At 49.6% G+C, this 119,336-nt stretch overlaps 35 protein-coding genes across 35 annotated transcripts; 19 read left to right on the forward strand and 16 right to left on the reverse strand.

Annotated features, from left to right (window-relative positions):
• Positions 1-5,679: 5,679 nt before the first annotated feature.
• On the forward strand, positions 5,680-8,316 carry BKA67DRAFT_521943 (uncharacterized protein; the record flags this gene model as incomplete). The annotated part of the gene is made up of 2 exons (XM_046098330.1): positions 5,680-5,963; positions 6,012-8,316. The coding sequence occupies 2 exons, from the start codon at positions 5,680-5,682 to the stop codon at positions 8,314-8,316; spliced, it is 2,589 nt and encodes an 862-aa protein (XP_045954806.1).
• Positions 8,317-8,923: 607 nt separating this feature from the next.
• On the reverse strand, positions 8,924-12,477 carry BKA67DRAFT_661286 (uncharacterized protein; the record flags this gene model as incomplete). Its single annotated transcript, XM_046107781.1, has 3 exons — positions 8,924-10,206; positions 10,263-11,851; positions 11,912-12,477. The coding sequence occupies 3 exons, from the start codon at positions 12,475-12,477 to the stop codon at positions 8,924-8,926; spliced, it is 3,438 nt and encodes a 1,145-aa protein (XP_045954807.1).
• Positions 12,478-18,016: 5,539 nt separating this feature from the next.
• BKA67DRAFT_359903 (uncharacterized protein) lies at positions 18,017-20,471 on the reverse strand. The gene has a single exon (XM_046096412.1). It carries the CDS (start codon positions 20,128-20,130, stop codon positions 18,307-18,309), a length of 1,824 nt encoding a protein of 607 aa, XP_045954808.1. The 5' UTR covers positions 20,131-20,471; the 3' UTR covers positions 18,017-18,306.
• BKA67DRAFT_359906 (DNA mismatch repair protein MutL) lies at positions 19,784-21,094 on the reverse strand. The gene has a single exon (XM_046096413.1). It carries the CDS (start codon positions 20,998-21,000, stop codon positions 20,227-20,229), a length of 774 nt encoding a protein of 257 aa, XP_045954809.1. The 5' UTR covers positions 21,001-21,094; the 3' UTR covers positions 19,784-20,226.
• Positions 21,095-21,617: 523 nt separating this feature from the next.
• On the forward strand, positions 21,618-23,040 carry BKA67DRAFT_574353 (6,7-dimethyl-8-ribityllumazine synthase). Its single transcript, XM_046103417.1, has 2 exons — positions 21,618-22,080; positions 22,195-23,040. Exons 1-2 carry the CDS (start codon positions 21,872-21,874, stop codon positions 22,583-22,585), a joined length of 600 nt encoding a protein of 199 aa, XP_045954810.1. The 5' UTR covers positions 21,618-21,871; the 3' UTR covers positions 22,586-23,040.
• Positions 23,041-23,613: 573 nt separating this feature from the next.
• On the reverse strand, positions 23,614-26,442 carry BKA67DRAFT_661291 (uncharacterized protein; the record flags this gene model as incomplete). The annotated part of the gene is made up of 2 exons (XM_046107782.1): positions 23,614-26,050; positions 26,219-26,442. The coding sequence occupies 2 exons, from the start codon at positions 26,440-26,442 to the stop codon at positions 23,614-23,616; spliced, it is 2,661 nt and encodes an 886-aa protein (XP_045954811.1).
• Positions 26,443-31,600: 5,158 nt separating this feature from the next.
• On the reverse strand, positions 31,601-32,151 carry BKA67DRAFT_661292 (uncharacterized protein; the record flags this gene model as incomplete). The annotated part of the gene is made up of 2 exons (XM_046107783.1): positions 31,601-31,859; positions 31,934-32,151. The coding sequence occupies 2 exons, from the start codon at positions 32,149-32,151 to the stop codon at positions 31,601-31,603; spliced, it is 477 nt and encodes a 158-aa protein (XP_045954812.1).
• A 1,067-nt stretch (positions 32,152-33,218) lies between these two features.
• On the forward strand, positions 33,219-35,032 carry BKA67DRAFT_661293 (cation efflux family protein; the record flags this gene model as incomplete). The annotated part of the gene is made up of 2 exons (XM_046107784.1): positions 33,219-34,584; positions 34,635-35,032. The coding sequence occupies 2 exons, from the start codon at positions 33,219-33,221 to the stop codon at positions 35,030-35,032; spliced, it is 1,764 nt and encodes a 587-aa protein (XP_045954813.1).
• Positions 35,033-36,374: 1,342 nt separating this feature from the next.
• BKA67DRAFT_681314 (uncharacterized protein) lies at positions 36,375-37,322 on the forward strand (the record flags this gene model as incomplete). Its single annotated transcript, XM_046108916.1, has 1 exon — positions 36,375-37,322. The coding sequence occupies one exon, from the start codon at positions 36,375-36,377 to the stop codon at positions 37,158-37,160; it is 786 nt and encodes a 261-aa protein (XP_045954814.1). The 3' UTR covers positions 37,161-37,322.
• On the reverse strand, positions 37,323-43,944 carry BKA67DRAFT_360022 (phosphatidylinositol 4-kinase). Its single transcript, XM_046096414.1, has 7 exons — positions 43,444-43,944; positions 41,754-43,367; positions 40,008-41,704; positions 39,324-39,951; positions 39,072-39,278; positions 38,734-39,021; positions 37,323-38,682 (listed from the first exon to the last, which is right to left on the reverse strand). Exons 1-7 carry the CDS (start codon positions 43,615-43,617, stop codon positions 37,486-37,488), a joined length of 5,805 nt encoding a protein of 1,934 aa, XP_045954815.1. The 5' UTR covers positions 43,618-43,944; the 3' UTR covers positions 37,323-37,485.
• A 73-nt stretch (positions 43,945-44,017) lies between these two features.
• BKA67DRAFT_360045 (nucleophile aminohydrolase) lies at positions 44,018-45,628 on the forward strand. The gene is made up of 3 exons (XM_046096415.1): positions 44,018-44,198; positions 44,351-44,507; positions 44,579-45,628. Exons 2-3 carry the CDS (start codon positions 44,401-44,403, stop codon positions 45,264-45,266), a joined length of 795 nt encoding a protein of 264 aa, XP_045954816.1. The 5' UTR covers positions 44,018-44,198; positions 44,351-44,400; the 3' UTR covers positions 45,267-45,628.
• A 6,927-nt stretch (positions 45,629-52,555) lies between these two features.
• On the forward strand, positions 52,556-54,624 carry BKA67DRAFT_593975 (YT521-B-like domain-containing protein; the record flags this gene model as incomplete). Its single annotated transcript, XM_046105003.1, has 4 exons — positions 52,556-53,204; positions 53,259-53,324; positions 53,384-53,955; positions 54,016-54,624. 4 exons carry the CDS (start codon positions 52,556-52,558, stop codon positions 54,622-54,624), a joined length of 1,896 nt encoding a protein of 631 aa, XP_045954817.1.
• Positions 54,625-56,666: 2,042 nt separating this feature from the next.
• Positions 56,667-57,952, forward strand: BKA67DRAFT_574378 (HSP20-like chaperone). The gene has a single exon (XM_046103418.1). It carries the CDS (start codon positions 57,013-57,015, stop codon positions 57,712-57,714), a length of 702 nt encoding a protein of 233 aa, XP_045954818.1. The 5' UTR covers positions 56,667-57,012; the 3' UTR covers positions 57,715-57,952.
• Positions 57,953-61,323: 3,371 nt separating this feature from the next.
• On the forward strand, positions 61,324-61,953 carry BKA67DRAFT_521880 (putative U2 auxiliary factor small subunit; the record flags this gene model as incomplete). The annotated part of the gene is made up of 1 exon (XM_046098322.1): positions 61,324-61,953. The coding sequence occupies one exon, from the start codon at positions 61,324-61,326 to the stop codon at positions 61,951-61,953; it is 630 nt and encodes a 209-aa protein (XP_045954819.1).
• Positions 61,954-62,539: 586 nt separating this feature from the next.
• Positions 62,540-65,033, reverse strand: BKA67DRAFT_360122 (Oxysterol-binding protein). The gene is made up of 7 exons (XM_046096416.1): positions 64,834-65,033; positions 64,698-64,760; positions 64,525-64,630; positions 64,359-64,469; positions 63,774-64,302; positions 63,404-63,717; positions 62,540-63,353 (listed from the first exon to the last, which is right to left on the reverse strand). The coding sequence occupies exons 1-7, from the start codon at positions 64,880-64,882 to the stop codon at positions 62,888-62,890; spliced, it is 1,638 nt and encodes a 545-aa protein (XP_045954820.1). The 5' UTR covers positions 64,883-65,033; the 3' UTR covers positions 62,540-62,887.
• An 893-nt stretch (positions 65,034-65,926) lies between these two features.
• Positions 65,927-67,366, reverse strand: BKA67DRAFT_360157 (uncharacterized protein). Its single transcript, XM_046096417.1, has one exon. It carries the CDS (start codon positions 67,091-67,093, stop codon positions 66,089-66,091), a length of 1,005 nt encoding a protein of 334 aa, XP_045954821.1. The 5' UTR covers positions 67,094-67,366; the 3' UTR covers positions 65,927-66,088.
• BKA67DRAFT_574393 (uncharacterized protein) lies at positions 67,026-68,056 on the reverse strand. Its single transcript, XM_046103419.1, has 2 exons — positions 67,108-68,056; positions 67,026-67,048 (listed from the first exon to the last, which is right to left on the reverse strand). The coding sequence occupies exon 1, from the start codon at positions 67,773-67,775 to the stop codon at positions 67,122-67,124; it is 654 nt and encodes a 217-aa protein (XP_045954822.1). The 5' UTR covers positions 67,776-68,056; the 3' UTR covers positions 67,026-67,048; positions 67,108-67,121.
• A 954-nt stretch (positions 68,057-69,010) lies between these two features.
• BKA67DRAFT_593978 (uncharacterized protein) lies at positions 69,011-70,772 on the forward strand (the record flags this gene model as incomplete). The annotated part of the gene is made up of 4 exons (XM_046105004.1): positions 69,011-69,088; positions 69,360-69,534; positions 69,595-70,103; positions 70,731-70,772. The coding sequence occupies 4 exons, from the start codon at positions 69,011-69,013 to the stop codon at positions 70,770-70,772; spliced, it is 804 nt and encodes a 267-aa protein (XP_045954823.1).
• Positions 70,773-71,388: 616 nt separating this feature from the next.
• Positions 71,389-74,430, reverse strand: BKA67DRAFT_360231 (uncharacterized protein). Its single transcript, XM_046096418.1, has 2 exons — positions 73,078-74,430; positions 71,389-72,937 (listed from the first exon to the last, which is right to left on the reverse strand). The coding sequence occupies exons 1-2, from the start codon at positions 73,961-73,963 to the stop codon at positions 71,703-71,705; spliced, it is 2,121 nt and encodes a 706-aa protein (XP_045954824.1). The 5' UTR covers positions 73,964-74,430; the 3' UTR covers positions 71,389-71,702.
• Positions 74,431-74,971: 541 nt separating this feature from the next.
• BKA67DRAFT_661304 (uncharacterized protein) lies at positions 74,972-76,544 on the reverse strand (the record flags this gene model as incomplete). Its single annotated transcript, XM_046107785.1, has 3 exons — positions 74,972-76,106; positions 76,168-76,315; positions 76,373-76,544. 3 exons carry the CDS (start codon positions 76,542-76,544, stop codon positions 74,972-74,974), a joined length of 1,455 nt encoding a protein of 484 aa, XP_045954825.1.
• Positions 76,545-77,007: 463 nt separating this feature from the next.
• BKA67DRAFT_523040 (family 53 glycosyl hydrolase) lies at positions 77,008-78,157 on the reverse strand (the record flags this gene model as incomplete). The annotated part of the gene is made up of 2 exons (XM_046098432.1): positions 77,008-77,356; positions 77,457-78,157. The coding sequence occupies 2 exons, from the start codon at positions 78,155-78,157 to the stop codon at positions 77,008-77,010; spliced, it is 1,050 nt and encodes a 349-aa protein (XP_045954826.1).
• Positions 78,158-79,189: 1,032 nt separating this feature from the next.
• BKA67DRAFT_681326 (uncharacterized protein) lies at positions 79,190-80,591 on the forward strand. The gene has a single exon (XM_046108917.1). It carries the CDS (start codon positions 79,658-79,660, stop codon positions 80,504-80,506), a length of 849 nt encoding a protein of 282 aa, XP_045954827.1. The 5' UTR covers positions 79,190-79,657; the 3' UTR covers positions 80,507-80,591.
• A 2,225-nt stretch (positions 80,592-82,816) lies between these two features.
• On the forward strand, positions 82,817-85,581 carry BKA67DRAFT_574439 (fungal-specific transcription factor domain-containing protein). Its single transcript, XM_046103420.1, has 4 exons — positions 82,817-83,163; positions 83,211-83,788; positions 83,848-84,550; positions 84,689-85,581. Exons 1-4 carry the CDS (start codon positions 83,061-83,063, stop codon positions 85,522-85,524), a joined length of 2,220 nt encoding a protein of 739 aa, XP_045954828.1. The 5' UTR covers positions 82,817-83,060; the 3' UTR covers positions 85,525-85,581.
• Positions 85,582-85,598: 17 nt separating this feature from the next.
• BKA67DRAFT_594002 (Six-hairpin glycosidase-like protein) lies at positions 85,599-87,694 on the reverse strand (the record flags this gene model as incomplete). The annotated part of the gene is made up of 2 exons (XM_046105006.1): positions 85,599-87,118; positions 87,643-87,694. 2 exons carry the CDS (start codon positions 87,692-87,694, stop codon positions 85,599-85,601), a joined length of 1,572 nt encoding a protein of 523 aa, XP_045954829.1.
• Positions 87,413-89,443, forward strand: BKA67DRAFT_360446 (putative vitamin H transporter). The gene is made up of 4 exons (XM_046096419.1): positions 87,413-87,587; positions 87,653-88,065; positions 88,119-88,818; positions 88,874-89,443. The coding sequence occupies exons 2-4, from the start codon at positions 87,840-87,842 to the stop codon at positions 89,292-89,294; spliced, it is 1,347 nt and encodes a 448-aa protein (XP_045954830.1). The 5' UTR covers positions 87,413-87,587; positions 87,653-87,839; the 3' UTR covers positions 89,295-89,443.
• Positions 89,224-89,712, forward strand: BKA67DRAFT_574443 (uncharacterized protein). Its single transcript, XM_046103421.1, has one exon. The coding sequence runs from the start codon at positions 89,306-89,308 to the stop codon at positions 89,555-89,557; it is 252 nt and encodes an 83-aa protein (XP_045954831.1). The 5' UTR covers positions 89,224-89,305; the 3' UTR covers positions 89,558-89,712.
• An 84-nt stretch (positions 89,713-89,796) lies between these two features.
• BKA67DRAFT_574444 (uncharacterized protein) lies at positions 89,797-92,378 on the forward strand. Its single transcript, XM_046103422.1, has one exon. The coding sequence runs from the start codon at positions 89,866-89,868 to the stop codon at positions 91,960-91,962; it is 2,097 nt and encodes a 698-aa protein (XP_045954832.1). The 5' UTR covers positions 89,797-89,865; the 3' UTR covers positions 91,963-92,378.
• A 518-nt stretch (positions 92,379-92,896) lies between these two features.
• Positions 92,897-95,680, forward strand: BKA67DRAFT_522123 (uncharacterized protein; the record flags this gene model as incomplete). Its single annotated transcript, XM_046098348.1, has 1 exon — positions 92,897-95,680. One exon carries the CDS (start codon positions 92,897-92,899, stop codon positions 95,678-95,680), a length of 2,784 nt encoding a protein of 927 aa, XP_045954833.1.
• A 177-nt stretch (positions 95,681-95,857) lies between these two features.
• Positions 95,858-97,627, reverse strand: BKA67DRAFT_538374 (major facilitator superfamily domain-containing protein; the record flags this gene model as incomplete). Its single annotated transcript, XM_046100455.1, has 4 exons — positions 95,858-95,881; positions 95,934-96,362; positions 96,419-96,851; positions 96,975-97,627. The coding sequence occupies 4 exons, from the start codon at positions 97,625-97,627 to the stop codon at positions 95,858-95,860; spliced, it is 1,539 nt and encodes a 512-aa protein (XP_045954834.1).
• Positions 97,628-98,139: 512 nt separating this feature from the next.
• On the forward strand, positions 98,140-99,543 carry BKA67DRAFT_523011 (uncharacterized protein; the record flags this gene model as incomplete). The annotated part of the gene is made up of 3 exons (XM_046098429.1): positions 98,140-98,464; positions 98,517-98,660; positions 98,714-99,543. 3 exons carry the CDS (start codon positions 98,140-98,142, stop codon positions 99,541-99,543), a joined length of 1,299 nt encoding a protein of 432 aa, XP_045954835.1.
• A 2,134-nt stretch (positions 99,544-101,677) lies between these two features.
• Positions 101,678-102,828, forward strand: BKA67DRAFT_593987 (putative endo-1,3(4)-beta-glucanase; the record flags this gene model as incomplete). Its single annotated transcript, XM_046105005.1, has 4 exons — positions 101,678-102,076; positions 102,236-102,607; positions 102,674-102,731; positions 102,803-102,828. 4 exons carry the CDS (start codon positions 101,678-101,680, stop codon positions 102,826-102,828), a joined length of 855 nt encoding a protein of 284 aa, XP_045954836.1.
• An 823-nt stretch (positions 102,829-103,651) lies between these two features.
• BKA67DRAFT_360649 (uncharacterized protein) lies at positions 103,652-106,225 on the forward strand. Its single transcript, XM_046096420.1, has 2 exons — positions 103,652-103,837; positions 103,895-106,225. The coding sequence occupies exon 2, from the start codon at positions 103,983-103,985 to the stop codon at positions 105,942-105,944; it is 1,962 nt and encodes a 653-aa protein (XP_045954837.1). The 5' UTR covers positions 103,652-103,837; positions 103,895-103,982; the 3' UTR covers positions 105,945-106,225.
• A 1,854-nt stretch (positions 106,226-108,079) lies between these two features.
• BKA67DRAFT_522402 (beta-cellobiosidase) lies at positions 108,080-109,565 on the forward strand (the record flags this gene model as incomplete). The annotated part of the gene is made up of 3 exons (XM_046098369.1): positions 108,080-108,549; positions 108,609-108,756; positions 108,813-109,565. The coding sequence occupies 3 exons, from the start codon at positions 108,080-108,082 to the stop codon at positions 109,563-109,565; spliced, it is 1,371 nt and encodes a 456-aa protein (XP_045954838.1).
• Positions 109,566-110,344: 779 nt separating this feature from the next.
• Positions 110,345-112,535, reverse strand: BKA67DRAFT_574528 (uncharacterized protein). The gene is made up of 3 exons (XM_046103423.1): positions 112,033-112,535; positions 111,643-111,974; positions 110,345-111,586 (listed from the first exon to the last, which is right to left on the reverse strand). Exons 1-3 carry the CDS (start codon positions 112,334-112,336, stop codon positions 110,528-110,530), a joined length of 1,695 nt encoding a protein of 564 aa, XP_045954839.1. The 5' UTR covers positions 112,337-112,535; the 3' UTR covers positions 110,345-110,527.
• A 3,210-nt stretch (positions 112,536-115,745) lies between these two features.
• BKA67DRAFT_681366 (MFS multidrug transporter-like protein) lies at positions 115,746-117,571 on the reverse strand (the record flags this gene model as incomplete). The annotated part of the gene is made up of 2 exons (XM_046108918.1): positions 115,746-117,247; positions 117,305-117,571. The coding sequence occupies 2 exons, from the start codon at positions 117,569-117,571 to the stop codon at positions 115,973-115,975; spliced, it is 1,542 nt and encodes a 513-aa protein (XP_045954840.1). The 3' UTR covers positions 115,746-115,972.
• Between the last annotated feature and the right edge of the window lie 1,765 nt (positions 117,572-119,336).

Below are 119,336 nucleotides of genomic sequence, written 5' to 3' on the forward strand. Positions count from 1 at the left end.
CTGACCCAGATTTGTTATCAAAAGTAAGACTCAAGGCTCACCAAGAAAAAAACCAAAATCCTACCCAGAGGGCAATTGATTGCGACGAGTGAAGCCTCGTGCAGGGTCATTAGCGCGACCTCCGTTCTTGATTACCACTCCCACGATGAATCATATCAACCCCACCCGGGGTAGACATGACCGTATACACAGCCACGATGTTCGGAATGACAATGTAGGGTAATACTTCCGAGCTGCAAGCCTCCAGACCGGTAGTCATTCGAGTTGGCTAGTTCGGGTTGCACCCGCATTGGCGGGTTGTGCTAACAAGCTTTATCCAGGACTACTACCCCTGTCCTCGCCCAGTCATAAACATACTAGGTTAAGTTACAACTGCAAAGTGTCTGGCAATGTTTGGAGGGCTGGTTACGTGCGCAGTCACGACGCACCCGTAAGACAGTGTCAAAGGTGCCCTGCATTTCGTCAGAACGATATCCGGTACGTTCTCTATCCAATGTACCCAAGTTTCCTCCAAAAACGCGAAGGTGAGAGGAAACTTTTACTCCGAACAACGTGTTAGTCCTTGTGCTTCACAGTTTCGAGGTGGACCGTCGGAGTTCGGGGCTCGATTTTCTGTACTAAAGCCACCCGTGGACCACTTCGAGCTCATCGTGATCATAATTGAGGTAATGGAAACCTCAAAGTGACCGTCTTCAGCAAATTTTCTTCCACTTTGTTCACGTAGTGCAGTACAAGACCACTTGCAGCCGAGAGCAAAAAAAAACTTTTCATCGTGCGAAGAAACGAACTGAGGCGACGGTAAGCGGCATTATACGATGAAAACTCTTCAGCATGGAACCAAGCAGTCGTCTTTGTCAAAACCGCCACAAGCCATGATGTTGGTCGTTCGACCTTTTTTTAAATCACGAGAACACGTGATTCGACTATTTCGCTACACCTCGGGGAATATTTGCTAATCCGTCTTGATTTTGTACGTACCTCCCGGACCTGTGAGGAGAAAAGGGGGGGGGAAAAAGGAAGAAAAACACATGTTGTCTTGCTACCGAAAAATGTCTTTTTTTATCCACATACCGACAGAAGCCTTGATGAGTTCGCGCAAAGGGGCTCCATTCCGCAATCCTTACTCTCGAACCATGACTATCCGGTTGAACCTAGCGTTTAACAAAGACATGGGATTGACGACCTTTCAAAACGGCCTTCTGGGCTGTCCTGAGTGTTGTGCGATTTCAAGCTGGGAACTTTGGTAGGATGCACTGCTAGTATATGCCAAGACGAAATTCACTATTCTCTTGCCGGTATAGTTCTTGCGGTTCGACCCAGAGATGAACTTGGTGATGCTGTTATCTTGATACTGCTTGCTGGAATTATCGTGTCTTCCTTTTTCTGCAAGCTCGAGAACGGAATGGACAATAGTAATTTAAAAGCAGGAACGTTTTAGGTGAGTCCAACTGCTAACAATGTACCGCTTATAGTCTGCCTGTACAAATCACTCAAAGCCAATTTTGGCCATTCTTTTAAATGGCATGTGTGATAGCGTTATGTCAGCCAAAAGTCCTGTTCTTCTCTTGAAGGACTGCTGACGGCTTCAAGCATTGCTCTCAGCCTGGCCTCGCATGCAGCTAATGCGTCAGTGGAAACGATGGTATGGAGATGATGAGGGCTGATCTTGCTACGCCGAAGTCGCACACATTCTTGCATTAAACAAATACAGTTATACAAAAAATTGGTTTCCTCTTTTTGCAAGCTAACCACTGACAATCTCGTCCTCTTGGCATCTAAGCCTTTCCAACAAACTGTACCATATGTCCGACGGACACAAATATGTGTGAGCCACTACTGTACTGCGTCTGCTTGCAGGAATGTGTTTGCCTCCAAGCCGATCCAGAGAATTTCTGTGAAGCAAACAAGCTCATCGTCGTGGTGTCTGACTGTACCTTCATGTACAAGGATACACGATACTCGGACATGGTGGGGGAGGAAGGCCACTCCATACACGAGATGGGAGACGCACATGTTTATAAGGGGCTCGGGGTGTCCAACGTGGGACGAGGACAAGGTGCAAAATAAAAATAGTGTTCTTTCTCCTTGTAGTAGAGCGCAAACTTGGAGTCATTTCTGGCTTCTGGTTTTCGGTCCTAGTCTAGAGTAATCCAGAGCAACAAAGCAGTTCATATGCGATCCGTCGAATCCCATCCAACCTACGATGTTTTGGTGCTTCGAGGGCATCACCTAACGGCGCGGGACGACCTAGGAGCATAACGCCTCCAATGCTTCGCACATTATGTGGCCGACTAACCGAGAAAACAAATCTATACCAAGATGAAATAGTTGTCTTCCTCTGGGACGAATTCGTGGTGATGGTGACAACACATAGTATTGTCCGCGCTTTTGCACCGATCGGATGGTCGAAGATGGCCCGTTGTATTGCGCGAGAATGGAATGCAGATTTGCGCGCTTTTTATTTACACACGCTCTCCACCTTTTGTTCGCACCGTTTGGTGTATGTATCTGAATCTGGACTGGATAAGCGTGCTGGCTTCCGACGGACAGGATGGTCGCCATCTGGCGTGATATCCGTCCAAGTTGCCAAGTTCCACCGTGGCTGTGGATATCAAACCATGCCGGCGTACTGGCAGAAAGGCATCCTCCATTATACCATGTTCTAAGGATCGACGGATGTTGCTATGTTTGAGGATTTTATTGCGCAGTTATTACCCTATTGCGGCCGATGGGCCTGAGCCGAAGTCAGTCCTTATTATGGATAATGCTTCCTTTCATCGATCCGAAACCATCGATCGATTATGTTGCGAGGCTGGAGTTAAGCTGCTCTATTTACCGCCGTATTTGCCGTATTTGAATCCGATTGAATAGTTCTTCGCCGAGTTGAAGGTATTTGCAAAACGTCACTGGCAATCCCACCAAGACCTCGTGTAAGAGGACTTTGCGGCCTTCCTGGAATGGTGCGTAGACGCGGTAGGAGCAAGAGTACGAAGCGCGCACGGTCACTTCCGTCATAGTGGAATAGAAATTGAGGAGCCTTGAAGATGGGTAATAGCCCTTGGAAAACGTAGACTTCTCATAGGCTTACTTAAAGAATTTCATACATGATATTACGAGCTTTTGGCCATTTCTCAATATCGCGGACGAACCGTAATGCAATGCCCAGCTTCACACCCTCGTTCACATAGAACGTATGATCCTGTTGCACGTGGGCTAATTCCAAGTCCAATCCCTTCTCTGGGGTGATCACGCCAGTTTAATTGAATTCGTCCTGCAAGAACTTACTACAGACCTACGATTTTTGCCAAGTGACGTATTGCGAGACGACCTCATCAAGTAGCCCTGAAATATCCAGGCAACAAGGTGGTTTCCTCGGCCTCCAGGAGATCGAGATATCAGCGCCGAGCCCATAGCAGCGCTTGGAGGCGAGGAACCTGGCACGACATTGGTAGTATGGATAGGAGGCAGCTTGCTTACTGAGCTTCTGCCTTGGTGTGCCAAGCGTTGCTGTTCCTCAGCGCACAGCTGCTTTCGTATCGCAAAAGGCACGTCGGCATTTGGTTCACGGCGATTGACGTCCATCGCATAGCGGACCATTTCTTTGAGAGGATCCGTTCTCAATCTATAACGCTCCCCTGTAGCTTCATTGAGCCATCAATGAGGTCCGAGCTCGCAAGGCGGCCCAGGGCATCGCATCAGGTTATACACGTAGCGCCAGATGGACGGTTCACCTGTCGAGGCCTCCTCGGCGCCAAGCGAAAGCGCTTGTTCCGACAGCGTGCGATCCGTCGCTGAATCAGTTCTTCCATCGGTGCGTCGTCGTCTACATGGTTGGTCGGACGATTCTGACAGCCGAGCCATCTCCACGTAATTGAAGACAAAATTCACGCGTAGTTTCCTGCCATATCGAAGCAAGTAACTCCAACTTTGGCGCTGCTTCTGAATCACTGTCCAGTTAATCTCTGATGCTTCAAACTGCGTTGTGAAGTCGCGTTGGCTGCGGCCCGTGACAGATATGACTACACCAATGTCTTGTATTCGGTAAGACTTCTTGGAGGGAATTTTCGGTTGGCCAGCTTTGCAAGCTTATATAGCAGGGTAATCTCCCAAAAAATCACGCGGTGTCAGAACGACATTCTCTTCTGTATCCTTGGCTCGAACGCGATCGTTTACCTTCAAGCTCCATTCAACAGGGTAACAAGTATAACAGGGAGGTAGCTTATCGTATGTCTCGTTTCCATCCTAGTCTTCCCACAACACGAACGGTAACTGGCTTTGTGTCGTCTGGGGAAGATGGGATTCGTTTGTTGCGCAAGTCGCAGGCGTCTCGGGGATGGACTCTGGGTCTCGTTCGATACTAAGGATGATTAGCTGGTGGGCCTATGCGTTGTGTGGGCTTAAAGACGAGTTTTGATACAGTAATAACTGTGATCCATTGTCAATTGCACTGCTTCAGATGGCCTCGCTACATGGATTTTCTGGATGAAGAGATTAAGCGAAACCTCTGAAACAAGCAAGCGAACCAAGGTTCAGGCAAATCGCGTGGCTGCGTACCCTCTATACTACGAGGCTGGCGGCTATTCAGTCTTGTGGACCAGGGCCCCTAGCTGGATCACACAACTATAGAAACGCTTAGAACCATGGCCTGTGCAGCTGCAGTAGAGCCGTACTATGTGCCGATAAGTTTGAGCTTCCTCTTCTCCACGTCAACCGAACGACCCCGCATCCAGCAAGATCCATAGCACCAGCTACATACTGTATACCTCGACCAACAATAGCGTGTCCGGAACGTATGGCAACGCTATCCATCGTACTGTACAGCAATCTAGATGGTGTCCTGATTGGATGCGATTGAGAGGGTGTTGTTGTAGATGTCGCACACCTGCATAGCCTCAGGCTCGCAGGCAGAAGCGAGGCTGTGCTGCGAAGGTAGCAGGGTGGCCGCTCACAACTATTCAACTGAACTCCGTGATGCTCCATTTAACTGCTTCTCAATCATAGAGCTTCGCAAACCCTCCAAGAATCAGAATGTACCTCTTGACGTTCCAAAGTGACGGTGGGTTGACCTTGACCAAAGACCTCCTGGACGATATCCCGCCATATGCTATCCTCTCGCATACTTGGGGTAAGGACGAAGAAGAGGTTACTTTCCAGGACATCTCCCACGGCCAAGGTACCGACAAATTGGGTTATCGCAAGATCGAGTTCTGCGGAAAGCAAGCGGTGGCCGACGGCTATACGCATTTCTGGGTCGACAGCTGTTGTATTGACAAGTCCAACAATGCGGAACTGTCCGAAGCGCTCAACTCCATGTTTCGTTGGTATCAGAATGCCGAGAGATGTTATGTACATTTAGCCGACGTGTTGAAAGAAAAGGATGATGATGGCAATACGGCACGGTCGGCGTGGAAAAGAGCATTTGAGAAGAGCCGATGGTTTACTCGGGGTTGGACTTTGCAGGAGCTTATTGCTCCCTCTGTTGTAGAGTTCTACTCCGCCGAATGGCAACGGCTTGGTGACAAAGAATCCTTGGTACAACAGCTGTACGAAATCACGGGAGTCCCGATCAGAGCTTTACAAGGCAGTCCATTGTTGGAATTTCCAGTCGACGAACTGATGTCGTGGTCTGTAGGACGTCAGACGAAACGTGGGGAAGATATGGCGTACTGCTTATTGGGGATGTTAAATGTTTATCTATCACCAATCTATGGGGAAGGGAAGCAACATGCGCTTGTGCGCCTAGGGGAAGAAGTGGCCAAGCGGCGGAGTCGTGATCGTGGTGGTAAGGTGGGGGGTGCCAGCACTGGTTCTAGTCAGACTGAAAGAGCACCGCATCCATCTGCCTTACTTCCTTACGGACGCGATTCAGATTTTGTTGAAAGGGGAGAGGTTCTCAATGGGATACACAGAAAATGTGTTAAGCCGGGCTCTCGAACAGCACTAGTCGGCTTAGGTGGTATCGGGTACGTAACAACGAGTGCGACACATGCAGATTGCTAACTTTTAAGAAGAAAATCGCAGCTAGCCATCGAATATGCATACCAAACGCGCGATCAGTCTGCCGATACGTGGGTATTCTGGGTGCATGCGAGCAACGCAGCCCGGTTCGAACAGAGTTTTCGCGATATTGCCAACTATATCCAAGTTCCCGGGCGGCAGGGCAGTACCAACATATTCCAGCTCGTGCACGATTGGTTGCGCGATGAACGCAGAAAATGGGTACTGATCCTGGATAACGTGGATGACGCTGACTTCCTTTTTGATCGTCGCGGCAGTCAGGTATGGCAAACTATCGGCGCCAATAGCAGTAAAGAACAACCATTAGCGTCCTATCTTCCACAATGTCCAAATGGATCGATGCTTTTCACCGCTAGGAACAAGGACGAGGCGCGGAAACTGGTCGAAGACCGTGATATAATTGTTATTAAACCGATGACGATGGACGAAGCAATAGCCCTGCTTCAGAAGAAGTTAGCGGCCCATCACAACGATGAGAACTTCGGCGATCTGGCGGCTGCGTTAGAATGTATACCGCTTGCCATTGTGCAAGCAGCGGCCTATATTACTCAGCGAGCCCCGTTTTGTTCCGTACAACAATATTTGGATCGGTTTCGAGAGAATGACCGAAAGAAAGAGAGTCTTCTGAACCGGGAAGGCGGCCAACTACGTCGCGATCGAGAGGCGAAGAACTCCATAATTGTTACGTGGCAGATCTCATTTGAGCACGTCCGACAGGTCAGGAACTCTGCCGCTGACTTATTATCATTCATGAGCTTTTTTGACGGACAAGGTATTCCTACCGTTCTCGTTCGGAACCGAAACGAGAGCACAATCACCCAGTCCAAATACGCCAAAAGGAATGACGAAAATCGGGATGGAGCGGATCATATAAGTGATCATGATGATAGGGAGGAAGAAAGCGTCTCGGAATCTGAACCAGACGATTCATTCGAGGGCGATGTCATCGCTCTACGAAACTACTCGTTCATTTCGGTTAGTAACGACGGAAAGACGCTTACTATTCACGCACTAGTTCAACTGGCAACACGAAAATGGCTTGCAGAAAACAATCAACTGGACCAATGGGAAGGTCAGTTTCTTCAGAATCTGAACGCTGAACTTCCCAATGGCGAATATGAGAACTGGGAAAGATGTCAGTTATTCTTCCCGCACGTAATACTAACGGCAACGCGGAAGCCGAAGAACCGGGGACTGTGGCATGATTGGGCATTGGTGCTATATAAGGGTGCGTGGTACGCGTGGAAAATGCGAAATGGCATTCAAACAGAAACATTAGCACTTCTGTCGATGAAGGCCAGGAACAAGGTGTTAGGTGAAGATCATGACGATACGTTATGCAGTATGGTTTTTGTAGGGAGAGGCCACGCGCTTCAAGGTCAGTGGTCAGCAGCAGAAGAGCTAGAGATGCAAGTGATGGAGACTCGCAGGAAGAAGCTGGGCGAGGACCATCCACACACGTTAACCAGCATGGCCAACCTAGCGTCGACGTACCGGAATCAAGGCCGGTGGTCAGCAGCAGAAGAGCTGTTTATACAAGTGATAGAGACTAGCAGGAAGAAGCTGGGCGAGGACCATCCACAAACGTTGACCAGCATGGCCAACCTAGCGTCGACGTACTGGTATCAAGGCCGGTGGTCAGCAGCAGAAGAGCTGTTTATGCAAGTGATAGAGACTAGCAGGAAGAAGCTGGGCGAGGACCATCCAGACACGTTGACCAGCATAGCTAACCTAGCGTCGACGTACCGGAATCAAGGCCGGTGGTCAGCAGCAGAAGAGCTGTTTATGCAAGTGATAGAGACGAGCAGGAAGAAGCTGGGCGAGGACCATCCAGACACGTTGACCAGCATGGCCAACCTAGCGTCTACGTACCGGAATCAAGGCCGGTGGTCAGCAGCAGAAGAGCTGGAGGTGCAAGTGATGGAGACTAGCAGGAAGAAGCTGGGCGAGGACCATCCAGACACGTTAACCAGCATGGCCAACCTAGCGTCGACGTACCGGAATCACGGCCGGTGGTCAGCAGCAGAAGAGCTGGATATGCAAGTGATGGAGACGAGCAGGAAGAAGCTGGGCGAGGACCATCCAGACACGTTGAACAGCATGGCTAACCTTGCCTTCACCTGGAAATCATTAGGAAAAGACATAGAGGCTATCAATTTAATGCAAGAATGTGTACGGCTTCAGCGGAGCAAGATTGGCACTCATCATCCCGATACCATCAGTTCCGCTGATGCATTAGCTTCATGGGCGGCCGAGGGTGTAGGCAGTGGCTTGGAGCCGTCAGCTGTCGGTGAATAAGAAAACAGGACGTTTGGCTGATATAATACTGCCTTTTATGCATTTAAAAGAGTGGCAAAATTGACTTTCGGTGAACAGTAACATGAAGAGTATCAGCGGTACATGGTCAGCACTTGAACTCACCCAAAACGTCCATGCTTTCAAAATCGAAAGAGTGTAAAAAGAGGACGCTGGATTCGCTAGCGACTGTATATTCGATGTTTATGTTTTCTTTTGATTATTATAGTGTTTGTCTGCCTCGAGTTGAGATACGCTTGGACGATAGATCCTTTCAGCGGTACCAGGCCTGTATTCCTGGAGATCCCAATGCTATTATCCCAAACATACAAGATCCTTCCACGTCCTAAAACTAGCTTGCTTTGTGCGCTTGTGAGATATGCGCTCAATCCAATTTTTGTTTTTTTGAACGCCGCCGCTAAAATTCCAGATGATTATTATAAGACAACAAAGACAAAACAAACCCCCCTCGAGTAGTGTGTAGTCAGACTCCCAGACGCTGGCACGTATTTCCACCGTGCCATTAGTCACACGCTTGAGTCTGGGCAATTCTATAGATCGTGTACAATAGACAGACAAAGAAATTCGTCAGAATCGTGTAAAAATGCGCTCATACTGCTCGTGTCGATAGTCCAGATACTGAAGACATGGGGCTGACCTGCCGCGAATTCCCAACCACCTCTGCTGTACTACCAAGAAGATCGAGGTCCTGCGTTGAGGACGGGTCTACTTGACTGGGGTTACGTCGATGGACGTAACCAATGCTCGTGGGCCGCTCGTCACCACTATCAGCACTCATACCAGCGGATGACGGTTCGCCCATAGAGGAGCCAGATAGGCGTTTCTGCGAGTTGGTACGGTCAAATGGTAGTCTTGTGGATGTGGTAGCGGCGTCCGGGTGTAGACTCCTGGTTACTTCCAATGGCGGCTGTAATGCATTGAGGGACGTCTCAACTATCCGCTCCTGGCTTTGGTTACGTTTGGAGCTCTTCCTCGGCACATCCGGGATATCTCCAAGCTCAAGCTCAACTTCCTTCACCTTCCTTCGTGATGATTGCCTAGTCGTCCTCGTGGAGTGGATCCTGCTGGGGAATCTGAAACTTTCACCAGCGTCGAGGTCTGGCAGCAACGGCGGATTGGCTGAAACTTTAGCCACTTCTGGGGACGACGGCGCGGACGAAGAAGACGACGTCCCAGCTTCTGCTGCGTCTTGCTTCACACTGTCACGAGTCGGCCGCTTCTCCAACTTAATTTTCGGCATGTCTTCGTCGTCGCTCTCGATAGGCCCGCTTCGTATTACGCCCATGGCCACCGGTATACCTTCCGGTGGTGCTTCTTCCTCGAGATCGCCACCGCGAGCCTTCATCGCTGGTGGCATCCTCGCGCTCCTAACGACTTCAAAACCCTTGCCCTTTTCCTTCGTCTTTCCACCAAACAGTCCCCTTAACCAGCCAGTTGCGGTGGCCACAGGGCTCGTTGGATCTGCAGGACCTGTACCCAATCGTCGATTTGGCGCATCAGAGTTGAGAGCAGGTCCGCGAACACCGTAGTAAAAGTCCACTTCTCTTGTAGAATAGTCTGCCCGGGGAGCAAAAACAGGCATATACGATGCCGGTGCGGGTGCCAGTACCCCTGGAGCTGCTGAGACGGGCCTCTTGCCGGACCTGTCGAAGTCTGCGGCGTCCATAAATGTACCATTGCTCTGACTGAGTCGCCTGTCAGCCAAGTCGATACTGCCTATAGACCCACGTCCGAGACCGGGAGGTGAAGACCCTAAATCATCATCGGTAAGTCTTCGCGCACGTGGTGGACGGTAGTAGGGGTCAGCAGCAGGTTGGGGACGGGTAGCATGGCCCGGCGAAGCTACCAAGGAGAAGGTACTGGCTTCAGCCCCTGGCGTCGTTGGTGTAAACACGCTGCCCCCATCGGGCCCGATAAGCCATCGACACTTCGATTGTCCAATGCGCTTGAGCCTCGGTGTCCAGGCTGGTTCAGCAGAATGCCCATGCTGCCAGCAGATTCACTGCGAACACGGCCGTACCCTCTCTTTTGACTATTGTATGCGTCAAGCATACCCGCCGTACTGAGTTGGCTTTGACGTGATGTGGCGCCGCGTCTGGATACGCGCCGTTGTAGTTGCCGCGCTCCAAAAATCTTCGACAAGCCGCCTCTCTTTTGGCCGCGAACATCGTCGCCGCCAGCTCCAAGCATTCGCGCTATGACTTCGATGATGGTCATGAGGGAGTTGAGGAAGAACCCGAAAACAAGTACACCACCGTGGAGAAGGAGGATGACGTACCCAACCCAGTCCTTGGTGTCCCCAGTGAGACCCATCGACGAAACAAAGGCAACCATTGGCAGGACGGTCAAGAACCTAAAGAGCGAGAAGCCGGTGTGATATGCGTTCATGTTTGTCGATGAATTGAAAGGACGGAACGCGTGAATGGTCAGCATTTGAATAATCTCACAGACCGCCAATATCACGATCTGTGCGACACCAGAATCCTGAACGGCGCCAATCGCAATGCCCCGCATGAAAGTGAGTATAATGGGGATGAGAGCGAACGGGGCTGCTTCGTCCGAATAGGTGTTGTAAAGCGGGCCGTAGAGCAACACTGTTGACAGGTCGTCGAACAGATGAGCTCGTGGTTTTGTTGAAACAATAAGATACATCAAGTAGGATGCGAAGCCGATGATCAGAGCGATCGTGATAACAGCCAAGGCCACCAAGAATACCTGTGACTGTTCGGCCACGACCAGTTGGTAGGTCGACAAGGCGACGATAGGTAGCAAAAAATAGTTGAAGACAAGGCGTACCACGATGCCCACGGAGAATGGCATGTTCTTAGCTCGCAGATCTTCTTCCGAAGTATGGCGGACATATCTCCAAACCCAGCGTCCAAAAAATCCGAGCTGTACAGCAATTAGCGATGCAGCTATGATGACTAGAAGCCATATCATCATTCCGGCCCAGATATCCTCAACCTGAGACATGCCCACGAGCTGCGACAGGCTTTGAAGCCCAGTCGTCGCATTGACATTATAAACGCCATCGATGAGGTTCTCCCACGGATCAGCGTGCGCAACAAAACTCTCATTGAACATGAGTGCCGACCACGCACCATTGCTTACGGCGGGCTGGTAAAAGCCAGGATAATTCAGAGAGAGGCCGCCAGTCAGAGCGATAAACTGGATGTACTGAAGGCAGTCGCCAAACCCCGGCGTGACCAATCGGAGAAGGTCGAGGTCACGGCCATAATTTGTAGTCCAGTGGAAAACATCTGCTGTTCCCCAAGGACTAAATATGGCAGAGAAGATAGTCGCAAATCCAACCAAGAGCAGCACAATGAGCGGCAAAAACCTCAGAAACCATGCAATACCGCCCAGGCTGGGCGTGACAACTGCTGACATGCAACCGATCGTGTTGCCCTTGTCGTAATAAATGAAAAAAGTCGGCGCAAACGACGCAAAAGCATAGGTAGATTCGAAATTGTGAGATACGTTGAAGTAGGGGAGGCCGTAAGGCAGGAGAGGATCACTGGCCGCAGACCACGTTAACAAGGACGCTTCAGTACTCAGTAGGCTCGGCTAGACTTACGCAAGTTCCTCAAAGACGGGAGACAGTGGACATGACCCATTGTTGATACTGTCGCAAAAGTTGAGATCTGACGAATAAGGGGTATAGCTGGCGACCTGGATTTTGCTATGCAGGGTGGTGAAATTCGATCCTTGCGGTTGGTTCAAGATTTGTCCGCCATGTGCCAAAGTCGAATTCGGGTTGTCCCATTCCGTACTGTTCCATGCTGGGATGTCCACTTGTCCTAACCTTCCAGTGACGTTGCCCCATATGGTCACAATGAGTTGGTGCTGCGGATCGCTGAGATTGAATTTCGCGTCGACCCATTTTGGGATCCATTGTATCTGCGTCGAGTTGGGATCGTCTTTGTGGGCTTGTGAGTCCCAGCGATAGTCATCTGGCAAGCAGTTTTCGAATGGGATCAGGACCGCCGATACTGCCCGAAGCCACAGCAACGAAGATAGGAGGTATATCGACGCTGAGGGCTGCCGAGTTCGCCATGCCGTTCTTGACATATGTTGTGACTTGGACCCATGGCCATGTGCCCGTCTCCTTATCCCTCCAACTGTTCGTGGCCGCCGAGTCATCTTCGATTCACGTCCATTTCTACCGCGGGACGGTTCGGCTGATTTATAATGTGGTGATTTGTCACACTGGCCTGGGCAAGCGGACGGTCGCATCGTTGTCGTCAAATGACCGTTTTCCATCCAATTCTCTTCCAGGACGGTCGACGCGATTAGGCGAGGATGGCTTAGACCCGCATCATGACTATAAGTGGTGAACCTAGACAATCCCAAAGTCCCAGCTCGGTGTATGGACTTGACGGTTTCTGTTCGTGTGGTACAAGGTCGCGATTCGTATTCTACGTCCCAGGAGGTCCAGATTCCGTTACAGGAGGAATTATCGTACAGAAATTTGTTTGGAAAGGGGATCTGGATAGAGAATTGGGAATGGTCCGAAAGGAGTGGGCTGTGCTATGCTAGGCTCTAGCGGTACGAGGCGGGACGCTTTAGCGGCGTGCGCTGCTTTTCTTCTGGAGACCTGGGGACGGGGCCGGAACCTCGACACTCAGGAGAATTGAGCTTAGTGTCGAATTGATGCTGATGACGCGCGCGAGAGGCACAGCAGGTTGACAGGCGCTCCAAGCATACCACTCACAGAAGCAACGGCGAGAGGAGCGTAAATCGCTGACAGGTGATGAGCTACTAGCGAATGGGCAGAATTACAGAGACGTCTTCGGTCTCAACACGTAGCCAAGGTTGGAGGAAGAAAGGAAGAAGGAATGAAAGAAAGAAAGAAAAGATGAGCTGGAAAGGTTGGAGACCACTCGCGGTAAAACGAGTGTACAAGATTAGTGAGTGACGAGACCACCAAAAGAGCGCGTGGCACAGAGCGAGACCGATTGTGATGGAGGGTGAAAGCGGAGAAAGTAGCCATAGACACTACAACGTTGTCATGCTTAGCGCGAATAGCATGACAGCCAGCTGGGACGCTGATGTCAAGCGGACCAACGGGATGGATTGCTACCATGATGGAGGGGATGTCATTGCATGAAATCGCCCATGTAATCGCCCGCAGTCTTGGCCTCTGAATTGAGCCCGTACTGTAGACATTCCCAGCTTTGAAGGACAATCCGTGTCGTGCGTCGGGGTCGACTCTTCTGTTTTTGTTCCTGGGTGCCTGTCGCAATGAGGCAAAGCCTAAAGTTTGATCCAAAGCCTGCCGCTTGAAATGGTACATACATACATGGTAATCACAGTCCAAAAGCAGAGGGACGCACGAAGGTAACGGCTGTGGGCCGAAGTGTAAATGGACGTCTTGCAATAACAGGCCGCCCTATTGAGCTCGCTTGCCGGGGTTCGAATCTTTGACAGCATGCAAAGCAAAGCCCGCCTGGATCCCATTACGGCATCTTCACACCGCAGGAAATGCCTATCCTCATCAGCCCATGCTTCCAGCGTTCCGCTGAGGTCCACGACTGTGGGTTAATGGAGAGCGCTTTCATCTCCGTGCGAAGACTTCTCTCAACCGCCAAGTCCGGACCGTGCTCTTCGGAAGGTCGGGTTGCTAGTGGGCTGTATGTCTCAGTGTATCCGTGTCGTGTGCTACCCAACGCAGGTCCAAAGCTTCGACTGCTGCTCAGGGCTTCAAAAAGTATGCCTCGTCCGACCATTGTTTTCCAAGTACATTTTGTCTGTCGCACGACATCTAGAACGTCGTCAGACAAACATAATCTGTTTCAAGTCCGGTTTTCTAAAAGGCGCCCGTCCACCTAGCTTTGCCAAATGCGACAATGAGTTGCACGCCGTTCTGAACTCAAATAACTAAGATCGACGGCCGGACTTTGCGTACCTGATGATGGAGTTTCTATTTTGGAAGCAAGATGGAGCTGACATTGCTTGGCGCGTCTAAGTAGTGACCGTAGTACTATGTACTATGTATGCCTGAAAACGCGCTAGAGAATCTTCCGAAGCACTAATAATATGCAAGTTAGTTACTTTAAGCAATTGGCGATGATAGTTGGCGCTGCTGAATGGTTTGAGATCCCATCCATGGATCGTGTCAGCCACATCAACGTGGTTGAGGATACAATGGACGATTGACGATCCCACACTCACACGCGGCCTTTGCCGAAAGCTTGCTGTTCCTTTCCATTCGTTGCGCCTGAAACCACCTTAAATCTGCGCCTGCGATCGCAGCGTGTGTGCATGGCACCGAACGTGGTTAGGTCGGCCATTACTTGAACATCATCGTGTTCCTCTATACAACTGCCGATTTATCGTAAATGTAGCGCATAAACCATGTCCAATTGCGGCGGGATCAATAGAGTGCACACGTGATGTCTGGCTACCGAATTGTGTTCACGTACGTTTCCTTCCAATACAAGCAGGCCATCCAGGATCAGTGCTCGCCATCGTAATTCAACCAACGGAAAAGAATCTAACGCGTTTGTGGTTTCCTAATTCACCAAGTTTGGTTTCTTTGGTGGATGGATAGCACCCTGTGATATATGAATGCAGCCAGCGAGATTTGAACCAAATCATTCGTCACAACCAGGCGGAAGCTTTTTCGTAATGAAGTATACAAAAATCATCAGCCACAAATGTTGATAATATACGACAAGCCCATCATAGACGAGTTATATCCAATTCGTAAAGTCTGATGACGCCCCGGAAACACTACTGGATCCAACAAACATATTGTCTCCTTCTAATGCTGGTGCATCGATTGTAAGCTATAGTCCCGATTGGAGTATACTTCAATACAGTATAGGTTACAAAGGGGCACATAACGCGGCGGTGTTGTGACCGGTTTGGCTCATGAGATACTCGTTATCATGCATACATTGTTGAAAGACCACCTACTCATAAACGCATATCACTCTATGCTCTAGTCCGCTGCCGTTACCATCTAAGCACTGTCACCCGCTAGATTCCGCACTGCTCGCCACAGATCGGGGTACTATTGTTTAGTTTTTTGTTGGGGGGGGGGGGGGGGGGGGGGGGGTTGGTTTACGTGCAAGCTCTATAGGCTATGGTGAATATGTGAATCAACTTGCGCATTCATAGACCAACCTAAACTGCCCCAATTTGGTGTACCTTAATAAACAAATAGCGCAGCTTGGCCCAGCTATTCTAGCTTCATTTCGTATTTTCTTGGTTTAGGGATGCCCAAGAACTTTGGAGTGTGAAGTAGAATCGGTGCCACGGGGTAAGTCTTGTATGCTGATCCAGAACAGAAATCAGTGCCGCATTCCCCCTTATATACAGTGTCAACAACAAGGAAAACCGGGCTTCACGCAAGGGATCTGCTTAGTTTCTAAAGACGCTCAAAAATCTAGCATATCCCTTATCTTTACTTGTCCTACTTCATATCTTTGATATTGTTATCACTGACAAGTATAGGAAAGGTCTATACCTGTATATCAGAGCTGATCGAGGCTCACGATAGGGATTACTCTGCTTAACTTCTGGAGAAATTGAGACAGAATTTTGAATGGATGATTAGGAGCGCTGACGGATGTATTATTTTCCATAACAACAAGCCTCGCTATTAGCTACTTCCCACGGCGCTTTCGTACCGCTAGAGTAGTAGTTATCCCTAAACCAAACAAGACAACAGCCCAAAGACGCACGGCAAGCGGGTGGCGACCAATAGCGTTACTTAGTACGATAGGGAAGGTTATCGAAGGGGTAATGGCCCGGAGAATCACAGAAGCAGCCGAGAAAGGGGGCGTCCTTCCTAACGGCCAGATGGGCAACCGTAAGGGCCGTTCTACGGAACTCGCTATACGTATCGTCGAAGACGTAGCGCATACAACTTGGCGGCGCGGAGGCATCGCCTCGCTACTACAACTAGACATAAAAGGAGCGTTCGATACAGTCAATCATACCAGGTTAATCGCGATCCTAGCCCAGAAGGGATTTCCGGAATGGGTCCGGGCATGGGTTACGAGCTACGTAGAGGATAGGACGGCTAGGCTACGCTTCGACGGCGAAGAGTCCACGCCCTTCTCACTAAACGCGGGCGTCCCCCAAGGCTCCCCACTATCACCTATATTATTCCTACTCTATATCTCTACCTTGTACGAAGAGCTAGCAGCAAATCACCCATCGCTAATTATAGTAGGGTTCGCCGACGACACGAACCTACTTAGCGTCGGCCACGATGCAAAGACAACCTGTACACACTTAGAAGCAGCGTGGACGACGTGTAAGGCATGGGCAACCAGGCACGGCATGGACTTCGCGCCAGAAAAGTGCGAGCTTATACACTTTACAAGAGCTAGAGACCCGTTAACGTTAGGAGTTCGCCTCGGAAACGCAGCTATAACGCCGGTTGTGTCAGCGCGGTTCCTTGGCGTCTGGTTCGATAGGAAACTGAATTGGCACGCCCATATAGAGAGAGTAAAATCGAAGTTCGCTACACAAAAGCTAGCCCTTACGAAACTCGTACGAATGGCGTGGGGAATAGACTTCCTACGAGCAAGGCTACTATATACGGTAGTGATACGAACAGCCCTTGCATACGGAGCGGCTACGTGGCACACTATCAGCGAGAGACCCGTAGGCCCGGTCAAAGCATTAGCGAGCTCCCAAAACGAGTGCCTACGCGCTATTTGCGGCGCATATAAGGCTACACCAACGCGGATACTTGAAGCTGAATCAGCGATCCCGCCGCTAGACATTTATTTAAGCGCTCAGGCAACGAAGTTCGAACTACGGATTCGTAAGAAAAAGACCGACAAGCTATTACGTACCGCTTGCGCAAAGGCGACGCATATATTACGAGAAGCAAGGCCGGTCAGGCGAAGAAAGCCGTTACCGCTTCCCTTACGCCGAGCAGCATACCCGATCGAGAAGTACGAACGAGCACTAAGATGGGCCGAAGGACCAGATATACGACAAGCTCTCTCTAGACACTGGCAAAAGCGTAGACAAAGCGATAACGCTTCGCAAGATGATCGCCAACGCAGAGCATTAGCCGACGAAGCCCCTGGAACCGGTCTAAAACAGTACGAGAAGTTTAAGAGGAAAGAAGCCACGATAATCTTCCAAATCCAATCTGAACGGATTGGACTCGCAGCCTTCTTGTTTAGAATAGACGCGTTCGGAGCGTATACACCCCTCTGCCGCTGCGGCGAAGCCCCTGAAACAGTCGTACACGTATTCCTTTATTGCGGGCTATTAGAAGAGGCTCAAGCACGCCTAAGGAGCTTTATAGCTCCGGTAAGATTGGATACACGCCGCGACCTCGCCGCGGCTACGTTGATTCCGAAAGTGTCGAAGGTTCTAGTTCAGTGGCTATTACAAACGGGGAGACTATCCTATATCGGGGATAGCCAGTCTTTTCAGGGGTAGTTACGTTGGTTAGGTGAAAACCAACGTCGCATTATAGACACTATAACGTAGACGCTATCAGAGCGTAGAGCACACGAAGCGTACGGGTTTTGTCCAGCCCTTAAGGCAAGGTTTACCGTACGGTTTAACTCGGAGAGGTACCGAGGGACTTAGAGTCCTACGGCGTATTTAATAATAATAAAATAATAATATTTTCCATATGACTTTCCACCAAGCATTTGATAGCATGGACCAGATGCTTAGTTTATTTGGTTTTATGTCAGGCTTGACGTTCATGAATGATTTAATTGATAGTGGTAGAAAGCAGGAGCCAGATGATAGGTGTTATAGAAGCTAATTCTTTTGCAGCCATGCCTTTACCCTTGAGCCATTGTTTTCCTCTATGTCGGCCATGAGCAGCACTGTAGTTCCATGATGCCGAATAACCGTGAGATCTAACAAAACTGCACGCCATGACGCAACCACATGTTAGCGATCTGCCATTCTATTATGAACCAATGCAGCTTCGTGGCTGACCTGATCGAGTAGAGACTTGCGAGCGACCAAAATTCAAATTCAGACGTCTACCCCCTTTCCCTTGATTACCGACGTTAGATTTGACTCCACTACAATTCTTTCACCTAGACGTTCGCTCCAATTGGAGAGAAGAGCATTCAGTCGTTCTTCGATTCGACAACTTTCGCAAAGATTCATGTCGAGAGCTTCTTCAACATCACCCTCTAGAATATACTTGTCATATTTCTTAAAGCTAACCAAGGTGTCTGGAAGGCCTTGTAAGTCAATTTGTATCGGTAGTGTTATCTCACGAGTCTGGTTGTCGTTGATGACGTTTTCGAAAGGCAATAACACACTCTTCACTCTTCGAAATTTCTTTGGCCGGCCCATGCGCTCGTCAGCTGCCATGGATTTCTGTCGCCTCAGCAGATATGCCCTGGGGTCTCCTGTTGGAAGCGCCGTCATGATCGGTGTCTTATCCATGAGGAAGATTTCGGTTGATCGACTGTCCGTAGAACGCAGTTTCGAAAATGCCTTCCCGTCTCGCGAAATTTGCTGATATCGAGCTTCAGACTGAATGATTTTAGATTCCGCATTGCTGTTCATTTGAATTGAAGACCCTTCTGGAGCCAAGCTTTTTTCTATTGCGGTGTTCTCACTTCCACGGTCGCACGGTATTTGCAGATTTGCAGCATCTACGAGAGAATCCTGCCCCTCGGTGGTATCTGCTTGCTTGTGGTCGATTTGGTGTTTTGGTCGTTGCCAGGGCCCGCCAAACGAGATTGTAGTCTGTTTTAGACCTGTTGCTGATGGTTGGCTCCTGGAGGTGTTACGGTTGTGCCATGGCTCTCGGTCTTTCTGAATTGATGACGGCGGCGTCATTTGGTATACTCCACCAGGAACAGTATTCGGCATGTGACGCTCACTACCCTGATGATACGAGTAACGCATACTCGGTGGGACGTCAAGATCTCGCGGTGGTGCGCCACGGTGTCGCAGAATTTCCGGTTCAGGTGTCATAGATATGGTACGTAGCTCCCTTTGTGAAGTGAGCTGTAGATGATGAGTACCGGCGCGATTGTTGACAGCAGTATCTTGAAGGCGCGGGTTTACCGTAGATCGCAGATTCGTTGACTGGCCTGGAGAGCTCTCATGTTCCGGTGTCGACCAGACAGCCTGAGCCTTGCACTGGTTCTTCGTATCGCGCTTTTGTCTCCATTCGGGATCGAAAGCCTGCTCAGTCAAATCGGCTGACCTATCACTAATGAACGCAGGCACAACCAATGATTGTTCTTTCTCAAGATTGTGATCTTCCCGTTGAAGACCAGGTGGATTCGATTGCTTTTTAGCTAGCACCGGGGTATTTATAGCAGTCCAAGCGGATGGGAAAGGTGTAGAAGCCCTTCCATGCAGTGAGCTGGACTGCGCCGGCCGCACCTCATCCAGTAAATCCTGCTGCCCCTGATCCTCTCTCACGATATCATGTCGCTTGCACGAATTTGAGTCCATGTCAATGTCAATCTGCCTTTCAATCGTTGCCTGATCACTCTCCGAAGCAATGAGGGTTTCGTTGTGTATGTTATTGTGTGTGGTGTGACCGGTTTCATGGAGAGCAGGCAAAGGCTTCATTGAGGCCCGACTTTCCGGAGCAGCTTGCTTGCTGTTTGGACGAAGCGGCCCGTACGCATCTTCACACAATGCTGCGAAACCGCTTAAAATTGCCTGTTCACTCTCAAACAGTACGTCGTCCTTCAATGGTTCAATGTTGATATCATAGGTTCCTTCAGGGCACTTGACGTTGAGTCGAATGAAGGCATCACGCATGGCCTTTGCATCAGGCTGTGGGAGCAGCGCGTTGCTTAGAAACTTGGTGTAGACCGCCATCAACTTCTGTGTCGTTCCTCTTGTGCTAGTAACAGGTCTACCGTCGACGGAAAAATAGCGCTGTGTGGGAAGACGTATGAATTCGGCGTCCACTTTCTAAATGAACGCTTCAAACATGAACGATAATCCAGACACGTCAGGTCGGTCTTCAGCGAATGCAGGAAAGCTGGCCTTCTTTTCGAAACAACGAGCTGCCACATCTTTTCCAAGGACTTGAAGAATGGCTTCGCCAATGGAAGCGTCTCGTCGAGGTGAGTAGTTCCAGTTCATTGCGGGCTTGCTAAGAACTTTGAGTGTGAGTCTAATCGTTGGCCTCGCCAGGGCGTATGAGCGAAGCAGGCTTTTGACCCTGTCCAAGGTCTTCCCGGCTTCCTTGGCGACAAGCTGTTTTCGAATCGGGAGTCCGTAATAGATTTCAGAGACACTCACCGTAGTCCCAACCGGTGCTGAGCCTGCTTGCTGTCTCAGGACACCTCCGGAATGGGGATTTACTTGTATAGTTGCGGCTACTGGATCCGAAGAAGTCTTTGTGATGATGGTGAGCTTGCCCAATGTATTTGCACTTGCCAAGGCCTGACCTCGGAAGCCAAGACTGGTGCCAGCCACGGAACGCAGGTCGTCAAGGTCCTTGAGCTTGCTTGTGTGACCGTGTCTTCCCAAGGAGTCGTAATCATGGGTATGGATGCCTAGTCCATTATCCCTGACTTCAATCTTGTCGATAGTGTTCTGTGAAATGATGACTTCTATGGCAGTGGCACTTGCGTCGATGGCGTTATCTATTAGTTCCTTGACGAGCGAGACTGGAGTGGTGATGATAGAGGTGGAACTCAAGAGCTTTTGGGCATGGCTGGGGAGTGCAGTGATAGACATGTCGATACCCGATGACAACCTGGAAGATGGTAATTACATATCAAAACAATGGGCTTGGATGCAGGACGTGATGATGATGATTTCATAAAGAAGCGGAGAATCGAATGCCTAGGCAAATTATAATTAGATTGACAATAATTCAGTGCTTGACGAAAAGTCTTGATGTTAGCAGAGCAGAGGATATACCATGATAGGTTCTATGTGTGACACCATGAAACATGGAAAAGGTGGGAGGAGCTTGACAAGACACACACTGGTGAGGATGTTGGCCAACCACTGTAGATGTTCACATCTGCTTTTGGCAACCACGCAGCCCGCGTCGAGCTTAGAGCTTAACCTCGAGGCTTGGTGGTTGTGCCTAACCTAACAGAATTTAAATTGTTCGCACCTTCGCCTGGTCGCACCTTCGTTCGGACCAATCAATCATATAAAGTTACCGTAACGTTAGTTGTAAGTGCACACCGAGCATAGATAGTAAAACTATTATGATGGGCCCCTGCAAGCCCCCTTCAAGCGCGCTTGTCAGACCAATTGGCGAATTATATGTAGCTCTCTGATCATGTTTCGTCATTGGTTCAACGGCGATGTAATTAATTAACTAATCACTCGACGCTGCAGTATGGAGTAATCGGGAACTGCCCCGCTCCGAGCTAGGAAGCTTGACAAGCATCCCGCACCGCGCCCACCAAAGACAAGAAGCGAAGACCTAACCTTTATACTAATAAACAGCTTGAAGCGGTTGACGGGTGCCATTGAACCATTAGAACTCCTCCTGCAGCTCTCACCCCTACCCACGGACATCTACGCTGCCACAAGAAACCGTTTGCAACTAACCCAGACATAAAACAACACAATAGTCTCGCCGGACAACATGGCTTCCTCCCTCAAAGGCCCAACCCCGCAGCAGCACGACGGCAGTGCCCTGCGCATCGGCATTGTGCACGCCCGCTGGAACAGCACCATCATCGAGCCCCTACTCAAGGGCACCAAGGACAAGCTGCTGGCTTCTGGTGTCAAGGAGGCCAACATCGTCGTTCAGTCTATCCCGGGCGCATGGGAGCTGCCCATCGCCGTCAAATCGTGAGTTGCTGCCCGCCTTGCCCTCGTGAACTGCCCTCAGGTCAACACATGCGGGAACCTACTCCGAACCTTCGAGTCAACTCCTCTGCTAACGAATGCCACGCTCTTCCACAGCCTCTACACAGCCTCCCAGGTCCAAGCTACGTCGGCCGGCAGCGGCTCCAGCGCCGGTGACCTGCTGGGCTCCTCCACCACCGACCTCACTGCCCTCACCTCTGCTCCCTCGAGGCCTTTCGACGCCATCATCGCCATCGGCGTCTTGATCAAGGGCGAGACCATGCACTTCGAGTACATCGCAGACGCCGTGTCCCATGGTCTGATGCGCGCGCAGCTAGACCTCTCCGTCCCCGTCATCTTCGGTGTCTTGACCGTTCTGAACGACGAGCAGGCCAAGTCTCGTGCCGGTCTGTTGAGCGGCAGCCACAACCACGGCGAGGACTGGGGTTTGGCCGCTGTAGAGTTGGGTGTCAAGAGAGGGGCTTGGGCCCAGGGCAAGATTGAGTAGAGACGCTGACTTGTCTCACCTGGACGAGCTCCTCATCGCGGAATTAATCAGGCCAAAGTCATGAACCGATTCATAGACCAACGAGGCGAGTTTGGGTAAAATTCGTTAAAATATCAGAAATAATAAACAATTTTCTGGCTGTGCTCCACGTACATACAGCCTACAACTTGAACGCCCAATGCCAGCAGCTAAACAAGTCGTCCGCAGCATAATCCTCCACATGGAGATGCAAGGTGCAAGTTGTTCGTGCGTTGATGTTGGAGCAGAGTCAAACACTGAAACACAAAACGTGACCTCGCTACTAAACATACACTCCTGTAGCCACTTCGGTGGACGCAAGGTGGCTTCACCCATCAATTATATGGAACGTGCCGGAGCTGGAGCCAAGTCATTATTGTGAGAACCAAGCCTCTCTTTGGCTTCGCAGCAAGAAGCGTGTGTAAAATGGGATACGGTGTTCAGGAATCGACCAAGATATTAGATTAACGTAGGTATGTAAAAGTTGCTGTTCTGCAGATTTAGGTTTTGTGTGTGCGTGTGTGTACTCTCGGTCTATCATGAAATATCCTCACTCCATACACTCGGTCCGCTCATCCTGTATCTTTCGTCTTTAGTCGCATGTCCCCTTTTCTCTCCAAGACGCTCCCCCTCCTCCATTTGATACCCAGACACGAAACAATAAAACACAACCTCTTTATCCAAAAGCGCCCACAATGCCGCTCCTGTACCTCTCCCAAGGAATATGTTTCGAATGAGTTCTCCAAAACAAAACAAAAAAATGTACAAACCGAGTCGACCTCCCGTTCGTCGACTCTCCCCAGTCCGAGACTGTGGACAGTGACGAAAACCATTATTTGAATCGTTTGACTCGAACTGATATATCCAGTAATATGCTCCATAAGCCGCCCCGGATGATGGCCAACCAATGAGTACTGATGCTGAGAGCTTCACCACATTGTAAAAAAATAAAAATAAATGCTGTCATGGACGCCGTAACTGACGATAGGAAACCTGATCGCGAAATATGTTTAGCTGATTAGAGCACCAAGCTCGGAACCAAACTCTTTCTTCGTGCGCCAGCTGGTCTTCTTCTTCTCACGCTTCGCCTTCATGGCCGCCCATCCCTCTTCGTCGTCGTCGTCGTCGTCATTAGCAAGCGGAGACGTCTTAATTTCAGCTTGCAGTTTGGACAACGTTGGCAGTGCACCCGACATTGTGTTCGACCTGGAGCCTGCACCATCTAGCGGGGTTAGGTTGGAGACTGGGCGGTATCGCCCAGGAAGCCCGATGTTGCTGCGCTCGGAAGGAGCAATCGAGGGTGCATATCCGCCGCCTTGGAGGCGGATTGACGGTGCTCCATATCCACCCTGCATGGGCTGAATCCAGGAGGCGGAGCTTGGCTGGACCATACTCATAGTGCGCATGTGATCAGCTCCTCTCGGGGGCTCGAGGTTCATCCCGTTGCCCATTCCCATCGTCATCGGGTCGCCCAAGAACGATTGTCGCACATCCACCATGGAACCAATTGGCTGATTTGGCATGTGGCTCATAGGACGACCGCCCTGATCAGGCATTTGCATTTGCATGGGCATCTGCATCTGGGACGGGCCTTGGCCTTGCCCCGACATCATTTGCATGAATTGCATCTGCATCTGCATGAATTGCTGCATCTGCTGAGTCATTTGAATCTGTGCTTGATCACCAGGTGTCAGCATAGGCTGTTGTGGGTACATCATCTGTGGCGGGATTTGCGCCATCGGATCGAAACCATTCATAGGCATCTGCATTTGTGCCGGCAGTCCATTGTTAGCCGCTTCCATATTCGGGCTGCCGCGTCGCAAAGCCTTTGCTCTTTCTTCGATGGCGATGACACCAACGAGTCCGCCCACGGGCATTGCCCTGTTCTGAGGAGCAGGTGTACCCCCACCAAGAGCGAAAGCGTCGCGAGGAGGCTGATTGATCAAGCCAGCACCCAAGAAGGGATCTTGAGGCAGTCGTCTGGCAAATGCAGGCATAAGACCAGGGTTCTTTGCAGCATCCCCGTTGGTAGATCCAGAGCCTTGCACATATGAGTTCTGGTTGAGCCCCCGCAGGTTCGGGTTGGAGGCCATATGGCCCAAACGGGTTGGTGCTCGGTTTTTGTTGGGGAAGCCATGCGCGGCAAGAACTGCAAGCGGCACGTCCTCGTCGGAGGACCCATCGGACGGGGGAGATGGAGAGATACCAGAGGCTTGGCTATGATCCGTCAACAGGTTGGGCGTGCTCATTGACATGCCGAGATTGGACCGCGACTGTTCTCCAGTCACCTTCATCATTTGCTGTCGGTAGACCGTCATGTGAGCTTCCTGCTTGCGTCTCTGCTTTGCCAGCTCGAGCGTCTTTTCCCGCTCATCCTCGTCGTCCTCATAATTCTCTTCTTCATCGTTATCCGAATCGTCCTTGTCCGGGCTGCTTTGGCTGTGCCTCAATTTATCTTGGCGATACTTCTCAAACTCGTCCGGAGTCATGACCTTGGTTTGTGACGGGCCATTCGCACGATTGGTTGGCCTTGTGGCTTGCCGTGGACGCGAGAACGACGTGTCAAACATGTTCTCATCGTCTGGTTTCGAGTCGAAGCGAGACGGCCTCCCATAGGTTTCCTTGAGATCGGAAACCGTGTCCTGGTCTCTACGATAACCTCTTGACGAGTTGATGGCAGTAGTATTCTCGTTAGACAAGAAGCGGGTAGCGGCGAGAGAATCCTTCAGGAGCTTAGACTGTTCGTCTTCCTCGGGTGTTTTCCTACGTGTCACAGGACTCATAGTATGACGGGGAACAGGCGGTGGCACATCAGCAGCCACCGGCGGCGGAGATGCTACTCCTCGGCGGGAGCTGAGCAGTCCGTCGTCGGAGCGTTGGCTGGTCCATGATTTCATGGGCGGTTCTACCGCACTTGAGTGGTCCAGATGGAGAGCGGATGGCTGATTGGACCGGTTGCCGGTGAGATTACGTGAGGCCGGTGCGGGCTGGCCCGAATCGTTCCTCACCGTTGCCACACTCGTCCTCTTGTTGAATCCCGAGAGGATGTTGCTGAGATCACCGCCCAAATCTAACATGAAATCCTTTTCTACCTGCGGCGGAGTCGCTGTGGCCACAGTCGAGGCTGTCTGAGCACGGGAACGGCCACCAGGGGTCTCAGGGTCGAATCGCGCGGGTACCGCTGGAACGGGAGGTTGGTCTACCGGTGTTGAAGGTAAGCTGTTCTTTTTGTTTCCAAAGGAAAATGTCCTCCCAGCATTTTTGAGAAAACCACTGCCAGAAGATCTCGGCGGCGGCGGGAGAGACGCATCGGTATGTGTCTTCCTCGCCGGATTGCGCAGCTCCTCTTGAGTAGCGTACTCCGTTGATGACGGTGCCGTTGAGGCGTTGCTATGGCGTGAGGAATTGTCCGAGGGCGCCTTGGTTGTGTTGGAGCTACCACTGCCACTAGTTTCGATTAGCATACATGACAACACCAGAGCGAGCCCGTCTTACACCAGTGAGACATGTCGTGCTGAAAAGGGGTTTTATGTTGCAGATTTTGGAGTTTCGGGGGCCTCCCGGGAGGAACCCTAGATCAAAACTTGGGAAAAGGGTCCAGTTGCGGTAACATACCGATTGTGCTTTGTATCAACAAAGAGATTGTCTTCCGTCGGGATTTCTTGCAGTGTTGTCCTCGGTGCGCCACCTGCTGCTTTCATCATTCTTACGCCTCCATCAAAAGACTTTCCGGGCGATGTATCGGTTCGCTCAAGGACCCGGAAAGATGGTTCTACCGGACCATTGTGTTCGTCTGTGACTTGCGATTTCCGCCGAAAGTTGACCGGAAATCTAGGCATATAGAGCGATTTTCAATTGGTTCTAGGGGAGTGGCTGCAAGTCCATAAACTTAGGTCCAAGTCACTGCCAGAGTCGTGACTCGCCCGAAATAGAGTGAGAGTGTAGAGAGACGGCCGAAACGAAGGATACCGCCGAGAGACCTTGTCAGAGCTAGGGACAATGACGCGAGCTGACGGATAACTGCATGATGCGAAAAGCCCAAAGTTAGCCGTGTCCAACTTTGCAAAACAAAAGTGACTGTCCGTGATTCGGGGACGTGCGGTGATATGTGTAACCAGTAAACAAAAGGATGAGTCCTAAGCCCGTATAAACCCGCAAGCCCGATATTGGGGCCTTTGCATGCATGCATGGTGTGCTATCCCATCATGTCTCCACTCCGAGCGAGCGTTGTTGCCAGCCAGCCATATCGCTCCAGACCGACTCATACCATGATGTGTTGGCCAGGCAGGATCTCCATTTCAAGCAGGGCGATTTGCAAGATTGAAGAAACAACAAGTGAAACTTACCCGCGGTAGTTGGCTACAAACAACTCGCAAGGGGCAAGCCGTGAACACAAACGAGCCGACAATGATCCAAGCCTGAATTACAATTGGGATAAATCGAAGAGACGGAGAAAACTGCTCGTCGTCGAGAAGCTGCAAGCTGAAATGCGGAAATGCGAAACGGTGCAGTCGACGGGCCTCACGGAGATATATGAAACAAGCAAAGCCGGTTGACGTTGACAGACACACGCAGGCCAAGATGGATCGATAGAGAGCGAGAGGAGGTTGTCAACGAAGGACTGAAAAACGACGTGGGGGGATCAAGCGATGGAACACCTAGAATGCATTAATCGATAACCAATGACAATAGCAAGTACTTGTTGTTCGGCCTTGGGAAGAAGGGTTCGAAATATTCCGAGCAGAAAGAGAGGAGAGAATAGAGGAGGCTCGATGACGGCAACGCAAGAAACGGGATCGGATGTTATTTTTCTTCGTTTCCACGTCCCCGACTGGGCCAGGTCAGCCTCCGTACCACCCATGAACATGAAGCACAGAGGCTACCTAGTCTATTTTTATTAGGTGGAGTGATCTAGGGTGCCCAGAGGCACTAGTACCTGTTCCGGGTGGCCTGTGAAGAGCCTGTTGCTGGCTGGAAACGGCCCTGCTGGCGGGCCATGTGGGCATCTGCCCTCCAAGCTCCCTGGAAGGCGCTCGAGGTGCAACGATTCGAGCCCCGAGCTACATGTAGACGCGCTCGTCAGGAGTGCCACGACGCCCGGAAGCTGTGAGCTATACTGCGCTTGCAGGTAGCAGACACACCACGGCGAAGAATCTCATGTCCTGGGTGACAATATGAATAGGTAAGTAGGCTGGCGGTGGCTGGTGGTGCGGTGGATGGCATTCGCAATTCGCAATTCGCAATGCACCTCTCGAGATCTACCATGTGCCATGTAACCCCCCAACCCGCCCGTGCTGTTGTACTGTGCTGCATAATTAGTGTTGCCAGGTACCGCAGCATGTGCTGGGGTGGATGCCCCGTTGCTGCGAGTGTGAGTGCACTTGCACTGCCTTCGTACATTCATACAGTAGACTGCGAGTGCATGTCCAAGTTCCCCCTCCCGGGTTTGCTTTATGACGAGTTAAGTGCCTGGCCTACGTCGGTAGCGTCCAGGGGCACGAAATTGGGTGCCATTGGGCCCAGGAGTGGCGCCGACACGGTTCATGTTGGCCAAGCTACTTCTCGTACTGAGGTGGTATGCACAACCTTGATTCCAACCACTTGCAAAGCCAGTAACTGTGCGCTAACCTGCAATGCATTTGCACTTCGCATTAGTCTAGCACATTTGCTAAGCTCGAAAGTCTCAGAGGCAGCTTGGCAAAAAGGCTGGACTCTGCATATCGTAGTGAGTCCCTTTGCATAGCAGTGGCTCTTGGTTGCAAAGTTCGACGTAGACTAGTCAGAAAGCCCAAGTGATAAGCAGCCGTCAGCAGGAATGCGGATGTACGCGTTGGCCGCGTGTTGTCGGTCCCACGGGCTGGGAAGGTCTCACTTAGCATACTTGGCTCTGAAGTCATAGCCCTACCCAGTGAAAAGTTGGCCAAGATCAGCATGTTCCTCTGGCAAGGAAGGCCGACCGCATTGTGACCATGGCAATCGACCTTTCTCGAGGTCGTGATTTTTGATGAAAGGAATTGTGGTCCACAATTCTGCACAGCGATGGTTGCTACTGTAGCCAGTTGAGGTGCGAGTCCGCTACTAGCCCGGTAGCGCGCGGCCAATGCTACCGTTAGCCTTGGAACCTTGCACAATGGCTTTGTACCTAGTTCTTTGTGGTCTCCACCGACCAAACATCGCGACCTGACGTCTTCAAGTTCTCCCAAAGTTAATGGACATAGGCAAAACTACCTGATCACAAGACTGGTGCTGAAGCCTAAAGAACGTTGCTGGAGCGCAGATCACCTTAATTGTCGCGTTGGAGGGTTAAAATACAGCTACAGAAGCCCGGCCCGCTGTTTAGGTTCTGTCATGAGCAAGCCAAAGGCCTTCTCGGATTCGTATACCCCAACAAGCTGTGCATATAGAAAGTTCACGAAACCCTGTACTTAGTTACTCGAACATCTGCTGGTACATTTCATGGTAGCCATCTTTATCCTCCCAAGCTATATCGCTGGCTTTTCACTCATAATACAACTAGAGTCTAGTGACTCTCGAGATTGATCTATATTCCTTTTAAAGTTCACTCGTAATCAGTTGTAGCCACTGAGGCTTTTGCGTCCACCCCTTGCCCGGAACATACATCTTAGGTACGCAATGTATTCGCGGGTTCCATGCTCTCTTTGTATAAACTTCCCTGCAAAAACATGTTACACGGATGTCATACTGGTCACAGGTTGCTCTCTAACATCGGATCAATGCCGCATTTTGCTTTATACTCGGTCCGATCCCAGGTCACTGCCGTTCAAATTCCCACCCACAAGCATGGAATAATTTGCATGGTATGAAAGGCTGAATGGCAGCCCACAACAGTGTTCCGTGTCCGCTTTCATCGGCTATGCTTGGTGTGCTATGTACACAACTCCCGAAGAAACAAGGCGAGGTGACACAGCAGCTATCGTCCCGGGCCACCCGGTTGCAACCATTCCCTAGTTCAATAAGTGAAGGTAGTGTCTACCAGGTAGTTAGCAAGTTTTCCGCCGTAGGCCACTCTCTTATTGGCACTATAGTGCACTTCATTTCGGTGGTCGAATATCCGTCAAGAATTCGACAATGAACACTAACCTTACCAAAATATGATAAGTCTTGTGCCCACTAACTCGGCCACTGCTGTCGCATAACTTGTGATACCTACGAACATGTTGTGCATCGCTTTGGGACGAAACAGAGACTACTTGCTGGTTTTATGTCTACAGTGCATCGCTCAATGTGCGTACCGATAAGAGGCCATATGAGTTTAGTGATGTGTTACCTCAGGACGACGAGACAAAGCCGACAGTCAGTCCCAGGATCTGGGTTTGTACACACCATGTGAAGTGAGAATTGCGCTCAGCTATTCAGCGGACTAATATGTCCGCCTGTGCTACAACTCACTCATATACTGAAGATCCGAAGTGCTGGGGGAGAAGTTTTCTTCTTTCCACGTTGATTGGCCACGTTATAACAGGCCGGACGCTTTGTAACAAATCTACCGCTGCTATCAACCTTTTCCAAGAAATCCAGGATCCCTTTCGAAGCGCCTATTAGACCACGTGGGGATTCAATATGGAGTTTGTGGGCCAACGATCAATATCAAACTCGTTATTAGTGGCGTAACTTGTCAGCTCCCCTGTCTATTACAAGAGGCGGTATCCGCCCAACATCACATACTCTCGTATTCCGTCTGAGGTTCCATTTACATGGAGAAAATTCGAACATTTTTGCTGACCGTCATGTTTGAGCTCGTAACACTCCACGCGCTTCATATGCTCTGACAGTTTGGCACTTAGTTACTGCCAACATATATATATGCCACGACTTGCATGAAGCAAATTTCTCCAAAGACCCAGCTTTCGAACTATTAAACCCGGCGATTCAGGGGTTCTCTCCAAAGGGAAATCAACCTGGGCTGTGCCCCATATTCACTGCATTCAATAAATCGAATCAAGCACCAGCCCGAGCGGCCATTTCCTTCCTCATTGGTCTTTAACCCAGTCTTAGAATTGTAGCCGAGCCGCCGAGATCTGGCGTGGGATGGTCACCGATCAGGGTTTTCTTTTCACTGCATTGGGGGGAAAAACGGGCAAGCTAAACTTTATTCCATTTTGGACAACTTATTAGTAATTAGGCAGCTGTAAAATATTTCATTTCTCGCCCAAACTGCCGTTCGCGCGTGGCAAGGCGCCAACATCGTCCATTCATGGTGTAATACAGTATTACCAGGACGAGGCTGGAGCAAACGTCGCGGCAATGCAACTGCCAATGATTTGGATGGCAACAAAGACGACATAACACTTTTGGGTGATTATGGGCTAACGGGTCGAGCGATCTGGTAACGGTGTTTTCGCGTCTGCACGCCGAACTTCGACGCGGCTTTCGCCTACATAACACATTCGGCTGTCGTCCACACGCGAAATGATCTACGCCTAGCTGACATTGAATACGGGCAGTCAGGCCCCAGAAAAGTTTGCAAAGCGGACCTGTATTCTCCAGTGATGCACAAAGTCGCGTCGATCTAATGACATCAACTCGGGGATTTCCTTGCAAATGCAGCGGATGATAACAGATTGCTTTTATAGCTAAGAGCTGTCTGGTGTCGGAATTGCGGAGCCACGATCGAAACCGAGACAAAATAAAAAATTTAAAAATAAATAAAAATAAAAATCATTAGCTTCTGGATGCATAACTCAGCAGCTGTCACTGTCAGTATAAGCTTTATACTGTTCTACTTCGACACGTTTGTTCGTGAGACATTTGTATTGCAGTGGTTTTCGTGGCTGAATGGCGCAGAATATGCTTTCGTACACCATTCACCTCTGGGGATAATCCTGTAAAACTTCCTTCTGGAATAGCCATCCACAGATTACGGAAGCTCAGCACTGTCTAACTGGTGCTGCTGCAGATATGCATCACGGCGGCCTTAAACCTCATTTAGGTATTTCTCATCCCAGCCAATCAACAAAGATAGGCCATGTACATATCTCATGACGATGCTTGCCTCTTGGCTAAGATCTCTTCGACCTTGATCGTTATTGTATCCACAATTAGCTCATGCTCAATACTGTGCATGTATTCTCCGAACTGGTTGAGACCCCAACCAGGTTGGATCTTAACATCTCTTGCTGATATCAGAGCGCTTCTGTCTACTTGCTCGATGACACGGTGTATCACAATACCAGTGGTGTTGTCAGGTAGGACACCTGCTTCGTAGTCTGCATATGCTCTTTGAGTTGCACTGGCACTATCATACATACCTTTTAAGCAGTCACAAGTCAGTCATATCTCCAGACCATGCGCCAACGCACACAAACTCACCTGGCTTCGCGGTGCAAGTTGATCACGTCCACCCTAGCAGCGGTGACCGGCTGTAAGAAACTTGCGCTGAATACGTGCATGAAGCCGGCGAGCACAATCAACTCGGGCTTGCCCTTCAAGATCCTCTCTGCGAGGGCAGCATCATACTTGAAGCGCCACTCCTTCACTTTCTGCAGATCCAGCTCACCTGCGGCGACGAACTTCTGGTTGACCTTCATGACCAAAATTTGTTTCCTTTTGATGACATTAGCCCCTTTCTCGCAAAGGATATATCGTTGTAGGTAACAACGCCCTCAGGGGTGCAAAATGTTTCTGTGTGATTGGGCGGGCACGAGCTGCCCTATGCACAACACAATACAGTGGGTAATGCAATATGCCTTACCGGACCGGAAACTTTTGTTGTTTGCAGGTTGTGAAGCTTCCTCCCGCAGGCAGGCCGACCGACGCCCGCGTTTATGGGGACGCAAAGAGCTGCTCCTCCTTGTTTCTCATGCAACTGCAACTTGGATTAGCTGCTTGGCTGCACAGTTTCAGGCTCAGAGGCCAGAGGTCAGAGGCCAATGATGATCATGCGTACCTTTGCAGCCCACGACGTGAAAAATACAATTGACTAAGACTCATAAATGGGACGAACGCGTCAACTAGTAAGCTTGAAACCACGAATATATTGAACGTCTCGTTTCAATTTCTCAGGGTCCATTCGACCATAAACACGTCCCTGAAGCACTCTGCGTTTAAAGTGCATGAACCCCCACCTCACTTGCTAGTTGAGCTTCCTCCCCTGAGCAAATTCTATCAGCAACCGACAAGACCGAATGGCAGATCTGCATATGTGGTGAAACTTCATCCTCACCCAAAGAGAATTTGTTAAGTCACGTCGCCTGCACTTTTGAATAGAGCTTCTCATGTGAAACTATGGTAAGATACTACAGATAACGAACGGACTTATCGATCGATAAGATCTGCAAGCCATGCCAACCTTGCACGGCTCTGAGCTAGCTTAGCTCCTTTCCAGCCCGGTAGTTGTCGTGCTGCTCCTCTGTAAAATGTCAAACAGTCCTTCAAGAAAATCATTGTAACCCGCGATTATATGAGCCAATTGCCACCGCACTACATAATAAGAAACCATAATTGTATCTACAGCCCGGAGCTATAGCGGCTTCCAGGCGGCATCTGTTGTTCCAGCCATTTTTTGCAGCGCGTTGCCATTACGTCACAATCTCAATTTACATTACAAGGCCTTGGTTTTCCAAAATTTTGATAGACAGCTTCTTGCAACAACAGCATGTCTTCAAACGAAGACCAATCCAATCTCTCCAGGTCTCTCAGTCGAGGCAGCCATCCCCCACTCAAAGGCGCACTCCTCGTACTTCAGGACGATGGACCGCCTCAGTTTTTAGCCCGTGGGCATGGCACCCTCACGCACCTGATCCGTAACCGATCACACAGCTCGCTGCAGAATTATGGCTCCACACGGCGCTTTTCAGGCGCTTTGGATGGCTCTGATATCGAGAGTAGTACCGAAGCAATGGGACTTCACGGTCCCGGCAGCGATGATGGACGCTCCTTGTATGAGGAGCGCCGTCTCTCTGCGGTGTTGATGAGCCGCCCCGTGCGCAGCATGCGGCTGATCGGTAATTCAAATCCACGGTATCGGTGGGAACGTTACTGGAAGGGCCCTGAAGAGTTGTCGGCTATGAAAAAGCCGATTCGGAAGTACTATGAGCGAACCAATTATCTGATTCAGCAATATGTGTATATTGATCGGCTGTTGGATAGCAGTTTGCCGCACGATCTGCTGAATGAGTACAACGATATGCCGGCAAGCCACTTTAGGGGTGTTGAGATCCCAGATACGATCCGCGAAGAGCCTCAAAGCGCTAGCCGAAGTGCCGTGGGAAGTTTGATCGAAGGGAATGGGAAGAGCGATGACGAATCCCCGCCTGTGGATGAGAACGGAGGTGGCCTTCATCATAACGGTAGTTCCTCCGCTCTGAGTGCGAAGAAGGTTAAGCGAACACCAAGAGATATTTATCGAGCCACAGAGACAACGCCATTGTTCAGTACTGATGGTGAAGATGATGACATTGAGGAGCTTTGGGACGGAGAAGGTCCAAAACCCAAAATCCCATGGCTGGAGGATGATGACGATGTGGACAGCGGTGACCGGATAGTCACCATAGCGATCTACATAAATTTTGTCGCCAACTTCATCCTACTAGCTGGAAAGCTGGCCGTGATTATTTCGGTATCTTCAATGTCAGTGTTGGCAAGTTTAGTCGACGCCATCTTAGATTTTTTATCTACGGCCATTGTATGGATCACGACTTGGCTCATTAGCCGCCAGGACCAATACAAATATCCCGTTGGTCGAAGAAGACTCGAGCCGCTTGGAGTTTTGGTATTTTCGGTCATCATGGTCACATCCTTTGTCCAAGTCGGACTGCAGTCCATTCAGCGCCTCATGTCTCCTGACCGTGAAATCGTCGAGCTCGGTATTCCAGCAATCGGCATCATGGCAAGCACAATCGCAATCAAAGGTCTCTGCTGGTTCTGGTGTCGCTTGGTGAAGAATTCGAGCGTTCAAGCTCTGGCCTCTGATGCGATGACGGATGTCATTTTCAATACTGGCTCGATTCTATTTCCTATCGGTAGGAGAACCCGCGAACTTCTTCTAATTAACTTGCTAATACTACAATAGTCGGATACTATGCCAAGATCTGGTGGCTCGATGCGCTGGGTGGTCTTCTCCTCTCCTTGGTTGTCATTTTTAACTGGTCGGAAACCTCATTGGAACATATCAAGAACCTCTCTGGGTTCAGTGCTACAGCAGATCAGCGCAACGTCCTGCTGTATCTCACCATGCGTTTTGCTAAGACCATCCGCCAGATTCAGGGCCTGCAGGCGTATCATGCGGGCGACAAGCTGAACGTCGAGGTTGACATCGTGTTGGACGCCAGCACGCCGCTTCGCGATACACACGATCTCGCGGAAAGTCTTCAGTATGTCCTTGAGAGTGTGCCAGTTGTGGACCGCGCTTTTGTACATACGGATTATGCTACATACAACCTACCGACTCATATGTCGCAGCAAGGGTAAGCATGATTGGCGGTTTGTAATATCAACTTTGTACTATATATAATTTCTTACGCTAGCGAATATGTTGTGAGACAATATCGAGACATTTACTTATAGAACTTCGTGGCCTCACCGCTCCTAGTTGAGTGTTTTGGAATGGCTGTAAGATGTAACCTGCGCAATATACTGACTCAATTTAATTCAATGCCATCACCACTGCATGATACCTCGCGGTGATCTCTTCTAGTATTGATTTTACAGCAATTCGTCCATAGCTGAATGCTGTAAAACTAAACAAATATCCGGCTGCCCATGCATGAACGCTCATATCTCAAGTAGGCCTACATCCTGTTATACACGAACATAATTCTTATGATAGTCTGTTTTATTTGTTTCCATGCGTGAGAAACGTCAGTGATACTGCGTTGGTAACACCTGTCCAGGAACAGATGCCAACGAAAATTAATGCTAATTTCTCTGTACAAGCTCGGTTTTGCGACACGAGTAATCCTTGGACGGCTGTTGATGATTTGGACTCGTGTATCCGTCATGACTCTCAGAACTTGCATGCCAGCTGTTTGGAGCAAAAAACCAACGCCAGGAATCTCTCGGAGATAAGTAGAAGGCTAGATCGCTCATTAGCTTCTATGAATAAAATTCTTTGACTAGGTAGGTAGCCGTTACAACCAGCAGAAATTGCGCAATCTGTTGCGCTGCAACCGCCATCTTACTCGAGGCGAGAACACCACGTATTGCTATGGAACATGGCATCAAACTATGTTGAGTCCGTGGTGCTGATGTACGAAATGGGGAGGCAAAGGTCTTAATACACCTCATAGTTTTGAGCTGTTGCGCTTGGTGGGTAGAAGAGTATGTTTAGGCATGGAGTATAAGTAGATACGCTTTTAACAATAAGAATTCCCAGACAGCAAGCGATAAAAATTTCCCCCAATTCATTACTTTTACGAGTCCTTTTTCTTTTTCTCTTTTCTCCTTTTTTAATTTTTTTTTACCAGAATCTTGAAATGACGGTCGTGTGCTGGAAACGGAAACTGGAACAGACAAAGAAGAAAGCATCGGAATTGACATGATGGTTCTCCATGTGACCGACAGTTCCGGGCATGAGATTTTTTCTGTTGCCTCGAGGACAAAGGAGATAATGTCAAAACACCTATAAAAGAACTCCTTCAGTGCAGTAATCAGTAGTTGTTCCTAACATGAAGTTATCAGTTAACAAGCTCTGATTATTATTAGGAAAGGAAATAAATAGACACCGCATTCTTGGAAATACTAGAACAGTGACTAATTATAGTGCAATATCATTCTCGTGTAAGAAATCAGACGTTTACAACCACTGTCAATCATGTGCTGGAAAGTCAATATCGAATTTTACTGCAGCAACGAGCTACTGCATGGTTACCGGCGGGTTGTTGCTTCCGGTGAGTTCCTGAACCCAAAAGAACAATTGGTAAGGCACGCGTTGTACGAGTTATGTCCCGAGCGCCACGGGAAATATCCGAACGAGACTGGCGAGCAATATCTCAATGCGGCCAAAGCTTGCACATTAGGCCAGGGAGACGCGAGCAGAAAGTTCAACAAAGCTTACGAGTTCTATGAGTTTTGCAACAGTTGCCACAGAAGCTGGGCTGCGGATCCAGGGAACCCAAACAACGGCCTGGGCGACAAGAAGCATGACCCCAGTGCCACGCGGTCACGAATCAAAAAGAATTACGAAAGAAGAATCGAACACCGCCGTTCCATGCTTCATCAAAGGATGTGTACACCCGGCAACTCTGAGAAAATATGGTCTTTGCAAGAGTATCTCCGACAATCGATATCCTCCGTTTCACTGAGGAATATATATCTATGGGATGACCACGGGGCATTGCTACTAAAATTAAGACAAGCAGCGTTAGATGATAGCCAACGCAAAGAGAGACTAGTAACTATTGCACGCTTGAGTATAGAGATTTTAAAACAACAGGAGGCTGAGGAGAGGAAAGAGGAAGCAGCAAAGGAGAAAGCTCAGAACCCATCTCTCGGGGCTCTGAGCGAGCTGCAACTGGGCGATATATCCATCCCAGCGCAGCGTGTTAATGTCAAGAAGGATCCAACCCCATATCCGTATGCCCTAGCCAATCCACCTTAGGGACTATGATTCCGCTTGATAGCACTACAGCAGGATTGAACAGGTAATGCCACTGAGTCTTAGATATTCACTTTCATTTTATTTCTAATTATTGCTGAGTCCGATGGTGTATTATGTTGGGAATGGTCAACAATTCTGCCGAGGCAGATGAAAATGGTGGTTTCAAGGAAGGCAGTAGTTATGACCTCACTTGTACCTGTACACCGCGTTCGATTCATAAGGACGTTGGGTTGTACATTTGTAGCCTATTAAGTTATGTTCCGAGTTATTTGTATCGCCTTTTGTTGCTAGCATACCCCTTCTCTCGTTCCCTGACCCTAAGCCCTTAGTAAGGAATACCGTTGGTCATCAACTGGAACTGATCGTACACCGCCGTCGAATAGTTATTAGCACTCCTCTTGACCAAGTCTCTGACGAACATGGCAGCCTCCCTCTCGTTTTTGTCAAGCACGAACCGTTCCTTGAAGTGTGATACAGTCTCTGGTTTGAAGCACGGCAATCCACTATCCATCATGAGAAGCACGATTTGACTCAGCTTCTCTGCATAGGGACGAGCCGCCAAGAATGCCTTAACGCAGAGTTCCTCGAACCATTTGAAGGCTTGATGGTCAGGGCTGCCACCCATGACAGCCAACATCTCGCCAGTGAGTTTGAAGGGTGCACGTTCAAACTTCACGCCTCCAGGAGCGATGTCGAAGCAGAAACCAAAATCGATATGAAGGATATGTCCGGCATCGTCGATCATGATGTTGCCGTTGTGTCGATCTTTGAACTGCAACAAGAAAGAGATGATACTGTATGCGGCCATACTCTTGACAAAGTTGTTGCGCGCTTGTTGGAAGCGCAGGGAGTCTTCGTTGCCGTACTTGCTTACAAAATACTCATAGAGCCCATTGACTGCCTCACGGCCAAGCATATCTCGTGAGATAGAATTGGGCAGGACATCGATCACACCACATCCGGGCGCCGTGGCAGTGACACGGTAGGGAAAGACGTAGACATCAAGACCAACGTTGTGGAAGATGCCGCGGAAAGCTGCGATCATCTGGAGAGCCAGAACATCCTGACGACAATCGTCTCCTACTTTGAAGATAGCAGATTGCCAAGTCTCAATGGAATTCTCCTGGGGCATTTGTCCAGTGTCGCTAGCCTTTTGAATAGCCTCCTCCTGGGTTTCCTGGTCGTCTGCCTTCGGCTTCTTGATACGGAATGTGGCCATGTACGGTGCTTTGGCGTGAGATTGTAAAGGCTTGCCTGATTTGCGATCAATGCCGATGACAACGCCGTCTGGATTACTAGGCAGGTAGACGCCAACTTCAACTTTGATTTTGCGGAGCTCCTCCTCAATCTTCTGTTTCTTTTCGGGCTTAGGCCGCTTGATGAAAGGCTTAAGCTTGCCAGAGATACTCGTAACTTCGTCGAAGAAAGTAAATTCTTTCTCATAGAAGGCTCTATCTTCATCCGAAAAGCTTTCGACCATTCTCTCCATAACTTTGTCAAGTGCGGGTTTAATATCGTCGGGCTATAAATAGTTAGCAATGTCATTTCTACATACGAAAGAATGTAGACCTACAATCTGAGCATCGTCATCCTTGTACGAGTTCGCCTTCATGTTCCAAATGATTTGATGAGCGAAGAGCTGTGAGAACTGTGCAGTTTCGATGATGTATCGCTCCACATAGCCCAAGGCATCGTATCTCAGACTTTGCACGATCTGAGGCACATAGAAGAAAGTAACGTCAACAGGGTGATCTTCTAATGCGCGCATGGCGTACTGTATCATGAATGGATGGTTGCGGTACGCTGGCAGGAAATATGTAACAGCTGTTACAGGATTGACAGGCGCCCAATAGAGCAGGTACTAGCGACGTTAGAAAAAAATTGGATTCGTCCTGTTACTTAGGGGCATACCTTGAGCTGATCTCGCACATCTAAGGGCAATTCACCACCGAGGAGAATCGGGAGCGCATCAGGCTCAGCGATCGCCTTGTGTGTGAAGTTCAAGAGCAGCCAGCGGACTTCGTTGAGGACGCTGTTGAACGAGAACCTGCTCACGAGCTCGACTGCCAATGCCGGGCTCTCAGCCCAGGCCAGTCGTATTAGTGGATGAAGTGAAATCTACTGCCGTCAGTTATAATAAGATAAGCGATTAAGAACACGTACCTCAAGTGTCTTTTGGCCGTGGTGAGTCATGATGTCAGCTCTGGCGCCATTATCACCGAGAGGGTGAACCCAGACGTTGAGTCGTGCTTGCTCGCTCTCAAGAAGGATCTGAAGCAGCTGCTCCTTCTGGTGTAAAGCTCTATATGATCCAGCTGCATTAGCTGCAATGTAGTCGACTCCTTTCAGAGCTGCCATGACGTCAGAGATCAAGCGGATTTCGGTCTTGATCTGGAGGCCGTTGCTGCCAAAAGACCACTTGGGGACAAATTTGAACCAACTCAGACCGGCAGACAAGATTTTATCTTTCAGACGCCACTGCGTGAGAGTTCCGACAGGGTTGCTGACTCTTAGTACTCTCAAACTGAAGAGGATGATTCGCAAGCGGAGCTCTCTGGCCATGGGATGAGAGATGGACTTCTTCATTGCATCGAGTGTCAGATCAAGTACGCGCAGGAAAATGCGCTGAGTATCCGGACTTCCTAGTCGAGTAGAGTTGAAATGGCTGCTGAAGAACTGCACCAGCCGTGTATGAGGAGCCAGCAGGTTGTGTACGACATGGCGGCGCTTGACTAAGGCCTCTTGGTTACTGGGGGCGAATTCCTCTTTGACGAAAAAGGGATCGGGATGCCTTCACTACAATTAGCTTTCAGATATCTAATGGGGCAGCTTTTATAGGAGACTCACATCAATGTAGGGTTGAACAAACCAAGGCGCTTCTGGATGGTTGATTCCCATTGCTGGGCGATTTCGACAAGTAATCGTGGTTCCATCCTAGGGTTTTCGTTCATCACACCAAGCCACAGAGAAACGCCAAGCTTGAGGGATTCCTTGGTAAACATGGCGAAAGGGATGCTGACCAGATAATGCGTGACAGCACTTTCGTCTCTATTTGTGCGGCATAAAAGAGCCGCAGCTCGTCGCAGTATCTCACGCACCTCACTGATCGGAGTCGATTTCTTCATAGCCAGGCGTGATTCAATATGTGACAAGGCGGTGACTGCGTTGGCAGTCTCGTTCAGAGGAGACTTGGTGAAGGACGCTCTACGACCTAAAGGCATGATATTCACAAGGTCCATTCCATGATCAGGCAAAGCTTCTCCGTACCGGTATTCCTGGCGTGTAGTGTATTGAGCAATAAAATCGGAGGCCGTGTTGATGGTTGTCGCGCCCACAGCGTTGAGGGATGTTAGTCTCTGGTCCGTCAAAGGGATGGATGAACCCATCTCCATAGCAAAAGATCTCCCAAGTGACATGTGCCCATAAGTTGCTACATCGTCAAACTCTGACAGGTAGGTCTGTAGTACACCCTTGACGTTTGCCGGAGCTAGATTAAGGACAGAAGCCACCCAAACTTTTGCTTTCTGGTAAAGGCGGTCCAAGGTGTATCTACGGAAACCGTAATCATCGGAGAGTTCGATGGTAACATTACCACGTGTTGATGTGAAAACAGAACGCGGCTCGTACATTTCGGTTTCTGCTTCGAGGCAGCTTGTCCACATGAGGGAGAGCAATTCCAGCAGAGCGAACAGAGACGACCTCTGGCAAAGTGCTGATGGTACACCCAGAATGACCTTATCTGCGTAGGCGAATGCGGCTTCTTGTACCCTCTGAATGCGATGGCAGCAGGCGCAGAGGATAGTGGCAAGTTGTGCGGCAGCATACTGCGCAGAGAAAGTTGGCAGCTTGCCTCCTATGGTCTTGGTCAGGTATTTGTCAAAGACAACCTCGGCAATACCTGTCATAATACTGCTGACTTCCGACCTGTGCATGCTGGGCTCCAAGAAATAGGACAACACCTTCGTGCAGTCGCCCGAGTCGGCGCGCAAGCTCTCCACCAAGTAAGCGGCCTGGAGAAAGATGACTTTTCTATAGCTCAACCCTCTGATCTCGGAAGCCTTGCCGGGAATCGATTCTGTCAGCTGCTTCTTTTGTCGCGACTCTCTGTCGGATGTGTTGGCTCTTCGAAGCACGGTGTTCAGCTCAATGTCGCTTTCGTTCTGCTCGCCGCGCTGCTCTGCTACGAGTGGCGGTGAATGGATTGCCATTATGCGGAGCTCATTCACGTATTTCTGACCCCGTTCGGTTGAGGGATTGAAACCATGAACGACGATGTTGAACCAAGCATCGCGAATTAGGGTATGACTGTCGTCATCAGACTCGATGTTGGCAGCAAATTGCTTTGTAGACATGAGAATCGAGAGTGGCTGGAGTAGCTGTGCGATCTCGCGTGCCGCAAATTCAAGATCGGAATCTCTGGCATCTTTTGACTCATGAACATCACCTTTTGAAATCAGTTCCTCCAGAGTGTATTCGAGATATATATCAAATAAGGGAGATCCACGTTTAACATTGGCTGAAATGTGATTGCGAGCTTTCATGACCTTGATCATGTCAGTCAACAGACTTCAAAAAGGGGCAAAATGAACTTACTGCCATGAGTAGAGCCGTGTTATCCTCTACCAACGCAGCCTGGCAGATTCGCGAATACAACCTCAAAAGAGAACGAAACTCTAGCTGACTGCTAGTGAGAGAAAGGTGTGCCGCGCCCGTAATGATTTGCGCATCCACCGAGTGATTGACTTTGTTGAGCTTCTGAAGCAGCATGGCCTGAGCAAGAGCAGTGATCTTCTCGTCATGGGACATGTTAGCAATACTGCTGATTGCTTGAACTATGTTAGCATAGACGATAGAAGCATCCTCTTCTCCTTGCAACGCCAGCGATATGGAGCTCCCTGTGGACTGTCGGCCTTGATATATGCCATTAGTTCCTGTACCATCGGCGGCGGCATCACCGTTAATGCCGTTGGGAACCCCTTGCTCTGTCGTTGGACTTAGAACGTTTCCTAAGGTGTACAAGGTGGTGATGATGGCATCTTTCGACAGCGTTTGAAGCACGAAGGCCAAACATTTAGCCGCCACAGCAATGGTATCCCCTCGTGGTATGCTCTGCACAATGAAACGTGGTAACAGACGGCTGACTTTCGGAGCGTAAGACGGATTCAACCGACACAGGATCGCCATTGAGCGCAGGACAGTCGTGGCCAAGGTCTCATCGAGCATCTGAACAGGGTCCAACAGCGAGTCCTCAAGCCAGCCCATGATGACTTCTGGATCGGAAGCATCCTCGTTAAGTAGGGTGCAATTCAACAAGCTGATCAAGGCTGAAGACTTGACGCCAAAAGCGAGTCTCTGCTGAGAAGCAGAGCCCATTTGGATAAAGTCGGCGCTTTCTTCCAACCTTTCTATCTCATCACGTGCAATGTTGGCGTACATCTCAATAGAGCGAAAGTCTGCATCTGGGCTGTGTATGGAGCCGGGTTTCAGCAAATCCTTGTTGGCCATGAGTAGATCCAGGATATGGGTACCCCTGAGAAACCTGGCGTCTACGACCAGGAGTGACGTGGACGAAAGCAGGAGCCACAAGAAGCTGCGCTGGAGCAGGTTTGCACTGAGAGGACGCCCCTGCGCAGCATAATGCCGGAGATACCTCTTCCACTCCTTGGCGTTCCGGTCGGAAGCGTGAGCATTGCGAATACTGGAGAAGGCTCCCTCCACCGCAGTCAAGAAGGGCTCGGTCAAGAGGTTGCGCAATCGCTGGATCAACGCCAGCCTACCACCAGTCCTCCAGAAGTCTGCCTGAGCGGAGGCGGCATCCAGAAAGCCTAGGAGGGCGATGGCAATGGTCGCGGTGTGTGTGGCATCCTCTAGACTCTGATCGACGCCATCCTCGTCCTCGGAAGCCACGATGTCTTGAACGGCGTTTTTGGTGGAGGCGAGGAATGCCCATACGTTGTCGGATACAGATTCGTGCAAGCCTTCATACTTGACACCCAGCGACAGCAAAGCAGCCGTCAGGTGGTGGGCCAGTCCTTCAATGGGGGAGGGATCGACTTGTCGGAAGTAGGGCGAGTGCTGGAAAGTCTGGGAATGGGCTTCGAGCAGGTATGGTATCAATTGATTCGTCAACTTCTGAGCACTCTGGCTACTCTGTATGGCGGGCGCGGCCTTGCAAAGAGCCAAAAGCACCTCGAATTCGCGAATCGTCTATGGCACGACGAGGTCAGAAATAGGAGTCTCGGTTGGATTGGGCATTCTACAACATGTCAAGAGCAAAGCATACCATGGGTACCCGGGCCAACGACTGGCCCCTGGCTGAGCCGTTCTCCCTGCCCTTGCCATGACCTGTTGCCTTACAGAGACGGTCGAGGTCGGATCGATCGAAAGAGGTGATAGAGCTCGTGGCGGACAGGGCAGCAATCTTCTGCAGGGCCTGCTGGCGAATGTTGCGAGCCATGCTGTGCAAGACCAAGGCTAGACGAGACAAGACAAAACAAAACAAAGCAAAGCAAAGCAAGAACAAGACGGGTGGGCCTGTTGCTCAGCTCACGAACGGGCTCACGCTTGTCGCAGCAAGGGAAAACAATGCAAGGCGTCTTCTATGGGGGCGATGAACTACGTCGGGTATGTAGTGTAGTTACGTATGGCCGCAGTTGCGATACCGAAGCTGTGCTGGCCAAGGTGTCTGGAACTCCAGGCAAAGCGACTTTGCGCAGACATTAAAACCGATTAGTACAAGTCGATTAAAAGTCGCGAGGCCACTCTTGCCCAAGGTTAGGTTAAGTTACTTACATATGTATGATGCCAAGTTGAATTCACCTCCCCCTGTCGAATGGGCTGGAGGTTGCCAACACGCCAATCAAAATGCTTCTACGGCGTTGGCCATCCGCCTTTCTAAGCTCGGGCCAAACTGGAGCTGCAACGGATCCTGGCAGCCCCTCGCCCAGGCCCCCAGCTCTTGACGTTAGTGCTCTCTCAGCCTACAGCACAGCTATTGACGGTAAGGCTGCAAGCTATTACGCGTAGCACAGCAGAGAGGTATGTACAGTCAGTAACTTACTCACTCGGTAGCGTATTTGCGACGGGAAGCTGGAAGCTATCGCCGACCTCCAGTCATCAACCAGCCGCATTCACCCTCCCCAAACCATCACCAACTCCATCGCCAGCAAACCCATCTCACCACCTCTGAGCCAGCCCACAGTCTTCGCCAGGCTTCCGTCACCCCCAGCAACTCTCCAAGATGGCAATGTTCAGCCAGAACCCCGTCCTCAACGGGCCCAACTACTCCTTCTCCGACGCACCAGCCCAAGACCACGCTGATGGCTTCAGAGAACACCGGTTCAACCCGTAAGCTCCATGAGAACCTCTGCCTCCAGCTGCTGCCACGCCGCACAAGACACTGATCTTCTCGTCCCCAGGTACACCGACAATGGTGGTTCGACTCTCGCTATTGCCGGCAAGGACTTCGCCATCATGGCCGGCGACACCCGTTTGACAGCTGGATACAGCATCAACACCCGCTACTCGCCCAAAGTCTTCAAGATCGGCGGCTCCAACTCCTCCCAAGACGACGCCAACATCCTGCTGTCCGTCGTCGGCTTTGCCGCCGATGGCGAGGCTCTGAAGGAGCGCCTCGACGCCATCGTCAAGATGTACCGCTACCGCCACAACAAGCCCATGTCTGTATCTGCCTGCGCCAAGCGCCTGAGCACCATCATGTACCAGCGACGCTTCTTCCCCTACTACGTTTACGCCATTCTCGGAGGTCTGGACGAGAACGGTGAGGGCGCCGTCTACAGCTACGACCCAGTCGGCAGCTACGAGAGAGAGCAGTGCCGAGCTGGCGGTGCTGCTTCCAGTCTGATCATGCCCTTCTTAGATAACCAGGTCAACTTCAAGAACCAGCACATCCCCGGAAGCGGTATCGGCCATGCCCTGCAGGAGCGCCCCAGAGAGCCCCTGCCAAGAGAGGAGGTTGAGATCTTGGTCAAGGATGCGTTCGATTCCGCCGTGGAGAGACATATTGAGGTTGGTGACGGTCTACAACTCATGATCATTACTTCAAATGGTATTGAGGAGAAGATTCTACCGCTGAAGAAGGATTAAGCCGGGTGACCTTGAATGGCGGGCGCCAGAATCCGTATCTGTACCAATACGATAGAGGCGTGGTCTGATGAAGTTTCCGACTTGACCACACGTTCGTCCATCCCCATTTGTGTTCGTTGCGATCAGGCTTTGGACCGGTTGGTCGTGCATATTCTGTGAATGACATTGCGTTGAAGCGGTCTGCCTCCACCATCGCGTATGGCCAAACACGGTACGTGTGAACGAGGGACGGGGGAACGGCTTGTCATACTACCTAATGAAGTCGTACGCATACATCGCTGGCAGTGTCAGACGATCGACGAGAACCATGCCCTTCCCTGAGTACTTTTTTGTATAGCCCAGATAAGTCCCCCCACAGAGATGAGCCCAAACGGATTAAGATGAACATGAGCAAGATAAATAAAGCTATGAAACCGTTGTGCGTGGACTGTCAGACAAGGTACCGGAAACACACACCTTAGACTACAACCTTGGATGTCCTGATCAACCCGTACGTGATGTTTAGCCAGCGCTTGATTTTAAACACAGCCGCATTTGCGCATTTGCCTGGTCTGGGTATAGATTCTGGCATGGGCTAGCAGAGTCTAGGGTTGGGAACAATCTGCGTATGAGTGCAAGTAAAATGTATATATGCTACGCCACACGAACGACGGCCTCTCAAAGGTTGACTTGCGTGTGTGCCTAAAATAGCTGTGGGAGATACTCAGAGAACACCTGCGGGTACCTATTCTAGCATGCACTCGGATCGTGGTTCAGGCTGTCCGCTATTTTTCTCCTGCCATTTACTCTTCCCAGGCACCGAGCTTTGCGTATGGCGTTGCAACGTCGCGAAGCAGATTATATTAATCCTTGATTATCCGGCCTATCCGGGACGCATAGTCTGGTCGCTTTACCGAATAATCAATAAATGCTTAGCTAGTTGAGGCCCATCGAAACGTCCATTGCAACATGGCAAGTCAACGTAGTGTACCACCATATCCCCCACAGCTATCGATACAACGGGCGGCATCGAAGCAGACATTGTGCATCTCTATCAAGAAACCACAGCGCCGCAATCGACACAATTATTCGACGCACGGCAGACGTGCGAGGCGCATGTTCTTGGTGCTTTTGTCGAGTCACGGGGCCCGAAAGCATGAAATAACATCAACCCCCGGACGAACAACGGAAGGGTTAGCACGGAAGCATGCCAGTCCTGGACTGAGTGGTCAATGTTGACAACTGTTGCCTCTTCTTCAGCCACTGCACATCAATACGAGCTGATGGAAGCGCTAACTAGTTTGTATGGGAGCTCGCACGTAGTTGTCCTAACGAAGCTTCGAAGTGATTGCACATAATGAGTTCAGGTCGGAACATAAAGTTATTTGGGTTAAGGGACGATACCTAGACGTTAGCCCAACAAGACGGTATGCAACGGGTATAGCAGTGTTCGGGTTGTCACGGTGTACAAATACTCGCATGCCGTATTTTCAGTTACCAAATCTGGTCGCCAACTCCGACGCCGTTGCAACACGCAGGTGAGGCGGGGATGCCTCCGGACTAACCTGAGAAAAATTTGGATGATCGAAATTGCTTACCTCTACTCAATGTACAGCAAAGCATGTCATTGGTTGCTGGTGCTGCTGGTAAATGAGATGGGTTATGGGCGATTAATTACAGCGAGTAGACGAGACATACAGAGGCCAGGTATAGCCGAATGACAGGATATTGATGCCCACTTGGTGACCAGCTGGTGTATAAATAGTATAACACGTATCTGTGACATGCAGGTGTGACGTAGCATCGACATGGCCAGCGACATTGTGTGCCACGCCATCGACCAGTGATCCTGGAGCGTCGCTGATGTGTTCAAAATCTCCGAGCCAGTATATAACATGCTACATTATAATGTGGCAAAGGGACTGTGCGCACATACGTAGCCGCCGGAGGGCGAGTTGACCAGGCCCTCTTATCTAATTATGTGCCTGATAGAGCCGCTTATCGACAGTTGTATTTTGGCGTGATCCAATAATTTCCACTTCGTGAAGCAGTAGATACCATGTCATCTCTGAATCAGGATGTCCGGCTAGATTATGGGAGTTACCAGTCCCTGACTACAATGTCATTGGAGAGAAATGACCTGCCGTAATAGGAGTGTTGCGGGATGTGGGTGAGAGCAAAGTATATTATATACCCCAGTAGTCATTGCAGAGAATGATCAAGCCACAACCTACGAGTTGGAGATGTCCAAGGCAGACAGCTCACCATGACGGTCGGCCTGCTGCAAGGCGCATGCAACCCAAAAATATCATTTGTTCCTGGTCGAGTGAGCATTGAGAAACTTAAGCCTTTGAGTCTCGAATTTCCGCTCTTCGAAAAGCAGTTATGAGTTGACACTAGACTAGTCACACGTCACTCCAACCATGTCTATCAAAACGCTTCAAAGATCGCGAGCTGATCTTAAAAATCAGCGCTTGAGCTACACCGTACAAGGGGGCGCAAAAAGAATTCACGATTTTGACCACAATAAAATGGTGAATTTCAGTATGACCCACTTGCCCTCAACCAAGCAACCAGCAACAAACATGACAATTATTTGATTCGTGGATGAAACTCTAAGTCTTCGCAAAATGCTTCATGGCTTATTTCGAATTGCGACAGTGTATGACGACCTGTCAAGATCGTGCCAAGGTGTCAAGGCCGGGACCACTCGTCGATGTAACATATTTGCCTGCCATTGATGAGTATAATTTTGAGGCGTCTGACGGACCTTTGATCAGTAGCGTGCCAGCTTCCGGGAGCAAAACATCTTGCCGGTTCATACATAGGACTACTGAGGTCCCCGTAGATGCGACTGGCCAAGAGATTATCCACCCAGCCCACTCATGTACAGCTAAAGGACGCAAACGTCACGTCCGCCAGATGGGGGTGCACCAACAGAATGGCTAAGGGATTACTAAGTAATCGTCGCGAGTTGATGACGGACTATGGAGTAGCTAGTTGTCTTTAGTGTAACGGTCTAGGAGAACCTCCACATGGAGGAGCCTTTTCGGGTTTGATATTTGTTCCAAATGCTATTAAACATGACCCAAAGCCAGCAAGTTTTCGGAGGACTCTGGTTAAGGGATGGCGGCCGTTCGTGCAGGCCTTTAGCTCAAACAAGGTTGATAACGGCTTTGCAACGACCATCTCTGGCCTCGGCTGGCCTATGAGACTAAGTATGTGCCTAGTATTTGAGTTCTCTGCAGGTCATCGAGACGCAAGTGTGGCCTGACATTGATTTTTGAGGACCCGCCCAAAGACGAAAACGAAGGAATGGGTAAGGCACGTTTGGCTACAGAAAGAGTCTTTCTACAGTAGTAAGCTAATCGAGTAGTTACGGCAAAGACAACAGACTGTGTAGGTTTGTACTTCTGCTACCTACCGGCACGCGGCCCGGAATGGAGATGATGGTTGGGGACTTGGTGGTAAGCTAGGGACTCTTGCAAATGGAAACAACGCTGAGGCACTCATACCTAGAGGTTGAAGGGCTCTTTGTTCAGACAGCATTCATGTGGTGCTAGCTAGGGGTTCAACGTCTTGAGCCATCCCTTGATAAGTTCGCTTAGGACTCTAGCGGAACGTGCAGCTGGAATCGTGACGCTTTCTACTGACCAATGTACGGAGTAGTACCGCAGACTATCTAAATGTCGAAATGTCTTGGCTGCGAAGCTACCAACAGGTTCAAGCCAATGGAGTGTCAATCGAAGGTACGGGGAAATTAGTTTGACAAGAGCTAGACAAGGGCAGTTCTGCAAAGCAGTCCCGTGCCTTGGTACGAAGCGTTTCTCTACCTCAACGTTCCACGGAACCTTGTCTCTGTTCTGATGTGTGGCAGAGTCTACTGGATGGATGCTGGATTGCGCACATGGTTTGGCGCGAGCCCGCCGCCCAGTGGCAAATAACCATAATTTTTTTAATATTGGACGCTCACCCCCACGTGACCCTGCGAGCTCGTAAGTTGATATCAATCCACTTTCCTCATTATGATATCAGTTGAGATCCGCAGTAGTCCCCGTTGAGACCAGCAGGTTCCAACAATTCATCTAAAGATGGAATGCGCCGCCGTGGAAACATGTTCCGAAGTTCGGTCACCCCGAGAGCGCTGTTGAAGCATTGTCTGTTGGGAACTGCCAAGCGCCATTCTTCTCAGTCTACTCACATGTCACGGGATAGTGGCTCTCCTGGAAACAAAGAATAGGCTTGGGTCTAGGCTGAACTCCAAAAGTTGACTGTGGCAAACAAAAACTTTTTACTCTTTAGTCTAACGCGTACGCAGATAGGCGGCGCCGGCAGATGTAGCGGATCATTGAGGCTGAGCAATGCAGCAGTGTCGATCACGGCGCCGGTATTATGGATGGCCGTCGGACCACCTTTGGCGTGGAGCCAAGCGAAACCCCAACCCGCAGGCTCTATTGTAGACATAAGTCTGAAATGGGATTTCTCAATGATGGGAAAGAGATAATTCCGACAACAGCTGCATTGTTGACGTGCCCCTGATTAGAGTTTGGCCCAGCTAAAAAGTCGGAATGCTACCGGATGCAACTTTCCTTAGACAAGTTCTGTGATTGGCTGCAGCCGGTCTGAAAGTTCTTAGGAGCTTTCCTCGTGTGGTTCCTGGCCTTTACTGAGCCATACCATAGCACGCGTTCAGCGAGTGATATTCATATGGGAAACAACATTGAGTTACATGGTGAACACTTAAAATAAAACAAAAGCATGTCGACTGTAGCATTACCCACGGAGTAGGTAACACGAAGTTAAGCCGATCGACTTGGCCCGATAATCCATCTACACATAGGACAAGCTTGACTTGCCTAATGCCCGCTGTGAAGAAGAAACAAGTACTTTGTAGTATGCTTATGTGCTATCGAGGCTCTGCTTCTACACGACAATCGTCCGTTTGCAAACCAGCATTGTGAATGGTTCTACCAATTCAGCAAAGAATGAAATCGGCAAGGGAGTAGCAGATCGGCACGATATTCCTAAGATGGGAAATGGAGACTGTGGCGCGGGTCCCCACATATGACGCCAGAGTATTTTTCTTAGCAATGGCATTTTGCAAAATCCCATAGGCCATGGCAATGGCTGAACCCCATCATTTTCGGTCAATGCTGATCATTTCCCCATCGCATCTGTGGCATCCTTTTCGTCTACAGTACTTGTACGCCCCCGACGCACAGCATGGTTGAAACATTTGACAATCAATGACATCGTCTGAGAGTGAAGCAGCGCTGTTCATGGAGAGCTCCAAAAGGCGAGGTGAGTCTACCACACACCACCTGTATTGTAGATGAGGAGTTTGGCTGGCTTGGTCACAAGCAAAATGTAACCAATTCCTCCGAACAGTCGTTCGAGTTTGAGCATCAAGTGGGGGCACCGCTAAGACAAAAGACACGCCCAATTCCCACATCGGCTGGGTTCCTTGACGACATCGTTTTCAGTCTTGCGCCAGGGCCGAGCATACTGAAGTCCAAAATTGAAGGGTCTTAGGTGCTTTGGGACTACTGCACGACTGACGGTACGGGTAGAATTCGTCGATCGTAACATTTCCGAGCATTTCCCACATAATAGTGTATAGGCAAGTGGATCTCATGGATTGCAGGATGTCCATCTCCACGCTACTCACGGCGAGCGTCTCACTACCACGGGCCCGAGTCTTGCTTACTTGGAAAGAAAAACTACTACCAAAGCATTTTCTGCAGTCAGCCGTTCAACAAGATTGTTGCATGGTACTCTACTTCAGGCCAATCTCGCCCTATGCGCGTTGAAAGACCACGAGCCCACTTCTTTCGCGAGACAATATTCGGAGAAAAGCTGGTGGTAACCGTATTCTTCCATGGAATAGATGTGCCCCGATGCCCCATTCGACTATTGGCTCTGGGCTAGGCCGGGCTGGGAGGAAACCCCTGGACCCTGGGCTCATGGTCAAGCCAGCGGAAAGTACCGCCAGCTACCAATTGCCTACTGTATGTACTATGTAGGCGAATCGCCACGGTTCCTGGATTGACGCAAGGCATCGTCATTGTCGACGTCCCATATCCACGGCACCTTTGTGGAATGATGACAACTAGCCTAGTCCATTAGACAGAGTGCCCAACAATGCATGAATGATGGGAGCTATATGCCAATCTTCGTGCTGTAAAATGTACCGGGTACTGATTATTTGCTTCCTCATACCACTCAAATCAGAGGGTCTTTTGGGTAAGGTGCAAAAAGCCAGACATGGCCTAGAACAATTGTGGCTGGACATGCTGGTATTGGCTGCCAGACGCTGCCAGTGCAGCTCGTGAAACCCGGGACCGGTGGCGAATATGAAGACAACGCGGGTTAGGTGCCAGTCTAATGCAATTGCTTGGTACCACCCAGTTTATTCCCCAGTTTTTGTTCTGTTGACGAATTGACGGCTACGGACGGTGCAGCCTCCGTACAAAGTCTATTGGGCTATCTGTGTTCATAGCATGGATACTAGGGACTCAACTCCTTGCACACAAGATCATCATTTTGCAACCCTGGCAGCCAAGCATCACAATGGAGCCCTACGGACTAGTATCCGCATGGTCGCGACTCGCCTGTACCTTGCCAGTTCTTTTTCGGAGACATGATCCCTACGTGGGTCTTCTTGTCATCTCATATGTAGAGGCATAGTGCTTCGGGTAGCTAGCTTCAGTCAGAAGCCTCGAGAGGCAAAGATAATCATGCCTGCACATGTTTCTCAAATTTAGCCTCTATACCAGCCTAGACCTTCTTTTCGCCTCCCGCCATCGGCTTCCTATCTGGTCCCTACCCTACTCTACTCTACTCTACACTCTAACTGTGCGGCGCTTTTACATTGAGCGGCCTCCCATCAGACAAACCCCATCGGACCCTGCTCTGGACTCCTTGTTGCTGTCGTGGTTCGGTAGCGGAGCTCGGGGCTTTGGATTACCATTCTGGACAAGCACCACTTACATACAAACAACCCTTGTAACGAAGTGGTCGGCACTCACCTCTGCCGGTTCTCGTCCCTTCGAGCATCAGGATACCCTTGCCGGCTAAGCCATTGGGATTTTGACGCCACACCGCTTGAGGGCTATTGTTAGCACAATTTGCGATTTTATATCTCCAGTTTCGTCGCAACAATTCTACGAGTGCCAGCATATCTCTGTTCACAGCACAGAAACTTCCGTCTGTAGGTTACGGAACGCTGCTGGTCAGGCCAAATGGGGGATGTACCACCGCCCTCAAGTTCACCGAACGACCACTTAGCCCACGAGGCTTTTAAAACTCCTATGCACGGAACAGTTTCGAGCGAAAGTCCTGCCAGCTTCGCGCCAGGATCTCGCCCGAGCAGTTCAGCTTTCCAGCCGCAGTATCAGCACCACTTCGACCCGACACAGAATGCGTTTACGGCACAATTCGATATGACACAAGCTCAGGGTACTGGCCGCGGGGCTTCACAAGGACCCTACAACATGAGCGCAATGGCCAATGCGTTGCCTCAGCCTGCTTACAGACCTGGTTCAAACCATACTGGTCAAGTACGGTACAATGCTGATGGCTCATCACCTGGTGTTACTCCACAGATGGCTCAGTATGCTGGACAGACCAACATGAATCATCTCGCAGGTCAGTCATATTACGTGGCACAACATGCGCACATGTCACCCTACTACGCTCAGTTGCCCCCTGCGCAGCAACAAGGCAACTTGGCGCAACGACACAACATGAACTTCTATCCAAATCAGGTTATGATGAACCATGCGCAACAATCAGCACCGGCTGGCTATTACTATCCTCCCCCGAATCATTATCCAAGTCACAATTCTACTCTCGCTAGTAACATGATGATCAACCAGTATATACCTCATGACCCTCACAGCCATGCGCCGGGGGGGTTCCAAGACCAATCCGTCGCAAGTGGTTATGATAGTGTGCAAGGTGAGTTTGTAATTTATATGAGTAATCATCAGACCTCAAACTTATATAACTTAGGTACCATTAGCGGTAGATCCGGTACAAATGTTGTGCGCGGGCCCCCTCGAAAACCCAGACAAAGTGGTAAGTTCCCTGGGACGAGATGTATATGCTTACTTTGCTTGGGCTAACAAAGTACCAAGGGCATGCTATATGGATTGGTAACCTGCCACCTCAGACAGATTTGATGAGTCTGGTTCACCACGTGTGCAATGAAGCCACTGGGCTTGAATCGTTATTTCTCATTTCAAAGAGCAATTGCGCCTTTGCGAATTTCAAGGACGAACAAAGCTGTATCCGCGCGCAGCAAAAGCTACATGATTCTAAATTTCAGTCGGTTCGGTTAGTTAGTCGGTTACGGAAGAGCACCGTTGAAGGAGTGTCCGGACAGACAGCGCCTACAGGTCCTTCAGCAACGTCCCCTGGTGTGCAGACAATTCCACCTGAACCCTCTACTACAATCCAGGAAACCCCGCCGACGACGACGACGACAACAACAACAATGACGACGACAATATCGGTGGTAGAACCGGCGAAGAGTCAAGAACAAGAACAAGAGACACGGCCTATAACCTCGATCGGTGGCGACGTTCAGCAGAGAGACAAATTCTTCGTGCTCAAGAGCCTGACAGTGGAGGATTTGGACTTGAGCGTCAGAAATGGTGTTTGGGCAACTCAGTCCCACAATGAAGAATCACTCAATACTGCTTTCAAGGTATGTTTATAAGTAGCCACCGTCTTATTAGGTGTTGATTCTTACGAAATATTGATATAGGCAGCCGACAATGTGTACCTGGTCTTTTCGGCAAACAAATCTGGGGAATACTTTGGGTATGCAAGGATGGTGTCACCTATCAACAATGATCCCGCAGCAGCCATAGAGTTTGCTCCGAAAGTACAAGCCACAAACGATCTAGACTTGCCAAAGGCCATCCCAACAGAGGCCACTGATAATTGCCCCCGAGGCAACATTATTGATGACTCAGCACGTGGAACTATATTTTGGGAGGTTGAGCGAGACGATGGCGAGATCTTGCCCACCGAAACCGATTCGGAAGATTCGGCAAGTGCGCGTGGTGCGATCGATGGTGAGTCAGGCTCCAAAGCTTGGGGAAAACCTTTTAAGCTGGAATGGCTCTCTACGACTCGGCTACCGTTCTACAGGACGAGGGGTCTTCGAAATCCGTGGAACTCGAACAGGGAGGTCAAAATTGCCCGCGACGGAACGGAATTAGAGCCTTCTGTTGGAAGGAGACTTATTGGGCTCTTCAACCGCGTGCAAAGTCCTGCACCGCCAATGTCTATGGGCATGCGGCAAGGTATGCCTGTGGTTGCTGGATACCCACCACCTCCAATGAGTGCCCCTTACGGCCCTCCCCAATAGTATGAGGACACATTGTATAAAACATTTCGTGGGATATCTATTGAGCAAGTCTCATTGCCGTGCTGGGCATAGGCACTATCGTCATCGTTGGATTAAGGGTGCTATGGCAGGTGTGTCATTTGTGGACTATAATCATCTATATCGAGATAATGCAGCAAACTCCATGAAGTGCTTAAACTTCCAAGATCGCCATTTTCCTTTGGTATTGGCATCATATTTGCCTGTTCTGTGCCCACCGTCCTGATGACTTCTGCAGTGGATCGCTAATGCTATAGTCGTACGATATTTGCAACCTCTAGTGGCCATTATTTTATGTGTCGTGTGACAGACGTCATGTTGAGAGTAACACGAAAGTGCCATGTTTGCTTCAACAGGCCATTAACGCCTACACGTCACTAAATCATACGAACACAAAAATATTTCCACAATAGACAAACATGGTTTACTTAATAAGCTCTAATGCCACGTAGTCCGATTTTCAGCAGGCCCACATTGAGATTACTTGGAAAGTGACGTCACGGACGAGATTTACGCCTGCCAAGACGGGAGTACATCAGATTGTACAAGTTGGCTTTAATCTCTTGCCTGCCTGCGAAATCAAGTGGCGCCTTGGGCACGCAGCCACAATTGCAATGGGAATCTCCAAATACCATACTTACAAGGGTGCTGAAGTGAATAATCGCGGGATCCGGCAGGACGTACTACATATGCTACAAGCCGAAAATGGGACACCTGTAAATGTCCCAACAGACTAGAAATCTCGGGTCGAATTGTTAGACTTGTTTTCAAGATACTACGTGTATATATAGAAAGCGTAAATTTGCTTTCTTTGCGATTTATCAGGATTCCGTTACCGTAAGTCAAGTCTTTCCTTCTTAGATTTCTCAAAAACTGTATTCATGAGGAGGAGCTGTAATGCTGTGAATTGCAGTCTTGGTGAAAGAAGTGGAGCGAGTGTCTCTTTTCGCTTGGGGCCTACCGGCTATCACTGGTAGTCAATAATGGGCCGGCTGGCCGGGTGCTTTTGGACCTCAAGACATTTTGCTTTTTCGACTTAAAAAGCACACACACACACACACACACACACACATGCACTGTGCTGCTTGTGGTTGATGAACAGACGATATCTCCACTTGTTGTGGCAAAATAGTTGCCAAGAAAATACGCGCCAGCTGCTATGGTTTATCGTTTCTTCTTCCAACATAATCCGAACACTGAAGACAAGCTCTAAGTTCACTTTACCCCACTAGACAAATGCCGCGCATGTACAAAAGCAATTCTATATCGATGAAATGATGCATACTTTCCCTTCTCGAGCGCCTTTTTGATTAGTCCCAGCCTCTGCATGATCTCAGTTTACTCCGCCTTCACCAGATCTGTTCATCACCCCCAAGCGGCCTGTTGTCGAATTCATCGTTGGCACCCGATATGCAGAGAAGAAGGCTTTCTCTTAGATCGTATCCCGCCTCCAATGCAGTCTGACTTTCTGACAAGGTCTGTTGTAATTCGAAGAACTTAAAATGTAGGCATACACTCTGAGCCGCTGCCGCATGCAATCTGCACTACCCTGGTGTCTAGCTCTGTTGTCGTGTTTTCACCACGGAGCAGAATAGCCATATCCAACACACTGCATAGTATATGGTGGTAACATTTCGAAATGCGGTACAATATGAGGCTCCTAAATCTCGACGTATTATTTCACGTGTTTCGACCACCTGTATACTTGCTGCAACGGTGTGCAAAAGATTGAAATTCGATTGTTGGCGCATAAATTGATGATACGCATAAACCCTGTTTTCTTCACATTATGCTCATTTGTTGAGTTCCACAAGATTAGCAGTAGTGATGCATCGAATTCGCAAAGAAATGCATCTGAGATTTCGATGCAAAACACAAGAATCCGCTTCCCTATGCCTAGCACCCTAGCGAGGCAGCTGAGCCAGTCCGATGACAGTGGACTTAAGCTTTGCCCCGCTTATTCTAGACTATTCCAGGGAATTCCACTGATTACTCCACTATTCTATAATAATTCTAGAAACACCATGAATAATCGGTCGGCTTTTAGAAACACTCTCCGCGGTTCCCTGACTTGCTAGAAGGATCACAAATGTTCTGGCATTTTGCAACCGTCAGCACAATGGAAGCTTCTCAGCAATTCCTGTATTTGGAGGAAGCTGTGTGTGCCTTACAGCTTCCGCCTATAAATCCATGACTGAAGACCGTGTTTGAGATCTCGTTCTTTCATCAGAATACAATACAAACAGTAAAGCATCAAAGCATTCACCATTCAACCTTTCACAAAGTTTTGAGTCATCATCAAGACTCCCTCAGAAAATCATCAAGACCACTACCGGAACTTCAACGCGCGGAAACTCATCAGATCATACAATGGCTTCCTTCTTCCGACCTCACTACCACTACAACATTCCAGAGCCCAACTTCCAGGGTCTCTTCCGTCTCATTGATGATTTCGACCGCTACAGCAACCAAGGCTCTGCCGACAAGACCCAGTCCCGCCAGAGCCGAAACAATGTCAGCTTTTTCACTCCAAAGTTCGACATGACCGAGTCGGAGACCGCTTACGAGCTGCATGGTGAACTACCTGGTCTCAACAAGGAGGACATCCACATCGAATTCAGCGACCCGCAGACCCTCCAAATCCGCGGCAAGATTGAGCGTACCCACACCGCTGGTACACCACCTGCTGGCCTCGTTGACAAGTCCGAGACAAGCGGGACTATCACCGAGAACGGCGAGGAGCACGCCGAGACATCATCAGTCAAGTCGCATAAAGTAACCGTCGAGGACGACCCTGAGGAGAGTGGCACCGTCGCGTCATCAAACGCTACTCCTAGGGACACACCCGCATCCACAGTCGTCGAGGCCGCCAAGCCTGAGCAGCCCAAGCAAGAGGCCCCCAAGCACAAGTTCTACCTGGTCGAGCGCAATGTCGGCTCATTCGCCCGCTCCTTCAACTTCCCGGGCCGTGTGGACAACGATTCGGTCCAGGCTTCGCTTGACAATGGAATCCTGACCGTTACTGTTCAGAAGGCCAAGAAGCACGAGAGTCGCCGCATTACCATTAACTAAGGCGTTTTTACAAGCTGAAGGTTAATTAACAATGATGGTATTGCATTGCGATGGACATTAGCATGGAGTGCATGGTTTTAGCGTCGGGTTTACTACTTTGATAATGGATATTGGTTTGCTTTGTTCCAAGCAGGACAGCAGGAGAATTTAATCATATAAGCATTCATTTGCCTAATACGGCTTAATCTCCTCGCATTAGACTGTACACTAAATAGCACATAATGAATAAAGTGCACTATAATACTATTAAAACTTCCGCTGTGCCCACGTGTTCTCTCTGCGACTTAGACTCATTCTTTTTAATTGCTGACTTCCGGAGCTATGGCCATAAGTTGGTTCCTCCTTTTCAGATCGTATTGGCGGTTGAAACAGCCCAGTACGAACATGGCATGGCCCTACCTACTTCTGCTACGAACGTGGCATGGTCACATCTCGATTGTCTAAACCGATCTTGCTGCCACTTAGCCACCGCATTCTCACCACCGGCTCTCTACAGATAGATGGCGGGCGATGAACGATTTCTCGACTTCCTGAAGCCCACGATGGCAGGGCGGTGCCCCAAACGTCCCCTTCTCAGAAGCTGTTACGAATGGCAAAATCAAGAAAAGCGTCTGTTCTATTATTTGGTTCCCGTGCTTGCTTGAATCACCACAGGAAATATGTCGATGAGCGAATTACTAATCCTAGCTGGCCTACTCACAATAGCCAGCGGTCATATGCAGTCAACTCCATGACGTATCTTCGTGACGTTGGCAAATTTGATCCCCGAATTCAAAGTGACGGCTACTTTCTGATTGTCGCCACTGCTCGACATTGTGGCCTGTTGATATATACGACGTAAAGATTCGACACGTCACTCAGATGGGAGCCGAGCTTGTCTACTGGCAGAGGTGGCGCGATCTCCGCTCAGCCTCAAGATACCACGAAGACGAAGCTCTTTTCATACAGTGGGATGTCGAATCTTCCATCAAAGGGTTCTAACCCACCCCTTCAATGGAAGGCCACCGGCATCCGTTACTAGTAGGAATGCCGAAGCGATCTCACCACAGGCCTCGCAAAGTACACCGTCGGGAACCTGTCGTTGGCAGGGGTTTTAAAATAAAGAGCATCGCCAATGATTCAAGAGCCGTTACTGATCTATTCATTGTCGTCTGTGGTGTTTTATCTTCTTACAAATCTTTTAGTGTACTTATCCTCTCCCCAGATCAGGATCACTTCCATGACGACGTCAAGCATCAGTCGGGGTGGCATTATCACTTGTGGTGCTTGTCGCAGTCATGATAATACAAAGTAGAATCCGTGATGCTCGAGCTCTCAGATTTGACAGGGGGAATTGTTGTATATACAGACAAGATAGAGGCGATTGTGCTCGATCTCTTGGGTGCTGTATCAAAGATTGTAGTGTCTATCGTTGATGTTGTATTTGTTGTTCTCGAGGTTTCAGGGGTGACTGGGGTTTATGGTATCTGCCGATGAGATAATCATGTTCGTGTTTGTAGCGGATGTGGTTATATCAGTAGAGGGTGAACTAGTTGTTGCAAAAGTGGTTCTAGAAACATCACCCATGACTGTTTTGGTTGAAGAACTCATCACTTGATAGTTGCTCATCGGTAATGTTGACCACTGTGCTGATACTTACTATTGGTCTGTACATTCGGTGCACTAACAAAACCGCCCTGGAGCTCCTGAAGCTCGATTTCAGTTGAAGTAAGGTATGCTTAGAGCTACAGTTAGGAGTCACAGAATGTTCTCTACAGTGGCCGACGCTGTTGTGTCACCTGGCTTGCGGTTCAAGGTGCCGTAGAAGTATCATTGGCAGCGTGAGAAATGTTACTCCGCGTCTAAATACCACCATATATAGTGGTAACTGTTGGTGAAATCGATAAACCAGGCGCTGAAAAGACATTTACTGATGTTGGATTCAAGGCCGTACTGTGAGACAACTCAACCCGCGATGTAGTATAAGTTACAGTCTTAGTTTTCGTTGACGTCAGCACGGAAATCGTGGTCATCCTTCCCAAGACGCTAAGCAACTACGGGCTGAGGAGAAATGCCGAGATCATTGCAAGGAGCAGCATATGAAGGAAATGCGGTTACTTGCTTGCAGCTTTCTTGACTCGAAACATCTGAAAGTACACTCGCGACTGCCACTGTAGTTGCCTCTTGATCAGAGCCCGCATAGTGCAATGTTGTCAGTATGGTACTTTGTAATGGCCCACATCAACTACAATCTTCTTATTTTTATTTTTGTTTTACTTCTTTTCTTTTCTGATATTGCCGAGACTGACGCGGGCGGTGGACTTGTGGTAACAGCCAACCAGCTGGACCAATCAGCGACGCATTCTGGGCCGCAGTCAACAACCTATAAGCTAGCGGACAGAGAAAATAGTACAACCTTGGATGTAGATAGATACACAAAACTCATGATTGAGGCGAGCATTGCGAAAGCAGTCAGTTGAAGCGAGACCACTGATAGAAATCCACTGATACTCCAAACCAGCACTTGTAAGGTTCTGATCCACCGCGTGGTTGTTCAGCTACATGGTCAGGGGAGGCAAATAGCCAACAAGGTTCTGTACCCTAGGTTAGAGAATTTTGGGGAATTGCCCGTACTTGACGATTTTTGTCCTCGTACATCGGCTATCAATGTCTCAAAGTCTAAATGTTCATTTCGTTGTGGAATGTACGGTAAAAGATTTGAGACAAGCCAAGTGAACGGCTAGACTAGGATAAAAACAGTGACTACATGGACACTAATGAAATAACATGTTCTTCGTGTCAAGTATTGTTGATAGTTTTCTCATTGACTTAGTACAACTGGGGTGTTCGATGGGACCTTGGATCCCTCACAAGCAGTCTTTGGTGCCATTGGGCGGTGATGGTGACGTTAGGAGCAGGTAATAGCGGCTGTTCCGTATAAGAATAAACAAAACGCGGGTGGATGTATTTGATTAGTTCGAGTGCATCGTACATTGTTTACTTCCCGAGAGAATCGATGGACAAGAATGTTTTCAGATTGCCAGTGGGAGGGAGAACTGGTCGAAATTGTGCACATATATGTAGGTTACATGGTAAGGAGCTGGCTGCTGCCGAGGTCACTTCAACATTATTCATCTAACCTAACCTTAGCGCACTTTAGCCACTCTGAGTCCCAGTGGCCGCCACAAAGCGTTGGGCAACGAAGAAGCCGCCCTGCTCATATGCGGAGTACACCCAGAGAACGGATTAACTTGCATACATGGACATGACTTAGCTTAATCAGTACAGTCTGAAAACAGTAACTACCAAGTAGTTACTTGTAGCACTAACCTTGCGCCTTGGAAAGCTCTAGTCTACCCTTGCGCGTTCGCTGCCGCACAGACCATTTGTCAGCCTCGACCCTTGCCTTCAATGCCCTTTTCCCATGCGCGCGCCGCAGCCTTGGAACAATTTCCATTCGTCAAACCTCAACTTCGACCTTGCCGACCTTTTCGCTCCACGACAACAGCGCAGCGCCAAGACACGTCGCATCGCCTCACCGCGCAGCAGGTAATCGACAGCAATTCCAGCTCTTGATTGAATTGGAAACCCGCCGACAGACAGCAAATAACAACAACGACAACCGACGCCATGGCCAACTTCCTCGCCTCCATCTTCGGAACCGAGCAGGACAAGGTCAACTGCTCCTTCTACTACAAGATCGGCGCCTGCCGCCACGGCGACCGCTGCTCCCGGAAACACGTCAAGCCCTCGTACTCGCAGACCATCCTGCTGCCCTCCATGTACCAGAACCCGGCCCACGACCCCAAGAACCGCCTGACCCCGGAGCAGTGCGCCAACCACTTCGACGCCTTCTACGAGGACCTGTGGTGCGAGCTGTGCAAGTACGGCGAGCTCGAGGAGCTCGTCGTCTGCGACAACACCAACGACCACCTCATCGGCAACGTCTACGCCCGCTTCAAGTACGAGGACTCGGCCCAGGCCGCCTGCGACGAGCTCAACAGCCGCTGGTACGCCGGCCGCCCCATATACTGCGAGCTGAGCCCCGTCACCGACTTCCGCGAGGCCTGCTGCCGCCTCAACAGCGGCGAGGGCTGCGTGCGCGGCGGCTTCTGCAACTTCATCCACCGCAAGAACCCCACCCCCGAGCTCGACGCCGAGCTGACCCTCGCCACCAAGAAGTGGCTGAAGGAGCGCGGCCGCGATGCCAAGAGCGTCACCAGAAGTCCCAGCCCCGAACCCACGAGGAAGAGATATTAGAATGTACGGCGAGGAGGACAATCTCTCCACGGGCAGTCAGTATGGGCCAGGGATTGCGCATGGACACGAAACATCTCGGAACACCACGCGGCAGTGTATGCGAGAGCGGTGCCGAGGCAGACCTCCATCGCAGTTTGTAGTGATTTGGACATGTCTGCTACCAGGACGCGGCCGAACAGGAGGCAGGACACTGCGATTTTGGGGCGATTTTAGATGTAGCGCCGTGTCCACGGCCAACGCCGGCCGCACTGGTCAATGGGCCTTGTTGAGGCGAACGCCATCTCACCAAGGCATGGGGAGACATTTTCTCGGGGATGATTCGCCGGCTCGGTGCGAATAGCGGCTAGTTTCGTCGGTCGCCAAAAGTACAGGGGGACGAACCGTCGCGTTGTTCGACGAAAACGTGTTGCAGAAAGCGGCGTTGGTGTATAGGTTTCCAAGAGGCTCCAAGCGCCTTGACATTGCATGTATTTTATTTTGGGTCTCCAAGTGGTATCTTGCCACAGTCTACTAGTCATGATCGCATTTACGGAAAGACATAATGACCAAGAAGTATAATCCCGTAAAAATTTAGACCGTCGTGCACACTGTATTTTGAACCCTAGGGAATGCGGGCACACCTTTTCTTATCAACGTTGTAGCTGATCCATATTACGACAGAACATCATTCAAATACTCTATTGCCGCCGATTAAACCCTTCTTGAAGTTGAAAGAGGGCCGTTGTGATTGCTCTTCAAATGGTATTGCTGTTGAGAACACCCATTATATATATACAGCTCCGCCAGTAATTACGAAGCCATGTCCGCGCCAGAATCAGCGCGATTAACGCTGTCTAAAGAGTTTGCTCATCCCCTCTTGATTACCTAGACTTGGCATGCATGGCCGTCCTTGCCATGGACTTTTATTCCTTGCAAGTCTCCCATCCTTTTTGGTTTATGCATGGGCGTCAAAGAACGCATCATTGCTGTCCTCCGTCTCGGTTCTCCTCAGGTGTGATGGCTGCGTGGGCTGTGTCGTGGTGGGTAGGGCATTCTTGACATCACCAGTAAAGTCTATCAATGGGCCCCCGGTTGTCGGATGCCCGGTACTGGAAAGCATTTGCCTAATCTCAGTCGAGTCTTGGCTTGGGTGATTCTGCGCCGCCGCAGCCACTGCCGGTGCTTCTGCTGGCACTGGAGCAGGAGCAGAAGCAGGAGTAGGGGCAACCGCAGGGGCAGGTGCTTCGCTGCTCTCAAAATCAATCAGGTTCGCCTGCGCGTCCTCAGGGGCAACCTGAGGAGCTGGGGCTGTGTTGCGATGTTGTGGTGGGATGGCATTGCGTTCCGACAGTTTCTGGCCCGGGATTACGGGATAAATGGCCATGATTTGCTCCGTAATCGCTTGAGGCGTATGCCCATCACTGCGTTGTCTCAGCCCATCACCCTCTCGACTGGTAAGGAGAGTACTCACATGTGCGCATTAATGATCCACTCCAATTCCTCTTCGCCCTCTTCCTCACCTCCGGGGCCCCCTCTGATTGCCCTGAACAGTCGTGGATGCCACTCTACGTTCTCAGCACCGCGCTTTGCTGCCTCTTCTCGTTGCATATCCTCGATCTTTGTCTTCTCGTCAGTTGCGACTTCGTGATTCTTGTCCTTGACTGCGCGCGCCGTTTTGGCCCAGAGTCTCTGCGATTCGCGCTCGTCTTGCTCTTCTAGCGGTCGCACTTGTGGCTTTGATGGTTTTGCCTTGGCGCCATTGAAGAAGGTTTCCTTGTGGCCGTTCTGCCAAGATTGTCAGTTGTGTTGAATCTATTACTCGCGAGAACGGCTAGGCCTACCCGAAGATCTTTGATAGACATCTCGTCGCTCCATAATCCAGAAAGTTCAAACAGTGCCTCGCCGGTGTGCTCATTCCTGATAGTTCCTCCTATAGCGTTGTATGTGCCGCTGACCCAACCTTTCGTCTTGAACTCGATATCGGCAACAAGTCCCAACTCGGGGCAGCGAACGAAACTGTGGTCGCCAAGCTCATACTTCATCTTTCCGAAAAGTATTCCTCGAGCGTACATGTTCGGTTGAGTCAAAATGTACCTCTCGCCCTTTTTTGGGTTTTTGCCGCGGTTTAAGAGGGACAACACAGCCGTGCCCTCCATTAAGCTGGCGGCCGAGTTGCCAAGGAACTTGCTTCGGGGCTTCAGTGTGCCGTCCACTCGGATGTGGTGGTCGGGTACCATATAGAAGTAGCTTGATTTTGGCGGGTGGTGGGATGTCTGCTCGGAAATGTAATAGGCTCGCGTGTTGTCGGGTAGGTCCCAGTAACAAGTGAAGATTTCGCCAAGGATTGGGTTGAGGGGCTTCTTGACGCCTCTGCGGTGACTTGTTAGTATCAAGACTTGGAGTCTGGAGGTCGAGTGGCTACGAACGGAGGTCTTATATGCCAGCCGCTGAGATAGAACTTGACAACGGCAGCGAATCGTTCTATTGGGTCGTTGATCTCAGGTATGGGCAACAGCATCTCGGGATGGGACATGAAGCTAAGTCAAGGAGTCAGCAAGCTCTAGTACATGTTGTCCACAGAGGCGCGCGAACTTGGTTATCCTCTCGAGCATGCTTCTTGGCTCGAGAATGAATGTCGGCAGGACGACTCGGCTCAGATCAGCGCCGGGCCGCAGCTGCGAAATGATATGCCCAAGGACTACAGAGTATAATGTTAGAGCACAGTGCTCGTCTAGCATGGAGAGTATAAATAGACTTGCACATACCATTTCCCTGGTCGCCCTCGACGACAGTAGTGTCGCTATCCTCATCGGCAGACGATGCCTTGCCTAGCAGCGCCAAACGGTTAGCACCCAGTAGAGGACATCAAGTCTCTTTGCGAGCAGGGCCTCAAGGACATACTCGCGCTGGAGCCGGCTCGCGATCGAATCCGGTGACCCGTAAGACCCATGATTGTATTGTGTCTTTCTCTCTCTTCGCCCCGCGTGTTAGTGTTATCCTGCAGCGAGGGTTGTTTTGTTTTTTTTGTATTTTTGTTTTGGTTTTGGTTTATTTTCTTGAGAAACCTCACAGCCCGTATAGGTTTAAGGTGTTTTCTTGCGCATGGGAGTCTTTGCCCTCAACTGCCCTCGTTTCCGGTCGCAAATTGGCCGGCAAAGAAGGCGAAATTAGGACCCCTCACTGAACGGTGTCTGGGAGTCCGCCGGAGCGACGTAATTAGTTTGGGCTTGGGCTTATCTTATCGGTTGGGCGCTACAATATTATGACTTCACTGGGACCGCTCCCTGCAAACCAGAAGAGACAGAGGGTGTCAGCGGCTTCCAGAAGAGCCAAAAACGAAACAAAAAAGACCCGAGAATCCGAAATTTGGGAACCGTCTTGGCACTGGTCTTTGAAGGAAACCCGACGATCGTCAGTAAGGATGCATACATAACAGGGAAATGTGGGCACGACTCTCATTCATGGCCTACTAATACTCCATAGCTAACCTAGGTAGTTATTCACCATATATGTCATCAAGTACGCATCGAATAGCTGTGAGCAGGGGACATTTATTGGTGCCTACGTCCTGCACTCATACGTTTGACGCTTGCGGCGCGCGACTTTAGTAGGGGGATGGGAAAGTGACGAACAGGACCAACAGCTCAGGGCCACGGGGCGAGCAGGGCGAGCAGGGATGACGTTGCCAACCAGACATGACGGGCCCCTCAATGCGGGCGCTCTTTACTTTGTGCATACCCAAGGAGCTTTTGCAGCGAGGTGACTTTGTCTGACTCGCAGCATCTTCTTTCCAGACACTTGCTTGGCTGCATCCCCAAGGCTTTCTGTGCATACAATAGTGTCTTCGAGTGGAGACGCATCCAATGGACGGCTTTCGACCAGATCACAATCAAATCGCCAAGCAAAGCTGAGGGTGCCTGTTTCTACGGCCAAATTTGACTTCCTGGATGGTGAGAGTCTTTGTGTAGTGCGGCCGAGTACTGGAATTACAGACGCCGTTGCCTCTGCTCAAGCAACACAGCTCCTTTCAATGCGTCTTCACCGTCAAGGTGCGGATTGCGAAACATACTTTGATGGCAGTGCGGATGACAATACAGGTTTGGCCGCATGGCTTGATGCAGAAGATGTTCTTTGCGCACGGCTATTGTAATGGCCGCTACAAACTCAGGACGTTGACACTCCTACCAATAGTCTCCAGCGAAGACCATGTCGTCTTAATTCTGTCTCGAATCTCTGACTCATGAACCGTGGTGCCAGCCATTATCTGGTCGTACGTGCTCTTCACAACACGACCGAAGGGCGACTCATAACCGAACATCTTCGGAATATTATCATGAACTTCGAACAGAAACCCAAAGTACACGATGCGCAGGTCTACGCCGCTTGACATGAGTTCATCGTAGATCTCCTTGTTCGCTGGACCGCAGAGAACATTGGTGACTGTCGACATTGCCCAAGCATTGATGAGAGCATCAGACGAGAACTTCTGCGGGTATAAGCTTGGCATGATGTCAAAATAGATCTTCAGGCCGAGTCTGAATGCTCGATAGGCGTCGCCCGTCGCAATGTACATGGCGAAAAGCTGTTGGCATAATTGTGGAACTGGCTGCCTTGTCCATGACCAGAGCCCAGATTCAATGCATCCCTTGAGTGAGTCCTTGATCTCATCTAGGCTTGGCTGCTTCTTGTCTGTGATCGTACCTGATACAGAGAAGGCTTCAGCTTGAAGAGCAGCCAGTCGGTTCTGATCTACCTCGTTATTTGTTGGAACAAAGAATTTGTGCAGCTGTTTCTCATGACGTTTGATGAGATTATCAGCCGTATTCTTGTATTGTGCTGAGAGCTCATCGGCTGGTTTGGAGAACTTGTCTTCTGGGCCGCTGCTTCCCTTCTTGCATTTTGTACATTGACAATTGAAATAGTAAGTCTCTTGCAACTCGCTTTGCCGTACGCTGAAGGGATTTGTGACATCGACATATTTCATGAAGATCTCATCTCCCTTCTTGATGGGCTTGAGAGCTCGCATAACTGCACTAGGCTGGTTGAAAACAAGATTGACATTGGGCTCACAAGAATGATTTGCACTACAAATCAACGGATCAAAGCCCACTCCCAGGTGAGTATCATCCAAGGGCGATGAGAGACCAAACTTGTTGCACATTACCTACAGTTTAGTTATTAGTTTTGCATCATACAAATCCGCCAGGAGATCGAATACGCACATTGAATAAGAAGGCCTTGGCCACAGTATGCGAGTCGACGCCTTCAATCTTTGGCTCGCCCGTGTACTTCCACGCAGCGAACGCAAGCATGCTGAAGTCATCAAACAGCTTCTTGTTCTGCCTGCTGAAATCTTCGAGGCCTTTGCCCCCAGGCGCAAAGGGCCGGAAAGATAGAATATCCTTCATCCTTTCATCCTTGTTCCCCTCAGCCTTCAACCGTCCTAGGAGCTTTATCACGGCACGGACAACATCCGGAAGGTCAGGCCTATCGCTCGGTGCCAGAACTTTACATTCATACTTGTGCTCAGCCTTCCACGCTCGCGCTTGGCATTTCTTGGAGCAGTAAGACACCTTGTGGCAGCCCGTGCAAGTCTTGACCTCGATGAATCCAGTGGGTAGACCCATCGAGGCGGAATAGGCGCGCTCTGTAGGGTCTGTTGCCCCGCGCTGGAAACACCAAGCACAAGTATCCTTCAGGCGGTCCATGTCGAGCTCGGCCACCTGTGGTCGACCAATAGCTAGCACAACATCTCCGGGCTCAAAATTTTCGGTCGCGAAGAGTCCGCGGCCCGCCCCATTGATGCCGGATTCTTTTACCTCAACAAATTCATTCCCGGACATTGCGAAGCAGAAATTTTGGGCCTCAGGCGTACGGTACGAAAAATGATTGTACGTCTCTGCGGAACAATATCGTGGATGAAGATGCAGTTTCTTACTCAGGTGTAATGTAACTATGTATGTTGGCGGGGTAGTGCCGAAGTTCTAATTCTTACTGCTAGTCTAGAGGCCTAAATAACGGGCGCTATGTGGCATGTGCATCCCAAATCCCTTTCTACATACTTTACGCTTGTCTAGTTGACGTCTACGCGGTATTCACCCCTTCGTCAGTTTACTTTAATCGCCATCTTTCATGCTTCAACTGCAAGATTTCGAGTACATAATCAAGTAATGAGGCCTTAACTTTGAGAGTATCAAACTTTCAATAAGCCTTAAGTACAAATTAGCATGACAACGCTCATGACGGTTAACCCCGTAGAATGGCATCTTAGTTGTGATGCGTGAGCAAAAGTATATGTACACATTTTTTTCCCTTACCAAAATGTATTACTTTTATAACAATATGATAAATTATACAAAAATGGCAAAAATATCTAGTTTTGACTTTCTAAACTATCTCAATAAGTGTATTGTTTCTAGTATGATTTAGTCCTTTATGCTTAGCTTTCAGAATAAAGCCTTCTATGTTCCCCACGTATCGATACTGATCTAACCTAACTTGTGGAAACTTTTGCTCGATCGGTGTATTCTGCCCAGATCTGATATGTCTGTAGATTCTTCGGACTAGACATGAAGCAGAGTGTGATTTCTATTCTCATGACGAAATCAATCGGCTGGAAAGGACCTCTAATATCAATGTAGCGGCGATATGCAAGGTAGTCATATCAATGTCAAAGCGGCCGAAGGAAGGGAGTGCAAGGGGACGATCGGAATTGAATGTTCAAAGCTGGCGAATGCTTCGTTGACCAGCACTCGAATACAGTCATTGATTTGCTCGGTCTAACAAGATGAAGACATCAGGTAGGAGAACGAACTTGAAGCCGCACTATAAAACGGGTGTAGGCCAAGTTGTGACGCGTTAGTGATTATATCCGTCTGCGTCGGCTTTATCGCGCGTGTTACATGCGAACCGATATAGTTTGCTCTCCCGCAAGGCCAAAAATGCAATCTTGAACAATTATACATGAAGACATTATTTCGTGACCCTTATTCGAATAACTTCACCCGCATAATTTAAGCTGTCTAGCTCCGGTGACATAATGTGTGAAAGCCTCCTGATTGGTAATTGAGGTTAGACTATGTTTCTTATCGGGTTTAAGCGGTTCGGGGTGCGAAGTATCACAGTTCACAATTTCGAAGGGGACAATACTATTAAGGTGGAGCCAATATTATGTCATGAGGACAATTTTTTTATGTTATAAAATGGATAAATTATTGCTTTCTGGAAATAGATCAAATTTACATGCGAAATCGGTAGCGGCACCTAATTTCTATTCGTCGCCCTCAAATCTTGGAGGCATATTTAGCCAGCAACTTTTTTGGTAGTACTACTATTCTGAAGAAATCCTTTATGAGCCGACCGGGAATGCTGAAAATGCTGGAAATGCTGGAAATGCTGGAAACGATAAAACAACATTTCCATACAAGACGGTGTTGATAGTGGGCTGCACATCTGGCATCAGCCTTGCCCTTGCCGAGCGCATTATCGAGAATGTGATTTTCGTGATTGGTGTCGGTCGCCGCAAAGATCAGCTGAACGAGTTTGTGAGCAGACATGGCGCCGATAAAGTCGCTGCATCACAGTCTGATATCATAAAATTGAGTGAACTCAAACAATGAGCCAGCGGGTAGGTCAAGCACATATGTAAATGATCTGCTTGAGGCGTACTGATTGTTACCAGCATTACCCAGGCATATCCTGGAATTGACTGCGTATTCTTGAACTCGGATGTTCAGAGAAATTTGGACTTCACGCGTCCAGATATAATCGATATATCCCTCGTTGAGAATGAGCTGACGACCAATTATACCTCTTATATTGCAATGATTGCAGCTTTCCTGCCTCATCTATATGCACAGGCTCCAAAGCCTGTAGCATTGGTGACGGTCACCTCTGGTCTTGTGCTCATTCCAATCCCTCGGCCAGCGAATCACTGTGCCACAAAAGGGGCTCTTCATTCAATCATGTGGACCCTGCGGGCACAACTATCCCACGACGAAAAAAGCAAGCATATCAAGATCGTCGAGCTGATCCCATCTGCCGTTCAAACTGGGTTACATGAACTCCAAGCGGATGTACTTGCAAAGGGAGAAGAGAAGCTGGGAATGCCGCTACCAGCATTCATTGATGGCGAATGGGCTGGCTTGCAGAGAGGAGATGAGGAAATTCCTGTTGGTGGCTTTGCACTCAGAAACCATACCGCGGAAGCCGGAACGCGCGAGGCTTTGCTGGAATCTTGAGATGCTGTCCAACCCGACAGTGCCTTTCAGCATTAGAGGCCGCTGAGATCGGCCATCAAGTGAGCAGCGTGCTAGCAATAACCCAAACAATCCTTAACACTCGATCATTTGTAGTTGTTGTTACCCCATCAGTAAAGTGAGGGGACTTGAGTATCATGTTGTGCAATTTTTCATAATTCGAGCACCTCCTAGAATTGTGACCACATCTTTCCATTTAATCTTTAGCATTTTGGTCTTACCCTTCCATTCACCTCCACAGCTCTCCGAGCTGTGTGCGCGATGGAAACGGCACCAGAAAGGATGATGATCAAACGCATATACGTACAATCTGAGTTGAGGGACATTCGCGTCCTGTAGAAACTTCAGGAAACTCTGGAATGGGTGCTCAATTGCGAAGCGCGGCGCTAGAATTTCTTTGCCTTTGCTTTTGTTCTTGACAAGAACCTCCGACGCTAGGTCGGTGTCGCTATCGCCACCCCAAAAGTCTTCCGCAGGAAAGCGGCTGTGGATCTCGAGTTCTAAACGCTGAAGAGTACCGTGCTCCACCATGTCACGTAGAGCGGGCCCGTACAAAGTGTAGAACCGATGAATACGTTCTGATATGTAAAAGTGAATGCTCAAAGTCCGCACATAACTCCGTGGACTGATACGAGTAGATGGGCCAGTCAGAAACGGGTCCGGTCTCATTCTGTGCGTTATGTCCAGCACCACCTCATGGTAATATAACGCGGCTGCCTCTGAGTACAGTCTCTCACAGGTTAAGAAGAGGGCCAGCACATAGCGATGTGCAGTAGCAGGGTCTTGAACAAGGTGCTCCAAAATATGACGTCTGAGTTCAGGAGGCAAATCGAAGAACCTGAATGAACCTGGCGGTTTCCATTGTGTTGTTTTGAGTTGCTGAGAGCGTGCTGAAATTGGTTTGCTGCGGAAGGCGACGGTAGCTTTGCCCATGGCCGAAGACAAGCTTGGCTTATATAGCGACGTCTGTCTCAGATAGCCATTGTGTGAGAAGTTTCGAGATGTGTTGACAGCAGGATTAGTATATAGCATCGATTAGAGAGAGAGAGGATGATTGTGGGTCAAGTTGAAATTAAGTTAGCAATGGGAAATGCTGATGTTAACTTGGCCAGGAGCACTGGAGTGCTTGACGCTGACTGCTCGCCTGCACAAGGCACTCTCCACATTTACGGCCCGTGCGTTGCGTTGTTAGCTTGGCGGTCTGCTATCGTGGCAACTGCTTTTATCCTATTGAGCCTCTCAGTGTATCATCTGCTGTTCCCTTCTCTCTTTTTGCCCAAAATTGACATGGGCATTGGCAATCTGACCAATATGAGTGAGTGCAAGCAGCATAAAGTCGAAAAGCAAATCAAATTTCTGACTTTGGCCGTTCGCACATGATATCAGCTGAATTTCCAAGAATATCAAATATCTACTTCACGGACGAAACAAAGTTCTATAGTCTAGACGAATATACAACCACACCTCAAACCTTGCCAATGTCCTCCTATACCTAGACACCATGACCTGAACTCACATCACGTATACTGGTAGTCGACTTCCCATCAACTCACTTTTGCTAAGTTGTACATCATGCTTGTCAAAATCATGCAGGAGTAGCCAACACAACATTCGAAACACCAGTGTACACCAAATATCGCTACGTCGCGGCTCATAAAATTCGCTTTCAACAGAATCCCACGTTCTCGCACGAGCGTTATGTCGAGGTATTGTACTTGCTCGGCTTCCTAGCCCGAGGCCTACGGTGTTCGTACGGATTGGATGTGGCGGGCCTACGGTGGAAAAGCGCGATTTCTGAGAAGTCGGGGGCGATATAGCAGAATCACCATCATTGGATTTGTGAAGATCCGAGATTTGGTGTTGACCACCGACGCTATCGGCGATGCTTCCCGGCCGAGCTTGGGTAATCTCTTGGGGTTGCTGTAGCTGCTGCTGCAATTCAGTCTGGGAAAATTCATCGCGAATCTGCTTTCTCTGCTGCGGGCTGTTGGCATGTATATGTAGTGAAGCCTCGATTGCGTCGTGGTCATCATGCCCAGAAGTTGAGCCAATGACAACGACTCGCAATCGGATTTCATTGAAATACTTTTTCATCAGCACCTCCTCTCGCTTCTCTGGTGGCACGTTGAGCAGATCATCAAACGAAGAAGGACGAGACAATATCGGCGAGCTGAGCTGGTCCATGTTGGTTGGGTCGACTTTCGAGTTGATTGCCTGTATCACCTCCTGGACATGCCGACGTAGCACATCGAGAACCACAGATTTATCCTTACTATCCTCGGAAAGCATTCTGTCGGTTTCATCAATTGCGCCATGTATCTCATCTAGGTGCTCTGGCATAAATTGGTCCATCTGATCGGGGAGATTGCGCTGCAATTTACTCGCCAGAGCTTGAATCCGCTGAAGATCACTCGTGAATGAATGGTGTGTTTCGGATCGACCATTTATTCCGTGGCTCAAGTTTCGCTCGAACTCGCGTAACATTCTCCGGAGACTGAATCTTTGCGAATTCCAGGCCACTGATGTTGGGTTGGGCAGATAACGGAATGGCCGACCTTTAACATGCAATGTGCGGCCGAGCATTCCGACGATTTCGAACGTGACTGGAAATAGGTGGGTCATCTGCTTTGGGTCTTCCTTCTGAAAGTTTAATATCGTTTTGGTGTTACATCCGATCAAGCTCAACGTATCCGCGATCTCTTGCCGGCTGCCGAGCTGTAAGGTTTTGAGAGACTTCTGTTCTATCACTACAGCATTTGGAGTTAAAAATTACTTCTTCATAGTGCAGCAGGGAGTCTTGATAACTATCATGGACCAATCAAGAAAGATTGCATACACTTCGTAGATATGCTGAAAAGGGAAGGAAACAATTCTGAAATTTGCTTACTATGGGACGCCCATTCATCATCGGCATCTAGATTATTCTCTCGATAGAATGTCGGGACATTGCCAAAACAGAGTTCCTTGACTTCGTGCGTTGGAATAATCCTGGTGTCCTTGAAAGAAGCCCAACCGGTCTTTTCAAATACGAAAACGATACCGAAGTCGTCAACCCTATTGCCCAAGAGGCTGTACCCATTACCTTCAGCACGATACTTGTTCTGGTCTCGATTGAATTCTTTCCAATATAACCCGAGCACGGCAGCCAATTCGACTAGGTGACAAATGGTAGTTGTAGCGTACGGCCTCTTGACTGTGGGCACTGCATCGAAGCTGCGTTTCTTTCTTTGCATGCCCACAGCAAGGGTGATGGTGTGCTCCTTCAATTCTGGTCGCGTGACTTGGGAATTTCTTGTCCGGGAGTCCAACCATTGCTTGTCTTCCCAACGCCTGGATAACTTCTCCATCTTCTGAATAGCCTCCAGTAAGGTAACCCATGTTGCAAGCTCATTATCGACTGTATGGACTCTCTCGCGTTTTGGAGATTGATCATCGTCGTTACTATCTTTGACTCCGAAGTCCTTGAAGCTCTTTGGACAGCCTCTTGCATACCATATATCAGCGTCTTTGACTGGGCCCCTTGTATTACGAGCGGGCGCAAGGAAAATGACGGGTGCTTCAAAGTCGACTTCAAGTCTCAATTGCCACCACTTAAACCAGACTCCACTGAATTTAGCCCATTCTCCCATCACCCGCTCATCAAGGTTGGGTAGGCCCTTGCCAGTCGCATAAATACTTTGTATTAACTGAACAACTGCCGCAAGTAATGCGACGCAAGCAACAACCAGGGCAACGGCAGCAACTGCAAGTTCGGAAGTGTCATCGTCAGCCATCCCGATAGAACCGCAGCCAAGTTTCTATAACTTTCCAGAAGTTTGCCCTACAAGGTCTATCGATTAATATTCCAAGGACTGAGACAGACCAATCTGATATTAGGACATGAAACCAATGGGTGGAATGCTTCCGGATCAATCTAGCCCCTCGTCAGTTGCGGACTTTTGGAGAAAATACGCTCGAGACCAGCAGGCAAGCATTACAGCACAAGAAGCGGGCAGCAGATGAGGAAGATAGCAAAACCCTACGCGCACAGCCTCGTGGTGGTTTGGAGGGTCATCTGGGTTTTGCACCATTTGGTCCGACTCGATAGGGGACAATGCGGCTGAGACGCTCCCACACAGCTGGTTCAGCTGATAGGCTCGCTAAAACTTTGATACATGCCACTTCGCAAGTTCTTTCACACTTCGGAAAACGCCGCTGACGGCGAGCAAGGATATCGGTAATGCCTGCAGTTAATTTCAGCTCGAGAGCCTAACGAGCAGCTCAGTTGAATGTTGACCTCGACTCTCTAAATGCGAGTTCTGGCGCAGCCTTCTTAGCTAGCCTAGCAGCAACCCGCCGTTGTGTCACTGAAATGCGCCTCAAGCTGATTGCTCACAAATTTTGGTATCGGTGCCGGGCAACGCGCGCTCGTAAAGCAAACAGATGATTCTACGATTGAGAATGCGGTTTGGTGCTCCCCCGTGCCACTGACCTATCGCCATCGCCGTGTAGATGCGTCCTTTTTCTTTTCTTTTTGCGATAAATCCTCATCTTTTGCAGAACTGGGATCTGGACGTCCATTGAGTACCACCTGTAAATGTTATTTCGCAGATCATGAGGACAAACCCCGCGGACTTGTCACACGGGACGGGCGATGCAAAACTCCTGGGGTAATATATTAACACAGTTTAAATCCGTCAACTCCATCGTCTGGTGTTACCTATAGCTCCAAACCATCAACGCCTCATTCTCGGTCAAGCACAGTATTTAGTATTATCGTACACATCAAGTTCCACTGCATCCTAACTTTCCAAACTATTTCTCCGACTCTCAGTTGGGCTGACAGTGATAGGACTCACATCGCCACCTCTAGATGTGCCTTCTTCTCGGTCGTCTTCTTTTTCAGGGCTGACCGGGCTTACAATATCATCAATGAGATCTATATCCCCACGCAAACTTGGCATGGAAATCAGGCTCAACCGATTATCCATCAAGTGCCCATCGTCATCAATAGGCGACACTTCACCCAGTCCATCGTCTATTATTTCGGCATTTGGGGGCCTAGCTCCACCATGTCGACTTACTCGGCTGTCGACTTCGTCATTGAACGCCGCATCTAGGGGGCTTAGCGGATGGTAGCTCAATCTCGGGCTTTGTAACATCATTTTCGTGGAGTCGGGAGTAGGCGGTGACACTTTGGAACTATGACTTTCTGGACTTTGAGGCTGTTGTTGCTGTTGCTGCTGCGGCGGTGGGGATCTGGTAGCTGGCGCTGAGGGTGAACTGAGCGTGGGTACGGATCGGGTCTCACTCTGAAGCTTCTCCATGTTCGGTGTTTGTTGCATTGAAGGGGGCGGCGGCGGTGGTACGGGATGAGACTCAAGGGGATCAGAAGTACCCAGTGGCCAGTCTGGACCGTATGAACGTCGAATAGATTTGAGACGTGACATCTTTCCGGTCCCTTTGGCACCTATAGGAGACGTTGGACTCAAGACTTCGGGTATAGTGGAGAGTCGCAAATGTCTTCGGCGCTCTGCTTCCGACATAGGAGGCAATGTATCTGGAGTGACTCTGTTGTTACTCATCGCCACGGCAGCAGCAGAGGTGCTTAGTTGGGCTTGAATACGCTTTCTCCTTGCGACAAATACTGTGGTTATTATGAGAAGGACGACCAGGATGATCGCACCGACTATGGCGCCTACTACCGCCCCAACGGCCACAGTCCTGTTGTTCGTCCCGTTACTTTCAGTGATTTCCGTTGCTGGCACCGTACTCGCAACGGGATGTACATCTAGTGTCGTGGTTATCAGTTCTGGTGGAAATGGATATAATTGCCCGAAGAGGTCCATTGTCCCGCAGGCAACGTTGGCATATGTACTTCCTGGGCTTGCATCGGTAGTATAGTAGTGAGTCATGCAAGATGGTGAACCGCCCGTGCTGTGAATATGATTAGTTCCATAGGATATTTGGAAAACCTTGAAGACTATATTTCACTAACCAGTATAACACGTGTGGCTCGTAGGCAGCGCCAAGACCTTGTTGGCAGGTTGTGTATATGGTGGCACTGCACTCATCTAATGAACCAGCGCAGCAGCCTCGATACTCTCCAATATTCATGCAATAATTGGTCGGGTCGGTGCAAGTTACTTCAGTGACCAATCAGCACATCAAAACAGGCCAACTCTCCGCACAAGGGGGCATACTCGTTGTTCCTGAGGTGAAACCACAGGTATTCTGTCCCATGATAAAATCGTCAGAATTGGGACGTTCGACTGGAACGACAGCAGGCATGGTAACTTGCGGCGCCGTCGTCACCTGCGCCTCGGACAGACTGGATGTCTTCGTCTTGGATGTGATCTCTCTCAATCGAGGCATAGTTGCAACTGTCACAGCACATGCAATATACGATGTGTAAGGATAGGGTCAGCGGTCAATATGTCAAACAAGACCATGGGATCCCCGGAGTAGCTAATGACAATACACTGACCAACGATTCTATCGAATATTAGCGGAATTTGTGTACTAACGGTTGTCCCCTGACGACGGTTTCATTGTCTCGCAAGCGGCAAAGTTCCTGGGGGCCGACATTCCAATGAGGTGCCTAGCGACTAACCTTCGTCGTCTTTGTGAAGAATGAGACATCTGCGGTGCTTCACGGACCGATAACAAAGACCAGCTCAGGTGCAAAAAGATAAAGTTTAGAACAACAACACAATGGACACAGAGCATTACTTGGCCAATACTGCTTTGCGATGGTGGTCAATTTACGATCGGGCTCCATGGCCAATATATACAGCTTAAAATAGAACGGGAGAGCACAACTGAGGCATTGCTAGTCTTAAAAAGTCTTGAAGACCGCCAAGCTCGATAACGCAGTACCAGGGTATTGGAACAAGGTGTTGGAGGGACATGAAGAACCCAGTGCCGCGTTGTCGACCCAGGCGGGCTCCCAATAGAACAACCCACTACCAGTACTGACACCATCGACCACAGCTGCGACCTTCTGCAAGAAGGTTGTCTGGCCTGCGGCCGAGAATGGGATGCTTTTCAGATCGCTAGGGAATGTGAAGGCCGGCGAAGGACAAGATGTTGGCCAGTTGGTTTCGGCGACGATAATCTCCTTGCCCCACTTGCTGGCCATGTTTGTAAGACTGGTCTTCAAGCTGGCAAGCGTAGCTGCTGAGTTACTGAAAGGACCGAAGGATTAGCTTTGCTTAAGAAGAATCCTCACACGTTGAACAAAATCTTACGACAGTACAGTGAGATAGGCAAAGTTGGAAAACTTACTAGAAAGGATAGTAGGAAACTGCCATGATGTCGAAATCAGACGCCGATAACGGACCCGCAGCCAGAACATCAGTATACCACCAGCTCTGCGTATCCCACTTCCAGCCGTTGTCCAAGTGAATGGCGATTTTGGGTTTGGTGGCCAATTTACTGTCCTTAACTCCGTAGGCGGCGGAGTGGAGGAGTGTCGCCAGATTGTACATATTGGAAGTACTTCCGGCGGAGAGAAGCATACCGGCTGTGATCTCGTTACCGATCGAAACAATCTTTGGCGTAACGCCGGCGGTATTCATGGTATTGCACACATCCAAAGTGTAGTTGTAAACCTTCCACGACAAGTCGTTGATGTCACTTGGCCATCCGGATGGAATCTTCTGGTTAGACGGGTCCGCCCATGTGTCGGAGTAGTGGAGGTCAAGATAAACGTCGAGACCAGCAGCCTTCGCACGCTTGGCAAGGGCGACATTGTAGTTGAGGTTGTAGTTGCCATCCGATGGGTTGACCCATACTCTCTGCCGAACGATGTTCACTCCATTATCCACCAGAATCTTCTCAAGTGACTGAGCGGTACCGCTTGATGTCTTGTAACTGATACCGGCTTTCTCCTCCATGGCGGCGGATGACCAATCCACTCCTCGATAAGTTAAGGCCGCCTGGGCCAGCCCGGCGCAGAAAGCGACGAGAGCACTTTGAAACAACATCTCGACAAAATATTAAGTAATACAGTACGAACGAGATATCAGCTCTCGAGAAACGAGGTGCCAGGCTTGCAGATGTGCCGTCTTTAATAGCTCCCATCGCCCTCTTCCAGCGAGCGGAGATTCGACTGGCGGATCTATAACTTCCAGGCTTCGGTCATGGAAGTCGGACTTAGAGTGGCGGTCGATACTCCGGCCCATATCCTGCTTGTTTCCTCCAACGGGAGAGCATGAAGCAAATAAGCTAGCATCCCTCTCATCAGGAATCAGGTGTTTCACGGCATGAGAGTGTTGCTTAGTCGCACGTATGACCCTGCCAAGTGGAGCGACTAATCAGTCTGATGCGCGCGAGTCGTTGTTAGTTGCCGGTAGCGCCTCGCCGGAAAGGGGTCCACAGATGTTCAGATGACAGCTGGCGTGCCATTTGAGGATGTGCCCAGGGCGGCAGAACCAGTCCATGACTATTCTGGATCGTCGACCGTGACTATGCTAAGTCAGCGTGGTATCGTCGAGTAAGAAAATTAGCCATATCACGCTTGACTGGCCGAAACAGATCCGCTGGCTAAATTTCAATGATGGGAAAACGGCACGCGTCACTCCTTAGCACTTCTTAGCATGACCCGAGGGAAGGTCTTGGCAGTGACTAGCAGGGATAAATCTGGGGCGCAGCTGAGCTTTGCGATTCGCCAGACATAATTCTCGCTTCCATTTAAGCTTCGAGTACGTACCATACTCCACAAACATGTCTCAGACAGAATCTTTACCCACCTTGGAAAGGAAATCGCCCTCAAAGGTTTTCTACCTTCACGGTATGGACTCACCTGACTTGATCTTCCGAAGGCCGTAGGAAATCAGTCTATGTCGCCTTTACTGCGTTTTTCGAAGTTCATAGGCTCAAAAAGATTGGGCACAGCGAGTACTGGATCAACGCATTTCCTTTCGTGCTTAAGTCATTGTTCGACGTGCCGCTCGTGTTATGGTCCTTTCTCATGGTCTGTGCTATTAGGCTGTTTAACCCACTACCGTTTGTGCGACTTTCTGCGAGCATCACTGTCTGCACGTCGCGCCCCCTAATTACCAGCAGCTCAGGCAATGTTTGCATGAGGACCAATCAATATGTTTGCCGGTACCAGAATGGCGTATTGAGGTAACAGGCGTGAACAAGGTTTCTAAAGGAACAAAGACGAAAAGCAACATATTGCATTTCTCTACTTTTGTGTGGCCCTGAACCCATGAGTTACGACAGCTGCTCGCGGACTCTGCCATGAATGACTCAAACATGACTGATGCTGCAAAGAAACAAGGACATGGCCAATAAGGACTTCTTTCGCCTTGCTATGCACCTAGACATACGGGTGAACAAGCCTTTGTGATGACAATATAACTATAAAACGTTATGTATCCTCGTCCCAAGAACCGCATCCGGCTCGAACAGCGCACAAAGCTGGAATTGCCACGACTTGTAAGTTATCAGAGTATCCGGATTATTCGATCGTCTACAGAATGTGTATCCTCGTCAACACTTACCAGACATGCGCCTTGTTTGGTCACCCAATACAAGAGGCAAATGCTACTGGTTTCAAGACGGTGTTGTGCAATGAAGCCAAAGCAAAATCGGACACATTCGGTATGTGCCAAGATGCATCAGCGCAAAACATCCCTGATTTTGCCTATCCGCACTGCAATGAATGCGACGAAGTTGATGATGAGTGCTACAAAAAAGTCAAGGAGATTCTGGAAGCAAATGAAAGTGCTGGTTCTCCAGAGACCAAGATTCTCACAGAGGATTTTGTGGCGCACCTCAGAGGTTTACCGATAGACCGTGAGAGAGCACCAGTTGTATCACCTCAAGATATCCTGGATTTCATTCGAGTTGGCATCCTCAACCCGGTTGCTGATATTGACCGGACAAGGGCATCAGCTTGGATAGTTATAGAGAAGCGGAAAGCCAACTCAAGGATCAACACAGATGGCGCTAGAGATCTTTTCGCACGTTGGCTTATTGCTGCTTGTAAGTTAAGGCATATCGCAGCAGCTATGGCCATAGCAATGAATGATGGCGATTCTAACCGTCTCCGGCTTTTACATCTTATTGCCAACCAAGTGAAGGTTGTATCAATCTGGCGGGCACGACTTGACCGTATGGGAATGTTCAGCGATTATGTCTTCTATGCAGGTATCAGTGAGTCGCCCCTATTCAACACTCCAATTTTGTCTGATCTGGATTCCCTGGAAGGAAGCGAAGTCATATTCGATATATCGAGTACTGAATCAGATGTAGACGAACAATGTGGAGATGTCGGGTCGCCGCTATCCGAAGGCTGGGACGAGGTACAGAGCTCACATTGCTAACCATCCATACCACATAATAGGCAACATAGAACGGTGGTCGGAACGAACCGGTGCTGTACTAGGACGTGCGCAGCTTGCAATATGAGTGCAACTAGTTGGTATTTACAGGAGTGTTGGATTATGCTATAAAGCATAACAAAGGATATACCGGATGCATTAAGCTTTATGGGTCTCTGAGCCGTGTGGAATCTACGGAGTACTGGCAGTGCTGCTTCGTACAAAAGGCCTGCTTGTGGCTATGCTACAATGCAAATTTTGAGGTAAAACCAGTTTCCTTGTAACCGATTTGAATCATGTGCATTGTCTTATCTCCTCGTAGATCTATATAAAACACCTCACCTCCGCTGCAGGATTTGTTTCCGATAAGAATCTATGATATTGCTGAGAAACCATGGAAATAAGCTTCTCTTTTAATTTTGAGCTTGTTCAACTGACCACATATTCCCACCAGCATGTGCAGTATCACATCGCTCGAGCACTCATTCTACTCGTGCAGCAATTGACTCAAGCCACGGACCAGTGGCCATACCATGGTAAGACGCTTATGCCTTTTACATAAATGGCGTAGTAGGGGTTGCAATTCTGTGATCTGTGGGAAGTATGGATTTCGGCTACGGAAATCTTGGACGATCCTGTTTCCGCATTTGGTTCTTGATGCCGCCTGTCTAGACTACAGTCTAAGCGAGCCCGACTTATTGCGATTCGTACCGGTGAGATTAAGACGTTGTTCCTATGATCGAGCCCTTGATCGCAATTGAGCTATGCATAATGATCTGGGTCAGAAATGTCTTTGGAAGCAAACGGGATAAGGGCTAGAAACAAATATAATCAATGAATGCACAAGTTCCTCCATTATGTGAAATTGCCCACGGTCAGACAAAATCAAAGACCAAGGGTCATTGCTAAAATATTGCTTGGGCCGAACATATAACCATCGTAGCAACGCGGTGAAGAAATCATATTTCGTTCTTAGTTCCAATTTGATGTTTTCACAGCCGAGTTAGTATCCCACTACCTGAGAAATATAATGAGCACCCTCGACTCTCCATGTCCGATCTATTACTTTGGTCTAATGCGAGGCACTGACCCTTAACATCTACATTGCATTCTAAGCAAGAATTTCTAGCTATCAAGTCTTGACAATGAACGTCACCTCACATCTACTCGAAAGGTGATGGGTTTAACTTGAGGCGGTTCCTAGATGTTCCAAGTCTTTCTTTTGAGGAACTCATCTCTCGTTGCTCTAATCCACCACGCCTTCTGCATCTTGAGTCTCAATATGTATTGATACTATACTTGTACCCCTCTTAGTGATCACATAAGGACAAGGGTTGTGATGAAAGGCCGCTCAAGATACAAAGTCCTCACCGGCGCCGAATCCAAAGATACCCGAGGGTCGCCGAGATTCACAAAATCTGGTGTCTTCAAAGATTTCCCCGCTGTCATATTTTGCCATTCTCACTGCTGAAAGCAAAACCCATCCTTGAAAACCGTTTCTGGTTTAACTCGCCACGAATGCCAATGATCAGCCGTGGGTGTATCAGCGTGGTGGTCTCGATGATTAGGCGGGGTAGACCACTTCACCTAAAATCGATAGCCTACATGGCTGGTTATAGTGAAACCCTGACACAGAGTGTCGGGGACGACATACTACCCGTGACCTCCACAAATATCTCTGTTTGGCCAGTTCGATTATTGTGTGACATATGAGGACTACCGTACCAATTCTGGTGGGCTGATGTGCAGCAGTGCGGGGATCCCCACAATGATAAATTCCGGTGGAACCTCAACCAACGGTATACATGGGCCATGAGTCCATGGATAAACCTGTATTCTCGGTCTTTGCTACTCCCTTCTTAGCTTGCAGACCATGGCATGCAGCGATTGACCCAATAAACAGAATGATGAGCGTCAATGCCAAGATGGTTCTGTGATGGATGCCACGCCACTATCGAGGATATGTTTTGCGGAGAACCCTGTCTCAATTTGACCCAAGTGGCCAGTCGACAGTCGACTGTCGGGGCAATGGACACGGCCTGCGGACTAATCTTACTTAAATAAGGCCTTCCCCTCTACTTTACTCTCGCTGCATGGTCCCATTCTGTTATAAACGAGAGTAGTTTCAGAAATCTAATGGGAAAATCGGACCTGGTGCCAAGCCATGTCTCCTCAACCCCCCGACAATGGGCACGAAGGTTCCAATACTCGCCCAGAAGTTCTTGGCTTGGCGTAAGTTGTATGTGGTCAAGCGCTGACCGTTCACGACTGATGGCGATAACAGCTGCAATAGATGCCGACAATCGAAACTGAAATGCAGTCGAGAGCGGCCCACAGTAAGTAATTTTCGGAGTCATTTTCTACCCTTTCTAGTATATCTGCGAGGCTGATATTGCCTATCAGAGGCAATTGCATCTTGGTGACTGTTTCAACAATACTCCCAAATACTCTCAACCCATTATGAAGAAGCAACTACTGACTCCAAATGATGTAGTGTCAGCATTGTAGAAAGATTGGTAGGCACAGTTTCTGGAGCATTTCTCCTCCCACTGAGGTGATGGCTGATCGATCATGCCTAGGTGGTTCTTGCACTTACGAAACAAAACGCGTAAAGCCAGGACTCAAGGCAGGTGCCGTAGAAAGTTTGCATAGAAGGCTAGGTACGTTCAAAAATAGTGAGTTGGGCGTCATTTGCTGAGAAAGACAGATGCTCTTGAACAACATGTTCGGAATCGTGACCAGCGGGATGTTGAGGCTCAAGATGATATTTTGCCAACAAAAGGACCAAGCAGCAACACCCAGGAGACCATCGCCCTCAACATCGTGTCCTTGTTAGCCAAGGAACTCCCGAAGCTCGTTGATAGCTCGTCACAAAATCATTCCTCTAGTGACGATCATTCATCCCTTCCTCGGAAACGGAGACGCACCGAAGATGAGGATACGGGATTGTCAATCAAAGCACCTGCGATCAGCAAAGTGACAGAGCTCCTGGGTGACAAAATTCTCGAACTTGTCATTACCGCTTACTTCTCTCATGTGCATCATTGGATACCTATGATTCATCAAGAACGGTATCGTCAAAGGATGGATGACCCTCATGAGAGGCGAAAAATTGCTGTCTTGACTCATGCCATCACTCTTGCTGCCTCGAAGTATGTTCAGGATGAGCAAATCACTAGCGTTGTGCTTGATCAATCGACCAGGAGAGATTGGATTGTGTATACGGCCATGAATGAGTTATCCGTGGAAAGTATGCAGGCACTCATAATTGTTGCCTACAATGATGTCGGTTCGCCTTCTTGAGCAGCGCTTGTTCACATATATCGTATGACTAACTGGAACAGATAAGCAGCGGAAATTCCGAGAAAGCATGGTCAGTGGTTGGATCGCTTACTCGAACTGTGGAATATCTCCAATTATCAATAGAGCAAGAGAGTATGGATAGCCAACCACTGTGTCAACCATACCGCTTCCTTAGCAGTACAAGAGACTGGACTGAGCTTGAAGAGCGGCGGCGGGTATTTTGGAACGTGTTTAGCCTGGATAGATTGTGTTCGGTGAGCATGGGCTGGAACACGAGCCTCACATCGGATGATGTGCATCGTCGATTACCATGCGATGGCATCTACTGGCGAAAACAAGATCATGTCATCACCCCTTACTTTGGCATTTGGGATAGATCAGCAAGTCGTATTGGAAACCCGATTATCTATATGCCCTCGAATCAACAAGCTTCTGACCAGGCCTGGTCACCTGATGCTCGAAGCCAAGCAGATTCAGGGTCATCGTCTATAGGCGGGCAAGTCGCGGTTATGGACATGTCTACAGTGGGTGCATACGGTTACGCACTAGAAGCCACTGAGTCGATGAGCCGTGTAACCAGCTATTTTCTGCAGCAGAAAGTCGATATGCGCGACCGAGAAAGCGTCGATCTTTGGCTTGCGCGTTTCAAGGAATTGGATTTGCGACTAGTTTATTGGAAGATGTTGCTGCCCCAGAAGTGGAAAGCCAACATGACTCGAATTCACACTCCTAAAATGGACCCAAGTATGTCATAGTCTCGTGATTTGTATCCCCTCTTTCTACTTTAGACATCGAAGATATCACCCTGTCCCATATCAGTACTTTGGCGTAGGGTTTGATTATCAGTTACTCCTACCACAGGCTGACATCTTGTGTAATCAGACTTAACGCTGGCGCATGTTACACACAATTCTTCGATGATCATGCTTCACCAACCGATAGCTTATCCTTCACTTTTTTGGGCTTTCAGTAACAAGCTTCCTAGTGCCTGCAGCGCTGAGACATGTTATTCTGCAGGCGTAGAGATTGCTAAGATCACCCAAAATTACCTGAGGTTCGCCGTAAAGACGATGCCTATACCTCCACAGTATTGCTTCTGCCTTTACATCGCAGCGAGAATGTTTTTAATCCACTGGCGCTACTACCTTGAACGTCCGCTAGGCGACGAGTTCTGGTTTTTATTACAGAGTCTGGAAGAAGTCTCTCGACGGTGGAAGGGCACTTTTGGGCGACCGGAGGCTCAAACCGTTGACCTAGCGGCAAAATATGCATCAAAATTGCAGCACATTCATCAGACATGTACTGCTGATGAGACATATCGAATCAATGTCGTGGGTTACACTGATGAGGTTGACCATGGTTGTCAAACAACAACACCCGACGGTGACAGTAACCTTGTAGCAAGTCAGACTTCACTTGATCATATAGGAAGCGACATTAATCAATGGGTGACGTATGCGTCATCTATTACTGGACCGAGACAGAGCAGCCAGATCAACGGAGACATGCCACCTCCAGGCATACCAGCAGTTCACTCTCCCGACACGATTGGAGACAATGCTACATTATATGCGAATGTCTCAAATGGTGTAATACCAACTGAACCAACTGGAATACCGGAAATGCTTCTCGACCAAGACTTCTTAAACATGGATAGGGTCATTTCATATGACGATGGCGCCATGTTCTCAGCAAACCTTGATGGCGGGAGCTGGTAATGACACGTCCAACTTGGCTGTTTTAGTGACGTATATGTAATCTATCTTATAATGGTAAATTCTCCCACGCTTGCCTACGACAGGCCCATTCTCAGAAGTTGATTTCCAAACTCAACCAGGTAGTAATCACCGTAAACCAATGCGTGGTTAGCATAGCGCTTTCTAGCGTTTGCGTTGTTATTGGCTGTACCAAATTTGAGGATTCCTTCGAAGTTCTGTCCCGGTACCACATCATTGACTATAATAGATGTCGCCCCACACTCGATGATTTGAGCTTTTTCTTCAGCAAGCGCGAAGTCAAGTATGTCATCAGTGATTTCCATTGCAACCCTGCGAAACCTGGCAGCTAACGTGTCCTGATTCAGAGCTGCTAATGCTTGCGATATGATAAGCATCCCGTTGGCAGCGATCATCCCTGAAGAAGAGTCTCTGAGTGAGGGAGTAATATTGGTTGGGTCATAGATTGGCGCGTCAAAGTCCCAAAGAGGAGTATAGTGTCCCTTCGTTGACTCTCCGCTACGCGAGCCCGGCCCTTCTACACTTGAAGGTGATGTCTCGAGTCTGTGGATAAAGTATTCTGCGCAACCACAAGCTGCGTGTAGGAACTTCTCATCCTTGGTCCACATATATGTCTGTGCATAGCCTAAGATGGCCCACGACTGTCCTCTAGCCCACGTGCTGTCATCAGAATATCCTTGTGCTGTAAGTCGCTGTTTGATCGCCCCAGTTTTTGGATCCAGATTGGCCACATGACAGGTTGAGTACCAATGACCAGTGTAAATGTCTTTGGTTCCGAGGGCTGTCGACTCTAGACGAAGATGGGTTTTTAGAAGTGTGGTTGCATGCTCGGTCGCCAGGTCACGAAGACCTCTGTCCTCAACAGAATGTGAGGCGGCATAATACAGAAGATCCAGGTTACACAGGCTATCAATGATTAGGATCAGGTTATCTTCCATAGACAAGATTTCGATATCCTTCTTCCTGATAAGATCCCAGCTTCTGATTGCCCTGGCCGAAGGCACATATCGGCTGGCGAGGCTCCTTGCGGCACAAATGATGGTATCAAGGCTTCGTTGATTTCCACTCAATTCCCAGTCAAGACGAAGAGCGGGCATAATGATGAAACCAATATCGTGGGTATCTGTGCGGTTTGCCATATAATAGAGTGGATCCGACCATATTCTGCAAAGCCTCAACAGTTCTTCGCGGAATAGCTGAAGGTCGATGTTTTGCGCTAGAATATTGAGACTCTGGGGAAACCTCACAGATCGCTCGAGCATTGTGTAGAGGGTACCCGGGAAGAAGCCGCATGTCCAAAAGTCAGCCTCACGGAGGTAGTATTCTCCAGCTCCAGGTCCCTCTTGGGGCACATATTCGGGAAATGCATGTGGTAAAAATTTGGCTGACTTCATCGCCGTTCTGATTGTCTTTGCAATTATGTTCTCGGTATATAGCTCATGCAAGACATGTTGTTTTGATGCGCCAGGCCACATGAGTGTCTTGACCTCGGTCTGATCAACCTGTTCAGTGGCGTCACTTATGGAAGAGTCAGTGCTACGGTGAAGGGAGTCTCCATCTGAGCTAGAATCCGATGCTGGTTGCGACAAGTCTATGAGTAGTGACGAAGGCTCAAGCTTTGCCATCATTATGCGGGATAAAAAGAACGACGATACAGATTTGTGGCTCCTCAAGTACGGTTGGTGATGGCCATTTTATTTCAGTACCAGCGTTTGAGTATAGACTGGTTATGTAGGAACGACGAGGCCAACGTGTTTAAGTGGTAAATTTGCTGAGTTTATATTAGCGGCATGATTTCCCAATCAGACATAGACGCGGCGCACCAGCCATGGTCCCGACCTCTTCTCTGACTACATTATAGGTTCAGAAGTACTAATTACTAATAAAAGAGGTCCTAATTATCTGTCTAGTACGATCTTTAAGCTTAGAAGCCGTATTGTCCTGCCTAGACCAGTACATTGTAGACGAAGACATTCGCCCGAGGGCCGGGGTCGCTACTCCAGACTCCGATACCACTGGCCCGAAACCCCGAAAAGAACTATGCGGTGAGTACATGTCCTGATGTCTGCCGGAGTAAAAGTTGTGGAGAAGATAGCTTACCCCAGACAAGGCCCAGGGCCCTTGTCAACAAGGTGCTACCTAAAAGAGACATGGCGAAGAAGAAGATCACAAGTCCTTTTGTGGAGATAGGTTATAAATGCTGGCTTGCGATGATTGCAAATATCAATTTTGCTTCTAAATTTATCTAATTGTCCTTCCAGCATAGTTCAGTGCCACTATACCGTATAGTGTTCATCATGGCAGCTAGGACAGCAGTTGCGACTCAGTCGCCGACAATCCATTCCGACTTGGCCATGAAGGACGACGCTATGGTACCAACTTCTTCAACTAAGCCAGAGCCCAAATCGATGAAATGGGCCTGGCTATACATTTTCGATTGGTATCCTTCGTACTACTCAGCAGAAGAGAAGAGGCTGCTTCGAAAGCAGGACTCCATCATTCTGCCGCTCTGTTGCTTGATGTGTAAGTATTATCTATTGGCATGCATGAGTGCTCAGCTTACATTTATAATTAAGTTTTCTTAAAATGGCTTGACTCGTCCAACATCAACACGGCCTACAACTCCGGTATGAAAGAGGAACTCAAGATCACCGGCAACCAATATTCACTCTTCGGCACATTTTATAACATAGGATATCTCATTTTCGAAATTCCTTCAATGATGATTATATCCAGGCCTAATTTGACACGATGGTATTTGCCGACTATGGAAGTTCTGTGGTCCATGTTGACCTTCGTTCAATGCAGACTTGCTAGCGACAAGCAGATCTTCGGTTTACGATTTTTGCTAGGTGTTCTTGAGACACCTGCAGCCACTGGGAGTATTTACATTCTTTCCTCCTGGTACAGAGCAGACGAGATGTTTAAGCGGGCTGGTGTTTGGTACGTGTCAAGCAACCTTGGAGCCATGGTTGGTGGATATCTCCAAGCAGCAGCCTATCAAAACTTGAACGGTGTGTCTGGGATGTCTGGTTGGCGATGGCTGTTCATCATTGATGGCACAATCAGTCTGCCAATCGCTTTAGCCGGTTACTTCCTGTTTCCTGGTCTACCGACTAGTCCAAAGATCTGGTGGCTCAAAGAGGATGAACAGAAACTCGCACAACAACGAATGAGAGATGAAGGTGTCCAAAAGCCGAAGAAAATTGGCAAGAAAATGCTGAAGAGAGTGTTTCTCCACTGGCACTTTTACGTTGCAGTAATAACCTATGTTTGGTGAGCAAATCTTGATCCTGCGACGTTGTGCTGTGCGACCTGCTGAGTTTAATAGCTTTCAATGCACTTCGTATGTTGGGGGCCAGATGGCTCTCTGGCTTAAATATGAAGCAGAGACGCATGGTACCTATACAATCGCGCAGATAAACATCTACCCGACCGGAGTACAAGCTGTTGCCATCGTTACTGGCATTCTTTCAACATCTTTATGCATGATATACCCGCTATGGGCAATCATGACAGTTGTATCGGCTTTCCTACTCTTCTCAAATATCTGTCTGTTGATTTGGGACATCCCACTAGGTCTTCACTTTACGAGTTACTACTTCCTAGGAATGACTTCATGCGTCACACCCATACTGTTCCCATGGGTGAACATTGTCATGAAAGATGATAACGAGGCCCGAAGTTTTACCACCGGAGCCATGGTAAGTCGCCCGCTGTCAAACGTCGGCCCTTTATTTTGTGCTGGCTAACTCGAATATAGATGACTATTGGATGGGCGTTTTTCAGTTTTTACCCTATTACTGTATTCCCGGTGCTCGAGGCACCTCAGTGGCGGAAAGGTTTCATTGTCAATACTGTGTTAACGGTCGCATTCTGGTTACTTTTCATGTTAGGTCAATTATTATGGAAGAGGGATCGGAAGCTTCATCGATTCGTCGCTAACGACGATGATGACGATCAAAAGTTGAAGGAAGAAGAAATTGTCCATGTCGAGGTGGCTACAAAGCATTAACTACATATAATACCACCAGATGACTGATCAGTGTGTTACTGATACTGGGCCAAGCACCTATGATGGAGGAACGCAGATGAGCAGGGGGTTAATGAAGGAGTTTGGGCGATAGTAACCATAGGATTTTCAATGAATGAAGCGTTGAATTGCGAGCGCAATTCGTCCGATGACCGAGAACGTGTGAATATAAAAGGTCCGCTGTCCCCCAACTCTAGACTAGTCTAGACATAAAGTTGAGAGGGCACATTAGTGGGGGTCACCACATAATTAACGCTACAGTCAACTTTGTAACTACTGAAAGCTTCATCATGCCTTCTCTTCCTGGGTTTTCCGCGAACCCATTCATAACTAGATCAGACTTTATTACCGGAGCCGCAGCACTTCTCAAGCCTCTCGACAGGTATAAGTCTTCTGAGAAAGCACGCATCAAGATTGCAACTGCAAGTGGAGCTGGGTTCAGCGAGACAGCTGCTCAACTAGAAGGGTTTGCACGTCCATTATGGGTGGTTGCAGATCTATTGAGACAGCGTTTTCAAGGAGACCAACTCTTACTTGGCCACGACGGGCTTCACCTTGAGTCATGGATCGCAGGTTTGAAAGCTGGGACCGACCCGTGTTCGATAGAGTATTGGGGTGATCTCGTCGATTTTGACCAGAGAATGGTAGAAATGGAATCAATTGCTCTCGCCCTTCTTAGTGCACCATCTATCTTTGGCTTTTCTAACGATGAGGCTGCCAGAAACAACCTCCGCATTTGGCTACTACAAATCAACTCACACAAGATGCCTGTCAACAATTGGCGCTGGTTTCGAATATTCGTCAATCTAGCATTGATTAAATGCCTTGGTGTACCATATGAGATACTCCAAGGTCAGATTGGGGTAGACCTCGCGGTACTTGATTCGTTCTACTTAGGCGATGGTTGGTCCAGTGATGGACTCTGGGGAGATGAAAGGAAGCAGGCCGACTACTATTCTGGAAGCTTCGCAATCCAGTTTGCTCAATTGTTGTTCATCAAATATGCTGCTGATTACGATTCGACAAGGACGGGAATGTATAAGCAACAGGCACGGGAATTTGCCATCCAGTATTGGCGGTACTTCGACGAAGAAGGTGCAGCAATTCCATTCGGCAGGAGTCTGACTTATCGGTTCGCTTTCGCAGCTTTTTGGTCTGCTGTTGCGTTAGCTGATATTCAATTGCCTGAACCATTAGACCAGATTGGGGTTGTGAAAGGCCTACTCCTGAGACATGTACGTTGGTGGGCTAAGCAAGAAGGTATCTTCAATACGGACGGCACACTGAATATCGGTTATACATATCCGAACATGTATATGTCCGAAGACTACAATTCTCCGCAATCAGTTTATTGGTGTCTGAAAAGTTTCGTTGCTTTGGGGATTCCAGCTGGACATCCCTTTTGGACTTCTGAAGAAGCGGCATATCCGGCACAACTTCAAAACTTACCAATGGTTAAACTCATCTGGCCTGCCAAACAGATAATCTGCAATACTTCAGAGCATCACTTTCTGCTATCCTCCGGACAGTCTTCCAGAAAGGATCATAGGGCACGAGAGGCGAAATACTCGAAATTTGCGTACTCTTCAGCATTCGCATTTAGCGTGCCCGTAGGGGTGCTCTTAGAACAGATTGCGCCTGATAGTGTTTTGTCCGCAAGTCAAGACGGCGGTGAAAGTTGGCAGACTCGCTGGGAACCATACAATGTCCGACGTGAAGTACTGAGATATGGCACCGAGGAAATTCCAACTCTTGTAAGCTCCTGGAAGCCATGGAGAAAACAGGACATTATTGTCGAGACACATTTGATCCCACCTATAAAGCGATGGCCGGGATGGCACCTACGTGTACACACCATAAGACATGTGCATCATATTGCTAATTCGTTTGATATCGAGCAACTCGTGTTCGTTGATAGCGGGTTCGCCATCTCCGCCCAAATGACCGACGGTCAATCCATCTTTGACAAAGCTCCAATCAAAGACCTCTCAGCTCGTGGCTGTTTACAGGGATGTTGGCAGAATGATGGCAGCTCTTTAATCATCTCAGAGGCCGGGGCAAGTGGTGTCATGGACCTTACTAAGGACTTTTTGGACATTCAAGGCAATGCACGGAAACCAGCTATCAAGTGTCGCAGCAAAGTCCTGAGACCTAATGCCAACACTAACTTGGTAGCCCAACGAACGCTGATCCCTTCAACCTATCACACCATTTGTGCTTGCAAACCTAATGATCACCAGGAAGGTGAGGGCTTATTCACGATTGTCACAGGAGTCTTCGCTGTGGAGGTCAAAAAGACGAAGGCTTCAGACATGTGGGAACTTTGGCAAAGACCGCCGATGGGTCAGTTCGATGTCGTATCTCGATCCTTGAAATTGAGACATTGACAGATTAGTACCGAGAGCTTAAAGTTATGTAGACAACATGCAAGCTCCACTACTCTAACGCTCACCTCACCGCACATTACTGGTTTTTCATTACTTCGACTATGTATACATCAGACCGGTGAGTACGGCGCCTAATCTCCATCGAGAGAAAGAAGCCCAGGTCTTCTGTGCGACATTTACCGGCCTTTAAAAACTGGCTTAGGGGTTTCAAGCCTCCAATTGTTTATTCATGGCAAGATGAAAGCATTAGGTCAGCATTGCGCACTGAATCTAACATCAACCAAGGTAATCTCCATGAGAAATTTTCGGGTCATTGCTACCCCGGGCAATGCTTGGCAATTATGTATTGGCAGGGAAGCACGGTGATATCGTCCTTGGCGTCTATGTGGGGTTTTGGCTCAACGCTGCTGCTTCTTCATGACCATCGTGAATCTCCTTGGCTTACCCCAATCGCCTGTGACCTTACTGCATACACGGGACACGATGATTCACAGCAATACTTATCCGGCCAACCGGTTCTAAGTGACCCATTTGATTCGTGGATTCTTCGCCTGGGCACGGCTTGGTCGCGAAAGCGTGTCCCGGACGTCCTTACCCCACAGGCCATGACGCGATATTAGGCGAAGAACGCTGATAGTACCTGAGCACGACGCAGAGCTTCCGAAGTGCGTCGACCTGTCAGGTCCCATGCAGCTGGAAATGAGTTCTGCAATCAAAACGGTCACGTCTTATGGCGATTGCAATGTTAGCCCGAAAGTCCGCCAAGGATGTCCTTTAGAGTCGGCGAGTACCAGACCAAGTTTAACGTGCCCAGGCTTAAAATCCACCGGGGCGTTGATTGGCGATGATTTGACGGGCACATATATGTCTGGAAGGAACGACATGAATCTTCTCCAATCCGCATCCGGGGCAGCCAACCACTCCTTCTGCAGCCATGCGTTCTTTGGCTAGCCTTTTTGCCGCCTGTGGCCTTATCAGCCAAGTACTCTCGCAGACTTCCTCAAACAGTACAACCGGCAGCGGTGTGTCTGTTCGGTGGCTCGAGGGCACTCCTTCCTCAAACCTCGGAACTACCTTTGGCCTGCCGTGGGCTCGTGGCGAATATCCTGCAGATACCACAACTTTCACTGGAGCTACTGCAGACGGTGACGCGGTTCAATTGCAGTCATGGATCACGGCGTACTGGCCGGACAACTCGATCAAGTGGACAGGTCACGCCATTGCAGCGACAGATTCTGTAGCTGACGAGTATGTCATCTCGCCATCCAGCACCGGAAGTAACTCTACCAACGGCACTTATCCCAAGTCTTCCAAGCTGCGAAGACAATTAACTTCATTGGCTACTGAGTCTGACAGCGACATCGTTGTGAACACCGGCAAAATCACTGCAGTTTTTCAGAAATCAGGCTCAGCACTCATTAGCTCTATTAAGACGTCTAGTGGCAAGGTCATTGGCCAGAACGGTGTCTTGGTTTTGCAATCCCAGACATCAATTGTCGAGGATGATGAAGCAGGCAGTCAACCTGAGAGACTACTGTTCCAGAGCGAGATTGAAGAAGCTACCGTAAGCGAAGACAGCTCTGCACGAGCCCTGGTGACGGTTAAGGGCAAACACCAGCTTGTTTCGGGAGGCCAGCACGATCCCTGGCTCCAGTTCACCCTTCGCTTCTACCTTTACGCGAATTCGGACGCAATCAAACTTGTCCACACCATCATATTCGATGGCGACCAGGAAACAGATTTTATTACTGGCCTTGGAATCCGGTTTGATGTACCCTTGTCTGATGAGCAATACAACCGTCATGTCAGGATCGCAGGAGTCGAAGGTGGATTCCTCAATGAAGCTGTGCAGGGTATCACTGGCTTGAGGAGAGACCCTGGTGCTGCTGTCCGTGCTGCTCAGGTTGCTGGTCAAGAGTTGCCCGATGAATCAACTTGGGACACGCGCGTCACTACCAGAACACAGTGGATCCCAACATGGGGCGATTACAGCCTGTCGCAGCTGTCTCCGGACGGCTTCACACTGAAGAAGCGCACAAAGGCTGGGTACACGTGGGTAAACATTCCTGGAGGCAATCGCTCAGAAGGTCTCGCGTACCTCGGTGGTGCTACAGGTGGTGGTCTGGCAGTTGGCCTTCGTGACTTCTGGAAGCGATACCCAACTGGTCTCGATATCAGGAATGCAGCAAATGACATCGGCCAGGTGACTGTTTGGCTGTACAGTCCCTCTGCAGGACCTATGGATAACCGAGCTTTTCATGACGGAATGGGAGAAGATACGTATGCCAAGCAGCTAGATGCCCTCGAGATCACCTACGAAGACTGGGAAAGTGGGTACGACACGCCATATGGTGTTGCAAGAACAGCTGAGATATTCCTGTTCGCATTCGATGCCACTCCCTCATCAGATACCTTGGTTGATCTGACTGCATACACAAATGCACCACCTTTGCTTGTAGCGGAGCCAGCATACTTGAAAGAGAGTGAAGCTATTGGCACTTATTGGGACCTGCCCGACAACACCACCACAGCTGCCGCGACCATTGAGAAGCATCTCGACTTCTTAATTCAGTTCTACCGCAACCAAGTTGAGCAGCGTAGATGGTACGGTTTCTGGGACTTTGGTGATTTCATGCACACATACGATTCCAGCCGGCATCAGTGGCGGTACGATGTTGGCGGCTATGCTTGGGACAACTCAGAACTTTCGCCTGATCTATTCTTCTGGAATCAATTCCTGCGCACAGGCCGACCTGACGTCTTCCGTTTCGCCGAGGCTCAGGTACGCCACTCCTCTGAGGTCGATATCTATCACATCGGAAACTTTTCAGGTCTGGGCACACGGCACGGAGTGCTACACTGGGGCGATAGCGCGAAGCAGATCCGCATCTCAACCACAATTTATCGACGAGTGTTTTACTACATCTCCGGCGGCGACGAGAGGATTGGGGATGTCATCCACGGTGTGCTGGATGCTGAGCAAGCCTTTTATTTGGTTGATGCCCGACGTAAGGTCCGCTCCGCAAATGTCACCTATGTCCCTGATAAGGAAGCTCTTTACATCAATATTGGTCTTGACTGGTTTGGGTTGGCAGGTGCCTGGTTACATGAATGGGAACGTCGCGGACCCCGGTGGGAAGAAGCAAGGTCCAAACTTTTCAAGGGATTTGAGACCATTGTGTCTCTCAAGAATGGACTAGTCACTGGAGAAGCGTACTACAACTCAACCGATGGCGCCTTCTCCCCGCCACCAACGGATCTCGAAAATGAAGGCATAGTAGTGGTTTCTCATCTCGACGGTGTTTTCGGACTCCAGGAGATATTCACCCAGATCATAGATCACGTACAAGACGACCTACCGGATGGTATCCTGGATGCTTATCTTGATTATGCCTATTATTATGGTGCCGGAAGTGTTGAGCAAACTGCAAAATACGGATCCAGCTTTGGCAGTTTAAGTCTTTACCAAGGTCACTCACGGTTGACAGCCTACGTTGCATGGAAGACACAGAACGAGACATTAGCTGCGCGTGCTTGGAAGGAGTTTGATAAGGATGGCCTGATCTCGACGAACCCTTGGAGTACTACCCGCGTAGCTAACAGTTCCGTATTGGCACCTGTCGATGATGGCGGAGATTGGATATCGACGAACTCAGTGGCACTCTATGGTCTGGCTGCCATCGAAAACTTGCGATACATCAAGGACTACTTGAAGTAATCACGGCACTTAGGTTTCTTCTATAATTAATACTATGGGACGCATTAAGCGGTAATATCCAGGATTGTAACATCATTAAAATATTTTTGACATATTTAACCTCTCAATTAGGTAAATCTCATCATACCACAAATGTGGTCTTTCACCCGACAATACAAAAATGCAGATAACGTGTATTCAGAGCACATATCTGAACATTGCCTATTTATCTGTTAGTCACACTATAAGACATATCTCAATGCATATGACTTACGTTGCCCTTATCTGTGACGTCCTCAAAGCCCTGAAGGTCGCTCTCGCGCTTCATCTCCGTAATCTCCTCCTCGGACTTATCCGCAATGCTTCGATCTCGCCTCTTGTTCTCGAGGACATACAGAGACCTCAAGACTTGATTCAGCACAAGGTTCAATACAAAACCTGCAAGCATGGCGGCAATCCCACTATGGTAGGCCGGGGCCTGGGCGGACTTGAAGAATTGGGGCCCCGCGATCTGGCCGACGCAGTAGCACACGAACACCCAACCTGAGGCAGCCGAGCGTTTCGTGCTGCCGGCTATGTTGGTCGACAGGAGGCCAAGGATCACCATAAAGCCCACAGGGTACGAGCCAAGGAGCCAGACGCCGACCAGTCTGCCCCATTTGTTGTCGGTCGCAAGCTGATTAATGAGGCATGTGCCGATGATCTTTTCAGGAGTTAGGGCAACCAAGTTTTGTTAACCGTATGTGAACGACAACCTACTGGTGGAATCATGGCAACAGTTGCAATATTTAGACGCGAACTGGAGACTTTCGAGATCAGCCATCCGCCGAAAAGCTGAGTCACCAGCTGTACGGTGGACAAGGGCAGGTTCATCAATGTTGTCTGGATAGGAGTGAACCCGAATCCCGAAATGATCAAGGATCCAAATGATAGTCCACCAGACGCTAGAGCATTGACAAATGATATCAATCCCAGGATGATGATCTTTGGGTCTGTAGCAGCCTCGAGTATCTGATCTTTGTTGAACTGGCGAGTCTTGGTTCCCGTCTTGTTTCCGATGACGCGCTGGACCGCAACGACCTTTTCCTCTTCGCTCAGCCACTTTACGCGTGAGGGACTGTCGGGGACGAAAATGGTGAAGAGGACACCCCACACAACTGTCACTGCGCCGAGGATGATATAGATGTATCGCCTATGTGGCAATTAGAGGTCAGTATTCCTGTATTTGGCTAGGGACAAAGGTGGTCTCAGGTCGCCTCCAAGACAGCAAAGAGATAGCTAGGAAGGGTAGTGGTGGATCTCGAAATTCACATACCACGGGTTGAGGTGGCCTGTAATGTGCCCGATACCGTATGCGATAAGCACGCCAACAAAGCTCCCGACGCCCAGGAATGAGATCCACAGAGCAGAGCGGCTGGCTTGTTCTTGTCTCGTCCACCAGATGCCCGTGACGGCGACAAAGCCGGGTGAGATGGTGGCTTCGGTCATTCCAAGGATAAATCGAGCTGCGGCGAGCCCGCCAAATGAGTTACATGCCGCTGTTGTCATCAAGATTATCCCCCAAAGGGCGATGTTTGCCCCGAGGAATTTCGCCACTGGAAACCGCTGGAGGATGGCGACTCCTGGATATTCGGCGAGTAGATATCCAAAATAAAAGATAGAGCTGACCCAGGAGTAATCCTGGCCTACCAAGCCGTTGTCCGCGATGATTCCATATACAGAGCTATAGCCCAGGGAGGATTTGTCGATGAATTGAAGTGCATAAGTGATACACAGAAACGGTAGGATATATCGATCAATTTTCCTGCGGACTTTTCTGGACGCAGCTTCATCGACAGGGCCCGCAGCTAGAGCCCTTACCGCAAAGTCTCCAGTCTCGTCTTTAATGTCTAGCTTGTTCAAACCAGGATCCTGATCGGCGGTTGCAGGTCGGATCCCATCACTGATTCCCTGTTTTTCAGCTGCCATCTTTGTCGTACAATGGATTTGTGATCAACGCACCGAGACATAAGTCACTGCAAGGCCACTCCAACCACATTATAGCAATAATTTGGGGGCTTCCGGTTCTTATTCATATGCTCATTGTCACGACTCCTATCGCGGACCGTAGCCGATATCTTGGGAGCTACCCCGGCCACCTCCGCCGACGTGCGATTGCGCGTACATCATGATTGGCCGACAATGCCAAGTAAAGTCGTTCCAGTCCTAGCTCGGATGGTGAAAACGGGGGCACCTCACCAGTCAACTATCAACTGCTGCCGGCGGCAATTCAGTACGACAGGAATCGTCGGCAGAAAGCAACCGTACCGGCGCGGGTAACGATATTCGTAAATATCGAACCAGACACGGGGGTTCCAGCCTCTCGCATCATCTCGTATCCGACACGCGTCATTCGAAACACTATCCGCACAACTTCAGAGAGTGTTTTGTCTGCCAGGCGCTCAAGCAGCCGATAAACCTCGTTCTGCAGCGTGAGAAAGATGTTGCGAGAAGTAGACGGTTTTGTGTTCGTGACGCTTGATGGCAGGGTGGGGCAGGTCCGAAAAGACGAGCCACTATACCTCAGCGACATCAGCGACTACGTTGACAGCAGAGCCGACGATCTATGGCCGCTTAACAAGACAGTCCACGACAATCCTGAGCTCGGCTTCAAGGAGATCATTGCGCACGCAGCTCTCACCAAGTTCTTTAAAGAACAAGAAGGATGGAAAGTCACACCTTCGGCGTATGGCATGGCCACAGCTTGGGTTGCGGTTTGGGACAGCGGCAAGAAGGGCCCTGTCATCTCCTATAATGTAGAGATGGGTATGTTTTGTCACTTGCGATATTCTCGATCACTCCTGATAACCGATTATAGATTCTCTGGAAGGGATTGGCCATGCATGTGGCCATAACCTCATCATGACTGCATCTGTAGCTGGTGGGCTGGCGACCGCTGAAATGATGAGTCTCCATCATCTCGGTGGAAAGGTTGTCGTTTTCGGAACCCCTGCAGAAGAAGGTATGTCTTGTTCGACTCTCTTAGAACTGGAGTACATCACTAAACGCTTCTAGGCGGTGGTGGTAAAATTAAGTTGCTCGAGGCTGGAGCCTACAAAGATTATGGTGTGGACGTCAACCTTATCTCTCATCCGGGCATCACAGGAAATAATGCTATGATGAGGACCTCGGCTTACACCATGATTCACGTTGAGTACTTTGGGCGTGAGGCTCACGCAGCTGCAAGCCCTTGGCTAGGCATCAACGCTTTGGATGCCATGGTCACGGCATACAATGCCATATCTGTCCTCCGGCAGCAATGCATGCCAGGCGATGTCATCCAGGGGCATATCACTAATGGAGGAGTTCGGCCAAATATCATACATGCCTACACCGCTGGCAATTGGGTGATCCGCGCCAACACACAGGCTCGACTGGAAGAGTTGAAGAAGAAGGTCACATCATGCTTCGAGGCCGGTTCGACTGCTACAGGGGCGAAACTGAAGATAACTCCTAAAGGGTCCTACGCAGATCATGTGCCAAATCGTGCCATGTCTGCATCGTATACCAAGTACTTTAATGAACTTTCACCTTCGAGTCTGATACCGATCGACCAGGATGTTGACGCTATACAGGGGCGCACGATGGCCAGTACTGACCAGGGAGATATCAGCTACGCTATGCCAAGTCTGAGTCCATCCTTCGCAATCGCTCCGGGCCCCGGTGGGAATGGGCCACACAACCCTGAGTTTGCCGAGGCAGCGGGTACCAGGGATGCGTTCGAAAGAGCACTGCGGGTTGGCAAGGGCTTAGCTGGCGCTGCGGTTGATATTCTGAGCACCGAAGGGCTGCTAGCAACCATCAAAGACGAGTGGAAGGAGGATATCAAGGGTAATGCCATGTGACGTAGCAATACTAGCTCGATCCCGCCTGAATGAGATTGTGCGTGTGTTGGATGCCACAGACTAGAAGAATGTCAGTAATTTAGGGTTGGAACAATATGCTGAATCAGCGCAGTGAGCATTCGTGGATGGCATGTTACATTGGTACGGGGGCATGCGATAACGCATGCATGCTTTGTTTGAATTTTTGAATAGGTACCAACGTAGCTTGCAGCTTAATCAGATATCAAGCGAGCGACGCAACCATAACAACTGACAGACACACAGATATGAGGATCACAGGGCATGTACCATCGATCAACCCATCATAAAGTTGGATAACTGCTGATTGAATTATCAAGTCCACTTCGCACTAAATATGGAAATGGTGGCAGGGACGGCACACCTTGATGTTTGAAGCGATCACATGTGATTAGGTTTCCGAGTGATCTTGGTAGACAATGTTGACGGTGTATAGAACTCACAGTTTCTTGCCGCAAGATATCATTTTCATGTTGTAGCTTCACTTAGTGGTGGAATTTCCTTTTAGATTTGCAGCACCGGAAGTAGGTTGGCAATGCTTATGTTAGTCGGGTGCGGCACAAATGAGTAGTTATAGCTTGGCGCGCAAGGGGTGATATTTTGGTGCATCGGACCGATTGGCGCTCCTTGTGGATGACCTCGTCAGGAGTTGCAGTACCCCAGACTTCAACACCAATGCGGTAAATCGACCGCCAGACCCGCAGGCGCGATGCAGAACAATCAGATCCATCCAAGTCCATGAAGCAGTGGCATCTGCCATCAATTATTGTTCAAAAGGCTGGCAGGGTTCATCAGAGGCACTATTTCGACGGCCCTCAACGAAACATGTTCGTCGGTCCTTCCATTTCAGGACCTTCGGGGTTGTGGCAAGAACCCCTACCTCGTGCGGGCTCCAGAGTCGGTCGTCAGCAGGAGCTTTCCATCCTAAGTAACTATCCGAGAAGGGAAAATGAGAATTTGTGAGCTGGTCGTTGTAGTTGCAGACGAAGCAGCAGAGGTAGGGTCGCTGCCGCACCAAAGGGTAGGGTTCAAGTTAGTGCCCCATCCGGACTTGGACTTGAACGCATGGACCCAGGACCAGGACTACGGTCAGAATTTTCCAGAATCTTCCGAAACAAACCGATCACGGTTTTGTACAGAAATGATGCATCAATGTCAAATGAAACCCGTGGACATCTGTCTTTGATGTATTGGCGCTGAGGGCTTCTGGAAGAAAATGAGTCTGGAACGTGGCTCAAGATCTGTGAGCCTTCGCGTAATCATTATGCCCAATGGGGTGTAGCAACCGAGGCCGTCCCGTGGCACGATCCCATGTGCCGGATCGGCCCACTTAGGAGCTGTGTAGCTCTATCAGCTGTCCACCACTGACATGTCAGAGCCAGCAAAGTCTGGGGTACGCCAACCAGATTACAGGGCCCGGCTTAAGCATCAAACACTGCGCTAGTGCAGGAACCTCTCCAGGAGGCGTGATGGCAATCACGTAGGTCGGCCAATGAGCAGTCATAAACCACTTGTAGTGTGGTTGAGTGAATGTCATGACAGCATTATCTGATGAACCCCTTTAGATCAGAAGGAGTGTTGCACTCCATCTCGGATGCGACTCTTTGCTCCTGGAATTCGCGCCAAGTAGGCACTTTCTTGCCGCTTGCACAGTCGTGGAAATGCGCGCCAACGTCTCCGGACCCTGCCACGAGGCTCAGGAACTAGGATCATTCCCAAATTTCTGGCAAAGTTTTGCGAAATTTCTTTTGCAGGAGCCTGGACTGCAATGGAAGCCAAGAAGGAGATAGTTGCGGCACGTTCGTCGGCCAAATCACTTGCGGCCTTATTATACCATGATTGGTGCCGTTGCTTCAAATGATCACGACTCATGCCGGGAATGATACTTCAGCAGGCCTGGCTAGACTTAGCATGATCAGAGATAAGTCATGGAGTGGTTCCTTTGGCTTCTGTATAAGAGGGACCGGCGATCCTTAGAAGGATCTACAACACTTCAGCCTTGATATTCTTCAAGCACAAGTCTCAAGGCGAGAGATCCACTAATCCTTGTACATATACTATATTCTTACACACTCCTTTCACCATATTATATCGTTCTCCAATCATGTATATCTCTATGCTTCCTGGGCTATATCTAGCCCTCCTTTCTGGCCTTGCTTCTGCCACTTCCTCTCCTTCGTACTCGGGTTATAACGTAGTTTGGTCTTCCACGTTTGCAGGGAATTCTGGAACGCTTCCCGATACAAGCAACTGGAACATCATCACTGGTAACCTCGGCGTGAATGCCGAGCTCGAGACTTACACTTCCTCAACCAAGAACTTGCAGCGCAGTGGTGGCCAGACCTTGCAAATTGTTCCATGGAAGGACTCATCCGTCTCTGGAGGGTGGACCTCAGGCCGGATAGAAAGCAGCTACACTTTCACGCCCAAAGCCGGTGGCAAGACCATGGCAGAAGCATCTATCCGCTTCGGCACCAACGCTATTGGCAACAAGCAAGGCATTTGGCCAGCTTTCGTAAGCAAACCCCGGAATCATTTTCTACCCTTCTCAGCATGTCCAAGGAGCGTATAGTGCTATTCCAAGCAACGACTTCTTTGTGGCTGTTTTTACAATACTTCCGAAGACCATTCACCCCATTGCGAAAGAAGTGATTACTGACCCCAAGTGCTGTAGTGGCTTCTTGGTGATTCTATCCGACATGGCACGGCTTGGCCTGCTTGCGGTGAGCTCGATATCATGGAGACAGTCAACGGATATCTGACTGGATACGGTACGGTGCACTGTAATGTCTACCCGGGTGGTATCTGCAGTGAGCCCAACGGCATTCAAGGTTCGATCGGAATTCCCGACCAAAGCTGGCACACCTGGCGTATTGTCTGGGACAACACCCCTAGTAGTTGGACCAGCCAGACAATTACATGGTACATGGACGGCATCGCCTTTAATGAAATCAGCGGTGCCGAGATTGGAGACCAGACCACCTGGAACAGCTTGGCTCACAGCGCTGTATTCTTCATTCTCAACGTGGCTGTCGGGGGATCCTGGGTAAGCAGACTTCCCCATCCTCTACAGAGCTCCAGGATTATAAGGGCTAATTGGTCGCGATGTCAGCCTGGCAACCCGAATTCTGCTACCCTTGATGGATACGGCTCCATGATGGAGGTTGCTTGTAAGTACCACCGGCAGAATTTTCCACCCCTATTATGATTCGTGTGGAACCTGACCCTCTATGTTCATCAGACGTTACGCATTATGCCTCGACGTAGTGTTCGTGCTGTGTTGTGCACGGCCTTTTTGAACGTGCCACTGGGTGCCCTCTTCTTGTATATACTACACACTTTGTTCGTACTTGATTCTACTGTACATATTTTATGATTCTCGCAACAACGACAAGCTTGGGAAGGTGAAGTTCTCGCAAGGGCTACGTGAAGATGAACCCATCGAAATCAGTGCTGCCAATCTAATTGAGAAGACGGGGGGTTTTGCAGGGCATCTGCGACACAATAGGGACAAGCTCATAGGTGTATTTCCCTGAAACAGATTCTCCGGTTGGCCAAGTCCATCGAAGTGGTGATGACGATAGATCCAGTCTTTAAATGCGTGTCCCATGGCATCTTCAGTTGATGCTTTTGGATGTACGACGATGACTTTGTTAACGTATGTGAACGGGGTTCTGCAGGTGAGGAATATAGAATCACGTGGCGATACGACGGGCGAGAACTCCGATAACGCTAACCTAGCGCAACTGCCGGCGGAAGTCAGTGAATTGACGACAGCAATTTCGCAGTTGCGACGAAGGCGTTGGGACGGGTGACTTGTGGACAAGCCTTTGCATTTAGTCTAGACGAGCGAATACAATGCAGGCATAATTTTGGAGCCATTGTATCCGACTCTCGGACCAGCATCCCTCCTTGCATTGAGCCCCTGCTGTGCACCTCGAACCTCTACAGCGCAATGGCTAAGAGAAACAAAAAGAGTTCCGTGGCAGACGAGGGGCCCGGTCAGGGCGAGGACCAGCGGGTCGACACTGCGGCTGCGGCTGCGACGGCGAGTGCGACTACGACAGCAACTACGACAGCAACTGCGACAACCTCTACTTCCACTTCCACTTCCACTTCCACTTCCACTTCGGCTTCAGCCCTGGACTCGGACCCGAACACCACTACCAAAAAAACCAACAAGCCTACGCCAGCATCTCAGTCCTCTTCTTCTTCTTCTTCCTCAGCACTTGTCATTTGCAGAAACAAGTCAGTATTCCCTGCCCAGGGAGAATAGGTCCTGGCCCGCGCCCAGTCTACACGTCCATGGTTGCGCTGACACTCATCCTCACAGGCACTGGAAATACATCTCGTCTTTCCACGGACCATGGCTTCAACTTCCGCTCGAGGTCCTCGAGACCGTCGCCAACGCCAACTACTATATGCCTCTTCCCCGCCCAGTAGACCCGGCTGTCTTTTACGACTTGGTCAAGATTCGCAAGCTGGTAGATGATGCAACCGATCTCGCCGTCCGAGCTGCCAACGGAGTCACCTCGACCGCCATGTCCAACTCCCTTGCTGGAGGCGCCGCGCATCAGATGCAGGCACTTGGGCTGGGCTTTATGAATAATGGAGGCATGAAATTAAGTCCAGAGCGCCGCTTCAAGTTACGGGAACAAGCCACTCAAAAGCTGTCCCGTGCCTACCACATCGACGAAATCGCATCCAGCGTAGCTACCATGCAGTCGACATCCACCCTCGAGAACGTCGCCGGTCTGGTACTGCAGAGGGCCCCGAGCGATCCAGACGCCAACTATGTTCACTTCTTTCACGAGAAAATCCCGAGCAGGCAGCTTGCCGAGTGCACCGATTTGCGTGCCCTCGACTTGATCGTCAGTCAGAGGCATAGCGATTGCGAGCCTCTGAGAACCAGGGCCATTGTGCGCATGTTCAAGAATGATTTCGAAGGCGCTGCCCAAGACTTCACTCGAGCATTGGGTGTCTACCGAACCTATCACCTGGCTACACACAGACCTCCCTACGAGAACATGCAGCTGGAACGCAGAAACAACCGCCGCCGTGATACACCATCGTTGGACGAGCGCGACCAGCCCAGAAGCACCGAGGTTCAATTGTTGTTCCAACGCGCCGGCTGTTATTTAACATTGGCTTGTGGTCATGTTGACGCCTCTTTGCTCAAACGTGGAACCCATAGAAGCCCCGGCTCGGAAGTGAAGGCGAACGGTACGGAAAACGACGTGACCACGCCTCCATTGACAAATCAAGGCACCACCGCCTCCGAAAGGGGGCCAACCAAAAGAGAGGTGGAAAACCGCAAGGCAGTGAGAATGTATGCAAAAAGGGCTCTCCGTGATTACATGGAGTACCTCAAGTCCTTGCAGTACTCGCCAGACTTACCTGTGGAAATGTCCGATGACTTCACTAGGCAAGTAAACCAAGCCAACCATCGGAGCAGAAGGTACCAGGGTCAGGGACGCAACGGGGCCCAGGACCCGTCTAGTCCGATCAACGGTGGTGTTGGTCATATAGTCTATTCTCTTCATGAACTCTTCACTGCAACGCCACCCGCGGATCTCCCCCCGTATCCCTCCACAGACCTCGTGTCTGCCCATGCGCCCGAATCTCTTGAGACTGCAATGGAGTTCGTCACCTACCATCCACTGCTGACAGATGCCCTTCATTCGCTGCTCTTGTGCCACGCACTTATTCAGACATCTGCAAAGGAGCTCCAGAGGCATGCTTACATGGTGGCCCGCCTCGCGCGGCTGACAGATGGGTACCCCATATTCCAGGCCAGTCGATCTCCAGCAAGGGCTGATTGGATTGAGATCCTACGACGTGGCGAGAACTGGATAGGTCTATCCTCAACTTGGGAAACACTTTGTGCTCCGGCCCCCCTCGTCACGGCCATGTCGCCGGGCGGGAACCTCTCGGCCGCCACTGCTACGGCCAACGCAATGGCCATTACGGGCGGGCCGAGTCCAGCCGAAACTGAGGAGCAGCGCAAAGACAGACTCAAGCATCAGGCGATAATTGAGGCTCTTGAGGACGAGCGCGTCAATGATGAGGCAAGCTTCAAGGCTGCTATCTTGGCTCGTCAGCGTAGAGCCGAGGCCGATCAAGCCAATGCTACCAATGGAAACACCATTGGGAGTAATGGTCCCGCAAAGTCCCCATCGTTAGTATCTCAGAAGCGCTGGGCTGTTGATGATGGACGCGAATACCCGATCTTGACGGAGCGAGCTGAGGCCGTTGCTCGATGGGTCCGTGAGGCGCCTGCGGGTTCTGGCGGCAAGCGGAAGAAGAAGCCGGGGTCTGCAAGAAAACTTGCTTCTACTACTGTAACCGAAAGCACGGAAAGCTTGGAACCTGCTAACACGTGATAGGGTTGCGTGGGGCCTCCAGGAGAAGGAGGAACAACGATCCGACAGGTCACTATATACTCAACTGTAGCATCTCGAGGTATATACCAGAAAGCGTTGAAATCGAAATCACCACCTAGCAGGTATGAACTCATTTGAATCTATCCCCCCGCTGAACCGGACATGCAACCCGTCTGAAAAGAAATTGCTGGCCAATCGGTATACTTCCGATCGGTAATTGCACGCCAAGTGCTTTTTAAAAGCCACAACGGTGAGGCTCATGCTTTCACATATGTCACCAATGCTACTGTAGCATTAACGGACCGGTCATACGATGCGGCCAACACGCAAGCCTCGCCTCTCGCTTGACTTGCCCAAACCAGTAGGTAAACTGCTTTTCATGAGCCGCTTCTCTAAGTAATGCGCTGAGGCGCAATGGTGGATTTAGAGTTGATCGGGTATTGCAGTCTCTTGTATCTGAACCAAGATCGCCCGCCCAAATAGAGTACAAGGTAAGGGACATCTGCATGACTATGTTAAATTCGTTGTTCAAGTCTCGATCGGATATGGGAACCATTTGTTTCATGTCTCAGTAAGAGCGTAGGCAGAGCATTGTGAGACCCTGGCTGAGCAAACAGCTCCTCCACTTTCGGAAATGGCTTGTCCATGGTCCTCGATCTGGTCATGTGCGGCGTCCTCAGATGTCGGCGCGTAAATCCGTCGTGGACGAACACCGCTTTCTCGGATGAGGTAAGCGACCCGAGCAGTGCTGAAACTATATTGGGTAGCCAGCTGCATTTTTATTTCTAGCCGCCTCCCGAGCCCCAGGTCACGTCCACTTTGGGTTTGATAGGCAATATAGATGAAGTTGCAGATCATCTACCCGATGCTACTATTGCCCAATCATGTACCGGCATGTTATATGTCAGGGACCTATAGTGACTCCAATGTTCTCCAAGTAATCAAATGGGTGTCACCAGTCAATGCACCTTCCAATGCACCACACTCAGCAAAAAAAACGTCCTGATCAACCTGGATATCGGTTCTCTACGTGGGCAGAGAGACGAGACAGAGTCTGCTCACATGTCAGTAAGCTCTCCGGATAAAAGGCGTACAAGAAGCTTGTCCTCAATGACTTGGAGTTCAGACTACTGCAGACTAAACCAAATGGAGGCTGAGGTCCCTTGCGGGTATCTAAACGCGGGATTGCCTCCATACATACAATTAAGACTGAGCGGGTGGTGGGGTGACGAGTTCAATTCTGTGGAGTAACCCTGCAAATCTGGGGCATCCGTCGATCTCTCTCCAACTTCCCCGACTCACCCGCGCGATGAGACACCATGATTCCTTCTCACCGCGATCCGCTGCAGGCCACGAGGAAATTCCAGGCACGCTGCCTCATTCAACCGAAACATGCGCGAGGGGACCGACATCCGTCTAGCCCGCGGCAGCATAACCTGAAGGGTACTAGTTCAGGCCCTATGCCATATTTTTAGGTGGTGCTCGGTAGATGCCCTCCGTTCTAACTTTGTGGCCCTGGAAATAAGCCTCCAATGAGGGATGGTCTCTACCGACTGTCCCTTTCCTACTCCGGAAATCATAATCTATCTGCCAAGGTCAGCCATGCAATTTTCCATCCGTCATGGCGAACTCAAGTGACATCGCCTTCTTGACGCTGCCCATTCATGCCGTCTGTACCACACGCTCTGCCGGAGGCTCTCCATGTATGCTTATCGCTTGCAAAGTCTATGCTTGAGGCGAGCTCATCTGTCCAAGACGCCGAGCCCGCTGGGCAGGGTCAACGCCCCTAAAAGCCCGCAGAAGGTTGTGCACTCGCCACGATGAGCTTGACGACGAAGGCGAGCGTTCGACGGGCCGCCACCCGGACTTGGTTTCTCCAAATTGGGTCCCGGAGCTGTGGCATGGTCATGAGATTGCTTTGTCGTGCGAACTCCTCAACGTCAACAGCAGATTACCATCTGGATCATGCCTGGATGCCGATCATGGACCCATCGAGTGGGCTTTTTCGAGGGCAATCGAAAGATATATAGCTCTCCGTCCCGTCTTCACAAGAGCATTTTTGTCTTCCTACACCACGCTCCTTCAGTCCATTCCTTAAAGCAACAGCCATCCAACAGAAGTCAAATCAGCTCAACATGCACGTCCACTCGAAGATCGCGGCCGCTTCGGCCCTTATCGCTGCAGTCCGGGCGCAGCAAGCCTGCTCACTCACGACTGAGACTCACCCGTCGCTCTCGTGGTCGACTTGCGCTTCTGGAGGCACTTGCACAACCAAGGCCGGATCCGTCACTGTCGATGCCAACTGGCGATGGACACACTCTGTCAGTGGCTCCACCAACTGCTACACTGGCAATGAGTGGGATGCGACTCTATGCCCTGATGCCGCGACTTGCGCTGCTAACTGTTGCGTGGATGGTGCTGACTACTCTGCCACTTACGGTGTCACTACCAGCGGTAACGCCATGACCCTCAAGTTCGTTACTACTGGTGCCTACAGCACCAACATTGGTAGCCGTCTCTACCTCATGGCATCGGACACTCAGTACCAGACCTTTGAGCTTCTTGGAAACGAGTTCACCTTCGATGTTGATGTCTCCAAGCTTGGGTAAGCAGCATAAAAGCAATTCCCCGGAAGCTAAGCTAGCAACTAACGAGAGATTCCAGCTGCGGTCTAAACGGAGCTGTCTACTTCGTTTCTATGGATGCTGATGGTGGTTTGAGCGAGTTCTCCACCAACAAGGCTGGTGCCAAGTATGGCACTGGTTACTGTGACTCTCAATGCCCTAGCGATGTCAAGTGGATCGACGGTCTTGTACGTACTCCTAATCAGCACAAGCATTCACGCGCAAATTCTAACCATGTATCAAGGCCAATTCCGAGGGCTGGGAACCTGCATCCAACGACAAGAACGCTGGTACTGGTGGCAAGGGTGCCTGCTGCTCCGAGATGGATATCTGGGAAGCCAACAGCATCTCCACCGCTTACACCCCCCACCCTTGTACGGACACTGGCTACCACTCTTGCGAGGGCGATGCCTGCGGTGGAACCTACTCTTCTGACCGCTACGCCGGTGACTGTGATCCTGATGGCTGTGACTTCAACAGCTACCGCCAGGGCAACAAGACCTTCTACGGACCCGGCTCCAGCTACACTCTCGACACCACCCAGAAGCTTAGCATTGTCACTCAGTTCCTCACCGACACCGCTGGTGAGCTTAGCGAGATCAAGCGCTTCTACGTCCAAAACGGCAAGGTTATCCCCAACTCCCAGAGCACTATCGCTGGTGTGACCGGAAATTCTATCACTGAGGACTACTGCTCTGCTCAAAAGACTGCCTTCGGTGACACAAATGTTTTCGACCAGCGTGGCGGTCTCGCTCAGATGGGCAAGGCCCTCGCTGAGCCCATGGTCTTGGTTATGTCTTTGTGGGATGATCATGCTGCCAACATGCTCTGGCTCGACTCTACCTACCCTGTCGACTCGACGTCCGCCGGTGCCGCCCGTGGCACTTGCGCCACCACTTCCGGTGTCCCCGCTGACGTTGAGGCAAACCAAGGAAGTTCCACCGTTGTCTACTCCAACATCAAATTCGGTCCCATCGGCTCGACTTTCAGCAGGTGAGTATCCTGGTTCGGTATTCCCTATGTCTCTCTGAACTAGTAACCTAAACGCGCAGCACCTAACCATATCCCTCGTGGTTTTTAGCGGCAGTACCGGCGGTAGTAGTTCTTCATCTAGCAGGGCTTCGACAGCGACTACTTCTACGACCACAAGCAGGGCCACGACCGTTACAACAACTAGCACGACAACAACGACGAGCTCAGCAGGTGTAGCCAAGTACGGACAATGTGGTGGCCTCACCTGGACTGGTGCTACCACATGTGTTAGCGGCAGCACCTGCACGAAGTGAGTCATCTGGACATTCTCATATTCGGGAAGCACATACTGACTGCAAGCCTTCCAGACTCAACGACTACTACTACCAGTGCTTGTAAACTCTAGTAGCCGACTCGGACCGAACACTAGAGGACTAGAACATGTTGGGAAGGGATTGCTAGACGTTGCTAGACCCTAGAGACACACTGGACTGCATCGCATAGATACGAAAAAGGAGCTGGCTTGAATTGTACATACAGCGTGGATTCTTTCATTTGCATGGGGCCTAGGCTCCTAGATACTTTCTTTCTCTTCGGATTGTATATACTTTTTTCGCGTGCCGCCGTTTTGAGTCTGAACGTGCCTTGCTGTGGTCAAGTCGTTGCCGCCTTGTCCCGTTATACACTCTGCAAGTACACCAATATGATAAGTCAAAATTGTTCGCTTAGGTACGGTTTAAGCTCATGCCGAAGGCAAGTATAGACAAGTTTCAAACACGACTTGATAGCAAAGAACGAGAATGATCAAAGGAAACTATAGCAGTCACTGCAGTATAGTGGAGGCTTTACGTTCTTATGTCTACAAACGTACCCTCCGTGCCAAGGCTCAGAACCATTCCCTCTCCTAGTTAGTGCTCTACCATAACCATGGAAAATATTTATCAGTAATATTTACACCATGATCAAGATCCAATGACAAGTGGTCTGCTACAGTTTCGCTCTTTCTCTAGGTGCAGCATTTACAACGATCCTACTGGCACCCTGTTTCGCAGCATCTCTTAGAACCCTTCTCAAGATCTTACCACTTGCGCTCTTGGGAATATCATCGATAAACTCGACCTCCTTGATCCACTTATGTCTGACCTTTCGCTCCTCCACATACTTGATAATGTCTAGCCCGATCGCCTCATCGGCACAATACCCCTTCTTTACAACGACGAACGCCTTGGGCCGCTCTCCTGCTCTGTCGTCGGGAATGCTCAGCACCGCGCAATCCTCAATCTTGTCATGTCCTAGAAGCAGGTCTTCGAGCTCCGCAGGCGCCACGGCTATACCCTTGACCTTGATCATCTCCTTGAGCCGATCAGTAATCGTGATGAAGCCGTCTCCGTCCATGACGCCCTGGTCGCCCGTGCGGAGCCAACCTCCGGCCTCGAACGTGTCCCGGGTCGCCTTGTCGTTGTTCAGGTACCCCATGACGATCTGTGGACCCCTGGCCAGTATCTCTCCGGGCTCCCCGACCCCGGCCTCCGACCCGTCCTCCTTGATGATCCTGACCTCGGTGCTCGCGACGACCTTGCCGACCTTGTGCGCGAACTTGTAGTCGTACGCGTCGGGAGGGTGGGCCGTAATGCACGAGCACGACTCCGTCATCCCGTAGCCCTGCTTGAACCCCGTCCAGGGGAACCTCTGCTGCAGGAGCTGCAGGATCTCCTCCGACACGGGCGCGGCGCCGCTGGAGAAGCGCCGCACGCAGCGGAGGTCGTACCTGTCCACGATCGGGTCGCGCACCAGGCGGATCAGCAGCGGCGGCACGAGCAGCAGCTCCCGGATCTGGTACTTGACGATGGTCTCGAGCATCGCCTGCATGGAGAACTCCGGCAGCATGATCACCTCCGCGTTGAGGAAGACGGGGAAGTGGAGGCTGTGCACCAGCCCTGTGATGTGGAACAGAGGCAGGGCCCCGAGGACTTGCCTGTGGTCTTCCGGTGTCAGCTGCTCGACCTGCAGGGATTGAGCTATCACGTTCTGGTGTGATATCATCACCTGTAGTGCTTGTTAGCGTCATTTCTGATACGACAAGAAAAGAGCAGACAACCCACAGCTTTCGGAAGACCTGTAGTCCCCGATGAGAAGCTCAGAAAGGCGCAGATGTCCTTGTTCTTCTTGCCCTTCGGAAGCTCGAAAGGAGCAACTTGGCCGGCGTCGCCATAGCTTTTGCCGACTTTGATCAGGTCCTGGACGGTCGTGTAGCCCTCGAGCGACCCCTCCAGCAGGAACACATGAGACTGGGGGATTCCGGCATTCTCTGCCGCCCGGGCCGCCACGGCCATCGAAGACGGGTGGGTTGCCAGAAACTTGGCGTTCGCCGTCTTCAGGGCGTAGGTCATCTCCTCCACGTTATACGCCGGGGAAGCACCAGAGACGACGCCACCTGGATTTATTTGACCGTTAGCTAGATATCCCTCTGGGGAATGCCCGGTTTAACGTACCGATCCTGACGGCCGCAAACAACGTCACGGGGTACCATATAGAGTTCCTGCTGAACAGCGACAGTGTATCCCCTGTCTGGAACCCATACTTCTTGTGAAGCGCGGTCGATATGTATGTGGCCGCTGACCTCACTTCCTTCCACGATACCCGATCTCCAGTAGATGCATCTAGATAGCCTGCCAGGTCCTCCTCGGGGAACTTGTTGAGGGGCGAGAACTTGGACTTCTCCCCAAAGAGCCACTCGAATATTGTGATATCGGTGGGAAGGTCAATGTCCTTATGCGGGCTCCTGAAGATGGGCATGTTTGTACAGCTTTCTACTCTACTGTTTGGAGTGAATCTGAGTAGGAAAGGATTGTAAGGTTTCGGAGAGAATGAAGTGCAGTGTTTCTCCCCTCACTATGACCCTTGGCTTCCCCGCATACTAATACCGAGGCTGCAGTGCGACGCCATAGTTATGCAAGGGATGATTGGAACACGTCCTTTCTACAATTGTATAAACAGATTATTAATGAATGCTTAGACTTAGAATTGTTAACCCCGCCATGATGCTATAGTCGTGGCTGGCGGAAGATTACGGTCAATGGGTTATAGAAATCCGCTTTAATTACATACATGAGACCCACAAGTACGAGCTTTGAATACAGCACTTATATATGTCACTGCGGTAAGTAATATATATACACATACATAAGCCTTCAAACAATGTTTAAAAAGCGATATAGTGTCACGGATGGAAGGCAATCGGCTGCGCCCGCCACTAATACGGGTTCAATGGACGGCTCACTGACCAGGTACAAAGCTAATGTCTTGGCGAAAGCTCAACAGGTACTGAAAACAGGCTCCGCGAAGTCACATTCAACATATGCTTAGCACATGTTGAATAAATATACTATACGAGTTTTACATATTATTATTTGCTTTATGTATGATGTATATAAACGTATCTAACATGAGATTTACGTGATATTTGGGTTTTACGACATGCATAAATTTATATATGCTTAACATATGTTGAGCACATGTTTGACATGTAGAACTCAGTTCTGTGTAGCTTATATAATCTATAATTGCGTTCTTGTACCTGGTCAGTTCACCCTCGGTTTAGTGTTGCCAGTTGCATGACTTAAGAGCTGAGGTCAACTGCACTAACTCTGAATATGAAAAGATTGCCCGGCTAGCTGGAAGAGACTCCAGCTGTCAAGTTAGTCCAGCTACCGTGACATATGGTGCAACTTTTTGATAAGGTTTAGTTTAGATGTGTTGTGTATATACCGTGCAGAGCGTTTGATACTTATGCTCCACTTTACGAGCCAGTTTCGCGACAATATCCAGCAGAAGATGGTACGGTAACAATTTTAGTAGAAGGAAACCGTGACTTTACTAACTACAACGAGAACTCAAGTAAATTTCAGAATATTGCATCACTTTCTTCAGTAGCTCAGATATTTGACTTCATTAAGCGACAATACTAGTATCGAAATGTCTGAATACGTCGATCTGAATTTACATTGCCCTCATGTGGACCATCATTCCCCCCAACTGAACATTGCCCAACCCTCATGACCTTCCCCGACTACTACTTGCTAGCTCTTCGCTTCGCATATGGAGAAGCTGATAGGGTGATAGATACTCTATAAACCCAGTGCTAGGCTCCGTGAGCCCCTAAACTTATGCCTTGGCCTCAGACTCAATGGCGTCAAGGTTAGGTCCGCATGCTTGGCGCTTGTATCCTCCACCAACACAGAATTCAGGGGACTCAGTGGGAGTTGGGGCAGCGCTGGCGATGGCAAATATGCCAAGGAGGATAGCGGCGTAGAACTAAAGTTCGCCGATGAGCAAAGACAGGCTTCCGGAAAAGATGGAGTGGGGGAAATCGGTTTCATACCTTCATTTTTGGAAATGAGACAAGTTGGTACTTGACTTGGAAAGGGTTTTGGGCTGAAGTGCGGTTGGATGGTGTAGACTGAAGAGATGTGATGATGCTTGTGAATCTTCGTAATATCAGTTGGTAAAGGGAGACAACCTCCCCTTTTATATTCGAATCTTCTACTCTTCATTTCTGGTATTCTTCGGATATTGTGCTCGTCCCATCAAGGAGCGATGTTTTAATTGGTAGAGTAGTATCAGATCATATATCAGATCATATCAGGTCCTAGTGGAAAGTAAATAATCCCAGTAGGCACTACTGCATAGCTGTTATCAGGCGACCCACTGGACGTAGGCATAATGTATTGTGTACGGCGCAGCATATACTCTTTGGTCGTCTGCATTACCAGCGGGAGGTTGTCAAATGAAGAAACGGCTCGCGGCACCTCATAGATCCTTCAATTCTCTCCATCACTAGCACACCCTAGGGATCGCCTGCGGGAACCGACTGACAGTCCACCACAGCAGCGCCTCCCAATCAGAACAACAGACTGGAGATGGCCTCAGCAGGTACCTACTTCACCATGTATACATAGGCTAGATGAGCACATATGCAATACCGCTAGAAGGTGCAAATGTGTAGATGGTTTTGTTACTCTATAAATGTTATGTCATCATGTGGGCTTGCTGTGCAAATTGTCCGTTCAGAGTTAAAAAGAAATCTAACATTACTAGACATGTGCGGTTCTACAGGGATGCAGGTAGGAAACATGATTTGTAGGAGCGCAGGATTCGGAGACTGGACGATGGCAAGGTTCTCTTTAGCCAGCTTCTTACTCTTCATGATTTGTGACGGTGCCGAGTTCCCGATTAATTATTCAAAAACGGCACCCAGCTGTTTGTAAGAATGAAAGCTTGAAGGGTGTGGTAGGCCGGCGGATATTAAAGCCAGCCCCAGAACCCGCTAGAATTACCCCAAAGCCAAGCAGCTAGGCAAGCAGCCCACGTTTATAAGACGAAGATGCTTCAAAGCTTGGCAAAGCTTAGCTAAACAGTCTGTGTATTGTATAGGATGAGACGACGGGATTGAGCATGATTTGGTGTTTTTGTTACAGAATATGCGAAAACAAAATAACATAAGATTGAGCCAAGTTCGAGAAAGGAACAGTAGCGCTTAGTGGCAGATCTCCGCATTTAATTCCAAGTTTCACAGGGATTAAATCGTGGCAGGCACGGAGGCAAAAATCTCGAAGCCCATATCTCACACTGCATGAAGGGAGATGGAGCTGAACTTTTGGCAGCTGCGCAGTTGCAACCAAGAATATCCACGATCTTGCAGGACCGATTGTTTGTTGCGCTACAGCATATGCGCTCCCTATAGAGATTTTCGAACCATCGTTGAAAGAATTTCTCGATCCTATTTACCGTTCATGGGCTAGGTATTTGTTGGAACGAGCAGGTAACGGAGGGTCAGTTCGAGGTCAACTTCTGTCTTGCGATAGTGATTGCCCCGGATCGGCTAGAGAATTGTGAGCATATTTTGCTCGTCAGAGCTCCTGCCGAATTGGTCACTGTAACATGCATCATCTTCCCCGGGCTCGTACTTAATGGTCGATGGATTAAGGATTCGACCAGGCCAAAGTGCTAGACTCGTAGAATCATGCAAATATATTGGACCGATAAAGTACGTAAGAGGCACAGTACCTGGACCCACGCTTTTCTATTTGCAATAACGCCAACTGAGTGAAGTGCTTGTTTCACTACTCGCACAAATCAAATTTCCTTAAAGGACAACCGAGATTCTGTTCGATGACGGTGTATACTTTGGTCCGGGGTTACTAGACCTACCCCCTCCCTCCATAACATCTTTCATTCGATCAGTTTTACCATGCATTTACAAATGCAATCTGGCCACTCTCACCACCTACATCTACCCTGTCTTTTCTCACCTTGACAATGTTAACAGGCCTAGAAAAGCGCATGGGGGGTGAATACCACGATTTTCCTGTATATGCTCTAATACAACCACCATGAACATGAACCCCGTGTTTGAATCATGCCAAAGACCACTTAATAGCTCGACTGCTGCCTGGCTCTCAATTTCGCACCGAAGCGCCAGAGTATGCCTGTCGCCGGCAACGCGATGCCAATGGATAAGAACGCTAGCAGACTGTTCCCCCACCCGTACCCCAGTGTCGCGTACAGCCTGTCCGAGAACAACGGGAACGCAAACGCCAGCAGGCTCCTCAGCACCTGGGTCGCGGCCGACGCCGAGCTGACATGCTCGGGATATGCATCCATGACGTACGCGTGCAGCGTGGTGTCGAAGATCTGCATGCCGAGGGACAGCAGGGCCGCACCAACGTCGACGACGAGCCAGAAGAGATGGTACTGCGCCGCCCATCCGTAGAGCAGAAATCCGATGGGTGTGAACAAGACCCCAGGCAGCAGAAGCGGGATGCGGAGCTCGGGCACGCGGGCGTCACCGGTGCGAGTCGTCAACCTCTTGTAAACGTAATCCATGAGCGGCCCGCAGAGCTGGGAACCGGAGATAGTACCGGCGCAGATGGCAATATAGTGCAGGCCGGAGATGGAGATGGATTCGCCGTAGGCGGAGACGTGGAGGGCAGAGAAGCTGGCCAATGCGAAATATAGCAGCCCATAATTGATCCCCTCCAATATAGCTTGAATCTGGATGATTGGATGGAATGCTAGGAGGCGGAGGGGGCGCGATAGGCTGCGGCTCAGCTTCCAGGCGGTAGAACGGCTGGATTCGTGCATCTCGATCTCGGCATAATAGCGAGGGTCACTAGTCTCTTTTCGCCGTTCCTCGGCTCGCTGGCGGAGGATGACTGGCGCGTAGCTCTCGTAGAACAGGAACAGTGAGGACAGCTCCAGGATGACTTGAAGCATGGTAGTCGCCCAGAACATCCATCGCCAAATAGAGTATTCGACAACGAACCCACTAATGATGGGACCAACAGCGGAGCCGGTCAGTGGTATGAGCAGGTATAGGCTCAGGGAGCGTCCTCTCTGCTCCGGCGACCACACGTCGCCAAGCACGCCGTATCCCAGACTATATACTGCACTGGCCCCGAAGCCGGCCAGGAGGCGTGCGGCAATGAGCAGGCCCTTCGAGTTGGCAAAGCCACAAGTGAGGTTCCAGACCAGGAACCAGACAGTGGTGATGTGGAAGATGGATTTTCTGCCGTAGACTTCTGACAAGGGGCCGATAAAGAGCGGGCCAAATGCGGTCGCCAAAAGATAGACCGACAGTGCCATGGTAGACTCAGTGGTAGACATATTCAACTCAGCTGCGATTGTGTTGATTGCAGGTGCCATCATCTGCAGACAAATCTTAGTAGGAGAACACCTCGTGGGGAAAGTAGCACGTAGCCATACCGTCGAAACCATAATGCGGACAAAGCCTGTGCCAGACACGGCCGCTGTAACTCCCCATTTCAACTTGTTGGGCCAATTGAGGGGATTTTCACGGTCGTCTTGGCTGAATGTGACGAGGAATGCCTGATCCGAGATCGCTTCCGCGCTGTCAGTCATCTGTTTGGTGTGGTCTTGATCTTGCTTCGTGCCGCTTCTTTGGATATCTGGGCCACTCTTCTCGTTGTCGTCTTGACCCTGGTGGGACGCTTGCTGGTTCTCGGCCTCCATGACTTGGTAAAAGAACCGAAGTAAACTAATTGAAGTGGATGAATGAGACGAGCAGTGGAATAGGCTAAGCATGGCCCATACTTAAACGAAATCCTTAATAGTGGTAATTGCTGTGGTAAGCTTACATAACACCGCGTAGATGCCTCAGAGATGAACATTCTGCGTAGATGAATTCGTTAGTAGCGCTGCTAAGTGAGTGACTCAGAAACATTGTGCCGATCTATGGTATTTGATAGGAGAAGCCTAGGGCTTACGCTGGTGACGGAATTATACCCCGGTACAGTAACACTGCCTGCTCAGATAAGATGGAATTGATTAGATCTAATCCTGTCCAATCATGCCCCCGGTACTAGTCGTCATGCTGATTGATCAGATAAGATGGATTGATTAGATAAGTTTCTGCCTAATCATACCCCTGGTATCAGCTTGCAATGTACTCCGTACACTCTACGGGCCACATGTGCATACTGTGCAATCAAATGAATGCCAATTAAATTGTCCAAGGCCCGAGAGAACTCCCCCAGGCCTCTCCTGACACGCGACTGACCTTGATGTAAACGGGAGACCACGGACACAGCAATTTACAAGACTGCATGTACACCAACAAGTATTAGTCGAACTGTAATGATCCATCTTGACTCATATTATAACCCCAGATTTCTATCCGAAGCACCTGGTAAATGAGTGGTTTTCGATATTACGCCATATCACGTCAGTGGAAGTCTTAGATTAGCCAGCCAGTAACGCCATTTAACATTTACATGTACCAGTTGGCAACTTCTAGATTCAGGATTGTTCTGTATTCTGTCTCCGGTTCAATTTCATGACACTAATCATGTAGTGGTTACAGCAAGTTCTAATCGCTCAGCACTGGTGTGGTGCGTAATGCCTTACAAGTGGTGGCCGGGTTGTTTGTTCTCTACCAGCGCAATTGATCATTGGTAAGCGTCGTTTATACTTTTCAGCATTTTCAAATAAGAAATAATAATAATAATATAAACAAGATTTACGAGCAGATGTTCGGATGTGACGGTGAGCATTAAACAGCGCCTAAGGCTTTTAAGACTGTGATCCAAGCCGGAAGCCAGCTGCGATGAGGTCACCGGTGCGTTAAAAATACATCTTCCTCTTCCCCCCGATGATACCCCTGTTCGTGGAGTAGGCTTCGGTATCAAACATCTGAGAATCAATGGGCCGGCCACAGGAAATCACACAATCTCTCATTGGAACTCGGAGCCCAGCCACTTGAGTCATGTCACACATTTCATATAACGACCATGCCAGACCATCCAGGCCTTGGTATCATACTGCGAGATACAGACGCTGCACGAATCTGTAGTTCAGGTTCATGCCGACTGGGTGAAGTGGCAGCCGCAATTGTGCGTGAAGGCCACCAGGATCCTTCATGCAAGTTCCCGGCTCGTCAAAAATATCGTAGCCAATGTTTCAGACGTAGAAGCAATTCAAGATATATGCGATAGTCGAGAAACTCAATACTCTTTTCCAACGCAAAGTCAAGTAGGCAACCGGCTAGTCATAACAAGACCACCCAGCCTCGTTCGAACATCTCTCTTTTTTGTACGTGTAGCAGCAAGCATCCAGTTTCCAGGGGTGACTGGCAATATCTCAGTGATATGAACCAAGAACCAAGCTACATTGAGGCCTTCCAAATGTGCGCAGTGTGGTTGGAGTACCTTGCGGCGCTGACTCTCAGCCGAGAATTCCGACACCGCTTATTTGCAGAAGCCACCGTTTTACTCTCGCG

Source organism: Truncatella angustata (assembly GCF_020726525.1).
Source record: "Truncatella angustata strain MPI-SDFR-AT-0073 chromosome Unknown BKA67scaffold_7, whole genome shotgun sequence".
NCBI classification, from domain to species: Eukaryota; Fungi; Ascomycota; class Sordariomycetes; order Amphisphaeriales; family Sporocadaceae; genus Truncatella; species Truncatella angustata.

What these genes read in the sequence shown, in the direction of transcription:
- BKA67DRAFT_360231 (XM_046096418.1), bottom strand. Translation starts at nt 73,963, where the DNA reads ATGGCTGACGATGACACTTCCGAACTTGCAGTTGCTGCCGTTGCCCTG. An exon ending in TGATGAATGGGCGTCCCATA is followed by an intron (nt 72,938 to 73,077) that starts GTAAGCAAATTT and finishes CAAATGCTGTAG; the next exon opens with TGATAGAACAGAAGTCTCTC.
- BKA67DRAFT_574378 (XM_046103418.1), top strand. Translation starts at nt 57,013, where the DNA reads ATGGCTTCCTTCTTCCGACCTCACTACCACTACAACATTCCAGAGCCC.
- BKA67DRAFT_360157 (XM_046096417.1), bottom strand. Translation starts at nt 67,093, where the DNA reads ATGTGCAACAAGTTTGGTCTCTCATCGCCCTTGGATGATACTCACCTG.
- BKA67DRAFT_574528 (XM_046103423.1), bottom strand. Translation starts at nt 112,336, where the DNA reads ATGCCCATCTTCAGGAGCCCGCATAAGGACATTGACCTTCCCACCGAT. An exon ending in GTTTGCGGCCGTCAGGATCG is followed by an intron (nt 111,975 to 112,032) that starts GTACGTTAAACC and finishes AAATAAATCCAG; the next exon opens with GTGGCGTCGTCTCTGGTGCT. An exon ending in CTACAGGTCTTCCGAAAGCT is followed by an intron (nt 111,587 to 111,642) that starts GTGGGTTGTCTG and finishes CAAGCACTACAG; the next exon opens with GTGATGATATCACACCAGAA.
- BKA67DRAFT_360649 (XM_046096420.1), top strand. Translation starts at nt 103,983, where the DNA reads ATGCCTCTTCCCCGCCCAGTAGACCCGGCTGTCTTTTACGACTTGGTC.
- BKA67DRAFT_360022 (XM_046096414.1), bottom strand. Translation starts at nt 43,617, where the DNA reads ATGGCTCGCAACATTCGCCAGCAGGCCCTGCAGAAGATTGCTGCCCTG. An exon ending in ATGTGCGAGATCAGCTCAAG is followed by an intron (nt 39,022 to 39,071) that starts GTATGCCCCTAA and finishes TAACGTCGCTAG; the next exon opens with TACCTGCTCTATTGGGCGCC. An exon ending in AGGATGACGATGCTCAGATT is followed by an intron (nt 38,683 to 38,733) that starts GTAGGTCTACAT and finishes AACTATTTATAG; the next exon opens with CCCGACGATATTAAACCCGC.
- BKA67DRAFT_574439 (XM_046103420.1), top strand. Translation starts at nt 83,061, where the DNA reads ATGGCTGATCGATCATGCCTAGGTGGTTCTTGCACTTACGAAACAAAA. An exon ending in TAATTGTTGCCTACAATGAT is followed by an intron (nt 83,789 to 83,847) that starts GTCGGTTCGCCT and finishes TAACTGGAACAG; the next exon opens with ATAAGCAGCGGAAATTCCGA. An exon ending in CACTCCTAAAATGGACCCAA is followed by an intron (nt 84,551 to 84,688) that starts GTATGTCATAGT and finishes TTGTGTAATCAG; the next exon opens with ACTTAACGCTGGCGCATGTT.
- BKA67DRAFT_360045 (XM_046096415.1), top strand. Translation starts at nt 44,401, where the DNA reads ATGGCAATGTTCAGCCAGAACCCCGTCCTCAACGGGCCCAACTACTCC. An exon ending in AGAGAACACCGGTTCAACCC is followed by an intron (nt 44,508 to 44,578) that starts GTAAGCTCCATG and finishes TCTCGTCCCCAG; the next exon opens with GTACACCGACAATGGTGGTT.
- BKA67DRAFT_360446 (XM_046096419.1), top strand. Translation starts at nt 87,840, where the DNA reads ATGGCAGCTAGGACAGCAGTTGCGACTCAGTCGCCGACAATCCATTCC. An exon ending in GCCGCTCTGTTGCTTGATGT is followed by an intron (nt 88,066 to 88,118) that starts GTAAGTATTATC and finishes TTTATAATTAAG; the next exon opens with TTTTCTTAAAATGGCTTGAC. An exon ending in GCAGTAATAACCTATGTTTG is followed by an intron (nt 88,819 to 88,873) that starts GTGAGCAAATCT and finishes TGAGTTTAATAG; the next exon opens with CTTTCAATGCACTTCGTATG.
- BKA67DRAFT_681326 (XM_046108917.1), top strand. Translation starts at nt 79,658, where the DNA reads ATGTGTATCCTCGTCAACACTTACCAGACATGCGCCTTGTTTGGTCAC.
- BKA67DRAFT_359906 (XM_046096413.1), bottom strand. Translation starts at nt 21,000, where the DNA reads ATGTCTATCACTGCACTCCCCAGCCATGCCCAAAAGCTCTTGAGTTCC.
- BKA67DRAFT_574443 (XM_046103421.1), top strand. Translation starts at nt 89,306, where the DNA reads ATGACTATTGGATGGGCGTTTTTCAGTTTTTACCCTATTACTGTATTC.
- BKA67DRAFT_574444 (XM_046103422.1), top strand. Translation starts at nt 89,866, where the DNA reads ATGCCTTCTCTTCCTGGGTTTTCCGCGAACCCATTCATAACTAGATCA.
- BKA67DRAFT_574353 (XM_046103417.1), top strand. Translation starts at nt 21,872, where the DNA reads ATGGCTTCCTCCCTCAAAGGCCCAACCCCGCAGCAGCACGACGGCAGT. An exon ending in CTGCCCATCGCCGTCAAATC is followed by an intron (nt 22,081 to 22,194) that starts GTGAGTTGCTGC and finishes GCTCTTCCACAG; the next exon opens with CCTCTACACAGCCTCCCAGG.
- BKA67DRAFT_360122 (XM_046096416.1), bottom strand. Translation starts at nt 64,882, where the DNA reads ATGGGTCTTACGGGTCACCGGATTCGATCGCGAGCCGGCTCCAGCGCG. An exon ending in GCGAGCCGGCTCCAGCGCGA is followed by an intron (nt 64,761 to 64,833) that starts GTATGTCCTTGA and finishes TGGCGCTGCTAG; the next exon opens with GCAAGGCATCGTCTGCCGAT. An exon ending in TGGATCATTAATGCGCACAT is followed by an intron (nt 63,354 to 63,403) that starts GTGAGTACTCTC and finishes GAGACAACGCAG; the next exon opens with TGATGGGCATACGCCTCAAG.
- BKA67DRAFT_574393 (XM_046103419.1), bottom strand. Translation starts at nt 67,775, where the DNA reads ATGTCCGGGAATGAATTTGTTGAGGTAAAAGAATCCGGCATCAATGGG.
- BKA67DRAFT_359903 (XM_046096412.1), bottom strand. Translation starts at nt 20,130, where the DNA reads ATGGCGGTCTACACCAAGTTTCTAAGCAACGCGCTGCTCCCACAGCCT.